Source organism: Solenopsis invicta, chromosome 2 (assembly GCF_016802725.1).
Source record: "Solenopsis invicta isolate M01_SB chromosome 2, UNIL_Sinv_3.0, whole genome shotgun sequence".
NCBI lineage: Eukaryota > Metazoa > Arthropoda > Insecta > Hymenoptera > Formicidae > Solenopsis > Solenopsis invicta.
The window spans coordinates 8,023,600-8,145,495 of record NC_052665.1 but is presented as its reverse complement, the minus strand read 5'-3'; the positions used below and the strand labels follow the sequence as shown (position 1 = coordinate 8,145,495).

Below are 121,896 nucleotides of genomic sequence, written 5' to 3'. Positions count from 1 at the left end.
TTAGCCGCGTGCCGCGCGATTAAGGGAAGCTGACAGGTAAGCCGGTGCTTAATGAACACGTCTCCGCTGCTCAGGATTACCACTGGCGAGCTGAGTGTTTATAAGGGAGGCGGCCACCTTTTCGGCCACCACAAGACGCACACGCATCATCGAGTAACAATCGCCGGCACGCGTGCACCACAGTGAGTACCACACCGACCTTTCGCCACCTTTCGCATCGAACACCGAGAAGGGACGAATTTAGCATTGCCGCGAGGGTCACGCGCACGCACGGACGCACGCACGCACGCACGCACGCACGCACGCACATACGCACGCACGTATGCACGCACGCGACGTACGCGTCGACCTTTAATCGATTGTGAATCAAATGGCAAGCATACATTCGCCATTACAGGAATAATCGGTCTAAATTTCGCACATTTCTTTTCGAAACAAATCCCTGCATTTTTAAATATATTCTCAAAACTATTCTTGAATTTAATTTAACAAGATTCAAAATGCATCTTCTAAATCTTAAGATCTAGCCATGTCGTAAATCACGATATACGAATCTAAAGCTCCTATTCGTGTATGAATTATAGTATTTGCACAGTAGCCTGTCATCCTCGTCATTGTCGAACTTAGCGATTACAGACCACAACGATTTAATTTAGCCACTCAAACGCAACATGTTGATTAAAGCTTCGGCGCCGTCCTCGTCAGAATAATCAGAGACTTCAACGCGGATAATGTGATCCTTGGAAATGATCTGCATTTTTCCATCCGATTCTCGGAACTTATTACACGCCGTTTAATGTTCGCGTTTACGGCTCATTTTTATTTCGAAACACGGTTTAACGATTTATGCCTCGATGTGTCTTAATCCCTTAATTCTACAGTCGCGTAAACATAGTTGCAGGGTTATGGAAATAGTAGTAGTAGTAATGAATGTTGTACAACAAGGTTAATCTGCAATAAAGTAAAGGTAGATCTTATGAACGATAACAGCGTGGACACGTGACAGTCCTTTGAACACTGATTAGTTTGCTCTTACAACCAACGCTGCTGTAAGCGTGAAAGATGAAGTTCGATGATCATCTCCTACGCTACACATACGTACTTTACAACCGCAAGGGTGCTATTATATTTGTCGTATGTAACAGCGGGTTACAATTGCGTTTTACGACCACTTTACAATCACTTACAGCCACGTTTTCTCTCTAAATCTGAATCAGTGGATAATCACTGATTGTCAATTAAAATAATTCTGATCGGCAGTTCCAAGTATGCCACTGGTAATCAGCGATTATCTGAACTGAAAGATCGATGAATATTTATTGTGTATATTAGTATTTATGAGTGTATTTATTAATACACTGATCAATAAAAACTTTTTAATGATGATTAATTTTTCATTGCTTCTTAGATTAAAATAATCACTGATTCATCAGTTCCAAATACATTACTGGTAATCAGTGATTATCCATTGATTCAGATTTAAAGAATACGCAATTGTAGAACGGACTTTAGTCTCTTTTACACGGACAAATTCTCGTCGTCTGTAATAAATGTTACAGTACTTCGCTAACTTTTTCCAATATTTATGACACAAGCCGTTCGCTCAGGCGGTAAATATTGTGCATCGCGTCACACGAGTTCTTGCAAACGAATATCAGAGGCAGAGAAAAGTGTGAGGCTAATGTCACAGGTAGAAGCCACGTTAGCCTTTTATAGATTACGATCGTTGACCGCGTCGTATAAGGTGTCCCGGGTCTTTTTTCCCCATTCCTTGTCGTAATCGCGATTAATCAAGCGCGCGAAATAAGGTATTATTCGTAAAGCTCCCCCTAATGTCATATATTTCGAGAAAATTTCCCAGCAGCTCGGGCTATGATGCCCGAGTTTATATATAACGCGGCTCTGACGTAGACGCAATCGTAAGAATAACAACGAATTAAAGACAGCGGGCAAAAATGGTAAACAAAGGCTGCCTATTCATCTCGGAACGATCAAACGGATTTACTTTCCACGAGTTTCCAGACTCGATACTAAAAGATTATCATTCTACGTTCTGCGCATATTTTAAAAAATTCTATTGAAATCAATAGCGAATTCTAAGAGATACCTGAATAAGAGAGTGGTAGCGAAATGGGGATTAAAATAGATTCGGTACTGGATTAAAATAGACACGTTTTTAACAATCATTCGTCGCGCCAGGTCATTAGAGGTACGATTTTGATCTGTTACTTCGTAAAGATATTAGTTATATGGTGAATGAAACAGCTTGAAGTCGCGTTAGATAAGTGAGGGTGAAAAAGTGAAAGAGGTATGTGGACCCCACTGTGCCGTGGAAAAAAGTTGACTGTCGTGGATAAACCGGGGTAGCGAATGAGTAACGTCACGCGAGCCGCGTACTATACCTGAAGATTCTTCGTATTACCGCAATGCTTTACGATTAACTTATCGCTAGATCACGTCCCTACACATCCGAGTTCATTTCTTGGAAAAAGGTTCGCAAAATGCTTTTTAACTTCTCGATCTAGTAAACGCGATTTTCTTCAATTCTCTCGCCGGCATGTTGCACCATATATATTAACCGGCACAGTTGGTTTAAAATGTTTTTTTGGATCCCCCTTTCCACGCGATATTTCTTTGCAACGTCATTAATTAAGTTCTCTTCAACTGTACTGTAATATACAATTAAATAATGATGATAATAAAATTTAGTTGAAATATTTGATCTCTCGTATTTTTACTATACTATTCTCTGATAATTTCACGTATTTATATTTTGGGAAAACTAGATGTAAACGAAACGCAAAATTTAGATCATAGTCACGTTTATTTCGATCTAGTGTCAGATTACCGGGACGCAAATTCGTCGAGCGTGAGGGAGATCGCATTATTGTTTGTCGCGAGATTCGCAAGATTTTTACTCCCGCGTCAGAAAATCGCTGGTTTCTGATCACGTGCCTAGTAATGGGTCCCATTAGGGCTGACCGATGAAAGTAGGACAGCAAATACTTTCCGCTCACGAGGACAATTGCCCGCGTATAGCGCACAGCTCCGCCGACTCAATTGCAGGACTTGTGATCGTTTAAGGGGAGGGCAGCATCTGCCCGGCACTTCATAGATCGAGATCGTTGGAGCCAGTGATGGAGCCTTAAGAAGCACTAAAAGTATTGAAAGATTTTACACGCTTCAAAAGATCTCAACCGCTTCCAAAATCGCGCGTTTATTTGTGGCGGTCCTTATTTTGATCGTGTGAACTGTATTTACGGACCTTAAATTATTTTGCTAAGCAGATCAAAAATAATATCAAAATAATACCATATTCACTACTTATACAAAAAAAATCTTGTGAATTATCTCTCCTTAATGATTTATTTCGAAAAACAATTTTTTACTTGTGTGTAAAAGTAAGTAAATTCTATTCTGATATTTCTTCACTTTAATTTTAACATTTATTATAAAATTATGTCTGTTTTTGAATTTATCCGTCTTCACTGATATTAAATTAAGATTATTAAAGATAAAGAGTTCGGTCGAGTTACGCGGTATCTTGTTTTCTTTTAAAAGTATCGAAATTATTGCGACACATATTATAATAAATTTGCTTTGTACAAATCAATCAATTAATTATTGCTACTTTGATGCGTGATCGAAAAATACGTTTGCGACAAATAAAATTAAATACAAGCGAATCGTGTGTAGCAAATAAATTTCAGAGATGCGATAAATCTTACACTTTATTTTGTCGCAAGCAAGTTTCGTTTTAATGGAATCCGCAAAGATTTCAGTTCTAAAGATACTTTTATTATTTTTAGCTCGGTAAAAAAGTCGCGAAAAACGCTTATGTAAATCGATTATGCAAAAAGTGTGCGGAAGGTTTACACGCGCGTAGAACTTATGTGATACACGAGAACAAAGCGGAAAATGCAAGAATCCTCTGTCCGCCATGCGGCGGACAGCGACGATCGTTGTATCGTACCCGGGAAGAGAATCCATCGTGCGGTATGGCTGTGGCACACGTTCGCAGACACGTGTTTAGGCTGCAATTGCCTATCTACGGCGGCTGGAGAAATGTCGAGACAAAAAAGAAACCCCGCCGGCCGGGCCGGCCGACCGCCGTATCTCGCATGTCTCCTTACCTCGTGTACACGACCTCCCGATGGAGGTCATTCAATTTGGAGGCGATCGTTCGTAGATCGTTCCCATCGTCGTGACTTTTGTAAACCGTCCGCAAGAGACCGGTGCGCGGGCCAAGCGGTAGAAATTAACGTGGAAATTTCTCTAAAGTCGCAAACATATCTTTCGATCTCGTGACACATCCGGCTTCCACCGGATTTTACAAAAGCAGATCGTAAACGTCATTGTCCATTTGCGGCATCTGGATTTTTAATTTTTAATTAAACGATTGATTTATACAAAGTAGAAAAATAGACAAGAAAAGCTGTATCTTTTAAAGTGTGTGCAATATAAAAAATTATTTATTCAAAAATTAACTAGTAAAAAATGAATATGAGATTAATACAATAGCCAAGTACATGTATCTTTTATAAAAAAAAGATTTCGAAAGGTATGAAAACTTAATCACACGTTATTTAATATTTGAGTAAAAATGGATAAATAATTAGAGCAATTACCTAAAAATTAGAGATCATAAAAGTTTAATGCTTTTAAAAACCACATGTAACAAAAGTTAAACGTATCCATATATATTTTCACCAAACAGATTCATTGTATTTCATATAAATTTTAAATCGCATAAAATAGGACCAACGGAATCATAGTGAAGCAAAAGCTTGACGTGCCCAGGTCGCATTAAAAGAAAACAAGATATCGCATAACGCGATGAATTGTCCATTTTCTTTATAAATTTCATTAAAGCGCAAAAATATACAATTTTGTAACAAAGGTATAATTTTATAACAAATGTTAAATTAAAATGAAATGGAAGTATCAGAATATAATTTTTTAATTTTTACATAAATAAAAAATTATTTCTAGAAACAAATCACGAGGAAAAATAATTTGCAACTATCTCTTTTGTATGAGTAGCGAATTTGATATTATCTTTACCGAGTAAAGAAAATTATTAAGAAAAAGATATTGAATTTTTTGAAACTGTCGTGTTATACACACACACACGCGCGCGCGCGCGAGAACATTTCTCTCGTTTATTTTTACATACAATAAAATGAAGTTTACTTTTATATGAATAAAAGAGAAGGATCGGTTATAAATGAAGCAATAATTAAGATTAATGAATTAATCTTAATCTGTAGGTTGCGTGAACAGGTTACACATTGAATTTCTAAGCACCCACGTCAAGCAATTGCTGGCTGAACGTTGGTGCGAGATGATTTACACACGATCTTCGGCACAGACAAGACACGTCGTTTTTCTTGGGACCGATTGCTCCCCTCACTCGTCGCCCTCCCTCCTCGATCTGTTTACTTTCTTCGTCGCTATTCCCCGACCACACTCAAATAAGAAACGGCAAGCACCGGGAGAGAAAGAAAGAGAGAGAGTGAGAGCCACCTTACGCTAGTTCGTCAGGGACCTTCTGTCGAGACGGAGTACCGAACCTCTCCGGGGACAAGTCTTCGTGACAATTGCGATCAATCAGGCTGGCATTGTCTGAAACGTGACCGCACATTACCAGTCGGAAGAGCCTGAGACGCTCGTCGGCGACCGAGCGGTCGAGACGTGCTTCGTCGATCTTCTCGTAGAGAGAAGCATCGGATTTGCGCTCGCGATCGTCATCGATTACCACCCGCCGACTTTCTCCATAAGCTATAAAAGCTAACGACTCGACGAAACCGTACGACACAACGAGACACAACGAGATCGTTAACTCGGAGGATCGAGTCAGGATCGAGCGACAACTCAAGGATCTCAAGCGGGCGACTGTACTGGAGGAGACAGCTTCGTTGGAAAGAAAAAGTCCCAAGGGGACACAAGTACACGACTGTGATTCGCGAAACCTATAAGCAACGAATTAAAAATATTTCATCGCTGTACCTCGTGCTGTCGAATCTGCAACGTCCTGGTGCCCTGGAGAACCGAACTACTCCAGACTGCGAATCGACCGCGCGATCACCGCTTCAGCCGGGATCGATCGCAAACAGATATCTTGCGATCGATAAAACGATCGCGACCACTTTTGGGACAGGTGAGGAAGAAGAAGAGGAAGAAGAAGAGGAAGACGAAGAAGAAGAAGAAGAAGAAGAAGAAGACAAGAAAAGAAACTCGCGTGCCCGTGATCGCCCGGTATCAATGCATCCCAGACAGTGGGAAGGGTTGATCGTACCGGGAAGTCAACGTTGCCTCGAGACGGTGGCCCGATATCGTCTACGAAGTATGTCATGATCGTTTCCCCATGAGAGATACCAATCTCGGCATCGTCATAACGATCATCGTCGTGATCACGTCCTACCTGCTGTGTCTGCGGCAACGTTCGACGTCGTCGTCCGAGAAAAAGTGCCAGACTGTGATACTACCCCGTGTGATAGAGCAATCATCTTGTGATCCCGCGTTTTACCTCAACGTACTCAGTAAGTCGAATCTTATCCGCCCTCCTACCATTAACGTCGTTTTTATCGGGCTTGTGCTCTCCGCCGCACACAAAACTAATTTTAATACACGAGAAAAACGTATACTCTTCCGTGAGAGCTCGAGATAAATCCGTTCGATGTGTTCGCAGTCTCGCCGCTCGATTCGATCCGTATTTAATTTTCCGGTTGTTAACGCTGGATAAAACGCGGGAAACGGCTTCAGTCCCATTTTGGGCGTTCCCCGTGACGATTTATTCGTTGTTCCGGTCGATTTGCAACGGTGACGAGTCATATCGCAATGTTTTTGTATATACATTTTGTTTGAAAGGAGCGAAAACGTTTTATTCACACATATATAGCATACAAGTTTTATTTTGCATTTAATTTCAATAAATAATTCGTTATCCAGTTATTATTTCTTTTTGCTTTCTAAAATTTATCGCATTAAATATGCAATGTCAGCATATTTTTTTAATTTTAATTTGATATCGGCTTAACATTTCCTTAAAAAGTCAATTTTATGCTTTTACAATATGATAACCGCGCGCAAGATACTTTTGCTCAATATAATTTGACCTATCGTTATCTCCAAAGATTCGTTGTAGCTACTTTAAACAGAATCGTCGTAAGAGAAAAAAAAAGAGAAAGAGAGATAAAGAGACTTAATTATCTCGAATTTCGAATTATTCGAGGACAACGGCTGACACTAATTCTAGTCACGCATGGCCGCCTCAAGTGCTATGCGAGTCCTCCTTAAATTGACGCATATGAACGTAGCACGCTTGGTGCTCGTGCACCGTGCAATTGTATTATTAGAGAGTGCATCTGCCTCTTAAGGTCTCGTTTGTCCGAGCCATTTCTTCAAATTATACATTAGCTCGATGACGCAGCCAATTAACGATCACGTGAAAATTAATCATCACCGTAGAATCGTTAAACTTAAATTTGCTACTACTACTTTGATACGTTTAATTATTATCCTCTTTTCTCAATGCTACCGATTCTCGATAGCAATTGATGCGTTGGGGAAATATGCGAGCGCATCTTTTTACATTTTATTTCATGTTACTCGTATATTTCTTGCCCCGCGTGCGTAATTTATTATAACGCATAAGTGCATGCACTCGTTATTCGACACGTTCTGCTCAATTGCATGAGATTCCATGTACGAAGAATGAAGTATAATTGATTAAACTACTTATATACAATATGGGAGTGATACTTTTATTTCGTAATTCGAGACAATCTTCCATTTTCACTATTGATAAGACCTAACAATTAAGGCCACACAAAAAGACTTGAGCAGTAAAATTTAGGTAAACGAATAAATCAATCACGGTCGAGTACTTAAAGCATAACATAGGTGGTCAACAAATCTAAACTTGCATTTCACCTTACATCTTACCGCTTCAATTTTTTTGTGTACCATGTGCCATTGATCGGTGCATAACAAATCGTGCTGGATTAAGTGTCTATGATGCGCCAACTAAGGGTACGATGTAATTCTCTCATTCAGAGAATCGCTTGCATGTTAGACAAAGATGAGACTAAATTAAAACACGTATTTATCAATAATGATTCACGCGGCGGAACGACTGCTGGATTGTTCGTTCTCTTCTCACAACATCGTGTATAATTTTTCTTCTCAAATTTTTATTTTAAGAAATCCGATTGAGATAAGCACATGTTAGAGAATAATGAAACAAAATGAATAAGAGATCACCAACGAATAATATTCTATCTATTTGCAGGATTGTACCTATAATAGAAAGTTCCAAATAAAAAACAAAAATAGATAATAAAACAATAATAATTTGAACTAGATCGCTTAAACGTATTCACACAAATAAGTAAAAAAGCGTCAATTAACGATCGAGGCTGAATCTTGGCGCCTAATATTATTTTATATGTAAATCTTACATGCATTTTTAGGTTTTATAAATTATGCGTCAAACAGCAGACTAGAAACGCAATCATACGTTGAAATTAGAAATAGTTAAATTGATCGTCACAAATGAAATTAATCATCGATGTAATAATGATGATTATTATATCGATGATTAATTTAAATAATTAAAAAAGAACTGTAAAAGAGACTAAAAATAATTTATTGTAAAAAATATTATCCTAGCCATGTTTCGATAATAAAAATAATAAATAATACGACAATGAAAGTATATGTAAAGAATTAGATTTATTTTCAGCATCGAATATACAGGATGTCCCTGTATAAATCGATCCCTTTTTATCTCTCAAACAGAGAGATAGTCCTAACAGAGAGATAATCTTAACAGAGAGATAGTCCTAACAAAAATAATATAAAATTAAATGTTTTCAACTGAATTCTACTGCGATTACTCACAGTAATCACTCAGAAAAATATGTTAAAAATTATATGTTATAAAAATTAAATTTTTTGTATATAGTGTTTTTATTGGCATTAGTACTGCATTAAATGTTTGTTAGTATTATTTATTTTATTAAAATTAATTTTTAATTTAATAACATAATATTATTCTCTCTCTCTCTCTCTCTCTCTCTCTCTCTCTCTCTCTCTCTTGTGCAAATTAGAACTGTGTGTTTTAAGACCAAAAATTTGTTCGGTGCGCAGTAAGTTTTACAAGTTTTGAGAACTTGTAAAAATGTATATAAAATTACATAATAAACATTAACATACACTTTATCTGTGTGACCGTTATCTCAATTGTTTACATCGGTGTCTTCACATATCACTAAATTTTCTATTGCAAAAGTTATGTGTTAGAGAACGGAGAGGCATAACTTTTTTACAGTAACATAAATATTTCCATATAATAAAAGTTGTAACGTTCTTTTTAAGGAGTACAACGATACGTGTATGATGTAATAAAATTATTTAAATAAGTATTCCATTTTATCAGTTTAAAATTTTGCAGGCAACTATTACTTTTTCATTTTCAGCTCTGCAAACTAACTTCTGACTCCCGCATTGACTCCCATATTGTGACCAGATGACAACGTATTACATGTCAATCGCTATGCGAGAGTCAGAAGTTGACCACACCATAGGGCCGAATATGAAAAGGTAGTAGGGAAACTATAAACTAACGAAATTCTTGTTATAATTTTTAAAATAATTTTGTTACGTTATACACATCATTGTACTTCTCAGAGAAAAAAGCGCTACAACTTTTATTCTACTGAAATGTTGCGTTAATGTAAAAAAGTTATACATGCCTCTCCGTTGTCTAACATTGATCATTTTTTGAGTAATAGAGTTTAATTCAAATCATTTAATTTGATATTATTGTTGTTAAAACCATCTCTGTTAGTTTGCAAAATAAAAGGGGGTGGCCCTTATATGGGAACTTATATGGGAACACTCTGTATAAGATATTTTTGTGTGGGCTTTTGTAAAGTCAATCGAAATCCGCGCGGCGCATTTCGATAGAACTGCGCAAATCGAGGCGAATTAGAGCCCACAGAATTTTTCAGTTCAGAATCTGTTATTTTCCTTCACACCTGTCCGTCGATTCGCGAGAAAATGGAAAAGTTTTCCTGGCTCTGTCGCGTATGTAATCGCACTCTAATCGGGAAAGTCGATCACCCCTGGCCGGTTCGCATTCGAACGGACGTATGTAAGTGCCCTCCCTCAAGCGTGCATAAGTGCGGCCCGCTTACTATCTTTCCGAGTGTTATATACACGTGTTTATTACTCGTGTCTGCCAGCGGTACTTCACTGATAATACCAAGAGAAAAGACGAGGACAAAAATAGAAACGCGCCGGTCGCGCAAGAGAGAGTAGGCGCGAGAGAAGGAACGAGATCGAAAGAGAATAGCTCGCGGAGGAGGGTGTTGGATAGGGAAAGGGTGGCGATCAAGCGACGCTCCGGAACGAGTCCTCTTTTCAATTTACGGGACTTTTCGCTATCATGAAATGCGTCTCATCTCGAGAGCGCCGAGAGGATCTATGTAGTTCGGTACTGTTTACAACCATTGCAGGCGCCGGACGAGAGAAGCCAATGAACGGCATACGCGTACGTTATCGACACGGTAATTGTTGTTCGGTCTCATTTTATATGCGAATTTGAAAGCAGTATGATACGGTAGTATCTCATGCGCAAAATATGAAGTAACGCGCATTTGAAGACATCAACAGACCTCCTTTTGTGAAGAAGATTGTAATATTTTTAAACGCCAACGTATTTCGAGCTTCCGTTTCGAAAATTTTTTCTCTCCTACAATCATTCCTGCGGAAGGAAATCGATTTTGAATTAGGCTGAATTAAAGTGCGTTTCTCCCGCAAAGTTTCCGTACATCGCGTTTCAATTTTCGCCGGTAAGTTTCGTGCGCCGATGCCTCTTTTTTTTTTTTTATTTATCTTGTGCTCGCCATGTCTGCGGCGTGCGAGATCGTGCTTATCATTTTCGCGGTGAGATACCACGAGTCTCGGCCGCCTGCGTTCTCGTTCACAAACACAATCACACTTATTTACCTCGCCCACAGGTTCTATTTTTTGTCGATCGGCAGACACGCGATTTCTTTTCGTGACTAACGAGGGGGAGAACGACCCGTGTTGGAGCCGGATATTAAAAAAAAAAAAAGATTCGTTAACTCTCGTGCAAATTCTCGTTACCTTGTAATCTCGTAAATAGTATGAATAGTATGATGAAAAAAATATATAATGTAATGAATTTCTAGTAGAGGTTGAACGATCGATTTAAAAAGAACGGAGCTGCTTCATTCCACGATGAATGATCTGATCGATCTGCTGAATGTATGAAGCAATGCTCCTTAAGAATCACAAGTGTTGCATGCGTGTTTTCATCATCGCGTTACTACTAATCGCGCGAAAAAGATAAGTAGAGTTAGATAACTTGGAACCTCGCGCGCCGTTTCCTTCGATTATTGCTTAGTGTTGAACGCTAATTCCCATCACCACGATGCGCCGGAAATAGAAGTGGTCTGCCCTATATTCGCGTAACTTGTTTTGAAGGGGGCAAGTCAATGTGTGTCTGTTGCGACAATGACTCTGGTACGCGTTTACCTAATGTTACTGCGTACACTAATCGATCATGGATAAATTCTATCAACCTTGAAAATCAAACTAATAACGCATTTTACATATTCAACGAAGATTTGGATTGGAACCTATATACCGTGTCGTAATTAAAAAAAAATATTGACGCAGAAATCACAATATTCTATCAGAATTAGCGGAAACGCATTTGAAATTAATTTCTCTCGTAGCAAGAACGTCGAGAGAATAGCTATCGAGTTGTAAGCCATTAAAATGGAAAACGAAGAAAGATTTCATGAAGACAGTTTCAAAGATGCAAAAAGTATAATGAAATATATTATTCATCTTTTTTATGCAAATTTTAGAATGAGTTCTCAATGATGAATTATTAAAATATCAAATGTTGTAGAAAGTAACAATTTCCATAAAAACGTTTTACTTCAATTTCACACCAAGTGACGTTACGTGTTTACCTCCATCAATTATTTTTTATACACTGATAAAAAAGTTATTAACTTGACTAAATTTTTCAACTCAATTACATTTTTTAAATTCAGTTATTTATGTATTTGACTTCAATTCATGAAATATTCATGAAATTCTTGAACTTTAGTTTAAGCATTTCTATATTTAATTTAACTACATATACATTTTACTTTAAATAGGTAAATGTTTGAATTAAAGAAATTCAAAGCAAGTTGAAAAATTTAGTCGAGTTAACAACTTTTTCTTCTCAGTGTACACATATCTTAATTTTTTAAATCTATATTGTCAATATCCTAAAAATTTTGAGATTTTGTGGAATTACTGCTTTATGAAATTATACGGTATTGTAGCCCCTCATGTACATTCACGTATCAAGGCCGCTGGCCTTATTTCCATTTTCGTTGATAACGCGACTAATCGAATGCGACGTAGCCTGCAAAACAAGTCAACATTGTTCTAATCCAACCACAGACACAACAGCGGTCGCCGGTGAAACTTGGAGGAGACACAGTAGAACACCTCGGTGACCTATCCCAAGCAAACTAGGATAACACCCTAGAAACTATATCTATTGCATATGTATTGCCTTTACGTACGTGCCGGTGTATATACGTATATCTAGGGTGTTGTTCCATTAAAATATCACCACGCGCAATTATCTTTTTTCTCGGAATAACGTTGTCTCATGAACGCAACTGAAAGTTACATTTCGACGAGATGGATATTCGGACGTCTCCGAAATTACCTGAAGGAACACGATCGTCGCCGTTTCGCACCGCGTGCGATACCTCTAAAATAACGAGAAAGAGGGAAGGACCTCTGTACCAGTCCGTTTGATCGCAATTGATCGATGCTGGCGCGAACGTATGAACAAAGGTCGCTCCTATGAACAAAGCGCGAGAAGAAGCGGCTTCTCTTTCTCTTCTGTTCTGTCGGAGACTCCCGTTGCGACGCGCCGCGTCGATTACACGGCATCCGCGGGCAAGAGTACGCGTCCTCTCCGACCCCCTCGCTCTTTCTTTCTCTCGCCGTCGCAAGATTTATATTTAAGTGAAAGATATCTAAAAATAGAGGCACCCTGCGCGACCGCTTGAATGCCGCGCCGTCGCGGTTATAATATACGAGCGCATTCAATTAATCCCGATAAACGGAGGCAACATCGAGTTTTCCAAGGCGAACCATGGATGGTGTGTTTCTACTTCAATGATACCGTTGCCTAAACGAACGGCTAACAAAATATGTCCGAACGAATATCGAATAAGCTTTGTCCGAACGTTGGATACGCCGGTATAATGAGACATTATTTTAGCAAACAGTTTGTGTCCGGTCCGTCGTCCCAGATAACTTCATTTTTATTCGTTTACTCGAAGGCTACGTGATGACACCGATAGATGAGATCGCTGCTTCGTAATTTTTACCCACTTCTAATAAACGCGCATTTATTTTCTTAATCCTACTCCTTCCTTTTTTTTAAAATCTCTTTGATATGAATTTTGAACGAGAGAATGAACTATGTGTTAAACTATTCAAATACGAATCATACATATAAACAATTTTATAAAATTATTTTTAAATTGATTTTATATTATATAATCAATATTACTTTTTTTACATAGAAATCTTTTTAATTATTTACATAATTTTTATTATTTATACGTAAATTTTATCCAATAATAATTATGTTCTTAATTAAGAAGTACGTTTCAACGATTCGATTTGATTTAATCAATTTTCTAAACGTTGGTTTATATACAATAATTTTGTATATTCGTGTCTGTTTGCAAAGAGAATCATACATAGGCTCCGACTTGGAAAAAATCTTGCGGTGATGAGGTGAAAGCTTCAAATTGAATTAAATCAAAATGAATCGTTGAAACATACCTCTTAATTAAATAATAACATAATTATTATTCGGTAACATTTTAATATAAATAACAAAAAAATAATACAAATCATTTTAAAAATTTCAAAAAAAAGAAAAATAATATTAACTATATAATATAAAATCACTTTAAATATAATTTCACAAAATTATCAATACATGTGATTCGTATTCGAATAACTTAGATTCTAAATTTTAATAATTTTTTTAATAGTTTTTACATTACTGGAAAGGAGGAGATAGAGGTATAGAAATATGTAAATTATATAACAGAATGTTTTACATGTAAAACAAATGTACGAACAGAATATTCAGTGCACAAAATCGAGAAAGAAAGCTTAGTAATTTATCCAACTGTCATAAAAGATTTGCACATCGGATTTTATTTTATTGCTGACGAATTCATTGGTAATGAATTCGTCAGCAATAGCAGTTAAATCTAATTTCATCGTTTCTTGCATGTATACGTGCAAAATGCTTAAAGAATTTAATCGATATTGCATCATAGTTAAAGAAGAAAATGCTTAATCGACATTTTCTCGCGGTTTTGATCACAGAAATTATTTGCAGTGGTTAAAAAAACTTTTGGTAAAAAATAGAAAGGTAAAAATTATTAAGAGGCATCGACCTCCTCCAGCCAAATAACTTTATTGATGGGGGAAACCACAAATATTGTGCCACTTCCTCCTTGAGTCGGCACCTATGGTGGGGATTGTTACTTATATACACCGGTTTTTTGTGAACCTTTTTTCGAGTTGTTACTTTCTGTAAACTCTCATTACTTTGTTTCTCCGTTTCGCCGTAAGCCTTCATCTATTTATTTTACTATCAGTGTTATTGTACTATTAGTGGTATCAAACTACAAGTATCTACACTTATGGAAAAATACTATTCGCATCTAATTATTTCCAATAGTTTTTTCGCAAATCCAATAATATTTTGACATAAAGGTAGTTGTAAATACTTTTTACGTGTCTATTATTTATGTAACTAGTAATATTTTTTTAGCAACCATAATTGTAACTAATTACATTTTATATGCATTTTTTATCTTATTTATCATAGTTAAAAAATGTAAACGCATCTGCTCGGAGATGAAAAAAAGAGAATAATTTCAATGTAACTTCAAATATATTAATTTGATTATTTATTTGCACTAAAGAGGATCCAAATGTAGGATCTAAACATCTGTACACTTCATTGTTACAATTTATTTATAATTTATAATATAAAAGTTTGTTCTTTTATATTATGTTTCAATAATAGCATTTAGCTCACATCGACAGTTATATTTATTTAGTCTATATATACACGTTGATAAGCATAGTAAGTACTATATCTGTATTTATCAAATCGTTTGATATGCTTTATATAAACGAAGATATTTAGTACAGATATATCAAGTACTCATACAGCACAAAGTCTAAAATAGGATTTAAGATATCTTTAAGGCTACTTTTGGAAAGGTGTTGAAGTCTTACGTCCCAATTTTAGACTTTGTACTGTATGGGTATACTTAGTAGAGGAAAAGAGCATAATATGGTACTCATTTTCATTTTATTGAATAACTTTGTTTACAATCAATATTTTTTTTTATTGAAACTTAATGTTTGTCAAAGTGTTGTTTAACAGTTTCTAGACTCAAAGTAATGAAAATTTATTACTTAGGACGTGATTTATAAAAACGCATAATATCAATGGAAGAGAATAAGTGGTGGCTTGCTCAAAAATAAATTAAAAAAATTGGTTCAGTTTAAAAAACACACATTTTGCTACAAAATTATATGTTTTTAATTTTCCATCTTTTAGAATTTTTCTAATTTAAAATTTTCTTACGTTCAGATATATATTAAAGATATCACTAGAGACATTCTCGTTTAACATTAAACAACAAGAATAAAATCTTTTATTAACAATTGTCAGCTATATCGTATATTAGCGGATTAGCGTCATTAAAAATCAGCAGGTTGCTAAACGAATAAATCCATAAACAATCGTTAGAATTCGTTGCCTAATAACAAAGATAATAGTAGTAGCCATAATATCTACAGTAGTCATAATATCCCCTTCTCCTCTATATGTACTCAGTACACTTATCAAAATGCTTGGTGTAAACTTAGGTAATTGTTGATTTCAAACCAGTTCTAGTCGGATTCGAATAAAGAAATACCGCTTGGTGTCAAAAATATTGATTCGCAATATATGTCTCTTGAATAAAGCTAAGCTAATAGTGACAATACTATTTGATTCCCTTATCACGTTTTATTTCATTTGTGGAACTTTGTTGAGCTTTACTTTCGAAAGGACTTTGTGATCTAATTGCAGAGTTAATGGATGGAAAGTAAGATGGTGAATGCAACTTTTTGAACGTAATTCAACGTGAACGTATCATTTTCAGATGTCCGCGAATCGATTGAACGTGCTGGTGACCCTGATGCTCGCCGTCGCGCTTCTTGTGACGGAATCAGGAAATGCACAGGTGGATGGCTATCTCCAATTCAACCCAAAGCGATCCGCCGTGAGCTCGCCGCAGAAGTATTGCGGCAAAAAGCTTTCTAATGCTCTACAGATAATCTGTGATGGCGTGTACAATTCCATGTTTAAGAAGAGTGGTCAAGGTGAGTTTATGCTAATCGATAGGTGACACGTTCTCATCGCTCGTTTTCAACATCAAGCAATAGATAGACGTGCTAATAATGTATCATTAATGAAGGCAAAATTTCACACTTGTGTCTCTTTTCGTGTGATAACGCAAGTAATTAAATATAATTATGTTTCTAAATGTGTGGACACAAGAGATATACCATCGTATTTCACTCTCGATATAATCATAACTCAAAGCAACTGCTTAGTTAATGGTTATCCTTGATTATTTCAGCCTTAACAAGCGCCTTTCAGCATTAATTTTCAAGTGCATATCTATAAAAATAATGAGATACAAAAATTTCAATCTTAATTATATAATGGCTTAAACAATTTACTTAATTAATTTAATTTAATATTTAAAAATTATATTTGAAATAAATCTTTTCGTGCAATAAATTATTTTTAATTGACGTATTTTATTGGCGTATCTAAAATTATTTTATTCTTATTCATTTCCCTAAAATCTTCATTCATTAAATTCATCAAGAATAAAATAACTATTTTTTTTTAGAGAACATAAAAATGACCCGTTATTGAGACCTTAACTTCTTAATTTCGTGTAACTAGCGATTTTACGAGAGGAAATCACGCGTTCGGAACATTAACGACGCTCTTGCACGTGTATAAGTATAACGATATAACATTCAGGAAGTTAATAATAGGAAATTAAGGGATAATATTCAGGAAGATTTCTCGATGGTAGTCACCTCGAAATTTGCCTTTGTAATACGGCGACACGGCCATTAATATTAATGCCGTTCGCATTCCTTCTTTCTCGATTAATGTCACCCGCGACGGCACGACGAGTATTTCACAGCGAGAACATTGATATTTATTCAGCATAAATGTCACATTACTGAATATCCGTAGATTTGGATATCGCAGGACATTTAGAAAAGAATATCCATTGTAGATAAGTTCTATTTCGAAATTGTTCATAATTTGTAATAATAAACCCGTGGATCTAAAGGAACACGTTTGAAAGTATGAATGAGGCTTAATTTGCGCTAGACTTATAATTAAATGGCTCAATGTAAGAATGAGGTCAGCCCGTAATTCGTACTGCTCACTTTAGATACAGCCTCATGTTTAAAGTGAACATTACAGACTGTGCGCTGCCCGCCGATTATGGGGGAATTTTTATCGTTCGGATCCTTCAATTTTAACGGCGTCCCGAGCGTGGTATTTTACAAAAGGCGATTAAGCACGCGATCAATCTGTGCCCGCAATTAACCAAGTAATCGCCAATTTGTCGTCGATGAATAATGCATGTAGACTTGTATTACGTATTCTCAAGTGGGATCATAAGCCGACGCACTCTCTATAAACGTAGAATGACTTAAATACGCCGACAATCTGGGGCATTGCATTTTATTTCAGCGGCGTCTTTAAAAGTGACTTTTTGTCCGCAGAAACCAGCGCGAAAATTTACAACCAAATTTACGTAAACCTTTCTTTCGGTCACATGAAACTCGGTTTACTTATCGCCGACCCTAATCGGCCAAATAGATCCGTAATAATCTGACAACGGAATCTAGATGTGCCTATACGATTTACTGACAATCGTGGAAAAAGCAAATTTACCTCAAATAATGTGGCATATGTGACACATATAAATAGACTCCTCGCTTTCTTTTCTGAAACACGTGAAATTTATACAAAAACGCGAGTGTCGAGCATGGTACCAATGAAATTAGGTTATTTCAATATTTGAGCCTAAACATGTATTATAAGGATTAATTATTCTTTCGTTGATTACGTTTACAATATGTTTAAAATCTTTTACAAAATTTTGTTTTTATAACTGGTATAAATTTGACCGCCTTTTCCAATTCAATCATTAAGAAAGTTTTCACTAACAATAAGAGATTTTCAAACATTGTTCTATTTTGATTTTCATAGCGATGATGATGGTACATTTATATCTTATTATAATTAACTTTTTTTGTATACGTCTATGTAGTTCCAATATTTAAATTCTATATATTGTAGCATCAGATATTTATTATGTAAAATTTATATTATATAAAAAAAGTAATAGATACAAATAATAATGATATAAATGTCACGAAATATTTTTTATATAAAGTACTATTTCCAAATTATATAGCGGTTACAAATTATGTCGATTGAGAAGCAAATGTCGATTGCAGAGACTACGTTTGCACCCAAGGTATGAATTTGGAGTCTGCGGTCAAAAGCTTTTTCGAAAATCTCTAAACTTCTAGATTTTCCCCCGCAAAATAAGAGACACATAGCACACAGAATAAATGGGAATGAGGAAGAGAGCTTTACTACGTTAAAGTCGAATTTTTTAAACTGGTGTGTTGAAGTTTATCATCGTCACTACAGATTCGTTTTTGTTTCAGAGATGGAAATGGCCGATTACCCGCTCGCCTATGATATTTCCCCGTATCTTCCGCCGTTCCTGTCGCGAGCGAGGGCACGGGGAATGTTAGACGGTCGCTTCGCCGGCAGACGCTACCGAAGGGAGTCGCGGGGCATTCACGAGGAGTGTTGCATCAACGGATGTACGATAAACGAATTGACCAGCTACTGCGGCCCCTAAGCGTGCGTTCGGTAACCGGTAACCCTTCGACTTCCGCTTTTATTGTTCGATCACCATGCAAACCGAAATAATCCCAAAACACACACGCTCCCCCTCCTCAACACGCGCATATACCCACACACATGTACACACTCACACACATGTACACACACAAACACACACACACACACACACACAGAGGGATGTACACATACATTTCACATTACGTACGATACACTTTGAAAAATTCACCGGTAAACCGCATCATCGCTCACGCTGGAGACTGACTCGTGATAATTGTGTACACATTTATGTATCTGCGATGAAACTGACTGTTTAAACGCATGATCGTGCGCGGGATTGTAATCTCGTTTTTTCTTAATTTCCTGTGGACGAGAGGGCAGCGGAAAGAACGCATCGGGAGATCGTTTAAAATAATATTGGAAGGTGACATCATAAGAAATTCTGCTTCTTTTAAATTAACGACATTTGCACGACCAATGACATAATTTTTCGCGATTGACAATGCTTATTAAGCGCTTTACTTGGCAACAGATTATATAAAGAAAGAAGCAAATTTTGTTTGATAGAACTTAATTTTCTCTACGATTTCTGTTCCAAATATTCCAAATTTGAATCGTTCTTCCTTCTCTTGCTCTTGTCTGCAGCTATAAAATATTTAAGACGAGAATCTTTTTGTATTGCAAATCTAATTTGAAAACGGAAATTAATTTTACTGTATCGAACACCATCGAAAACGCTCGAAAATTGTTAATGATTTCTTCAAAAGACGCTATTCAAATTATTTATACCGCTTAAAATAGTGTGTGACACGTATGTCAATTTTTTTTACGATCAAAAGAAGCAGCACTAGCGTTCATATTTGCGAATCAACCTGCGAAAGTTGAAACGAAGAAAAGATCAAATGTTAAAAAGAAAAATCAAACGCGATCTGTATGCGCGTGTCTAACGCGTGTGAGCACGCGTAATTACGGCGGCGATCATCGTGCGTCACGTAAAAAATAGAGGACGTGCATGTCGGCGATGTCACGCGACTTCATGCTTGCCTTGTCTGACGAAATCATACAATCTTGGATCTGAATATTGATTCTACCTTCTTTATTTTTTTCATTTACCGAACAGGCAGCATCAGATGACATTCCCCGCCGCGCGCGTAACTCGCGCTTTTCTTATTTCGACCTGCGAGAGTTCTTGCGTACCGCTCTCGACCACTCTCTGCGTACGCGTACACCGTTAGCGAATGTCCGGCTCGCGATTTAGAAATGTCGGAGAATCTTTTCGCGATTATCGGCTGGATACAGTCTCACTCGCATGGTGATTTTTTTGCCGACGAAGCACAGAAAGAAACAGCTCGATAGTTTAGTTTCTTGTAACTGTAACTTCCCCCCCTTTTTTTTAAATGCCAAATTTGAGATTCGTTTAACGATCAGAAGCGCGACGAGTCGCACGGCGATGCGCAATGCCATCGCGATCGGTGAACGAATGTCGAATTTAATAGGACACTATTGTAGCTTGCGTTATTTTTAATCTGCCAGAGGCTGTGACGATTTCAAGGGGCATCTACGACTGTACTGCATATGGTGATATTATTCTTATTCGTAGAACCTGTATTCTCAATGATTATCCTTCGAGGAATAGACCGGGATAGGAAAGTTCGCGTCATATTGTATTGCTCGTCTCGGAATGTATCTGGCGAACTTGATATTACAAACTGAATACGATTGTACAGAAGAATCAAAGTCTTAAGCCGATATTCGTAAACTAATGTTACTTCAAGAGCATCTTAAATAGTGCCATAAGATGCTAATACGGCTCTGTGATTGGTTGACGACAGACATCTTAAGACAACACTTGAGACGGTCTTAAATATAAGAATCGATTGTGTATATCGGTAGGTGATTGGTTAATGACGTCTTAAGATTATATTTAAGATCTTAAATATAAGAACCGTTTATGAATACTGGCCGAAGACATTGGTTCACTGCAAGAACTGGTACAAGTCCAAAATTTGCAACGTTTATTTTAAGTATTTCGAAAAAAATTGTATCCAAAGGAAGTCAATCGTGCATAAATTTATTTCATTGTTACATCGAATTCTTTTATTAAATTTGATTGCTAGATAATGATTGGAGTCGCGTCCACGCATACGACGATACGATGCGATGCGATAAGGGTGAGTTTACCTGGAAGCATGAAACATGGTTCTAGGAAAACAAACCTTCTCGTTTGCATGACGAGTTGTGTAAACGAAAACTTGGCAGCACCGGGAAGACCACGAGTCCCGCCGTCCCACCTCGAGAGGCATTTACGTTTTCGATAATACAAGCGTATGTAGTAAAGAATAATTTTAATTGAGAGAGGGTGTGTGAATACGTATACGGTGAATAATAACGAATACAAGCCGAAATCTGATTTATTTGGCTGTCGATCTTGGGTCTTTGAACGCACGAAGGGAAAAGAAAACAAAAGAAACGAACACAGGCGAATACTGTCCAAGGAAAACTGAGGTGAATAAACTCGACGCGCCATGAATCAAATAACATGATTCGTGGTGCATTCGTGGTGCATTCGTGGTGCATTATGCGATCATTCGCTCGAGACGTTTTTATTCGTTGATATCGATTTATTTCTATCGACAGTGCTGACTTTCCGCTACGTATTGAGTGATCTCTAAATCGCATGCCATTTACCTCGTCACGCATATCTAGCGTAAAAGCACGTTTCATTCCGAAGTATATATGTATACCGTTATGCTTTATCACCGAACTTGTTTTAGCGCTTCTCCCGATTAACCGAATCTCCTTCCTCTGTCCGTATCGTAGGTAGGTCTACAAGCTTGCGAAGGAATAGCGGACAGCTAATCCGGAGTAAGTTTTGACGCAGTCCATCTCGTCGCGATTCGCGAGGAAAGTTCGGTAACGTGGCAAATTCGAAAAAGCGCCTCACGTGCACTCTCGCCACTATCGCGAAAAGACGATGCACAGTTGTGCGTTAATTTCTTTTTATTTGTATAATTCATAATTTCTATGCGTTCTCGTCTCGAGAAGTTTTGGAAAAGGCCATTCGAAAAATTGTTTTATCCTTAGTCGTTAGAACGAAAACTGTGAGTATGCATGCGTTATGTATATCAATCTTTTTCGAATTTACGGTTCGCCGAATGTTCTCCTTACCAATCATAATGTCCATCTCCACGCGCGCTTCTCGCCTATTCGTCGTCAGACCTCTCATTGAATAACTCGACAAGGTGATTATAACCGCCAAGGTCGTAAGTTATTGATTAGATGCCAATTATCGTAATCGTTTATTATTGATCATCATCGAGATTATTATGTTCCATTTGCCGCGTTAGCGCAGTCATGATCATTTTTATCATTCCTCATCCCCGTCACCCCGTGTCATCGTCATAACGAGATGTGATTTATATGCATCGCTAACGTTGCTGCCGAGCTTGCTTGAGCGCATTTCGACCGCGCTTCCCGCGTTCTATTTTCGCACTATTTTTTCCCACACCCCCCGTCCCGCCTTTTCGTTTAATTTCGGCAATCTCCCTCGCGCGATGACTGTAACATAGCGGTGACGAGCGAGGGTCGAGAAACGATGAAGACAGTCAAGTCGGATGATGTATAAACGATGACGGGCAAAATTTTTTTAACGGCACAGAGAGTAAGATAATCAACTGTCTCGACCGACCAATATCAGAAGACCAGATATATATATATATATATATATATATATATATATGATATATATATATATGTTACACGTGCAAAGAATCAAACAGCCACTAGATAGCTTCGAGTCTAATACCGACGCGACGGCTATGAAGAGGCAGCGATTGATTGATGCGAAACGAGATCTATGCGAAGTATAAACGAATATCCGTTTCCGATATTTCCCGCATTGTCTGCCGATAGACTGTGTTTATAGAGGCTCGGCTTCATCGTTCGCCTCGGCCCCGGTCGCACGTCGCCCGGTCTTTCGGTGCGGAGATACGCGGTAGCCCTTTTAACGCTGCGGCTGCGAACGAGAGACAACTCAGACGCGCTCCGGCGAGAGAGGAGCGACGATATATAAACTACTACTACTTTGTAGGGCACAGGCGATGTGTGATTTGTATATTGAGATGTACTTCAACTTAAACGGTAAATAATGAAAATCGTTCCCAAGAAGAGTCTCGTTCTCTCTGTTCTCCACCCACATCTCGTTCCAATTTCCGTAGCATTCGGGAGAGTGCGAGGACGATTAATCTCAATGATCTCAATTCTACTTGGCGTTACACTTTTATACGCACGGAATGTGCACGTCCTATTAATAATATCACTATTAATTTCCTCCTGACAGATGATTCACACGATTACTTGCTTAATGTTACTAATGGTGCGTATATTGATCGCGCGCACACGTCTAACGCAACCTTCGTGCCGACTGATATAACGGACACTTTCATGAGGGCTTTAGATCCGTGAGCATTAATCTCTCAGGTTATCTTTAAAATATTAAGTGCCGCCTTCTTATCATTATACATTGTTACAAGCATGAGAAACGTTTGAAAAGGAAAGAAAATTGATAATTATTACAAACTACGTAAGATTCCGTTTAACTGATCTAGGTGGCTCTCGATAAGCGTTTCTTCAATTACAGAATGATTAATAAAAAAAAGTTTGATCAATTTGAAATTCATCTATCTTTTATCGCGTTTGTCTGCTGCTTGGAGGTCGGATCAGATAATTTGCCCGCAGTTAGAAAGGTTAAAGAACAAGATAGCATTGCGGTAGATAGAAATTGTGTGAACTATTAGATATAACTTGCGTGACCAAATGGTACACGTGTCTATTTCTCTAGTCATATTTAACGTTGCCAATCAATCACTCGCAATCAGTATTGCAATCAGATACCAAAGAAATTTCTCCTTCTTTCTTTGTCATCCAATTGTCGACTTGATAGATATTCATCCCTTTTTCTCATGTAGATAATTTCAAAGGTGATGATCTATTAATCAATTTCATAGAATAGATAGTATCTTGTTAACTTTGTCTTTGAGAAAATATTTGCAATACTAGTTGAAACAAAGCTTTTTATCGTTTAAAGTACTGTTTATAATTACGCGAAATTTGATCTTTAAATTTGTTAAGAGACTTGAAAAAGTTTGGTTGCACAATTTTGTCATAACGATTTTATTCCCATGAAATATATCAATTTATCAAATTTCTCTGCTTGTCAACCGCGTTGTGTATATGCAAGACGTAAAATATATCATCCTATGTCACCATTAAAAACAAATAAACAAAAATCTAGAATATTGTGCGCGCACCTGATTATCAGCTGTCCCATCTAATTTTCACGGTCAACGAAGTCAAAGTGACGCACGTTTCGGTGAAAATGAGCGAGCAATTAACCGCTTTGATCCAATAAAATCTCTAAAAAGGTAACTGCGTGGGATACTGTCGGAGGGCTGCTGACGGCGCGGCGCCCGCGCGCATAGGAACCTGTCGCCGGTGTTTCCGTCAGCTATTTTCCCCCCTTTGGACACTTTCGACGGTCGCGTGACACGCTGACATAAAACGGCTCGTCATTACGTTGCTGTCGTCCGAGTCAGGATGACTGGAGTGTCAGTATCGATTCACCTGGTTGCTGGTTATGCCGTCTCGCACGAAGCATTTCCGGTTGGAGACGAGAGCCACGAGATGATTCGCTGATGAAAACGCGCGCGGATAAGAAGATGTAGTAGGAGATATTGTAGAAGAATGCGCAGCTTCCGACAACTTTTATTCGGCATGTTCATATTTGCAACATGTTGCATCACCTTCGGAAAAAGTAAGCTAATCAACTAATTATTTAATTTGTTAAATTTCACATTTACGTTTATTTGTTATAATTCTGTTGAAGCCAAGAAGCCACATGAAGAAAATAAAGATTAAATACGAACGCAGTGTTGTAGAAATTAAATCAATAACAAACAGAAGACGTTTCATGGAGTTTGTTCTTTTCAAATAATAAATTGTAATTATGTATTAAGAAGTTAATTAGGGGAGAGTAGCCAAATGCGTACCATGCATTTAAGTTATATTATATCTCGCATCTGGATGCAAATCAAAGTTTGAAATTGTAGCTTAATGCTTCAGACATCTATCGTTATATGTTAACTTTTAACCTATTATAGATGCCTGAATTTTAGTAATAACAAATTATTTTGTTATAAGCTCTCTGCAATATACTACGAAAGATGTGACTTAGAAAACCGGTCATCTAAAGCGTACCTATGATCATCTTAAGTCGTATCTTTGAAAATATCGAATTTATGAATTAAAGTAATTAAAAATTAAAAAATCACTATTATTTATTTTATTAATAATTTATTGAAAAAGCGATGAAATATTCAATAATTAATAAGTTACAATAATAAAAAGATTATAAAGACAAGAAATATAATTAATCTATATACCATACATGCTTACAAAAATGCATAATTATTCCTAAATTGTAATGTAGAAATATTAAAATACAAAATATTACACATTTGCATCGATAAATAAAAATTCTTATACTTGATTTTCATAAATGCTAATAATATGCGTAAAATAAAACTTGTTACATTTTTATCTATTATATTACTTACTTCTTATTTACTTTTTATTTTATTTTATATCATTAAATGTTGCTTAAGTTAAGTAAAAATAAAAAATATAAAAAAGATACGCTTTAGAAGACCGATATTAGCATTTAGCATTCAGCAAACGAATGCTCTTCCCTACTTCTCTTTTCTTGATATTGATAATATTGATAGTCTATTTATACTCACTTGAGTAACTACATTTTAATATGAGAATTTACCGTTAACGTTCGAAAAATAGCACTGGTGCCAAGCTATAAAAGCGTTTCTTGCAGTTTGACATATCATTAACGTTAATCATGAAAGACAATATTATGCTTTCAGATGATACGACGACCGAAGAAAGTTCCGTAGAGACAACGATACCCGCAAAAATGAAAATAACATCTTGGAACGTGAGTCTAATAATAATAAATATAGTGTACACGATTAAAATAAAAAATAATATTTTATAATGTTACATTTAATCTTTAGAAGAAAAGATGGAATTGGTTAAACTTTCCAAGCGTTTAGAGTTTACACGTTTTTTGACGTATATGCGAGTAATTCTTGTCAAATAATAACGCATAATCACAGCAACCAAGCTAATAGCAAGTACTTTCGCTATTTACCTTGTCCGGGGACAAAATGACGTTTTGTTAGGAAGAGCTGTTACATTAAGAGGACGTAGCGACAAAATATTTAACGTAACACCAATCAATTGACTGCTATTTGCATGTCAACGCAATATACTCGAGTTCTCCGAAAAAATTCGGGAAATAGTGTCACATTTAATGAATTGTTTACAAAATAATTTGTTGGATCAACGCGTATAATATTTATTCCATCGTAAATTCAAGTTTAATTTTATACGAAAGATATTCTAGAACAAAATGCATCAAAAAGGTTGATTGTATAACTGAATCTCTTCAATATTATAAAAGCAACGAGTCATATTGACGGATTAAAAATTGGTTGAAATTTTTTTAACGACATTGAGGGTGTTATCGTGTATAAGTGTACTTTAGAACACCTTATGGTATTAACGATATTTGTTTTGTTTTGCTGTGTTTTCCATGATGACATTAAGAGCGCATTTTTATGAGTCCACTTGATGATGAGTGATAAGGGACTTGTAGAATAAATGTCACGATATAACTTTAAGTATATCAGGAAAAAAATATTTGCAGCTACGCTTCTGCCGTGCAGTAAAAGAGATCTGCGTGCTTCTCTTACGATAATTATTCGTGCACTTGCGTGTCGGTTAAGCACGTTAAACAACAATAAATTTATCTTTTTCGACCCTTACAACTTTAAATTACCAACATATTGAATTAATAAAATATAAATTTGTTTATTAATTTTTTTACGTGTCTATCTATTTCGTCTAGAAAGGAAAAAATTATAACAAATTATGCATACAAATGGCCACCTACGAAAAAGAAAACTGTCTATCGTCGTGTCACATTTGAAATGACAATCCGCCGCATGATTTATTGATCACCAAAATGACCTACTTTTCCATATTGGCCATGTGAAAAACTCAGAAAGACGGTGTAAATGGTCAACATGCCTTAATTGTGTCCTTCGATAACGAAAACCAATTCTGAAGTATACAATTTCCTATGTAAGCAAATTTTCTGTGAAATTGCCGTTTGCACGACTGTAATTATAGATACTGTTATTCACTTGAACGTAATCATGTCTTTCTAAACACATAAAATTCGAAGTCATCGGAGAAAAAAATTACTCTTTCTTTCCTACGCGCGTCAAAACATAAAAACTTTTCGCAACAAAAAAAATATATGTAAAAAGTATTTATATTATATGTATAAAACAAATAGTTTTTACGTTTATTAATTACGTTTATCTATTACGTTTTCTATATTACAATCTACTATTTAAAAATTACATTGAAAAGTTTATCTAATATTGTAATATAAAAATTAATAATTTTAAAATAATAATTAATTTATCATATTTGTTGAAAGTACAAAATTTTCTAAAGATGAAAAGAAAAATATGTTGAGGGTCTTGAATTTGTGGTGCAGAAGGGATAAGCGGTTAATTATTGCGACGGCTGTATGTAAAGTCAGAACTTGAATATCACCCCCGGCAAAAACGGCATCGCGTGTTTTGCGTGACGCGGTAAACAAAGAACGCTAATCGAGTAAGCGAGCTGTTAGGGCTGTTGTATTACGCGACTATCGTGGCTAATAATAAATATTATGTCGGGTTTGCCACTATATATCTCCCGATATACGTCGCGCATCTTGCAATCTTCATAGCGCTCATTAGCGTGTTCGTGCAGCTCGATATCGAACATTAAAATATACAAACGTCGAGTCGAGTACGCAACTAGCTGCGCACGGAACGATCGTAACGGTGCGATAATGAAAGGATAATTAAAACATCATTGAGGATGTTTAGACATCGTCTAAGTATCACTGTGGAAGTTGATAGCGACATTATACACAATTGTCTAAGCTCTAAAAATACATGCGTATTGAATAATCAGCTCTTAAATGTAACTCGCCATCTTCTTAAGAGATGATTATGTCTATTTTAAGCAATAAAATTATTTAAGCCTATATCGGATTCTCTACGCGCATTGAAGATTGAGGATTGCAAATTGGAGAGATCAGAATTTCGCCAATCAAATAATTTTAATCGGTTTCGTTCTGATTGGCTACATTTTTATTTCCAATTCCTGGTTTTCAATTTCCAATGCGTGGTCCGATACGGATTTTATAACTCTTGTACATTAATAAACGTTATATTATAGAGAACATTTGCCGATTTTATCTCGTAAAAATTTAATAAAAATTTCTATCACTTGTGTCAAATATAATTTCTAAAAGAAATTTAGCTCAATTAATGCAATCGCAATTCGTATTATAAGAAATGGGTAAAAAATGAGTAATATTAATGATGTAAATTATTATAATTAATTAATATTTAGTACTATAAGATATATGTATATAAGATGGGTGATTTGGGCTCACTTGCTCTTCTTTAGCATCTTGACATTAAAAAAAAAAAAAAAAATAAATGATACAAAATATCTTTCTGAAAATTAACAGAAGTAAATATACAGAAAGCTCGTTAATAATGAAGAAAAATTAAATTTGACCATGGTCAAGTCGCTTACAACAAATGCATTTAAAACTCTATATTCCTTTAAATTAATTTTTTGATGTATTCGTTTCAATATTTGCAGTGTTCTGGTTATGGGAAGTAGTATTTTAAAATTTGCATTAATAATTGTCAAATTATTAAAAGATGATGATGAAGGCAGACAGTTCTCCCGTTAATTATTAAAGTTACAGCCTTATTTGAAATGTCTTTGATAAATAGACATACATTGTCATTAATTAGTAAAAAATCACGCATGAGCTTCAGTTATTATTAACATTTTCTAATAATTAAATATAATTTCGTTAATTTATAAAGGTCACAATTTTCAAAGTTTATCTCATGTTACGAAAGCCGTAATTGCGAAAATATAAAATTTTTACAGGACATGCCGTTTTCCGGATTAGTGAAGGAGAACGGAACGTGGGTGGGAAAAGGCTACGCGTTTTACTTGCTCGAGTTGCTCAGTTCCAAATTAAATTTCACTTACACGATCGTGCCACCTAAGCAGCACGTGCTGGGCAACAGTCAAAATGGAATATTGAATTTACTTTACGAGAAGGTAAGACGCCTTCCTCCAACTAACGAACCTTGACCCTGATGAGAGAATTATTCTAATGGCTTAATACAAACGAATTGTAGACTGAATTTTTGCTACACGGAAAGAACAATTTTACTGTAGTATCTAAAAATTTAGCGAAATGCAAATTGGAAAATAATTTTATGTTAAATTATCAAAATAATTATGTGAGACGTTCCAGCATGATGATGCAAAAATGAGTTTTGGCATTTCAGCTTAAACGTCCAATATAAATTTTTCAATAGTGCGACATAATTATTTTCAGATTTGCATTTTGGCAAAATTATTCTTTCCGTGTAGAAAGAAAAGCGAGCAATGTCAAAATTGAAAGGAAACGAAGATGTATAGTTATGTTCTCTTTCATTCAAATAGAAGGTGGATATGGCGGTGGCCTTTTTGCCCATTTTACCGGAGTTGCGGGAGTATTGCACATTCAGTACAACCCTGCAGCAAAGCGAGTTGACGGTATTGATGAAGCGACCGATAGAATCGGCAACCGGTTCGGGTCTACTCGCACCATTTAACACAATGGTTTGGTTGCTAGTACTGGCCTCAGTGCTCTCCATGGGACCCATAATCTACATCTTCGCCATGTTCAGGTTGGTCGAAAAAAGAAAATCTATTGACAAAATGCTTATGCGTTACATAATGTAATTCTCAATATTATCAATGTCTCATAGACGGAAGTTGTGGAATGAACCCGATATCGAAAATTACAGCATTTTCTCTTGCGTATGGTTTGTGTATATTTGTGCCTTGAAACAAGGAGCGACTATGAAAGCGATGACAGGTAGGAGACTGCCGTATTGTCCTTATGACATCTTGATTGCCACGTTTCAATCAGCGGATAATGTTTTTTAAATGTTTTTCAAATATTTATTCTTCATTATAATGTTTTTTAAATATTTCAAAAATAGTTACAAAATACAGTCTATTGATTGGAGTCTTGCGTGCACGATGATTCCCTGAAGAGCTATGACATTTACTATTACGTATTACATACGGTTTTTGCATTTAGCTTAAGAATATTAATTAAATGATAAAAGAGCAAGAACCGGTATTCATTTAATATGATTTATGTACAGATTACAATCAAGATGTTAATTTTTTTGTGTAATGATTTAAAAATACTGCTAATTACTGTCATTACGTATCATCCAATTAAAAAACGAATTTACGCCACTTGCAGACCCGACGCGGATTCTGTTCGCCACGTGGTGGATATTCATTTTGATACTGACGTCTTTTTACACAGCAAATCTTACCGCATTCCTCACAAAGCCGCAGTTTACCTTACCGATCAACAGCGTACAAGATATAATGCGTAAAGGTTACAAATGGGTCACTTACAAAGGACGCACACTCGACTTTTTGCTTTCTCACGTGAGTTTTTTCTCGCCTTTCATCTTTTACAAAATAGAGAATTCGACAAATTGTTATTACACAGAGAAAAAATTATTATTAAATCAACAATCATATTCTCATATGCATAAGCAAGAATATAAAATCTTAAATAAATTGGATAATCTTAAACCAACACAACTTGTTTCATTTTTTTCTGTGTAATTCTCTGTGTCTTGCTTAATTTTCCTATTTTTCTGTGTACGATTTTATTCAATTAATAAATATTACAGTTAATATTTATTAATTAAATAATTAATTGAATACAAATTACATTTATTCCTTTATTTTAATCTTTATTGATTATTTTATCGTTATGATTGTGATATAACAATGAACAATGTTAACACAGTTTTTATCAGTTTTAAATCGCAACGTGGACATAATTGTGACAATTATGTTCACGTTGCGATTTAAAACTGATAAGAACTGTATTAGCATTGTTCATTGTTATATCACACTCATAACGATAAAATAATCAATAAAGATTAAAATAAGGGAATAAATGTAGTTCGTATTTTGCAAAACAATTAAAGAAAAATTAAAGGCCAAAAAACGAGTGAGGTGTAATTTTTAATAATATTTTATACTTTTTGTAATTTTATTTCGACATTGACATGTAAAGTTTTGATGTAACCTTTGATATAACAGTGCCACTCTATTTACATTTATACTTATCTTTAATTGAATGTGCATATCTTAATTTATTTAATTTTAATTATTTAATTATTCATTAATATTATCAAGGAAGACTAAGTCAAAACTAGGTCGATAGTACATTATATGATTATAAGCGGAAATAAATTTTGTAATTAAAAATTATACCTTAGTTTGTTCATTTTTGGCATATAATTTTTTCTTGATTGTAATAAATGTTAATTTTAACTTTTAATATTCTCAGGTTCACTATGCGGAGGAGTTACGTATTTTAAACGCCACAAAATGGGTGGGGCCTCACATCACGGCGTACGATTATCCGATTAACGATATTTATAAAACTATGGAGAAAAGTAAGTACTACTAACCGCCTAATCAGAAGAGAACATATATATTAATTTTTATCCGAAAAAGTGCATTGCATCGATACTCAAATTCTGGAAATTTATTGTTGTCGCTTTTCTAATTCTGATTAGTTTTCATTCAGCGCTTACTTCGTAAATGAGCCGTTCGCGAAGATCACGTATTTTGATCGGAGATCACGTATTTGTATTGAGGGGTTAATAATGTAATATTCAATTTATAATTTGTATAAAATTATGTAATATAGGTCTCGTAGCGCGCGCCACGCGCGCGCCTGTTTTGTCTAGTAAGATAAAAAAATACATGTTAATTTCTAGACAGATTGTTCCTTGGGGAGACTCATTTCCTTCAAAGTTTGATATTCGAGGATTACATCAACAAAACTCGCCAACACCTAATGCATCAGAAGAGATGTACCTACGTTATTATGCCCAACGCAATTCTCGTGACCAATAAAGCATTCGCCTTCCCCTTGAACTCTACCTTGGAGAAACCGTTTAATAAAGAGTAAGCGATGGATTTTTGTGTTAAAAAAACTAATCGAAATATTCCGATTACAAAAAAATTAATGATTGAATGAAAACACAATTAATTATGTTTGCATATCCTTCAAGTTTTTTAAATAATATATTATTAGCTATTCCTTAAATTTTGTAGAATGAAACGTTACTTTAAAGGAGTGAAAATTGAGCTCATGGAATTTTCGAGTGATTTATTCTCATTTTACAAGATTTAGAGAGTATGTAATTTAATTGTTTTATATATATAACGAACGTGTTTCAGACTGATGACCTTAGTGGAATCTGGTATAATAAAACACGAGAAACTGAAGAATCTACCAATCGCGCAGATATGCCCGCTAGATCTTCAGTCCAAAGAAAGGCGTCTGTCGCTTGTCGATCTATCCTTGACGTTTGAAGTGGTTGTCGTTGGATATGCAATCGCGATCTTGATTTTCATTCTCGAGATAGCGATCAGATGGATGGCAAACTCTTACAAACGGCGGAGAAAGATCGACAGATGGTACGATCACACGTCGTTCTGCTGCAAATGGAAACGGAGATCGAACGACTCCGTGATACCGCGTTTGATGTACACCACCAAGAATCAGCTCTTCGACAAACGGATCAATTTGCAGAAGATAAACATGCGGCCATCATATTCGAATATTGCTCAGCAAAAGAAACACAGCATTAACGGGCGCGAGTATTACATTGTGATGGATCGTTCTGGCGATCAAAGATTAATACCTATTCGCACGCCGTCCGCGTTTCTGTTTCAATACACGGCGTAACGGAGGAAACGGTTTACACGTCCGAATCGGTGAACTACGATAAATCACTGGTAGAATTTATTCGAAATTCTAGCAATTTCATTATTTCGTCTAAATTGCATGCTAAGCGGCGCAATTAGCGTCCGTCGAAAATTGTACAGTCATCAATCATGTAGTCATCCGTCGACATAATCTAATATCATTCGCGAAATAGAATTTTCAATTATTATAGAACGATAACTTTAGGTACATTTTTTTAGTTCCAGTATCAATTATTTTTTACATGAAATGTACTTATTGAACATAGAGTGTTATAAAAATATTAAATAAATATGAAGTGTAGAGAATTAGATGGAAATACATATGTATATCCAATGATTTATTTTTGAGTTATCACTCATTTGAATGTCATTTTGGAGTTGGTGTATTTTTCATAAGGATAATTATTCAGCCTAGCCTGATCTAGTCTATCTATAATTTTAGAACAACAAATCTGTGAAAAGTCACATTTATCTCTAGGTACTACACTTTTATTGGTATAATATAGAATATATTGTAAAATAAATTTCATAGATTCGTTATTCTATTAGAAAATATTATTTATCACTCACCGATCCATGCGCAACGAGCGGAGTTACTCAGCCACGAAGCTACGATGATACTGTAACACACAAACATAAGATTTAAAAATTAAAACTGTGCTCAAAATAATCGACGTTTTAAAAGTTACTTTTTATACACCCAGAGAAAGATTTGTTTGAGTCAAAAAATATTTGTTTAACTCAAAAAAATTTGTGCATTGCTACATACATGATAAAAAAATTTCTTTGATTAAAAAAAATTTTATGATTGTTCTTTTTATTAGAATTAAAGAAATAGTTTGATCGTGCAAATCTTTTCTTAAATAAAAGGATTATATTTTTAAAACCAAAATAACTAAATTGTCTTACATTTCTGGCAGTACCTTCTTTGAATTAAATAATTATTTATTAAAATTAAACCAATCATTTGAACAAATAATTTATTTACTTTAAGAAAGATTAATAAAATTATTTCTTGAAATCAAACAAATTTTTATTTTCCTCAAAGGTATTTTCATTTCAACTTAAAACAACCAAGTTAAAGAAACGATTTCATCAATTTAAACATAACTTTTCTCTGAGTATGTATACAATTTTATATTAATTTCTTTTAAGTAGGTTTTTTTAATTTATTCGATAACATCAAAAGAAAGGAAAAAAAGTTATTCAATTCATATAAATAAGAAATTATATTTACCCCAAGGTTGCTCCGCTGGGGCCTCTCCCAGGCCTCCTCCTCCTCTCAGGGTCCTTTAGGTTGTCCTTTTCCTCTCGTTGCACACGCGGAACACTCGCGAATAATACACTAAATTTGCGCGCGTGGACTAACCGCTTATAAAGTTTTTCGCGCGATATTGCGGCACTTCAGGTTTATAAAACCCATGATATGAGTTTCCATTTAAAGAGATTCCCGTGGATCAACGCCCCAAGTCGGCGATGAGTAGAACGCACGCGTACTCGCTTCGGACAAGGGTAAGCCCTACGCGGAGAAAAATCAAATCATTGAATCCGACGTCTCTCGTCTCGCAAAAATCACGTCTAAAATTGACTCAGTCATACGCCAAGCCAGCGGCGGCCAGGTGACACCACTCGTGATATAGCTAATCTACCGAGACGTCTATACGACGAGCGATGTCGACGACATTTAGACGTGACGAAAAAGAAGATCTTCATTGCCGACGTCTAACATTCTACAGACGAATCAGAAAATGAGAACCAGTCTCTCAACACGTTGAACTGCCAAGACTAACACGTTCTGCCCTATAGTCAGATTAAACGTGATTCACTGGCTCGAACTCCAGATCCAAAGAATCCAAAAAGGGTATCAAGGATCTAGAGAAGAAAGCCTTAGAGCACTCGGCGTAAGACGTCGCGGCAACGCCTCAGTGAGGAGATGTCCACTGCCAAGCAGCGGGGGTGCGATTCCCAGCCCTCTAACTGGGAGTCTATCAAATGGGAGTTACGGAAAAAGTCTATTTAGTCCAATAAGCATTTAACGGCACTCCCGGAATAAACGCGCGACGCGACGAACCGGCTGCGATTCGTTTATTTTATTACAAGTCGGCGACGATGGGTGTTATCCCCTTCTCGTTGTTTTCCATCTCGAGGAATATCTGTAACATACGATATCTATTGTATTGTAGCAAGAACCATCACTGCAAGGAGCACCATCGTCTCGCGATGGTGTTTCTCCGATTGTTTCGCCGAAAATCGGTATACCATTTTCTGCTTAGTCGAAGTAGTGGAAAACGGTCTTATAAGTTAGCAAAACAAAGTGAGCAGAATCAATTAAAACTATTTTTTTATTTGTTGCCCATTTGTTGCTCTGTTAGTTTTTTTAAAATGTTTTGCTAATGAAAGATTAAATTAACGAGATAATATATGTATAATAATAAAATTGGATATAAAAATAACAACAGAATTTCTTGCTTATTAAATATGTTAATTTCGATTTTGTTAATCGTACAACACGTTTACACGACAGCGGAGAACTCCTCAGTAGATAGATAAAGAATAAACAATCAGAAAATAATCTGTTGCTCTCATGATTATGGCACTAAAATCTTGCATTCTCAAATATTATAACATCGAAATATACTACGACTCGAATTAGTTGCTAATGGCATAACGTTAAAAATAATTAATTTATTCGAGGAACGCGAACGCCGTTCTAAAATCCGTTGTGCGATCAATGAAGTTGTTGCTCGTATGATTATGTTATTAAAATCATCCTCGGACCATCAAAATATAACGAGATTCGATTTTGTTACTAACCATTCCGTTAGCGGCACATTATTTTTAAAAAAACTAACAAAGCAAGAAATTTTTTTCTTTGGCAACTTTTTAGCAACAAATAAGCAACAAATAAAAAAATAGTTTCAATTGATTTTGCTCACTTTGTTTTGCTAAATTTATAAGACGTATTTGCGATGGTGTTTCGCCGAAAATCGCTACACCATTATCTGCGTAGTCGGAGTAGTGGTTTAATAAATGTTTTCTTTAAATGTTTGAAAAATACTTAAAAAACATTTTTTAGCGTTAAAATAAATATATTTTTAATAAAAAAGAGCATTTAATCCATTAATTTTAACGTTTTTATAAATGTTTTTACAAATGTTTTCTAAATGTTTTTAAAAACATTTTTAAAATATTGTGTTTATTGGGATGTTAAATGTTTGTTATCATTAGTATTATTAAATTGATTCTCGATTTAATATAGTGATATTACTATTTTTGTTCAATTTAAAACTGTGTTTTAAGGATCCTCCGAACGATCCTGCCGAATAATTTATCGACGTGTAGTTTGGCACACTTGTGAAAAATGTATATAAAATCACACAAGAAATATCAAAGGAGAATCTTAAATATCGATCGTATTACAGAATAAATTAATTTTCGAATTGGTTTAACAAATCATAATTTTCTTGTAGAATAAAAGTATGCATAAAAAAAATTGGGATAAGATAGATTTTAGGAGCAAATCGAAAGGAAGAAGAAAAGAAAAAGCTTGAAAATAGCCATGCCCACGATTTTGCTGATACATTTATTAGAAAAATCAGAGACGCCATACGCCATCTCTACGACGTGAACATACACTACGATGCCAATGTAGGTACATACATACAGTCGGTCAATACCTCGGAAAGTACGTTAATTGCGTCTGTTGGCACACCTGGCAAAGGGATGAGTGCCAAACGCGCGAACACGAACTTTAAATTTTTTCTATCCTAACGGTTTACGCGCGATTCATTGAGTCGCAATTTATACGAGCGCAATTAGGACGAGACACAAATATGAACTGTGAAGGCGAATGAACAGTAGATACAAATGAATTGACTCACCGTTCGCCTCTTGTCGCTCCGTCCAGCTCCGTCTCGTAGTCTTAGCCGCCGCTTTCGAAGATCTAAGATCCTCCTCCTCTCGATTTGTACTTGGCACAAACGCACGACACTTGGTTCGTTTTCGGCACCCCCGGTACTCATGCCCGTTGAAAACTCGAGATACGGGATACGAGGCAACGGAGAAGACGCGATTAAACGCGCGACGCGACTTCGCGCCGTCCCGATTTATCGTCCATTGTCGTCTGAGTGACACGAAGAATCCAAGATTCTCCTCACGACGATTCGTCTTGATTCATACTTGCCACGAACGCTCGAGCCTTCGTTTTTGGAACTCTCGAAACCCTTCCGGTGCTCATGCGTGTCGAAGACTTGAAAAAAGAGGCAACGGAGAAGCTGCGAAACACGATTGAATGCGGCACGACTTCGCACCATGCATTCGACGCGATGGATGCCTGTACGAACGTCGACACTTCACTTTCGGCAGTCCACGACACTCTCGAAACACTCGCTCGCATCACACACTCGTACGGGATCAACGGGATGACGAGAATGTGAGTTGAAATGCGCTGCGACGCACCGCGACCTTCCGCCGTACTCCCTAACCGATCGACTGCTGGCACTGCGTACTGCGTAGCGGCATCAGTCACGTGACTGGCGCGTGCCGCGCCTGCGCGCTGCTGCTACGCAGTTCCAGCAGTTGCTCGGTATGGCGGTTAGGGATGACGGGGATGACGGGGGAAGGTCTCGGCGCGTCGCGGCGCATTTCAACTCGTATCCTCGTTGTTCCGTATGAGTTTTTGACGCGAGCGATTGTTTCGAAAGTGTCGGGCATTCGTGCCGGCATCCGTCGTGTCGGATGCATGGTGCGAAGTCATGTCGCGTTCGATCGTGTTTCGCATCTTCTCCGTTGCCTGATATCCCGAGTTTCCAACCCACGTGAACGTCAGAAAGATTTCGAGAGTTTCGAAATTGAAGGATCGCGCGTTCGTGTCAAGTGTGAATCAAGACGAATCGTCGTGAGGAGGATCACCGAGAGATGACGCCGTGATAGCTTTTTTTTCTATTGCCTTATCACATCTGAACCTGAACGAGCACTGTTGACCACTGTTGACGTTTACAACAGTTTATTAGCATGAGTCAGGTGTTAGGCTTTAAACGACCAAGTCAGTGGTCGTGACGATAGTAAATATCGTTAGTGTGTGATTCGATTTTGAATTTCGTCATGAGCAGCTGTCGGCTGGAGCCCTGTATCCAGCTTCCTCTCTCAGAGGAGCTGTTGAAAGACAGTGTGGATAAAGCGAAGGACTGGACACTTATGCATGGTGATTATGTCTTTTTACTGATAAGAAATACATTACTGATAAACGTATGCTTAGGAGGCTTGGCCATGATAATTCTATCTTGCTCCTAACTAGACTATTAAGTCATATCTTTAACAAGCAAACACATTGACTGTTGTGTCATTACTTTGTAGTTTTAAGCATAAAGAATTCAAGGAAATAGTGCAAATATAAAAATTATTACTATAACTTGCGTATTTTACTGGTTGAACTGTACATACTCAGTGCACACTAAATGCAGATATTTGGTACAAGCTCCAGTAGATAGTGTTGGTTTTAGTGCATAACGCACTGAGTGTGCCTTAGTGTAGTACAGTGAAAAACGCTGTTAGATGATGTACTTACACAGATTTATGTTATTCCTTAGGAATATCCATGCGGTCTAAAAAAAACTTCAACAAAGACCAGGTACAAGTGCTGCCTGTTACACTGTTACCATCGAGCTTCCCTAGAAAATCCTTTCTAGCTGTAAAAAATGTACAGACTTTATTGAACGAACTTATTCATAAGGTTGCTCATGATAAAGAATTTCTCGCCAGCAGCTTAAAAAGGTACTGTGTTACTAGAACAGAATTGTAATGGAATTTTTCTTATCATAATATAGTCTTTTGTTATTTAATTTAGCACAATACAAGCTGATCCATTTACCGCAAAGCTGTTCCACATATATGAGACAGTATACAAAAAAGGCTTTAGCCAGGTATGTAATATTAAATATTAATATACCTAAATGTCACACTAAAGAGATCTATCGCAGTCAAACTTCATATGAAAATGTAAGATAAATCTTACTCTTTTTCTTTCAATATTGTAGAGTATAAGTCTCGGACTGTTGAGATCGGATTATTTATTGCATAACGATGATTGTAAGATAAAGCAAGTTGAAATAAACACGATAGCATCCAGTTTTGCTGCTTTATCTACTATTACATCTGAATATCATAAGTAAGTTTAATGTAAAAATATAAAGAAATTTTATCTTTTGAAAAGTTTTCTATTTACGTATCTTTAATAAAAATACATTTTTATTACAGGTACATATTAGAAGAATTGGGATATAGAAAGGAAGCATGTGAACAAGTAAATTAATTGTCCATTATAATTAAAAAAAGAATTATATTTTCTATGAAATGTTAAACTTACGTTATTCTTGCTATATTTTTTAAGATACTTTACTGATAAGAAATAGATTATTGATATTAATTATATTTATAAGATTCCAGGAAACAATGCTCTTAATGGATTTTGCAAAGGATTAATACTTGCATGGGAATTGTACAATAATCCAGAGTAAGTTGTGTAATGATACTGCAGATTTTACTCTCGATTTTATATCTCACACAAACAAGACTAATGCCTAGATATGTTTCAGGGCTATTATATTATTTATTGTTGAAGATGTGACTTATAATATAAGCGATCAAAGGTTTCATGAGTTCCAAATTCGTCAATTATGTCCAAAAATTAAGATTATTAGAAAAAGTTTAACTAGTTTAGCATTGGAAGGAATAAAATTGGGACCAAATAAAGAATTAATTGTGTAAGTTGAACAATCTTAATTAGAATTTATAAATTATATGAATATGAATTTATATACATATTATAAATTATATGAATGTTTATAGTGTTTCGAAAGTATTTCAAAAGATCGGAATTTTTTTAATCTTGGAAAATAATTAGAAATAAATATTAAACAAAGAATACAGAATGTTAGAAACATCAAATAATTGAAATATCTGAATCACTTCAATTGTTTTAGTTCAAATATGGTAGTGGCTGTTGTTTACTATCGTTCTGGTTACGAACTTGAAGCTTATCCTACAGAAAAGGAATGGGACATTAGATTGCTGATAGAATGTTCGCTTGCAATAAAATGTCCATCAGTACAGTATCATTTAGCAGGTACTAAGAAAGTATGTAAATTATTTAAATTTTTATTTTTATAAACAAAAATAACATGTAATGAATCGAGTGTTATTTATACAAAAAATTACAAGATATTAGAGTAAATAATATAAATTATATAGAAAACAAAAGGATTTAATTTTTTCACATTTGTTACAATTGGAATAAATTTAATGATGTGTATTCTTTATAATTAAAATTTTTTTAATATTTTGATTTTAAAATTCAAATTTTTAGGTACAACAATCTTTAGCTCAGCCTAGTGTATTGAAAAAGTTTCTAAAAGATGATGTATCTGTTTCTAAAGTGCAAGAAATATTTACTGGTCTATATACGTTAGATTTTGTAAGTAATCTACTCGTCATTTCATCAGAACACTTAATTGATTGACAACTATATGAATTGAAACTTTTAGCATTTTATAATCTTAATCATGTATTCGTTTTAATAACAGAATAATGATGGAGAAAAAGCAGTAAAAATGGGTATAAATGAACCAAACAAGTTTGTTCTTAAACCACAAAGAGAAGGAGGAGGGAATAACGTGTATAATGAGGATATAAGAACGTGGTTGAATACGATGAAGGAATCGCAAGAGAGAACGGCGTGGATTCTCATGGATCGCATTTATCCTCCTTTACAAAAAAACTATTTGGTGCGTGCTATTGAAGAGTCGTCATTGGAAGATAGCATTAATCTATCAGATGTTATAACAGAACTTGGTATATACGGTGTGATAGTGGGGTAAGCGAACTGATTTGCATTGTAATAATCATATTATTTGCTAAGAAATATACTGATGACAGCATTAATACTATTCTTGTAATATTCTATTCTCTCTAGGGATAGCAATGCTATAATACTAAATGAACAAGTTGGACATATTCTAAGAACCAAATCAGCGAGTGAAGATGAAGGAGGAATAGTAGCAGGTATTGGTGCCCTTGATAGTCCGTACTTAATTGATTGAAATAAAATATCTGTAAGAGAATAATTACAATTAAACATAATAATCTGTGAATATACACTATCTATTATTTTCTCTTGCTACATAATTAATTTTTATTATATTTCTTGCACTTTTTATTGTATATATGATACATGTGAATATGAATTACTGGAAATTGGACGCTATGAAATATATGAACGGATATTGTTACCAACATTTGATATTGCACCTAAGTTTTTAAGTAATTTTTAGTTGTTTAGATTTTGTTATAATTGAACTAAAATTAAAGTATTTTACCAATAAAATCTTAAAGACACAATTTTTATTAATCGTAAAATAATAATAGGCATCACAATGCAAATACTATATACAATAAAGAAAAAAATATTAAAATTTACATTTATATAAAAATTTGTATAAAAAATGAAGTTTTTTATACGTATATAACTGTTAAAACTAACTTTATTAATAATATAAAAATTGTATTATATGTTATATTTGTATATTATATTTGACAAGTTTAAAAATGATATTTTATGTATTCCAATGGATAATTCGTGTGTAAGAATATATTATGTTAATAAAATGTTGACTATAAATGAATGAATAACAAAATTTTTTGTATGCAGCCCTGTATAAAAATTGTAATTGTGTATCATCATGCTTAAATAAATTATAAATGTAAAGCTCCAGACAATATATACGTTAACATTGGCTAATAGTGGACATTAGTCCTATCATTTGTGTTGATTTGTATATAAATTTCATATGGTCAATGAATTGCATTGCAATTATTAACATTAGGCAAAAATTTGCTGTAAAGGTGGTTTTTTAAACGAGATTAATGTTATCAATTACGTTAGCTTAATGCGTACATTAAACAATTCAATAACGTGTTTTCTGCAATATATATCATAAGACAAACAACACTTTTTATTTAAAAGAATGTATGAAACCCGGAATGTTCCCGATTGGAGCGTTGATTTAATTTTCGAATTTTAAACGATTACTTCTTTTTCTTTGTCCATCTTTTCCAATGTTAGGGGCACATTCACTAAATATTGCTTATATCATAAATGCGTATTAATTAATCTATCAGTCATTTCTTTTTGGTTCAAATATATGAAAATTTACGTTATGTATATGTATAAAATATATAGTTCTTTATATTATGTATAATTGTTAAAACTAACTTTACTAACAATATAAAAATTTTATTGTATTTTTTACAATGTATAATATTTTACAAAATTGTAAAACGATAACATATTTTTATGTATTACAATAGATAATGTACTAGGTAATACAATAGATAATTCATATATGAGAATATACACAATGTTAATATAAATGTTAATGTTAATTTAATGAATGTATGTACAAATTTTTTTGTAGCCTACGGCCCTATATAAAAATTTTAAATAAGTATAATGACATCATGCTTGAACATATTGAAAATTTAAAATAGAACACGCAACAAGTGCCTTTAAGAATAAATATATTTTATATAACATTTTATATAGTTTTTGTTTCAAATTTTAGTTTACTCAAAGATAAGTGATCGTGCATAGGAAATATTTGACATAGATCATAGTTCATTTTGTAACCCATTTGATTTCGTAGTGATCAAATATGTCTAAATTATTGAGTTACATATATCAATATTTATGTATATATTGCATTTATAGGCACACATTCACCAACAACGTCTTGAAATTTATGATACAAAATAGTAAGAAATTTTCTAACGTCACATAAAAGGTTTTGTTGACTAATTTTAAATTTAAATTTGACTAATTTTAAATTCAATTTGAATATTAATTTTTGTGATATTTCTTCGACTGTAATTGAATTATTTTGAATTATGTACAAAATAAATTAACGCATCCTGTTTTTCCTCTTCAATATTCTTTCCCTCCGAGCATTGATTTGATTTCTTTGCATTATTTTCTGCAGCCTACAAAAGAATGTTGAATATTAAAATGTACAATAATTAAACGTGTGTGTGCGCGTATAAGCGCGCGCACATGTTTATGTATGTGCATTTTGATAGGAACGTAAATTATTCTTAATCATAATTAGTTATTTTAGTGCAATTTGTGTACTCCGTTTGATTAAGACAGAAATTTGTAGAAACCACAACAGAAATACAAAAATTTACAAAAATTTTTAAAATTTTTTCAATTCTAGTATTTTCATGCAAATTTTTGTACATTTTTTAAATTTATATAGAATTTTGTAAAATTTTTTTTCCGCCAGGAAAGTTTACATAATTTATATTATAACTAATTTGTATTAGAGAAATGTAGCTATATGCAACACAGGCATAAAAAATAATATGCGTCCAAGTATAAAATTACTACTTACCTTCATACATTTATTGTTAATAGGATTAATATATTCGTGCTGTCCGGGAGATAATTCAGAAGAAGCCATGGAGTCAAGCATTACTTCAATTTCATCGCTTCGATCGTACGACGGATTTTGGAAGTGAATGCTGCTGCAACTGTAATACAATATTGCACAATATTTTTATATGCGAATAGTAATTACATATTACGCTTAATACCTATTTCTAGTTCCAAAACTAAAATAAATTTGGGACGTACCTAAGATTGCTCGCTGGCTTCGACTTTAATTTGTTTTTCTGATAGTAATAGTAAACGCATAATAACAGAACACTAACCAATAATACGATTATGGTTATGCTATAAATGCCGCTTATGTTCCGTGTATTTCTCGAGAAATTAATGCTTTCAACAAATTTGAGGTCATTTTTTATGTTGCACGTGCTATTGGATTCTATTGATTCACCATCTGAACAAATGCACGTTGCGTTCTCCTTCTTTAAAACACACATATAATCGCAATACTCTGCATCGCAAGGATTAGCTACAAAATAAATACGTACTCTTAATTTTACTTTATAATTTTGTTAAGATTAATGTACACAGATAGCATTTTAATTTTGAGATTGTTCGTTCTTATATTATACGTACCGAAAGGTACCTGTCTGGAAATATGAAGAATGGAGAAGAGCCTGAAAACATTACTTGCGCCTATGTTTACGTGTTCACACGATCTTTTACCGTACATCTTACAGCTGCTTAGTAGATTGTCCGAACTCAAAAAATAAAGAGACTGTTCAAAAATACTAATGCTTAACGCGTGATTCATCTAAAAAAAAAAAAAGAATCTTATTTTTTTGTCACAGAAAAAAATATAATTTACCCACTCTATTCAAGCACAGTGCTTATATTTTAAGATAAATGATTTTAAGATGTCTCTATTATAAAACATGGTATTGATATGATGAATCTGTTAACATACATTTAAAGTTAAGACCACTTTGCGTTGACTTCCATCAAAATTAGATGACTCGACGGTTTTATAGAAATCGTCCGACCAATATAATTTAGATTTTACATGATCGATTGTCATTCCTCTCACAAAACCCAGATCGGAAGCAATAATCTTCATGTCAGCACCCGTCATATCTGTTCGACATATTTTGCTGGTTGGATGATCTGCTTCCAAAGATATTTCAGCCCAGAATAACCATCTACGATATCGAGAGAGATTTTGAATTTTGCGGAATACTAACGACGATATCAGTAAATGTGAAAAAGAGGTACCTGTTAATCGAATCAACTATGACGGACGCCACTTTCATTTTATCCTGTATTTTAACAAGCGTCGCACATTTTCCTTTCTCCAAATTGCATACCTTCAAATAATTAATTAAATGAGCATTTGAATCACGGTATTCTTTTATTGATTTGATGTTCAAGATGAATATACCTTAATCGTATTCAGATGGCTATTATCATTGACGTAGACGTTACCAGTAATCCAATCAACCGCGAGTGCCTGTGGATGCTCGACAATTTTAACTGTCACTATTTCATTCGTTCTAATGTTGAGTTTTTTAATAGTGCCGAATTCATCTGCAATTATTTTTTTCTTCAATATTTAATCAAATAATTGGTTTGAAAGACTATCGATCTCTTTGTTAAATAATTTTTGTTTTATATTCTTCAAACATATGTGTATTAATAATTAACTTAATATATATAAGATTGAAGCAAAGAGACTAACCATTACTCCAATAAACAGAGTCACTGACTGCGTTCACGTCGAGACCACTTACTCTTACGCCCATTAACGGAAAGAGTAATTGAGTAGTTGAATGTAAATTGTGCGTCATCTTCCTAATATCATTATCAGTAACAGTGATAAATTCCATTGCCGGCCCTAAATAATCATCAATAAATTTTATTATTTTAAATAGTTTGTACAAATGTCAATTCGCGACTACTTACCGACAGCTTTGCAAGAGGTTTTATCGTTGCGAATAATAAATTCGTCTTTACAGAAACACTCGTAAGAGCCTATAGTGTTCCGACACATTTGCGAACAAATATCTAATTCGCATTCATTTATGTCCTCGCAGGAAATCATGTCGACAGCTAAGCGATATCCTGATTGACATCCGCAAACTGCGCCTGCTGGTGTCTTGTAACACATACCTTTACAGAAATTGTTCACCGTACAGGCCGTTTCTATACAGAAAAACGTAACTCATATTATAATATGTGTAAATTTTTTTAATTTTTTAAAATTCTGTAACTCTTCACTTTTAATTCGTTAAGATTTCTCATTTTAAATTATCAATGCATTATAGATTAATTTCCTGATTATATTTTATAAACATATGCGAAAAAAGATTGATTTTTATGAGTACTTTAAAGACAAAAGCTCCAGACACTTTGTTAAATCTGTCAAAGACATTTTTGACCGGAGCAATTTTAATAACGCAAGAAAGATTAACTACGTACGACATTTTCCGGTTTCATCGCTGCCATCTGGACAGTCTCGATTACCGTCGCATACTTTGCTGTACGGCAAACAAGTGCCGACAGAACATTTAAATTCATCACATTCGTTAGATTCGATGAAGTTCCTTTTACTGCCATCGCAATTCTTCTCATCCGAATTGTCGCCACAATCATTGGCCTTGTCGCATACCCAAAGCTCCGGAATGCACCTTTTATTATCGCAGGCAAATTCATTCTCGAAACAATACGTGCAATTTTGCTCGTCATCTGATTGCGGACAATCATTTTTGCCGTCGCATCTGAAAGAAAAAAAAAAGATAAACACAGAGCATTTTTAAGCCTAAGATAGATTATTTTTTTCTAAACGCTACGACTATTTGTGCAACATACACTGCAAGAACTTTTCAGGAAATCGAATTAAATTAAAATAAAGTTTTGGTGTTTGTGCGTAATTGTTTACTAATCGTTTTTATATTTTAAAACTATCAACTTACCTTACATTTTTTGGAAGACATATATCAGTGCCGAGACACCGATATTCATTTAAACTGCAATTAACCAAATGAGTTGTTACATTACTTAAGCAGTGCACCTCATCGCTACCATCGTTGCAATCGTTTATGCCATTGCATAATAACGAGTCACTTATACAATCACCATTTGGGCACTTAAACATCTTAGGCATTTTACATGCTATCTTTGAGTAACATTTCTCGGCTGCTTCATCCTCTCCATCCTCACAATCGTTCTTAAATACAAATACAATTATATAAAATAACTTTAACACGTCGTGAATAAAGAAATTACTCAAAAAGCTCATATATTCTGATCTAAAAAATGTAGAATCAATTTCTTGAAATGTATTTCTACCTCCCAGCAAGTAAAAATGAATCGAAATGGATAGAAATGGATTCATTTCAATATTTCCGAATTCGCACTTCAGATTTTTCAATTCAAAATTAATATGAATAGATCCAAATTCAACATGATGAATAGCTCATTTCGTATTTCAATTTATTTGAATCCAAAAATAATATAATGGGGACATAAATTTATCTGAATTCAAAATGATGAATAGCGCGCATTTTGTATTATCCATTTGAGCCTATTTGAATTCAAAAATACTCCGGAATTCTAAAGCGCAAATTTGGATAAATTAAAATAAATTGCAATTTTTAATTTATTTTAATTTATTTTTGTTTACCGCAGAGTATACGTTAAGTTATAAAGTATTAATACAATTGCTACTTACATCGTTGTCGCATACAAATGTGTTTGGAATGCATTTACCATTGTTGCACTTGAATTCGTTTGAAGTGCACTCTACTTTCCTGCAATCTTCCTCATCACTTAAATCGTCACAATCAGGATTGCTGTCGCACATTTTGGTCTTCGGTATGCAAGTCTCAGTAAATTTACATTGAAATTCATCTAGGAGAAATATATACATTAAATGAATGAATGGAATTATTGCATTAAGAGAGAAAGATTTCGAGCTCATTCAGGTATTCATTCAATGTTCGCATTCAGATATGAATAGGATAAAACAAAAATGCATGCAACTCTTGTCAACGTAATTACCACTTTTGCATTTCGGTTTCTCGCAGTTCTGCTCGTCCGATTGATCGGTACAATCGTAACGCGAGTTACAACGATCTTTTAACCTGATGCAGTCGCCATTTTTACACATGAACTGATTTTCCTTGCATCTTCCTTTTATTCTGCATTCACTCGTTTCGTCTTCACCGTTCGGGCAATTTTCGATGCCATCACACCTAAACAAATTGCAAAATTCCAAAAGTATTCATAATATTCGTGTTATACTTAAGATCTATAAAATAATCACGAAATAATAAATATTCTGAAATATTAAATATAAAAATACGGAAATTCAGGGCAATTAAATTGCATAAAGAATAACACATAAAAAAATGTACTAAAACAGAACATTATAATTGTAACAATATATTGATATAGTTAGTTTAATGATTCTATTATCTTTTATGGATTACGCATAAAAATACTGATTAAACGTACAATTGGTTTCTTTGTATGCAGATGTTGTGCTCGCTACATTTATATTCGTTCTTAGAACATTCATGATGCGAAATGCATGTACGATTATCATTTGATAGTTCCATTCCAGGAGGACAAGCACAGATCTAAAAGTAATTATCATGTGAAAATGTCACATTACATTTCTTCGATAAATAGTAGAATATAACAAAATAATATAGATGAAAGTACTTTAATCCTTAATTAAACTATAATGCCGGTCTTACAGATCGCTATTGAAACTTTACTCGTTAATAACTTCCTTGACATTCATAAGAGACACTTTAAACTCATATAATACCTTCGTATGCCATCTATCCCCACTAAACTGTAGTGATCCCGTTATAATTCGGTGGAAACGTGTAATGTGAAAGGTTGAAAAATTGTAGTGGTTCCAGACTGGAGTCAATTCATTATAAAGAACTTACAAAATTAACGAAAACATGATAACGATCTGTCAGACCGCTGTTTACCAATAGTGTGATTTTTTCAAGCGTTACAGTTTAAAGATTAATTATAAATGAGATGCTTACATTACGTTCATCAGATAATTTTCACATTACACGATTTCTTCGCCTATATAGAATTTGCATACTTACAAATGAAGTAATAAGAGAAGGCAAACACACGTGTGAACAATTTCCATTATTTTTCTGACAATCGTGCTTTGGTATATCATCTTTGCGCAGAGTTACCACATACTGTGCATCGCGTGAATAAGGTGTCAAATGACCAGGTAAAGATGTCATATTATCGTTTAATTTAGAGAGATCTAAAAAAGATAGAATTTTAAAAACTATTTATCTTGCATATTAATCTTACTTTATATTAAACAAGTATTAATGAACTCACCAAACTCAACAGTCTTCTGTTTTACAGAGGCTGTTCTAAAATTTGTCGAGTATAATTTATTCTGTGATTCGATCCAGAAAAGATTGTCGCCGGCGACAGTAAGACTGTGGGGGCTCTTTAGTCCAGAACGAAGTATACGCGTGTCTAAAAAAATTTGATACTTTCACGATAGTCGTACAAATATACTTTTCATAATAAAATAATTGCACATAAATATCATGATATAGTTTTATATTGTAAAATTTAATTTATCACTTTGGGAATATACTCATTTCAAAATCCATTTGTGAAATAAGATCCAAAACTTAAACACTTATAAAAGTTAAAATGCGAACCTTGGGCCGAATGCGAGTAAATGTAACCTGGGAGCAAATCACTCACAAAAAGTGTTTTACTGTCTCTGTCATAGTACATTGGTAATTGTGGACCAATTAATCCTTCCCTAATTAGCTTTCTTTTACCGAGTCCGTTCATTTGCATCTCATATAAAGTCAAACCACTGATCGAATGCATTGATTTTTGAAAGGCTACGAACATCTTGCTATGATACAAAATATGCAAATTTTTTATGTTCCACTTGCTTTATTAAGAATGATTGATAATCATCTCGTAAATGATAAGTATATTTAATTCAATGCCATACCTTTCTTCAGGAGCTAGTGCAATATATTTAGGAACCTCATCCTTAAAATAAAAGGCCGTCATTGCCTTGGTGTTTAAGTTGATTACCTCGATAGATTGGTTTACAGTATTTGTTGTGTACAAGTTATTGCCAATATAATCAAATGCTAATTCGAAAAATATCTTATTGATCGTCACTATTTTTTCCGAACTGTGGTGGACTGGATCATAGCGTAAGATGTCTGTCGTTGACGTTAAGAAAGGCGTTGATAATTGCAGATGGCAAATAATTATCTGACCTAAAGTAAGTTTTAATCGTAAGAAAGAATTAATGATGAAGATAAGTTGTTAGATGTGTCTGTAATATATGTTTTAAATAATAATTCTGATACCTGAGAGCGGATCAGATATTATATTCACTAGATTGTTATATGATTGTTGTGACATGTGTTGCAGTGACAATGTCATTACTTTTGGCTTTCCTAAGAATTCGTGATAGTAGTTAATGAATTTTCTTCCTTGAATAATTAATAAATGCTGATTCTTCTTCACATCTGAAATTATGTTACTATATTTAATTCAGTACATATATAAGAATATATTAATACATTACCATCCCAATTTTATTAATGCAACAAATGTTAATATGTTCTAAAGATTTGGTATATTTCATTATTTCTTTGACGAATTTACCTTGACAAGTATGTTTGTCGGCATTTAATTTCTTATCCAAAGTGCAGCCGCACGTGTAACCTTTATTCTGATTCAACATGCATAATTGAGAACACGGATTAGAGTAACATGGATTGTCAATCTGAAATTCAATTAAACGACAATGCAAATTTTTCATGACGTTCCTTTATAAGAAGAAATTAACATTCTTAGTAAAACTTTCTGATAAAAAAATTCCATCGTTTGAAATATAAAATCTGGTTCATGAATTCACTAATGTGAACAGTTTTCCATGAGAAATTTTTACCAGGGATTATAATATGATACGTACATTAGGTTTTATCGCTGAATGATCCATGTGCACGCTATAAGGTTTATTATGATTACGAATTAAGATCTTCCAATCCTTTCCAGTAAATTTATTGCAGGTCTGTATCCCATTGGATTCCCAATCGCTCCAGTATAATTTATTTTGAAAGACCGTCATAGAGAATGGCTCTTGTATTATATCATGTAACACTATCTGCAAATAATTAAATTGATTGAATAAATGTAATTCGTAGAATCACAATAGTATCTCGTCGTATTTTATTATAAGAAGCACACTAACTCTTCGATCAGTGCCGTCTAAGCGTACAGATTCGATCATCTTTGACTTGGCATCCACCCAATATAATCTCTCGTTCGGATAATCAATAGTGACACTTTTCGGCCATTCTAACTTTTCATTGACGAATATACGGACGTTTTTACCATCCATTCCGGCCACTGCTATATGTGGAAAAGTACCCCAATCGCTCCAATACATTTTTCTGTAAATGTAATACAGGCTTAATATATTTTTATATTAAATTTATTTTGTTATATTTTTAGCTTTTAAAATAAAATGTAGAAAATAGATTAAAATAAAATATTTTTGTTAAGAATTAATAATTCTTTCAAATTCAAATGAGATGATAAATCAATTGATACAATTTAAGAATTTCTGTATCTCCCTCCCTCTCTCCTTTTCTTTCTCTTTCCTGATTTTTTATATAATCGTTAAATTATTACGATAGAATTTAAGTATAATTTTTTACAATACACGATATTTACCCTTGGGTTGGTAATAAAGCGACTCCTGTTGGTTTGTCAGTATCTTTGATTAATACGGTGCAGTACGTGCCATCGTTTGTGCAAACTCCAATACAATGGTTATCCTCGTCCGCGAAATATATGTTCTTTGTAATCCAATCCACGTCTATCCCCGTTATCAATGCCAAGCCTTTATACAAAAAAAGTATAAAGATTTTAAAAGATATTGTACAAAATTACAATATTCAATTTTAAAATACAATATTTAAAAATACTTATTTCAGCAACATTCTATATTTTTCTTATAGAAAATATCTATAACATGCATCAATAGATAATTAATATATTAATTTATTAACAAATTATAATTTTTATAATTCCATTATCGCAATAATATAATATTGTATAATATGTATGTATTTGTAAAAATTATAATTGTCAATAATTATTGTATCCATAATAATAATTATTTTATACTAATAATGGTAATTTTAATGTTATTTTATTTTATATTGCAAAAAGGCACACATTTCTACGAACATTTTGCAAAAACTGTAATTATATTTATAAATACCGTTACGATTCTTACCTGTTGTAACAATGACTTCGTTCGGTGCTTGTGGATGATACGTGCGTTTTTTTACAATAGTATTATAGCCGTTTTCTTCAAGATTCGACCAATATACGTAATCGCCGTACATAGCAACACCGACAGCGTGATTCAAGTTTGTCGCGAGCGAAAAAAACTTTTCCGAATCGACATGCATCCCGAGAATACTGGTTCTTGTAGAGAACACCAATGTTGCCTCACCAGCTGAATTATAAACAAAAAAGATACTCATTTTTATAAAGTCTAATATAAATAAATATGCACTGTCACAAATACTCGCGAATTAATTTACCTCGAGCTTTGCAGGTTCTTTTGTCATTTTCCAAATAGTATTCCCTTTGGCATGTGCACGCATACGATCCTGGGACATTCATACAATCTTGATCACATATGCCATAAGCCTGACACTCATCAATATCTATGCAAAACGGAAAAATTATTAGGCAAAAGGTGATTGGTTATAAGAATGATTTTTCACTTTTATTTATCATAGATTTACCATTACAAGTGCGATTATCTTTTTGTAATTTATAACCTGGTTTACAGGTACATACACTTCCTTTAGGAGTTTGATGGCAATTGGATTGGCATCCTGCCGACGAGCAATTGAATTGTGTACCTAACAGAAAATTGAGTAATGTAATAATGTAACAAATCACAGCCAGATTATATCACGAATGTAAATTGCAAAAAATACGTTGGTGAGTACAATGTACAATAAAAATATGTTTACTAATAATTAAAAAAATTATATATAATAGCATACTCACAACCGGGACCTTCGTCTGATCCATCGCCACAGTCATCCTTTTTATCGCATACTACTTTAAGAGATATACATCGATGATTTGCACACATATATTGGTAGTTCTCAGTTTTACAAGAACTCGCGGACGATGTTTTATTTGCTTCTGGAAAGACATAAAAATCGTATAAAAGAAAGTTTCCTTTTTATTTCTATCGTCCTATCATTAAAACTATATTTCTAAAAATTACTGCAATTCCACTCGTCGTTGCCGTCGGGACAATCGTTCCTGTCGTCGCAAACCCATTCTTTATTTATGCAATGTCCGTCGGTACACAGAAATTTGTTGGTACAATTCAGCTGTAGCAGCAAAAACAAAATTGTCAGTTTATTTCTATTCATAATTAGAATTATGCAAATGGAAAAATAAATGCAAATACACGATTGGTCTAAAAAGTGTTCCCGAGACTGATCTTATTAAAAATTAAAAAATCAAAATATGTATTTTATAAATATTTTAAATATATATTTTTTATTTATGTTCGACTAATCCTCCCATAGTAAATGCTACGTTGCGAAAGTTCTTTTAATCGAAAATTCTCTTACGTGTTTCACACAGCCGTCGTGCTCATCACTTTCATCCAGGCAATCATTCACCATATCACAGTACTTCGCTGCCGGTATACATTCTTGGTTTTTACATTTGAATTGGTCTTTGGCGCATGTGATAAAGGACTAAAAAACAGAAACAAAATATATTGTTCTGTATTTCACGTGTACATTGTCTTAAATATTCTCTTAAGATGTTGTACGATCATTTTATTAGTTGGATATACTCTTAAGACTGTTCGTAATCAAACTGTATAAGTATAAGACTAGAAAATCGAATTATGAATATTGGCCATTATCCTTTTGATTAAATTTTGTTCAGACATTGATATGACATTCAAGCAAAAGTTATATAACAGAGCTGTTACATAATAGAAATCTAGTTATTTAAATAAATAACTCTACAGCTGAAAGCTCGAGAATCGTCTGTTAGAAAACTATGCTGGTCATTTTAATTAATAAAAGAATTAGTTAATACTAAATAAAGGACTCGATTGCTTTCAACGAAAAGAAAGTATGAAGATTAGACGCATGATTTGCAATTAGAAATTTTTGTAATATTAAGGTAAATGATTGCAACGTAACGTGATTTAATTGTAAAAAGTAGAAGCTATATTTAGCTTGAAAAATTATATCGCAAATTTGAAATAGATAAATATTTTGAACGTGACTGGCAAAAAATAATATGAGCTATATAATACTTACTTTTTCATCTAGGTGGTCGCACTCAAAATCTTCATCTGATCCATCTATACAGTGATCAATGTAATCACATTTTTTGTCGACTGGTATGCACTCGCCACTGTTGCATTGAAAATACCCGTCTTCGCATTTCGTCTTCTTTAGAGATACTTTAGAGATGCGTCGAAATCCTTATAATATTTTTATTATATTGTTGGTATTTTGAAATACAAGTAAAAAATGATATAATTCCAAACATATTTATATTTTGTTATGTCGTTGTTCACAAATTTAAACAAAAAATAAATATGCATAAAAAAAATTTAAGAATAAAATTTTTGTTTTATCGTTAAATATTATCTTACCTATAGAAGAGACATAACAAGGATAAATGAAGCTGCATATAAACAATAGCACTATAAAACGCATGATCTGCAAATACACATATTAAAGTTGCAGTAAAATAAGTGATTCACTAATTATTTGTTGTTCTTCTAATTACTTTTTTTTATCAAATTACTTAAATATATATCCCAGGCGACACAAATCATCAGTTACAATATATTTATGTTAAAATTTCGCACTCTTCAATGTAAATGTAATATAACGTATATTGTTATATTATATTTACATAATTGAATGCGAAATTTCAACATAGATATAATATAATTAATAATCTGTGTCGACTGGCTAGTGGCTATGCGACATTAAATAAATTTCATACATTTAACCATTTTACTGTTAAAAAAAAATCCATTATCATATACGATTTAATTGAACGAATAAATGTAGGAGTAAATTTAAAATATTCATGAGATAATAAATGTAATCACCAGTCTAGTGAAGAATTTAAATGAAACTTGTCTGAAGATCGACTCCGAATTTGAACACAATTCAAATTTTATTTCTCGAGATTTAGTAATCGAATATTGAGAAAAGATCATGTGTGCACGATATTAATAATCTTTGAATTTCATATCTAAGTATTAAGAAAAAAATATTGCCATTTATAAATTATTATTGGAGCGTAAAAGTATCTTGAAACCGCATTTATAAATTATTATTTATTGTTATAAATCAATATTAAATTAACAAAAAATTGATTATAAATTTTGTAGCAGAAATTATACTAGCTGTTAATTAAAATAAATTAGAAGAAAAGTTATAATATTTATAATCAATGTATAATAAAACGCAAATACTTATTAAAAATTATATTAAAACTTGTACTCGCGCACTTTAAATATCACTTGCGCATCCTAGATAGCAAATGCTAACGATAAACAACGTCAGCTTGTTACCTGAGTATTATCTCACAACCATTTTGAAGGTATGCTCTAAGATAAATTTTACTCTGCATATAAAAAAATAAAAATAAAATCATCTTTATAACAAGTTATATTATTTAAATATCAAAATAATAACTTTTATATATAATATTCCAATTCCTTTTATTAGAAATTCAAAAAATCAGGAAAAAGATTAATAGCATTATAATATTATAAAAGATTAATAGCATTTTATCTTTGATATTCTATCCTCTGATATTCTATGTTTTGTATTCTTATTGCGAATATGTATGTATATATATACAACGTAAAGTAAACCACGAAAAGCAAAAGTTATTGATCACATTCTTTCAGATATCTTTGAATATAATCTTTTCAAATATATTATTACATTTTTCAAAATTAAAATTAAAATTAATATCGCATATTTTAAATACTACTCAGTAAACATGATGTCGATTTGTCGTGAGTTTTTCGTCATTAGTTACGTTATTTATGATCAAAACATAACGTCAAAGAAACGTAAAAATAACATCAAAATGACGGTCAATCGATGACGATAAATTCGTTGAACGACGTTTCGACTAAATATGTTATAATATACATTAAAAGTAAAATAAATTTTAATAATTAGCATCATATTTTAGAATATATGACAAAATTGTGAACAAAAAAGTATTTGAAAAAAGAATTTGTAATGTTCTTAAGTAATCATCTCTCCCAAACAATACTCATATTTAATAATTATTTATTCAAGCCAGGACCGCCACTAATATTGTTTGATTTTTTAATCACAGAAAAACCGATACTTCGTAATGATTCATGAACACAGGATATGTTAATAGATTTACAAAGATTCGTGATGAATCAGTTCAATAAAGTTATCAAAAAGATGAAAATATTTTTTTTTTCATAAATGTGAGCAGAAAACTACAGTTTTTATTAATTTTTACATGTACGGAATAGCTTTCATATTACTCGTTTGAATATAATATATTAAGTATGTATAATCTCTCTTACACAGCACATGTGACATTTTTTCATCCGAGGGACATCGCGACATCCGTACGATGTCACAAAACATCACAAAGTCCATGCGATGTCCCTTGGATAAAGTATAATGTGTGGGTATTGATAAGTATTGCTGGAATCCTCTACCTTTTATATGTAATTACACATAACAAGTTATGTAATGATATAATTTATGTAATGATATAATTTGTGTTACGCAAATTATGTCATATATGACATATTTGAGGCGACACATAGTCGTAATAATAGAGCGTAATTAAGAAGACATTAAAATCACATCGAAGAAGACATAAAAATAAAAAAAGATATACATTGTGGGTCATTTTACATCAGTAAAAATCATACTTTTGACACTATTAATACATCATTGCTGAATACATTCTAAAATTCCTTTTTTAAATATTAAAGTATAATGCTTTATTATCAAGGGATTTTAAATATCATATAAAATATAAATGGTTTGATAAAAAATTGAAACATTTAATTATAAACATATAACTTTTTTAAAATAATATTCGTTTTGGGTGAGTAAAATGTGCAAATTTTAATTTTAATTATAAATTATAAATTAAATTATAATTATGAAAAATGTAGGTACTCACCATAGTAAATGGAAGTTTCTATGTACATGTAAAACTTAGATATATTTTTTGAAATCTAAATGAAGAAAATACGTTTTGACCTGATCACGTCGGCGTTTGAAGCGATTCTGAGACGTTGGATCCGAATACGTTCGTTCATATCGTTGTTTCCACCACACGGGAATTATTATCGAGGCACTTAAAGGTCGTAACTGACAACATAGGGAAGAACCTTCGGAAATCTTGTATAAACAGATTCAATACGCGAGCCGACGAATATTAATTCTGCTTGTTATTCTTCTCAAGAATTTTCAGCCAAACGTATAAAAATTTTGTAGGAATATAATAATAAAAATCGGAAATAAAAGTAATAGTAATAAAAAATGATAATAAAAATCGGAGAAAATTTTCTCAAAGGGGAAGTATATAAAATTCGAAAATACAGAACATTTGAATTAGGAACAATAGATTCCTGTTTGACAAATCGACAAGTATGGAAAAATTCAAGGTAATTTTATGTATGAGATAATTAATGTTGGTCTCATTTAAAACTCGCTTTTTTATATGAGAAGGGTATCCCCTGACAAAAAAATTTTACAAAATTCTACACAAATTTGAGAAATGCTGCACAAATCTACATGAAAATGTTACAATTGGAACACTTAAATTTTACTAGAATTTTTGTAATGCGTCGTTTCTGCGATTTTTATAAATGTTTCGATAAAACTAAAATTAACATTCTACAATATTCTATACATTTCTAAATAGCTTATCAAATAGCGATAAAAATTTTTTATGAATATAAGTGCAAAGGGCTACTAAAAATTGAAATTTGTAGAAATTATTTTTTTTGTATAAATATTTATTTTTTATAAAAAAATATGTATTTAATTATAAAAATTAATAAAAATGTTTTAATTAATTTACTTTTTCGTAGTTTTTGTAGCATTTCTTAAATATGTGTAGAATTTTTCCGCCATGGTCGCATAAACGCGAACATTAGCAAATTGATTAGCAAACTAGCAATATCAAATAGAAAGAGAAAATTGGAAGTTGGAAAATGATAAATTATCCTATCGTAATTGTTTGCCGGGTAATCGGTACGAGCTGTCGGTAATACGCTACTGCTTGAAGAAAACAATAGCCGATCGGGTGCACGGCAGTGCCATATTGCTGCTGTAGTGGAAGTTGAGCAGGGCTGAGGAAGCTCCTTGTAAGCTGTAGCGTAGTGCAGTGCAAAGAAAGTTAACAATAATCTCAAAAAGTATGCCTCGTTGCCTGATAAAGTCGATGGCGCGATATCACAAGACGGACAAATCGAACGAAGGTATTTTCTTTTTTTTTTTCAAATGTTTATCTTCTTCCCTGTGCATACCAGTGAGATTATTTTGGCCTAGTGATCAGGCGGAGCGATTTCTTTTATCAGCTACTGAGAGAGTCCTAGCATGTGCTCGCCATATGTTTCCGTGTAAGACCATTATCGGAATTGCGAATTGTTCCCGCGATCGTTGGTTCAACCTTGACTATTGTCACGATAATAGTCTGCGGATAATCACGCTGCGCGTCTCTTATCTTCACGTGATCCTCCCGAGAGTCCCGACAGATCTGAATGAAAATTGTTAAAAGACGAGTACACCGAAAATATAATTCTTCATGAACCAGTAGGGATGTGACTAAGTGAACATACCAAGGAACTTTTTTTTATCTTTTGATTTTCTTTATTTACATTTATGTCTTCTCGTTTATTCTGCCAAGGCCCTGTTTTTCATTACCTCTTTTCATTAACTTAACCTGATGTTTTATCCAATAAGCTTCACCCATGACGATGCCATAGGTGAAGCTCATTGGATAAAACATCAAGTTTAACCACAAGTTAACCAGATAATGAAAAACCAGGCCTAAGAATTATAGGCATGAGAAATATTAAATTTTCTTGTCAGACGCAAGAAGGGCATGCTTCGAAACTGCGAGAATTACTATCGGTGAGGTGAAATTCTAATTTTATTTGGAATGAGTTTCTGTCAAGGTCCTTTCGATTCGTTCGGTTATTATAGAATTGCTTTTCGCCGTTCGGGGTGACAATAAATCTTTTAGCCAGACGTTTTCAATCTCAATTATTCCGGCAGTAAATATCGTGCCTGCTTCAAATGACGGAAAAATCAATTTTTTGCAGAGTCCGATTTTCCGTGGCTGCCGCCGTCCGCGGATCTCAAACGGAAGAGCCATGCCAAAGACGCGACGTTCAAGACGAGCAACATCTGGACTTGCTCCGGGTTGCCTATCGTAACCCGTTACAGCTTCCACAAGAGCAACGGTGCGAGATTCGACGGCGAATTAAATTCAACCGGGCGAAATTTCGTGAATGTACACCACGACGCCGCGTCGATCGACGGGCACGTGATCGACAATACGGCAATATTTCTCGACGGCGTGTCGCGATTCCCCGCCAAGGCGGAGGGATCGGCGGGACCGGCGGCGACGCAGACGATAAACCCGGGAAAAATCGGCGGCGTGATAAATCCGAAGGTCGCGATCGATGGCTGCGAGACGCAGACGTTTTCGCAGGCGTTGTATTTGCTGCCGAAGCAGAAGCAGCACGAGCCGGTGGTCAACGCCGCCGAGGGTAAGACGACGTCTGCACGGGAGGGTGGCCAGCACTGGAAGAGAAATAAAACGATGCACTATTGCCCCTATTGTCGCAAGAGCTTCGACCGACCGTGGGTGCTGAAAGGCCACCTGCGCCTGCATACGGGCGAGCGACCCTTCGAGTGTCCGGTTTGCCACAAATCCTTCGCCGACCGGTACGTGCGATCGTACAACGGAACTCATCTTAATCCTCTGGAGCTGACGTTGAATCTACGAAGTCCATTTAAATTATATTGACTAAAAAACCCTAATTAATTTCAAGAAGCTACGATATAATATTCATATAAAAGAAAATGAATACCAAGTTTATTTTAATAACAATAATTCAAGATTTATAATTGATGATAGATTCAATAGATATATTTGTCGTCAGCTCCGGAGAATTAAACTCAAGGCTCTGACGCAGAGTTGCACTTCCTGGTTTTATTTCGAAAACGTAGACGAATTAAAAATCAATCTTATCTCGCGGAGAAAAGGCACAAGTTTTTAAAAGTTGAAATAAATAAAAGATCGGAGAAGTTATCGGAGCATCTTCGGGACAGCGATAATCTCGCGTACATTTTATTTTTGTTCTGTTCAATTCATGCTATTTGGAATGTTAATTATTGTCAAGAGATCTCCCTTACAAACAAATATTATTGGAGCTAATAGTGTACAATAATGGATTCGAATGATTTTCCAATAATTTGCAATAGTTATTTTCATAAGGAAACTTGTTACCTCTCGACGAATCAATTTTGAAAATGTTACAGCTCGAATCTTCGCGCGCATCAAAGGACACGTAATCATCATCAGTGGCAGTGGCGCTGCGGCGTGTGCTTTAAGGCTTTCTCGCAAAGGCGCTACTTGGAACGCCACTGTCCGGAAGCCTGTCGCAAATACCGTATATCTCAGAAGAAGGATCTCGTTTGTCCGTAAAATGTACTGGTTCGAAACGATGCGGCGAGGAGTGCTGGCGGCTGTTAAAGTCGTTTTCGACGGTGCATATTGCGCTTGTATCAATGTAAAACCAATATCATTATGCTATTATGTTTGAGCAATATGCGTTATACAATGCCGTTTTTCACATTCCTCAATAAAATTGTAATTTTATTGTATCTTCAACAGATGTATAGCAACTTTATTAATCTTATTCATTAGACTTAAGATAAGTGATTTTATACTTAAAATATTAAATTATTTGAATCTTATTTAAATTTTATATTTAAATACAAAATTTAAATATTAAACAAATTCAAAAGTTAATATTCTTAAGACTCTTTTTTTAGACGACTATAAAGAATGATTTGCGATACGTTGCAAACATCTCATTGCTAATCGCGAAATGATTACAACAGCTAAAAGTCAAGGTCAATGGTATTGATAATGATTCTAATTGGCTGTTGTAATCGATACGCAACTGGCAAATGTAATGTTTGCGACATTGTAAATCGCCCTTAAGATTCAATTATGAAATTCTTGTATAGCGTTTCAATTATTTAAACATCTCTCAAGATGCATTTCATTGGACAGAATCTTAAAACTATTTAAATAATTAAGATAAGACTTACAAGACGATTTTTTACATTTAAATTATCCAAGTAATTATTTAATTTTATATTTAAATAAGATCTATTATAATTTTAAATAAGATCGCGTTTATATTTAAATAAGATGTTCGTCTCAAAATCTTACATTTTATTGGTTATTTCATAGCTGGAATTTTAAATCTAGAGGCCGACATTCATAATCGATTCTTGTATTTATGGTCGTCTTAAAATGTCATTAGACACAAAGTCTCATTAGTATCTTAAAACATTAAATAAGATGGTACCGAAATAAAATTGGATTACGAATATTGGTCTTAAAACTGATCTCTAATATAAAATCGAATTATATAAACGTCGCTTTCAGTTTCGTTAACGTTTTGTTTCTTCCACACCTGGCACACGGAGATTGGTCAGATTTTCGCGTACATTTCGATCCTTGTGTCACGTGATTCGTTCCTGGGTCTGTTCTTTACGCCACGTTACGTTATGTATTAAATTATTTGAGATTAAAACGGAAAACGTATATTGCCGAGAATAAGATGAGAAAGGAAGGATAGAATGTACTTAAAATTCAGTCGCAAAAAACAAATCTGCTGACGTGTTTCGTCCTCCGTAAATAGGTCGCAAGTGCCTCATAAGAACTGCCTTGAAACGACGCCTGGCAGAACGGGAACCCACGATGACTTCGCCATCTAGTTACTGTCGTTCTTTCATGGTGCGAATCGTGTATACCGAACAAGCAATAATCGTCGCTCGCATTCGACGCAGTGCATCAGTCGGGATTTCGAGATACTGCAAACAGAACGCAATTCGCAAGTCGCAGAGATAGACCGAGAGACTGAAAGTCGGGACCGCGTGTTATACACAAGAACGCTTTTTTTCCGAAGCGTAACGAAGAGAAGCGGTAGAGGTAGAGCGAGAGGGAGAGCGAGAGAGAGAGTGTGAGAGAGAGTGAGAGAGTGTGAGAGAGGGCGAGAGAGAGTGTGAGGAGAGAGAAGCGGTACAGCGCGGCATCGCACCGACGGAAAAAAAAAAAAAAAGGTGCCCCGACGCGGTCACTGGCGCTGCGAGGAGCGGCGAAATCATTGACATTGGGGAACGGCCATTTTGGCGAATTGTTTCCCACCGATCGAGTGCCCGAGGCGCGCAGCACACACATACACGACATCAACGTCCATTCGTTTTCAAGGTAAGTACCACGCGGACGCCCGCACCCCATTTCCTCGCGTATCCCGGCGCCGCCGTTGCAGCCGCGAAAAATTCCGTACCGGGGCCTAACGGTATTGCTCTTGGGTATTTTTCCGCTGCTACCGACGTGCCTACGTGAAAGACGGGGTCGAATCTGCAAAAACAAGAGGGAGAGAGAGAGAGAGAGAAAGAAAAAGAAAAGAGCTCTCAGCGTCCGTTGGAAGAATCGCGCGGAAACGGAGCGAGCCGGCCGCGGTATATTTAACACGTAAATCGCACGAGTCCTGTCCTTATCGACGATTCGAACGTTTGCGTCGTTGAGATTCCTCGTAACGACCTCGATCGCACGAGGTTCCGAGCGACGGCGTATCGGCTATCGTTAATTACGGGCACTCGCGATTAAGGTAAACGCCCGGTGTTCCTCGCCGTTGCCACAATGTTCAAAACGACAATTTCGCCACTCGGAAGATACAATGAGATAAACTTCGATAGCGTTCGATATCGAGAATATTCCTTTGTTCCCCGTTGCATGAGTAATACTTTAGTGTATATTGCGCACAATAATATTTGAGCATATGAATCTTGAAGTCGAGAGCCTTTGTCTTTTCTTAACATTACACGGAAATTAAAACAGAAAACTTTCTTAATATAATTATTTATGAACTTCAAATTAGGTTATATAACTATATTTCCAAGAGTATAACTGAAATTAATTGACATTTAATTGTATAAATTTCGAGTTTATTGGTAGCTACAAATGATAGGGAAATCAATTTTTTTGTAGCACTGTTTCATCTACCAAGTATTCATACTTGGCTTCCAAACACACAAAAACACTTGGCACATTTGAATGTATTCATAACGGCAAACACAGGCAGGTACACAGTCACTGTAGGTCAATTTTGTTTGGTCTTGTTCCCCTTTTGTTCGGCTCTCTGTTTGGATGTTAATGTACATGAGAATTCCATACATACTTTTGAATATATTTGTTGGACTATTCAGTGCTGTTGTGATGTAATTAATTTACAATTTAATATTTTTAATTATTAAAATTTTGTTTTAACGATGTAAAAGTGCTAATAAAATTTATGTATGACTTTGAAATTTTATGCAAAGGAATAGTGATATTATTAGCTGGAATGTATGTAATTATGTATATAGGTAATTACAGATAATAATGTCTTTTCTCTCTGTTTTTTTTTTTATTAGGAAAAGATAGTAAATATACTACAATATTTCCAAAATGATGACCGAGACGCATATGAACTCTAATCATATGTTAAATTCTGGTTTGTCCAACAAATCAGAGATAGAAAAAATGGATGATGTAGGTTGGAAAGCCAAATTAAAGATTCCACCAAAGGATAAAAGAATCAAGACAAGTGTAAGTTTTATGTTGCAAAACGGACAAATTAAGAGATTATTACTAAAGAAAAATTGTTAAACCTTTAAGTTTGAATTACTCCATCAAAGGATAAAAGTAATAAAGATAGTTGAGTTTCATGTTGCAAAGAGACAAATTACTAAATAAGAAAAAATTTAATAAATTAGTATACCTTTAAATTAATAAATTGTTGTTATACCTTTCTACCAAAGGATAAAAGAATTAAAGTTATAAATTTTATGTTGTAAAGAGACAAATTGATAAATTATTAAGCAAAGAAATATTTTAATAAATTACTACAATTTATACCTTTAAATTCGAGTTGTTTTTATAATATAAAAAATTTTTATAAATTTTTATTTAAAATTAATTTTATTTTCTTCAAATAGATTCTTGAAAATACTTGAGTTTTTTAAAAAAATTAAAATTTACTTTGAAATATATTCTTACAGGATGTTACCGACACACGTGGTAACGAGTTTGAAGAATTTTGCCTAAAACGTGAATTATTGATGGGAATTTTTGAAAAGGGATGGGAGAAGCCATCACCGATCCAAGAAGCTAGTATTCCCATTGCACTTTCTGGTAAGGACATCTTGGCACGAGCGAAAAATGGAACTGGTAAAACAGGAGCGTACTCAATTCCAGTACTAGAACAGGTACAATAAAGATGTTAGTTTGGAAAATGAAAATATATGTTTTGAATGTTTCACATGCTTATTAATGTTATTTATTGCTTTTCTTTAGGTTGACCCAAGGAAAGATGTAATCCAAGCACTGGTAATTGTGCCTACAAGAGAGTTAGCGCTACAAACATCACAGATTTGTATTGAGCTTGCAAAACACATGGATATAAAAGTTATGGTTACTACTGGAGGAACTAACTTACGAGACGATATTATGAGGATTTATCAAAAAGGTAAGGTCTAGGACAAATGTACAATTTGTCAATATAATCTTATAACATATAAATCTCATGTAATGAATCTATAATGTAGGCAATCAATGTTATAATACTTGTGTAATTTATGTTTTTAGTACAAGTAATAATCGCAACGCCAGGAAGGATCCTTGATCTGATGGATAAAAATGTGGCAAATATGGAGCATTGTAAAATTCTAGTTTTGGATGAAGCAGACAAACTGCTGTCACAAGACTTTAAAGGAATGTTGGATCATGTAATATCGAGGTGCGTTTGAATGAAAAGTATTAGATTGTTTAATATTTTTTTTAGAAAATTAAGATTGATCATACCCAATGTGCTTGTTTTATGTGTTCATATGTATGATGCTGCTGCAGTTTATATAATTAAAATGCTCGGAATGTGAAACATGTCGAATTCAGTTGCAACATATCCACATTCTTGAGTATGACAAACAGACTAATCAGACTTTTAATTGGCTCTCGCTTAAAATTTACTGAAATTATTTTATTTACGATTTTAACTTTCATTTGCCATGTTACTTTTTATATTATTAAAACTGATCATTTTTACTCATATTATACAGATATTGGTACATGCATCAATATAATAATAAATTATTGAAAATAACTATTCATATTATTCATTGCTTTTTATTGCTCCATGGTATTTATTAGGTATATTATTTTCCTTCCAGATTACCACACGAACGTCAGATTTTGCTGTATTCAGCTACATTTCCTCTGACTGTGAAACAATTTATGGAGAAACACTTGAGAGATCCATATGAGATTAATTTAATGGAAGAGTTGACATTAAAAGGCGTAACACAATATTACGCTTTTGTACAGGAACGACAAAAAGTTCACTGCCTTAACACGCTATTCTCCAAGGTAAGATGTAATCTTGTTTAATTAATGAGATTGTAAATCTCTTGTTTTATCAATGACATTTTAAATTTCTTCGAAGCCATTATTAATTTATATATTACTTTGACACACAGCTACAAATAACACAAAGCATAATCTTCTGTAATTCAACGCAACGCGTTGAATTGTTGGCTAAGAAAATAACAGACCTTGGGTACTGCTGTTATTATATACACGCGAAAATGGCGCAGGCACACCGAAATCGCGTATTCCATGATTTCCGTGCAGGATTATGCCGAAATCTCGTAAGTTAATATGTATCAATATTTTTTTTAATTAGAAAAATTTAAATCTTCAAATTTTAATTATATGTAAGTTTTATATATTATCTTTAATCAAAATAATGTAGTCAATGAACAATCAGTAAATAATTGTTTTAAAAAATATTAAAGTGATAAGACTTTAAATAATAAATTAGTTAATTGATATTTTTTATACTTGGAAAAAAATGGAGCACAAATGTATCCGCTACATATAATTACACAAATATTTCTCTTGATTGAAATATGATGGAATCTAAGATTACTGTTATTTAGAAAAAAATATCTTACAAGAAAATGTTCATTTTTTTGTTGCTTAGAGTCTTATAGATTTTATGTTTTATTATGTTTGTTATGTTTGTAATGACTGGTTCAATTTCTTGGTTCATTCATTGACCACTATAATAACCCTAAATACCTAAGAAAATTGTATTAATGTAACTGTGTATGATGATTGAACTTTGTTAATGTTTTTATTAAATTTTTTTTGCAGGTGAGCAGTGATCTATTTACTCGCGGTATTGACGTTCAAGCTGTGAATGTCGTAATCAATTTTGACTTTCCGAAGATGGCAGAGACATATCTGCATCGAATCGGCCGATCTGGAAGATTCGGCCACTTAGGTATAGCAATTAACCTAATCACGTATGAAGATCGCTTCAATCTACATCGTATCGAACAAGAGCTTGGAACAGAAATTAAACCTATTCCAAAAGTGATAGACCCCAGTTTGTATGTTGCGAGACCAGAAGACAATAATAGTATGGAAGAAGGAAACGTGTCCAAGTAGTTTCGATGCACTGGTAAAACGAAGCTTCGCACACGCTCAAAAAGTTGAAAGTGTGTGTTTAAAGTGTGTCAAAGAGTGAGTTCACTTGTAAATAAAGCGTACTATAAGTATGAGTAATAATGAGCTGAGTGATTGAAGTGTCGCGCAAATGGTCAGTGCGAGTCATTTCTTTGTACATAAAATACATTTAAGTGTACATAAGCTAAAGCAAATCAGAGTCAAGCCATTATCAAGAATGCACAATATGTAAACAGATATGTGAATAACATAATAATCAATCATTGCATTTTATCATAACTGTAAATACTACATGCGAGGACATACAACATCGTTTTAATAGAAGATTTTTATACAATGGGCTTCATTCTTCCAGTATTTTTTTTCTTCTGTTATATATTGAAGAAAAAGGGCATATATGATTTTGAAAATCTATCGGCCAATTTCGCAGAGTACAACATAACTGATTCACGTGCTCATTACTTTTGTACTGTCATGCATATATATAAATTGTCCTTAACATCAATAAAGTCGTGTATATATATAATATATATAAATATACATAAATTGCCCTCAGCGATTTATAAAATTTGGATATAAAATATCAGTTGTAATATTTGATCATGGCTTGATTTTGCTATCTGTCAATATTGTCATACAACTCTGAAATTCAAATCACTTGTCAACGCTTAAACTATCTTCTATTCGCTAGTGAAATTTTTTGTTTCTTTTTTTTTAAACGCAATTGGATTTTCTTTTTACCATATCGTGATTGAGAATCAGAAGTTGTACAATTGACTAGTTTTATATAATTATTTTTTATAAAGAACTGGCTGGTGGACTCCCCAATAAAAACAGAGGTTCTTTGGCTGATGTAAATATTACATATATCACTTTCTCGCAAGAAGAGTAACATAAGTCAAAAATATAAAATTATTCAGAAGAGTATTCAGAACACTCGGCTGATATTTAAAATAAACCGCACATAATACGAAATTCGAAAAATATCGACTTGTGCTACTTGTCTTGCGAAGGTGTAATATATCGCAGCCTATGTTTAATTATACAACAGTCTATCGAGGCTGAAATTGAGATCTAACAAAAAATTGCGAGGATTTATTGTTAAAATTAATGGAAAGATAAACAAGAAACGCAGAATAAGTGAATCGTAAGTGTGCATAAGGTATTGATACAGTTCAGGGATTGATACAATTCACATTGGAATGTGAATTGAACGTAAGAGATGTGTGAATAAATACTCTTTTTCTCGTGAAAGATAAAATAACTGCCAAAGTTATTGTATTATTGACATAGAATCTCTACAGATCTCCATAAAATTATGGATAAATACGAGAAAATACGAGAAAGAGTAAAAAAGTGTGCAGGAATCTTAGTGTTTGCATGATTGTATAATTGAAACTTGAGAATTTCCAAAGCCACCAGCCAATATGACTTAGGTTTTTGGATGTGAGATATGGAACAATATACCAAAATATTTCATATTTGAGAGGAATCCTCTTCGAATGAAATATTAACGATGATACGAAGGCGGTTTAAAAATGTATTTAGGGCTATAATATCAGAAACTATGAGCTCACCACGGAACTGTAGATAATAGATAAACAGTAATGAGATAACTGTTGACACAAAAAAAGGAGGAAACTGAAATTGCAAATATTTGGTCAGATGTCGTATAGAATATATTGATCTGAACGAATGGTTGTTCATGCTCGCTGCCTTCAATCGACCAATATACGTAATTTTTTGTTTGTAGCGACATCAAGTGCATGGCTTGAGTTTTGACGCAAGTTTAAAGTATATTTTCAAGTTGGGATACAGTTCGCGGATCTCCAGATTTTCGTAAAAACTGAACAACCAGAGTAGATCGGAAGACAAGTAATTATATCTGCTACCATTTGATAATTTATTAGGTTCTTTTTTGTGTCACTGTTAATGCAAAAATACTGTAATGAATTAAACTAATGTGCAATCTTGTTGATCAAATGATCTGTCGCCCACTGCATATTTATTTGATTGATCGAGATCGCATACGATTGCGTCATAGTCTGATATTATGACCCCCTTCATTTTATTATCTACTTAATATACAAACTGTAAATGGGTCACTGTAATAACAATTGTTTCGCTCAAGCAATCTGCGAAATGTGCCCATTTACAAACTACGAAAATCTGCTCTTATTCTATTAGCTTCCGTTGATTTGCTTATGAGCGATGTTTTTTGAAAATTCTTTTGGTAATATTACGTAGACTAAGAGAAAAATACTTAGTCTTACTGTGCTGTAATTGGAAACATCAATAGATCCATTTTATGGAGTCTATTTTGCGAAATGTATTTTATTCAACTTTTGAAAGAGTCAATTGGACCGTGTTAATAAGCAAGCATTAAAATTTTTTCTTTTTATAAAAATTTTACAAATTCTAAACTATTCCAATCAAAATTATTTTCAACTAAAAATTCTGATAGCAGTTTTAAAATAATCGAGGTTTGTACATTTCAAAGACTTATAAACGAAAACTCGTCCATTTATCGATATTAAAAGTCTACAAAATGCGTGCTGTATTTGACTCTTTCTAAAGAATGATGTTTATGCAAAGTATATAAACTTAGAAAAAAAGTGGGCTTAAAAAAATCCAAAAAAAAAGAGAAGAAACATTGATTAGCAATGTTATGTGAGCAGACTGAAGAACGTGGTATAATTTTAGAATCTTTACCTCTCTTGCAGCTATACTTATACATATATATTCAGCCGTTCTTATATTCCAAATTACAGACGAGTATCCTTTTCCGAAAAAAAATGCTGGAAAATAAGTTGACGAGTATATCCGTGGCACGTTTCGCAGCTGCAAGTTGCCAAAGTAAACATTTTTTACTTTGGTATATCTTTTACCACGTTTTCACGTCTGTTCCATGAAGTATATCCAAGTGTAGTTCCCGCAACTAATCTTGGATATAACAAGGAGTGCCCTTGATATGAAAGTAAGAAAGCGAATGTAATTCGTACGACGTAGAAATACGATTTCGGAAGTAAATGTGTTAACATCCGGGGTACGTGCGAGAATTGCGGAGGACTCTCCCTGATCCCATCTAAAAGGGAGAGAGAGTAAATTCTACTTCTCAATGTCTACGATTTAAATCGTAAGTGTGAAGGGGAACATCTTGAAAACGAGCTCTTTAACAGCACATCTCGTAGATCTCGTACCTTCGCCTGAATTATTTTCATTGGTTAACCCATGCAGCGAGCTGCGTGCAAGCACATTCCCAACAAACGAACCGAGAATCGATCGCATCGGAAGTTTAACATCTAAACGAACATCTTTTCGCGTTCGAATAACATACGCAGCTCGAATAATGGTATTGGAATTAGATCTCCAATATACATGAAATATTTAAAAAAAAAAACCAAAAAAAAACTATAATTTGTTTAAAAAAGAAACAGTATCAGTTTGTCAACTCTCCATGCTTTACCGTTTTGTTAAAGAACTTATTATTATTAATATTATGTACACTTGTTTAAATTGCGAAACCAATCTACTCAAAATGGTATATCTGAACGGCTTACTGTAATGTGATACTATTTTGTTACAATTATTAATATAATTGCCACTATTAACGAAGAGATATGAACGAAGAATTTTCGACACTACGTAACGGACATCGATTTATTTTGTGACATTAAATTTTGAGCTTCGATTGTTCGTAAATTACAAGCCGCATAAGATTGCGAAATATCACATTTTGGAATTGCTTTCGCTACAATTGTATTTTATAATTGATGCAGTTAGGACTACACGATCAATGAAACGGAAGTGTCCCTAAATGGATGATATATACAGCGAAATTATTTCACGATATTATGCAGCTTGCGTATGCAAATACTTACAAATAACTCGCGGCTCACGCGTAATTGTGTGCAAATGAAATACTCTCTGTATTTCTGATTTTTATGTACATTTTTCAAGACAATTGATTATTCTCTCTTATGTGTTACCATTGATCGTTTGGAAGCAGTCTGTCAGTATAGAACAAAATTACAGTTTTCTTGTTCTATAAGTAACGTTATTTTTCTTTCCCCAAATTGTAAAGATGGGTTTGCGCGTGACCATGAAAAGAACTTTTTTTTATTTGTCTTTGCCGTTCTGTTAGCTCAAACCCACTCTAATAAGTATGTCAATTTTGTTTCCTTAAAGGGACAGAGAACAGCACAACTCGTCCCTGAATAAAAATTCTGTTTCAGTACACACGATATGCGATGTATCTTTTTCTATGTCATAAATCTCGAGGTACTCGAATCTCAATTCACCGTCCCAACCTTTTTTCCCTCTTACGACTTTATCTAACAGGGTCCCAACAAAGTTATTAAATAAAGTGAATTTTAGAGATTATGTTGTGAATTATATTTTAAATTTTGAAATTTTCCTAATTACTAAAACATCTTTTTATCGAGTATTGTTTTAATTAATCTGCTAAAAAGTTCACCGGTCTGTTTCAATATACAATCGTTTGCAAATTGATATAGTGAATGTATTATCCAGTGCATAAAAGAGAAGGAGGTTATTTTGTGTAGATGTATGTGTATCTTGCCACTAACGAAGTTACTGGTGAAGTCCATTCATTATTTACTCGTATTTCGAAACATCTGCAGAGGGACACTTATTGTTAGAGTTTGCAATATATTTTGTAGGTATATCCGAGGATTATTGCAGCTAATGCACGTTTAAGCGGATTATGTCAAATGCAACGTTACATGGAGATATCGAAGTATCTTCCTTATAATGCGGCTCACGTTAATTTATCGCTAGACGAAGTATGCATTTTCCTCTAATCACGTTTAATACTACTTAATATTTAATATTTAGTACGATTTATGAGATAAATTAATACCGTTTAAGTGTATTATTAAATATTATTTCATCTCAAGACTAGTATTGTTCTCGGTATCGATGTTACGATTAAAAAAAAATAGTTTGATAGTGAAATATTTCAACGAGAACACCAATATTTTTAAATAGCAGGTAGCGTTCCCAAAATATTATACAACAGCAAATCAAATGTAAACGACACGAACTATTCGTAAAAATATTACTGTTTTTTTTATTACAAGAAATCATTCAATCAATAGTTTATTATTGCCATAGAAGAGTATGACAGATTTGTATATATTTTTTCAATTTTTTGACAAAGCTTTGAAAATGACGAAAGAGATTTGCTTTTATAGCATCCAGGATGAGAAAATTTTAATTCAATTTTATAGCTCCCAAAATTGATTTTAAAAAAATTGCAAAGATAATATACATAAGATACGGGGGGGAGGGTTGCTTTTTCGATCTCGAGTCATCAGCAAAAGAGTGTAAAAAGCATTCGCTATCGAAAATGAAACACCGATCCTTCAATACCATCGGATAAACATCCGTATTTCGATACTATTGCCGTTATCGTGAGCCTTTCCAGCTCCACGCGATCCTCGGCGGTTTTCAAAGGAGGTGGATCTGCTGAGGGCAGAATCCGCGTAGAGAACAAGCCGACGTGGCTCGGAGAGTGTGGGCGGAGAAGAGGGCATAAGAATTATGCTGTCAGACCCTTGGCGCGATATAAACGTGGGCCGCTATTGATTTTAAGTAGTCGCTTAAATAGCGTCGTTCGGCCGTGCCACCGCGGCGTCTCGTCGGATGCATCGCGTCCAAAGACACGTTATCGACTCTTTCTCTTTCTCCCTTATCCTCCCTTAATGCTCGCGGATCCAGCCTTCAACAGTCGATGTCACACTTTTTGCATTTTCACATTCTCCGTATTTAATTTCTTCCCGGCTTATCTTTGTTATTTATCGGCTCAGTTTTATTGCAGGAAATTATTTACAATCAATCCTTTATTATTTTATAGAAAATACATGTGACCAGATTGTATTTGTTCTTCGAATTTCGCTGTAAAGCTTGAAAAATGAGGAAAGTAAGACTTATTTTCATACCATCTAGAAGGGATGATGAAATTTTTAATTTAACTTTATCAAAATCTAACATATTTAAATAGTTGTGTTCAGTTTATATAAATTTTGAAAACCTTGAACTAGAACGTATAAAGCTTTAAACTTTAATTTTAAGATAATTGACTTTAAAGATTTTTCCCGCCAATGTTGATTAATTAATTAATGTATTGTACATATCAAAAGGAATTTGATTACAATTTTGATTTTTTATCAATTTTATTTTTATTAATATTATAATTATATTTAATACGTATGCCGGCTTCATGAATGTGTTTCTTCAAGTCCAACAAATATACGGCACGCATAAGCCGAATAAGCCAGAGAAAAAATTAAAAATTTATTATTCAGCACTAATTGTCAGAACCGCTGTGACATAGCCCCGCTAACCCTATGTTTGAAATTTTTTTCGTCAATCGATCAACTTTCAGAACACCTATATTTTTGCATACCTATATCCGGCTATGTTGCGGTCGGCGATTCAAACCGTTTATATCAATTTTACCGCTATTTTGAAAACAAACAAAACAACACGGTCAATCCTATTTATTTTCATAAAGCACACTAAATGAAACGACGAAAGAAAGCGCAGTTCTACGACCCTTTTCCGGACCAATTCTGTAAGATTTATTTTCTCGTCACTTTGAATCGCGTCCCTCCCTCTTTTTTTTCCTCAAAAGAGAAAGAGAGAAGAACACGTACCGTCGCAATTTCGCCGACGACGGACGGGCAGATATCGATTCGGACGGCCAATTAGGTCTAAGAGGTCCTTCAGGGAGAATTTGTACACGACATACTACGAATCAGTCCTTCATCTCGTCCACCACCGCTAACGTGTCATTCTTCTCACCGCGTAGCCAAATCCAGCCGACCCTCCTTACCACCGTCTCTCTCTCTCTCTCTCTTTCCCTCTTCATCTCTCTCTAGCCTTCGGCCGGATCCTATCTTTCTACGGTCGTGGCTCTCTCATTTTCTGAATTATTTTTCCACGAGTCGTTTGCAGGGTCGAGACTCTGGAGACGGGGAGAAAAGAGCAAGGGGGAGAAAAAGAGAAAGAGAGATTCGTACGGTCGAGGGAGTCCGTATGCCACACACATCCCCCCGGCTCGGATATATAGGCGACGACAATGCGACGATAGCGACGGAGAGGGATACAAGAATGCTGTGGAAGAAGAGACGACGGCGGTGGCGACGGTATAAAGAAACGAGAAATACTCTGACCCGTATTCCTGCTTCTATCTTCGCCGCCACATTTAGCGCACTAAGCGTGGCCATCGGAGTGTGTGGGCTTTAGGACCGATCCCTGGGACGTCCGTTAACCCCAAGTTGAAGGTGTGTTACCTAAGTCTGGAGATACAAAAGAATGGGGATGTTTTCAATTACGCTGAATGATGATGAATAAAATATCTATCTCTCTATTGCTTCTTCTATATGAACTCATCACGCAAGATGTTATATCTTTCGCGACTTGTTCCAATAATTCGCTAGTCTCTTCTATTCGTTTCTTTCTAAACGTCGAATGGCGAGGAAGATGGGAGGAGACAATTGAACTATCGTTAAAATTAATCGATGTCCCAAGGAAACGTCGCTTATTTGTACGGTACGAGAATCGGGCAGGCACGCGTTTAGCGTCGAGTATGCGACCGGAATACGGGATCTTAGGAGACCACGAATCTCGCTCGCCACGCGGACGGAATTCTACGATGGAATTCTACGATTCCGTAGCCGATATCGCGGTCGGGCCGACGGTAGCACCGGGCGCCAGAACCGTCGCCCCCTCCTCCACCCCGTAATCTGGCAGTGCATTTAACCACTTTGCGAAATAGCCGTATATCTCCCCGCTGTGACGTAGCATTCGATATGTCGAGAGTGCGGGATTCGGCGGTGAGATCGGCAGAACGGGGTGGCGGAGACCGGGGGAGAAAGTTCTCGAGGATAAAGAGACGCGAAGCGCCGAGGCTCTCGTGACGGGGACGAGGGAATCCGGGGGAAAGAGAGAGCGAGTATAGCGACGACTACGATATGCGCGCGCCCCCCCGTCATACCCGTTTAGGGATAGAAGGTGTCCCCCGCCCCGCGACCAGGGTGGGGTTGCCCGACCGTTGGTAGGGGGTGGAAATGCTCCCGATTCGACTCGGCGTGTAGGGCGCACGAGCCGACCACCGCTGCCGGGGGTTGGAAGTGGGGATTTGTTACAGGGAGAGTATCCGTAGGTGGCATGGGGGAGAGAGAAATGAGACAGAAAGAGAAAGAGAGAGAATGGGAGAGAGAAAATGAGGGAGAGAGAGAAAGAGAGAGAGAAAGGGTGGACGTCGGGACGCTGGAGAACGTACGCGCGCGATTGCAGGGGTAGTGTAGACTCGAATCACGATGATGTGTACGTGTATGTGTCTGGTATACGGGGTGACGTAGAAAATTCAGATTGCAATGGTATTTTCTCTAACGACTTTCCACTTGGTTATCGATGAAAATTTCATTACTTTTCTTCATGGTTTATCAAACGTCATAGTATCACGACGTTGTAAAAAAAATTCTAATCTCTGAAACTCCCTAAGGCTTTTAACGTTAAACAATTTGGACTTTATCTCTTCGAACAAAGAATTTATTTTGATACTTTCATTACTGTTCTTCGAGTTCTTTCGACCACCCTGTAGCTAGAACGGAAGAAGGGTGCGCCCTACTTCGCGTTGGCGTTTTCCCTCCCGAGCGGCCCAGCGTGTGCAAGGGGGCGAGAGGGCGTCAAAGGGTGCGAGGGTAGGAACGCGGGGATGTTAGCGGGGTACGGACGGACGGACGGACGGAGCGAGACGGAGAGAGGACGACGCGAGATGAAGATACGAGGAGAGGAAAGCCGCGCGAGAGGGTGTCTCTCTGTTTCGCTGCCGGGAGTTTCGCAGTCTCGCATTTCAACAACGACGACGCCGAACGTCGCTGGCGTCGCCGTCGCCGTTTTTTCCCTCGAGCAAGGAAACGCGCGCGCGCGCGTGAACGATAGATAGAAGCGTAAAGAGAGAGAGAGAGAGAGAGGGAGGGAGAGAGACGTTGACAGATACACAGAGTGGATGAAAGAGAGAAAGAGAGAGAAAGAGAGAACAAGGGGTATACTATCGGGGAGACGCTCGAGAACCCTCGTACGTTGGCCCCCGCAACGAGAGCAGCGTTACGCTCGGCTAGCACGACGGGGCACCTCGTGAGAATTCGGGTATCAGGGGTGCTTCCGTAGTAGCGGCGGTGGTCGGTGATGTGAGTGGTGGCGGTGGTGGCCTGGTGGTAGCGGTGGTGGTGCCGTCGCTGGTGGTAGTGGTGCGGTTACAGTCGATACGGCGTGGCGGAGGCGACGAGGAGCTGCTCGTCGGGGACGACGCGAGTGATGCACGTTGATGGCCGCAGATTTACGTAAGAACGACGACGACGACGACGACAACGTCGAGGAACTGTCCGCCTGCTCGTCTGCCTAGTGATGACGTCGTATGTGCTGGTCGCGTGTGCGCACGTGTGACGCCACCAAATGGATACTCGACGAAGTGGCTGATCGAAAATCCGAGGGGACGTCCTCGGTGGTTTGGGCTCGTCGGACGGAGCGCGCGCTGCTCCAAGAGGAGCGTGGACGAAGGAACGTAGCGGATACGCGAACACCGTGTAGCGCGTCGAAGAGTGCTGAGAAAAGACTCGCGAATGGATGAGACGGGTCCGTTCATTTTCGATTCTCCTCGTAGTTCGCCACGGTGCGCAACGAGGACTCCGCGCGAAGAGCGGGCGGCTCCGTATAAATTTCGAGGTGTGTGAAAGAAGCAGCGGCCGATAAAAGGAGAATCGCAAGTAGGAGAAGGCGAGGGAGGACGGCGGAAGGTAGAAAGGAAGAAAGAGGTACGAGTGCGAAAAGACGAAAAGGAGAAGGATGGGCGTAAGATCGGTCCCGAGAGGCTTCCCCGCGCGGAAGACGCTTCTCGGTCGTCGTTGTTGAGACGACGTGCGCGAATCCCGAGTGTCGTCGGGAAAGCGAGGCACAGAGGGAAAAAGAGGAGGAAGAGTCGAGTCGAGCCGAGTCGAGCGGGACGCCGAAAGTTCGCTACGACGACGACGGCGACAATAACGATCCATCATGGGGGTCTCGGTGTTCCTGCTGTACGCGGTGACGGTGCTCGGCGTGGCAGCCAGCGACAATTGCGCCGACAAGTGTTCATGCAAGTGGAAAAGCGGGAAGCGCACGGTGGAGTGCGTGAATCGTGACCTGACCAGCATACCGGAGTGGATCGATCAGGAGACCCAGGTGCTGGATATGAGCGGCAACAACATCGGACACCTGCCGAACAACATATTTATACACGTGCGGCTGACGAATCTGCAGCGTCTCTATCTGCGTGAGTGCCGTATCGATCGGATCGATGGCAAGGCACTGGCCGGCCTGACGAATCTCGTCGAGCTCGATCTCAGCAACAATCTGCTGGCCGCGGTGCCGAGCTCGAGCTTCGGCGACACGCCATTCCTGCGCGATCTGGTGCTCGCGTACAACCCGATCAAGCGGATCCGCTCGCACACGTTCAAGAACACCCTGAATCTGGTGAAGCTCGATCTGTCGCACACGCAGCTCGGCGAGATCGAGGCCAAAGGCTTTCGGGGACTGGAAATGCTCGAGAGTCTCAAGCTGAGCAACAATGGACTGTCCACTCTGCATTCGGGCACCTTCGATCCACTCAGCAAACTCACCAGCATCGAGCTGCACGATAATCCGTGGATTTGCGATTGTCATCTACGCGAGATGAAGATGTGGCTGGTGAAGCATAATCTGCCGACCATCGTGGCGCCCGTGTGTCACGGGCCCCAGCAGTTGCTCAATCGTGCCTTCACCGACCTTGATATCGATGACTTTGCCTGCCGGCCGGTCTTGCTGATAGCCAGCCGTTACGCCGAGGCCACCATCGGCGAGAACGCCAGTATCGTGTGTCGCGTGAGCGCGATACCACCCGCAAAGGTCAAGTGGTATTGGAACGGTCGGCAGCTGACCAATCACTCGGCCTTTAGCAGCCACCAAAAGATCCTCATCTTCGAGGAGGGCCAATTCAGGAAGCGGAGCACGCTCATCCTCACTAACGCACAGGAGGCGGATTCCAGCGAGTTCTATTGCGTCGCCGAGAATCCCGCTGGCAGCGTCGAGGCAAACTTCACCCTGCACGTGTCCCTGAGGACGGCGGGCATGTCGACCTTAGGCTCGGGCCAGATCGCGGGCATATCCGCCGCGTTGGTCGTGCTCATACTCTTCATCCTGCTCATCATTCTCGTGCTGTTTGTTCGTCTGCGTAGAATGCCGCTGAAGGACGTAAAATCGTCGGCGCCGATGGAAGCGGCGTCCAGCGATGGTATCGGCAACGGTGGTGGCGGCGGTGGCGGCGGCGGTGGCGGAGGTAGTGGTGGCGGCAACGGTGGCGGAGGCGGCGGTGGCGACAACAACCCGCCGTCCGCGACCTCGACCACTCGCAGGAAACACGAGGAGATCGAGACGACGTCGTTCGCGCTGGAGTCGAAACCACCCGCGTCGTTGCATCTGAGCTACGTGCAGAGACCGCACGCGGCCGTGGTGCAGGAGAGCGAGTACAGCACGATCAGCCGTTTCGACGATCAGAATCAGCCCGTGGTGGCGGCGATACCGGGCGCCGGGTGTTTCTCGTCGACGACGTCCTTGATGCCGATCGATAATCCGGATCTCATTAGGGACACTCGGCGCGGCTCCACCGAGGACATCACGCCTTACGGCGTCGCCGATTACGGCCGCGTCCAAGCGTTGGACGACGCCGGCAAGATGCTCTACACCAGCTGCCTGTGGGAGGCGAGGGACAGCTGCGGCAGGACGTCCGCCGCCGTCTCGACGAACGCGTACCCGTCGAAGGAGCAGCTCGCGGTGGTCGCACCGGTCGTCGAGCAGTTTCCACCAGGCGCGAAGCAAATGAGAGTCTGGCAGAAGGGCGTCCCGGTGCTGCCGCCGGTTTCGGCGCTGAAACGCGTCCTGGGTTCCACGCGCAGCTCGCCCGACGAGGGTTATCAGGAGGGCACCGGCACCGACGTCTAGGTACCGCTACTTCATTACTGCGACGCCCGGCACCGTTATTTGGAGCTACGTAGACGGCACCAGGAGGACGACACCGACTGCTAAGAGAGGAATGAAGGAGAGACAAAACAAAAGAGTTGTCCTCGCGAGTGCCGGACGGGCGGTAGTGAACAGGAGTAAAAATGTGTCGGACGAATCTCGCGTATAAGTGTGATCGCGTCAGTGCGATGATGACGCGCCATTATTGTTGTGCTCTGACTACTACACTCTTCGCTACTGGATGAAAACGTTATGCTCGCGATCGCGTTTGCTACGGTACAGTGATCGAAGATACGGCATTGTACAGTTTCGCATCCAACTAGGTACCATTCAAGTGTCAGCGAGTGCGATAGCACCCTGCATTCGCAAAGGTATGGTACAATTGCACGGAACCATAGACAAGGCGCGAGCAGCCCACCCCCCAAGACTGCCATAACTTAAAGTACGCGAATCGAATCGCTAGGCGTATGCAGGTAGTTTTCAAGAGGTCGATGAACGCGCGGATCGTTACTGCGAGAGACTGACATCGTGGCCACCGAGGATCGTTGATATCGCGCTCGACGCGAATCAACTGATTCACACATGGTTGACTGGTGGTAAGGGTCATCGCGATTGACACGATCTGCTCGAGTTAGCAAGGCGACATGGCAAAAAACGACGATTAGGCTCTTTCAAGGAACCACCAGTGCCCGTATTCGTCGCGAACGAGCGTTTGTAGTGGTGCAACTCGTCGAGGCGGCAATTTAATGACACAGTTAGAGATGTCTTGTGCGTGATGCCTGTGGTGCAACCAGCCAGTTGGCAGACGTTCGGTTTCGTTTGTACGTGTCACGAGGATTGCCTCCAGTGTTCGATATCGGCAATGTTAACTTGTACAGGATATCCCGAAAAAAAAAAAGGTCAACGTTCGAAAGATGACTATGTCCGTCGTTGCTCGTATCTCTGACTAATTTGGAAGAGCTACTCTCTTCTTTGCGAAAGTTTTGTATTTAAGAGTACGTAAATGTCACAACTGATAATAAGACTTTACGAATTAGAGTTTTTAAACGTGTGCCGAAATTATCTTTAAGCATCCTCAAGTTCACAAAATCTCGTGAGAGAATCGCAATTGCAAACTCGATGAGAACCCAAATTTAAATACACGTTCATTAAGATTATCTTATACTCGCAACGATTGACACTATTATCTTTCAAAATATTGGCCTTTCCTCTGGAAACATTCTGTGTAACGCAGCAATGAAAGATCGGTCGATCGCATCAACCGCAAGGTGACGTCTCGCGCACACGGAGTGCATACAGAAAGTGCATACACACAACGTGCACCGATCGTCAGGGACGAGGAAGTGACGACGATACGCTACACCGGCCACGTCATTGTCTGGGCGGTCGTGCAGCACAATATCGACGGGTAATACATTTGTATAACGGCTAAGCCAAAGGCGGTTTGGGTCAGTCGGGAGGCTGAAATCTCCCGGGTTAAAAATGCGTTAGTCGCTCCCCTTAGGACGATAAACGGCGAGCACGAATACTGACAGTGCACGTTTTCGATGACGCGGGGATGACGCGTAGAGTTGCATAGGAAGAGAGAAACGACGCTTAAGCTACGGAGTATCTATCTCTCGCGGATTTTTTCTAGTCAATTCGATGAAAGAAAGGAAGAAAAAGAGAGAAGGGGGGGGGGAAGAAAAAAAACAAAAAGAAATGAGAATAGATTCACGACGGAATTATTTATTCGGTGGGATGGGGAAACTCGCGCTGGCGGCAAAATGGCGCGTTCTCAATTAGGAGAATACGCGAGGGTAGTCTCGTTGAGTCAACATCGGGATATTCCCTCGAAGCTTCAGTCGACAAACTCTCACGATTACGGACCGACGAGCCTATATTGTTGCTTCGAGTGGCCGGTCCGAGTGGCTCTCGTATCCGAGACGAAGCCTCGCGAGAACGATCGAGCAAGGGATATGGCGGCCGGATGCTACTCTGGATCCATATCCACGACCGCACGGTTCCCCGATTCGATCGCAATCGCGGCCTCTTGGCGCGGATATTATCAATTTTTCTCGAGTATCCTATATTAAATTCGCCACGCTTTTAACTGATACAAATTTATTTCTCAATTACGATTTCATTCCGAACGCGGCCTGATTGAATTCCTTATTTTATTTAATATTAAATTTAGCGGTAATTGCCAATATATCGTAGCAACAATTTTGCCGTTTATTTTAATATTTATATCGGTGCGCGTTGAAGATAATGTGTACCATATTAAATTCATACAACAACAATGGTTGCACAAATATATAACGGTTTCAATCAATAATATATTGATGACGTCTGATATTAAAGCTTAAGGCTTCTTCAACATTAATTGAGTGCCATTTGCGAGCACGTGAGCTGTGAGTCCAGAGTACATGCGAGTCTCGAACGCTTTCTTCTTCTTGCACAACGGGAGCCACTGGAATCGATTACATAAGACTGCGTGACAAGGCCCCCCTAAGTCAATCGCGAGCGAATGTATACTATTGCTCAATCATTAAAGCAGGATTTCGCGATTGATTAGTTGGCTTATGCCAGACGTTGGTGTCTTACGTAAGTGAGACTCTGTCGACCCATTGCATTCCACCGAGTACTGTCAAGTCGGATTACTATGCTTTTACAGGGGTAATTTTCCATCATAGGTCGAATGATCGTTTCACAGAAAAACTATTGAATGTGTATGTATGTATGTGCGCATGTGTTCGACAAAATTATCAGTAAGCAATGTGCCTCCGATTATAAGCTTACAATCGTAAAATACGTTGTAAAATCTTCGCAGCAATAGAAAAACTCTTGATCGCGTATTATCATATTTTTCAATTCATAAACAGATTTTTATTGGCTATTCTTTTTTTATGGGATTCTTACTTTAGGGTTTTTATAGGGTTTTTTTTTGTTTATTACGTGTTATTTTTTTTCATACCACGCGTCATATTTTCAAATTTAGTACGCTGTCTTTTTTTTCTGGGAAAGAATAAAAAAAATAATTACTTTCCTTAGAATTTATCTGCAACAAAAAAAGCTCACGTTTTTGCGGCAACCGACGATTTAATCAAACGTTACGAGCCATTTCCTCAGGCACCAATTTGTCCCGGAGATATTTTTTTTACCCCTGCAAGAAGGCAAACTAATCCGATCTGACCGATAAGTCAAAACGCCAGTCGCGAGTTTTCGTTCGATCGTCATCTAAAGTGTGTCGACGTGCGTTCATTTTGTATGCCGTATATAAGCGTGTACCCGTGTGCGTGCGTGTATGTGGATGAGTGTGGATGTGCATGTGTACCCGTGTTTTGCGCGTACGCGTTTGTCAAAAGAGCACGCGGCCGACATAACGCGAGCACGCGCGCGCGATTCGCCGCTTTGCGTTTATCACCGATTATTTTATAACGCATCGCGCGGAACGACTGGTTTTTCTCTGCTCAATGATCTCGAAGCCGTATCCGTCATATCGAAAAAAAAAGAATAAAAATAAAAATAAAATACACAACGTTCCGGAAATAGCGTTCGCGACCGCTCCGGACGATATGTCGCGTGCATACACAGGACTGATCTCACTCGGACTTTTGCATTAGTTCTATCTAGAGAAAAGGGAACGAATAGACGACATACGCGTGACGTGCAAGCAAATAACGTTGACCGCGCGAGCCCCAGTACGATTGTACTGAATATTTTAAGGGCAAGTTGCAGGGATTACGGAACTTCTTTATCCGCGGACAATTTCTATTTTCCGTTGCCTGTAATTAAAAGTCGTGGTAATTAACCGGCGACGTGGAAAAAGTTCATAGGGCATGTAAAGTGTGTGACAACAGTTACGTCGCTTTGAAACGACCTGGCCGCCGTTCGGTTACAATTCTTCTCACACGGATGTGAGCTGATGTGGTACGTACGTGTGAAAGGAAAAAACTCTCCGCGTCTACGCTGGCGATCCATTTTTAGAATTTCGACATAACTATCGGAGTACCGTCTCTATCTCTTCATTTATTTGTTTGTCCACGATTTTAATTGCTATCTTATCCGAGTAAACGAATTACGAATAATCGGTTTTTCCCTCCCTCCCTTTTTATTTTTCCCTCGGAAATTTTCGTTCCGTAACAATTTCGATTTGAGGAATGCGCCGGTTACCCAATCCTACCTATATGATTCGTAGCGATCCGCTCGTTAATCTACGCGAACCGAATTCGTCCTCGAAAAAAATTTCGTTTGAAACTTCTACGTGCAGTTTCGCTTATATGTATATACGTGATGCTCGAAAAAAATCGTACGATATACAAGTCCGCGAATTTTTCCGCTTCGCGAACGTCGCGTCGTTGCGCATTTATATCCTCGAACTCGGAGTCGTCCTCAATCGCGTGGCACTTGCAGTTCATAAAATTACGAAAGGCGGACTAACGAAAATGTCACCATTCTCCTTTCCATCGATTCTTATCTACGTGTTTAAAATGTTTAAAATGTGCTCTCGAGCGTTCTCGCGTATATACCGGCATGTCGATCGCTCAAAGTAGCCGAGAGTCAACTGTTGCGTGCAAAGTGAGCCTTTATATCTGATTTCTACGAGTTTTTTTTATATATACCTCTCGATCGACGTGGCACACAACGCCGAGCGCCGCAACCGCCACATGTCGGTTCAACATACGCAGCGATAGCACACTCGCTGTCTATAGCGGCGCACTGTAGGGCACGTGAGGTCTAGAACCTGTGCAAAACTCAGCACGCGCTAAACACATCGATCGGAGAAACGCGATTAATTGCGATTTACTGTCAAAATCAAAGTGCGAATTTTCGGGGTGTGGTCGATCGCGCGATGACGTCACAATGTTATTTGACCAAAGTTACACAAGGCTGTTTAACAAAAATTTTGCTAACAACACCTGGACAGAGCAATTTAACGAGTCAGCTCGCCAGGAAATTACACAAACGCAATACTGCCACGTGGAAGTACAAGTACATACTAATCGTTTATAAAACTGGAGCACGATACAGATTACGTTGTAAAGAATTAATATATATAATGAAATAGGCGCGCGTCATAAGTCCGTGTACGCTATCGTGCAGGAAATGACAAATGTTCCGAACTCTAGCATTCGATTCGAGATTTTATTCTGCGAGAATCACTTTCGTTAGTAGTCAGTCCCCGGTGATCGCGGAACCAAGAGTGATCCTCATTGGTTGCTCCCTTCGCAAAGTTTTGCGCTCTGAGAATGACTCAATAATAAAACTTAGCAAGTACACTCGGAATAATGCTGTTTCACCTCACCACTGACTTTGGTTTTCACTTTCTTGAATTATTGATCAGAGTCAGTGCAGAAAGAGAGAGAGAGAGAGAGAAAGAGAAAGAGACGCTCCTTATTCTCCCGCCTTTGCAAAATAAATAATTGCGCAATTAATTATTGATACGTGACGTGCGATATTGCGCGAAACGAAACTTTCGTCGTATACACGAAATGCCTGTTCTACACAGGCATCACGATTTTATTTGTTAATGAGAATAACTTACCGAATAATTTATTCAAATTGTGTTGAGCATTTTCACGTGCTATTTTGCACACGATATCGGACGTTAAAGTTTTATTATGACATTTTCTATAATTTACCATCGATTAACTTAATACTGTGACATACACAACAACGGCTTAGAATAAATTAAAATACATTTAACGCTAATGAAATATGAATAAACATTAGTTATATAAAGCTAGTTTAACTTTTAATATGTAATTATGCTTTTAATCCAAGCTTTGACAACGTAAAACTCAATCAAAATTAATTTGTGATCAAAAGTTTCGTATTCATCCATCGATATCATTCGATTTATAAAGGAAAGGCGTGTTTTAAATTTAAAACACGTGACACTTTTCCTTCTCTTTTACAACCACTTGGATGACGCAGACGTCCCAATTCTTGTAATTGTATTAATAACGTGGTTACGTGTTTGCATATTTTTACGGGAAACTATATTTAAAACACTGCCGAGAAAAGAAGGAGGAGGTCTCTACGCGAGACGAGCGTAAACAACCCTGTGCACATATTTTCGCATTTCTTAAGGTAATTTCGCTCGCTGGGAGAAGCCCGTCCTTCGCTCCCAGCGTGAAAATATGCTTTCGCGACCGCGACGTTCGACGCTGGGTCTTCATAAAATTTACACACACCTCGAATCTTCGTACTTTCGGAACAGTATAGACGTATTAACATAATGTTACGCAGCGGCGGATTTAGAATATTTTGGGCGCAAAACGAGGCATTCCGAGCCCTTGAGAAGAAAAAAAGAATATAAATCAGATGAATTTTATAGCTATATATGTGTACCTTATATCATAAATATTTTTAACTAGAGTTTATAAAATTGTTATAATGTTTTAATGTTTCTTATTGATGTGGCCGGGACTGGCCGTATAGCTTTATTGTCTAGGCCAAAGTTCGCATCAGTTGTTACGAGTCATTATTATTGGAATATATACAGCATTCAATGGTATTTCCCGTTGTTGTACCGTGACGTAACAAATGAGTACCATCTGTCTTAACAATTGGCAGCAATAAATCGTAGTAACTACCAATCGACCGAGAAGTATTTTAAATTAAAGCGCTAACAGGACAAGTGCATGTGTGAGAGTGAAAGAGAGAGAAAGAGAGAGAGAGAGAGAGAGCGAGAGAAAAGGAGTAGAGTCTTGAAAGACAAAATGTTAATTTTACTGGATTTCGTCAAGTTTTGTACATAGACAATAATGTACGACGACTTTCGTGGTGATGACGAGCAAAGTAATGCAAGAAAACCGATTGTGAATTGTCTACGGCACCCGATAATAATGACATGAGGCAGAGATGGACACGGCAAATAAAAGGGATGATATTTATCTCGCAGTGACTTGGCACATACAACCAGGTGTGAGTGATAAGTGTTTTCTACAACCTCGAAGTACGCGCGGTAAATTAATTATCGTTACACTATAATAGCGCGCCACGTTGTTAATTTTGTACCCGGTTGAAGTAGCGAGATTAACTTCTAATCCGACGTTCTCTCTTTTTACTTAATCAGAGAAAATCTAGACAGACGGAAATTAAAAGCAAAAAAAAGGGAGGGGGTGGTATTGAATTTTAAAAATAAGAACGCATATCTTAGTCTTTTTTAAGAACGTTATAAGGACAACTTGCGCTCTTAAAATCGCAATCGTCTTAACATACTTCAAATCAATTTTAAACACACACACACACACACACAGACACATATACATACACGTGACTGCCAGATGTGTAACCACGGGTCAAGAGTTTATTTCGTTCGTGATTGACGTTATTCTCTCCAATTTGTTAAAAAAGAGAATTATACAGATATCTGGAAATATATCTAATGTAATCTATTTATAAATAACCAGTTGTTACATAAATAACGTTCACGAAGGTACGATGTATTTTTGGATGGAAGTAACTGAATGAATTTCTGATACAAGTACTCAGGTATGAATAGGGTTGCCAGAGATTTTTATGTACGCGGTGCTGCGCTCTAGGTTTCAATAACGTTCTATCGCAAATTTTCGAAATCTAATTTGATTTCTGAAATCTTACGGTTACGTTTCAAAACGTTTGCGACAAGAATGCAAAAAAAAAAAATTGAACTAGAAACGTAATGAAAGTAGAACAGAGAGAAAGAGAGAGAGCAACGCCCTTATTTATAGAATACGAGATTTGTCTTCACGTAAACTATGTAGTTCCTGGTATTTCGAGGGGGAGAAATCTGGCAATCCTGAGCACGAGGAAGGGCTCAGAGATACGCATCGGCGTAACGCGTCGACCTCGGCCTTAAAAGCTGCACTTTGTACAATTAGACCGAGCGTAACAAACCGCGTTGCCGCGTTGACTCGTAACCGGCTATGTGCTCCGTGTTAACGCTAGTAATAACATTAATGAGTAACTCTTTAACGTCCGCCTCCAACGGACGGCTCGAACACGCGAATCCTGCGAAAAATCCTCGCTACAGGTTGTTGGCTCCGTTAATAACCCGTGCGGTAACACATCCGTTATACATATGCGTCATCCTTATTACTGGGAATAGACATTATTCGTACATATGCGATACCCAAGTTCTTTTTTCTATAGCCCCTCTCGATCAATTTTACATTTTTTATCGTAGTTTTAAAGCGCTGAGCGCATATCTACGCTTCTATTGCGGACAATAAAAATTTCAGTTTTAAAGATAATAGGACGTCGTCGGCGTCTACAAGCTATTGTTTGAAACAATAGTATCGCGTACATATGCGCTCCGTCCGAAGAGACATCACATATACTTGTACGTACACTACGTACCGTTCGCGACACATCAGATGTAACCTGAAAACCGGATGAAAGGAGGAAACGTAAATCTCTCGAAAATCGCGGGAAAATGATGGAGTTGCCAACGAGATTGTTTTACAGAGTCTTTAGATTTGACGAAATGTAAAAATCTCTCTCTTTCTTCGAGCTTGGAAATTTTCATACATTCCCCACATATCCCCCACATGTTCACACGTTCACATATCAATGCGTTCATATATCAACATGTTTACACACTCACACATATCGTTACATATCCTTACGCGTAAGTAGTTTTTCAAGACGTCACAGCTCGAAGGAAACTCAGTTACCGAATTAATATTAAATTCTTGTCGTCAGGGCGGAAGCGATCGGGCGTCGTTGGCAACCTCGAAAAGTGAGCAGAGAACGTTTATTATAATAATACACCCTGCGTGCGCGCGTGTTGTACATGTGTTCGTGTGCGTTGTATATGCGTATGTAAGGTATGCGTGTGCATTTGCCTGTAGACCGAGTGCTCGCGTGTAAGTTATAAAGGAATCGGACCTAGTTTACGACCCTTAAGACGTGCCCGCCAAAGGGGGCAACCACTTTTAAGGATGTTAACGATGTACAAATGTGTAATTTAGTGTCGCAGAAAGAATCCGTCTAATGGCGCGGTGTATGACGACGAATATATAAGAAAAATAAACGAGAAAAGGTATATAAAAATATTTCTTTTATTTTACGAGTATAACGAGAGGAGGAGGAGGAGGAGGAGGAGGAGGAGGAGAAGGAGGAGGAGGAGGAGGAGAGGAGAGGAGAAAGGGCGCGCGTACGATTGCGACCGTTTTAGAGGGCATAGGCGTATCTATATTTCCAAGATTACGCACTTTTTTGAAGGTATACATAATAGAAGCAGAATATACCGTTCAAGACGGGAATTGTTGGCGAACGAAAGGGAGTCGAGAGAAAGAGCGCGTGTGTGCGATACGCTGTCATAAACCCACATGTACGGTAAAATCATGTGCTATAACGACAGTTGTCGAAATAAAATTTTTTTCGATCGAATTAGTGGTTTTGTTTTTCCTATCCAGCGACAAGTTTGTATTTGTAACGCATAAATATTGTTTTCCAAAATAGAAAAAAAATGCAAAACTGATAGAAGCGGTATGCGGCAGCATTTGTAACGAACTGAGAATATGATTAGAAAAATAAATATATAGATGTAAATCCTGTAGTTTTTGTAAGTACCAAATTGATGAAAAAAAAATATGGAATAAATATTTCAGACTTCATCTGCGTACAACTATTTGAAACCAGGATGATTACATTTTTATTCATGCTCAAGAATTACTTACATTGCTGTGTTTACTTGACCCATTTGCATATCAAATTATGTAAATAAAAAAATAAGAGCTTGATTCGCCGCAATTTATAACAACTTGGTTTTAATTTCTTTTTTTAACAAAATATTAATTTTACCGCTTATTCATTTCTATTCGTGGAGTTTAAATGCGTTTACGAATTTAATTTTAATCGGATTATAAACCTAAAGTGGCGATTACAAATTATCTCGTACGTAGGAAAAGAAAATCTCGACAAATTTTCCGATTCACCATATCGTAAATATTTGCTGAGGATTTTGGCATTATAGCCATTTTCATACCCTTATTTTCTCTTATCGCGTTAATAACCACCATAAATGTCCACGGGTACGTGCGTTAACGCACGACATGTCGATATGTCGTTATTTTCGTCATTGCGTTTATCCGTTGACGTTAAAAAGAGGTATTGAACGAGATGCGGACGAACCATGAGATTTCGAACGACTGTCAAACAAACGCCGGGAACGAAGAGCGGAGAGATAGATCGAAGACAGGCAGGACGATGGTGCTCTTGACGTTTGACGAGGAGGAATCCCCTATCCGTCATTATTATAAGCGGCACTTTATCAATAGAAAGAGGGTCATCTCGTGTCAGATCGGTTCGCTTGCATTTGTCAAAGTGAGAAATTATGATGGGTCTCGCATACATACATCATGTAAAAGGATCACGTGAAAATTCAATTGGAAAGTATTCCGCGACGTATAATATGCGAGTAATGTATGAAGGGAGGAGGGATACGTCGAACGCGGTGTGATATGCGACGGATAACGAAAGAAAAAGCGGAAAAAGCGAGAGAGAAAGAAAATTAGCGGATAAAAGAAACGTCGCGTTGGATGTCAAATCTAGTGTGCGGTATTGCAAAATTTCACGTACACCCGCGATTACATGTATAATTGAAGTCTTGAATCATGGATTACGATTATTAAATCAGTCAGTTTACTACGCACATCTCTCGCGTTCGCATTACCACCGCGAACGGGCGGGACACGTTCGTATTTTATTAATCCTCTCTTCTGCCAAGTATCAAATTATATATATATCATTTGTCCCAGATCCGGCAAGTCGCGAGTGAATTGTCTAAAATGGATTTTAAGCAAATGCGGACTCGCAAATTCTACGGCGCAAGAGCGGCGATAGCGTTCGCCGGATTTCTGGCCGAAAACGACGTAGCCTGATTGAAACCTGAACGGCCGAATTGCATCCGGCGACACGGGCGTTGCATTCTGAAATTTCATATCCAACAATCGCGTTATAGCAACAATGCCTTGATTGGTATCATTCTATCTATGCCGTCTGTCCCGCGTTTCTATTTGTAACAAAAAATCAATATATCCGCATGATGTTCTCTGTCCCCTCCCGCCAATCCGTCCCCTCCATTCCCGCCCTCTCCTTCGCTCCCGATCTTCACACGGATAGCAGAGTTATCTTCATCCGCATATATATGTATCTCAAACGGGATGAACGCGCTGTTGGAATACACGACAAATGCGTGAGTACGTGTTTTAGCGTTAGATTTGACGGTATCGTGCGCATTCGTGTTTTTTCGAGTGAAAAAGCACGACGGTTGTAAAAGTTACCATTGCATTGTGCGTGAAGAGAGAAAGAGAAAGAGAGAGAGAGAGAAAAGAGAAAAAAACAACAATATCGTTTGAAAGAGCAATCGGTTATTATTTTCTGTACTACTGTGATGTATCGGGTATCGATTGTGTGTTAACAGAAATACCGTTATCTACGTCTACGAGACAAGGAAGCTATTGTTTCTGGTGTTAACCGTAATATATTGCCGTACTCGTGCGGTTGTATATAATATTTGTACTTGCATTTTGCGCGAAAAATCGCGCAGTGGAGCGATAACGATGCCTCGTTCGCAGTAAATAACGCGCAATATTTTTTCGTGATAGCAAAGCAATCATAATGAAGCTGAATCAAATTTCGTACAGCACAACGGGCTTGTCAGAATTATGAAAATTCAAAAAAATATCGAAAGAATATCAAAACATTTTTTCCCGATATATATCCACACGCGTACGATCAGATACAAAACAGTGTAGTTTATCTAAATTATTTAACTCTTTTCTATTCACATTTCTCCCGATACAACGCGTTTGATTAATTAATCTTTTCTCGCTCATGCTAAAATTAAGGATACCAATAATTATTAAATATCGCCTATTATACCCATCGTATTTCGGTCGTTTCTCGTCCTAATTCTGGACAAAGTGCTCGCTTCGCCATTCACGCCGGGATTTTGGCGACGACTCCAATTCCGCAGCAAGACATATACACACAAAAAGAGTGCATGCACACACAGCGAAATGTACGTACCGCATTTCGTTTCTATGCGCCGAGACTTCGAAGCGAGCGTGTTATCTCGAAACGTCATTAATGCGCCGTAGCATACGGTGCGCGAGGGTAAACACGCGTGTGCACACGTATTAACAGACAGGTACGCCGGAGAAACGACATATTATTTTCCCGAACGGTAATCGCTGATTCAGCCGCACGGTCTGAAAATGCGTATCGTACGGTCTTCATAATACGGCTGTTACCGTGAACCATTGCGGCGCCCGCAATTCTGACCTGTCTCGTATTTTAGGTCAGACTCTTCAGGGATAACGCGATGTATGCACGCCCATGTTATTTGAAAGAGATATGCACAATGCATTCCTATGCTAATACGAAACTTCAGTTAGTCCGCAACGATATGACACACATTTCACGTCGGATCTAATTTATTACAATCGATTATAATTAAAGGGAAATAAAATAAACACGGGGGAAAAAAAAGATTTGTTGCGGCAGCAAAAATCTGCGTGTGGGAGTCAAATTTCAGTTGCAACATATATAAAGTAGCTGAAACTTAAGCAACACAATTTAATTTAATTAGTCTTTAAGAATCGCAAAAATTTAGTTGCGGCCAGATACTTCAATCCCAGCGAACACAAAGTTACAGTTATACAAATGTCAATTGTAATTTCCCACTCACAACAATGTAATTGTTACACATATAACAAGTGTGTTATGCAACAGTTACATTGTCGAGTGAGAAATTACAACCAACATTTATATACTTGTAACTTTGGGTGTGCTGCGATGAATGGCTATGGTAGCACACACGTTGCAACCATTAACTCTAATATCACAAGTTTCGGTGTTTCTAATAATATTGTAGGCGCCATTGCGGATCCGATTATAAAGTTCGTGAATTAATTTTTAAGTAGACACAATCGAAATTGCGCTGTCCAAGTTCATTTTATTTCACTTTCGTCTTAGAGTCCAATTTTAGAGCTTTGACTTCGAGGAATCCTTTTACGGAATAGAGCCTGCTTCAGAACAAGAGCGAAAAATCTCATAACGCTGCGCCTTTTATTCTATTTTCGCTGTCTCACTTACGAGAGATACTTCATCTGTCGGCGTTGCTGCCATTTACTCTCAGATGACCGATTTGTTGCGACCGGCTACATCTGTTAGCCGGAATAGCAAATTTCAATTTATACTTGATACGATCACAGCAGCCAAGTATAGTTTGCTGAGAAACCGACGTAATAAGAGCAACGGCAAATTCTTTTGCAGCGTTAAACACAATTTTAGCAAACTATAATTAGCTGCGCTAATAAAAATGTATTTTTTTTTTCGTGAATAAGCAAAAATTGTGCTTTAATTGTGCATTCCTTGCATGAATTATATCTGCAATTGCTTATTAAAGCCAGAAGTTTAGCTTGGAAGAAACGAGGCTGTTAAGTTATACGGTACAAATAAAAAGACTCAGTTATAGTTATCGGATGGAATATTCCGCGACATGGAGTATTCCCGACCTCTCCTTCCCGTTTAATCGCCCGCCGTTATTCTCGTTGACCTAACCGGATCTCATGTTAATTAGACGCGAACGGAATTGCATAGACGACCGGCAATTATTATTTACGCGCTCGCGTCGCTCTTTTTCACGCTCTCGCGTGCTAACTCGCGGCCCGCCGGCACTGCCTCCGCTTCGAATTTACTTCGCGCAATTACCCATGGGTCTGTTCCTGAAATATCGCGTTCTCCACCGCGTTTTGCTTTTAATTTCGTGCCGGGCCTCCGCCTCGCGTTAGCGCGCGGTTATCCTTGGAGGGCGATATTCATTTTATTAAGCGCGCGTGCGCCGGGCATCGCGACGTGCAAGGGGGCGAAAAAAAAGTGCGGGAGAAAGAATGGGGAAGAACGCAAGAGAAAAGAGGAGGAAAAATTTTAACGCGTGTGGGATCTTTTTGCGAGGCTCCTAAAGCCCGTATTTTATCCGTCCGACGTTCAAATTCTCGCGTGTCCGTAATTCGCACGTTACTACGTAATCTTGGATGTGAACCCGCGGTCTTGTACAGACTGATTCGCGATCGAAGATATCGCATCGCTCGAGAGAAGAACCGCTTTCTGAACCGTCTAGATAAAGCGCCGCTGCAATTAAATCTCGAGTAACACCGGCCGAGTTTTTTGAGCGCAAAGTTTGAGTATCGTTAATTGGCAAACGCCGTAGTTTGCTGTGCTATCGTAGACGTGTATACCTTCTAAATACCTTTCCCTCTTCTGGGTCACTCGCGGATTCGCGCTACACGATAAAGTTTGTGCTGCGAAACCAATTTAAGAGGCGAAACTTATACGATAATATCGGCCGAAACTCATTCGGAGAGTGTCAAGGCCATTTTTTCACATCGAGTTTATTACGTTTTCTTAACACACGAAGAGCTTGTTCAAAAGTACAGCACATTTACGTAGTAACGTTACCTAAATGTTCCGCACGATTAACGATGAACTTTAATAGACGTATGTACGCGGAAAGAATAATTTTGCTGAAATACAGATGTTAAAATAATTATGTTAAACATTTAAAAAATGTGTATCGGATGTTTAACTTAATTACAAAAATGTCAAAACTATTTGCGGCAACATTGTTTAGATTTGGACGTCCTACATAATTATTTTGATGCTCCAAAATGAAATTATTTTCTGATCTGTATTTAGCTAAATTTTTGGATGCTAGTAGCTCAGTAAAATTGTTCTTTCCCGCACAATTCCTAGAATGGATTTCAATTAAAAAAAATAATGATAACTTGGTTGAACATGAAATTTAGTCTTTATTTTAAAGCACGATTTAGGTGATCACGCGATTTCGCAAATATATATTCAAATTTCATTCAAAATTATCATCGATTGTCGAAAGTGTATTTTCACGATTTTATAATAAATGTATAGAATTATTTGATTGAGTATTACACGTTATATGAAATTACGTTACTTTAAAGTTCATAGCTGCTTTGAAGTGATATGCAAATACATATATCTAAAAATATCCGTGGTTGCGTGTAATGCACTTTTGCGATATGCTTATGCACTGATAATATTTACAGACGTCATCGCGCTTGGCTTTTTCCGGAATAACGATAAGCAAGCGCGGCGGTAGAGTGGGAGTATGAAAAATCTCGTTTTAAAGTCCGCCAGGAGCCGTACCTGTAAATTAAACTTTAATCAAAAATTCCCGCGGAGCAAAGAATAGCCCGACCGAGTTGCGCTCCTGTAGTGAACCATAGGTCCGTTGGGTATACCATGAAAAAAAGATCCGCGCCATGGTCTCTGCTTAGAGCTCGCCGACACCTTTATCGAAGTCGAATTTCAGATCGGGTCGATAGGCACGCGCGCGATAGTCGCGGAATTATTTTCACTTGCGAGATTAGAAATGGGTTTCCAGCCGCGAGATATCAGTAATATACGGGTTAACGTCATTCCAAATTACCGCGCGGTTGGTCGATTAATTCCATTTTCTCTAATAACTACATCGAACCCATGGGCATGTCCCGTTCGCATCCGAAATCGAATCACCGCGCGTCGGCAGTCAATCCATCGCGTCAATTTCTAAGTGATTGCGTGTCGATACGCTCGATTAGTCAACCGAAATTCGGTGGCAGCTTCGCGGTGGAACGTGTCAAATCGACGAGGAAAAATTTCGAGTCAATTCCGCTGTCTGCGATTCATTCCCGATTACAGCCACGCCAGAGCTTCGATATCTATTTAGAATCAATACTTTGGAGATACAGCTTCGCATACATTATATATATATATAATGTATGTAATTAATACACATGTATAATTTTGCTTGAGAAATATTGATTTTGCCTCGATTTCGAAAAATGGGCTTCTAAAACAATCCGTCTGTTTTATAATTACATTTAACATATCTTTTGTAACTGAGAGACATTTAAATATAATTTCAATTTAATTGACTCACATTAGTAAAACGATAAACGATGTACCTAATCTTTTAATTAATCAGTTAGAGCTTACAGGCTTATCTCGTCGCGATCCACGATAAGAAATCGCCTCTCTCCATTTCACATTTTACATGACACATTTTCATCAAGGAAAGGGGGGGGGGAGAAGGCGCCGCCGTTTAACAGTTCGAAGAAGTTTGCGCAAACGAGTGAAATTACTTCAAATTTCCGTACGGAACAGCGGCCGGGAATAACGGAGGAACGTTACAGCGGCACGGCGGTGTACTACGTTAATACAGATGTATGAATTACTGTCACGTACCGCGAAGGTTTTCTGTACGCGATGCGTAATTTGTACCGCTGCCTGCGCTCCGTCGTGAGATGAATAAATCATTCGCCACTTATCACGCGGAAACTTTCGAACATGCACACATACACACACACACACAGACATCCACACACAGAGGCATATGGACAACGTCGGCGATTCCACACGTTGGCCGCTCCAGAGTCATATGTAATAGCAGTTTAGCTGCAGTTTACCTATTCCCTGAGAGCCCTTTTTCGCCCAACTTTCAAACATATAGGTATATACGCGTATGCGTGTATACGTATGTACACGTACATGTATATACGTATATATATGTATACTCACACACACTTACGTATATGTACATATATCCGGCGAGGGACGACGTACATCCAAACGACAATTTATCCTAGAACGCGTCTCGAACGACGTTAGATATTATTCATCTGAGAATCTCAGGGCTCTCCCCGACCTGACGAAGATGCAAGAGGGCCGACGGGCGCTGCTTTTCTTCGCGAGAGATGAGAGGAAAGGACGAAGACGGATTTCCGGTGAGTCGCTCGAGAGATTAAAATCTTTTTCTGAAAGACATCGCTATAACGGGAGTCTTTTAAACCGCGGCAAACATTACTTTATTTCGTATGTCCCGTAATAAGTCTGAAAATTTTATTTAGACGAATATAATTAATGGTTTATCTACTTGATCGCAGATGCGTTTGACTTTGCTTTAAAAGAAATTAAAGTGATCAAGCTTTTTTGAAAAATAATTGTTTTAAGAAAGAAACTTTTATAATTTATTTCAATAATAGTATTATGTGATAATGGACTTTTTTACGATTATATGAAGACAAAAAGAAGATAATAAAAAAAACCAAACGTCAAATTTCTTTTTATATTTAAATTACAAAGTTATAATATAAAATAAAATATAATATAATACAAAAAGTTTTCATGTACATATATAATTTTATACTATATATATATAATTATTCTGTCTTTTATGTATTTTATAATTTATACACAGTGAAAATAGAGAATATTTAAAAAATGTCTTTAGAAAAAAATGAATTTAATTAAACTTTTTTCGATTTTGAAACACCAATCGATTTGAGTGCACAAACAATAGTTTTTTTCAACTGTAACGATGTTTTCCGATGTAAAGAGTAGTCTTTCAAAGTCAGCGGAAGAAACATAGCCAGAAGAAAAGCTAAATAAATTCTCGCTGCCTTTGCAATCAGATTTCCGATCTATTCTCGCAGACAATTTCGAATTAATAAATTTGCAGATTAGAGTAGATTTGATTCTCATTTAGATTCGACTCATTAGTTTAGATAGCTGAACTTGAGTAATCGGATAATTCGCTGAATTAATTATCAGGATATCCGAATATTAGCAAATCCGGATTGTATTTACAACTGTACTCTGTATATATATATGTATATATATATCAAGGCGTAGTATATATCCGCTATACACTAGAGGAAATAATAAGGATACATTGCGGTTACCATTTACAACAATTTATACGGCAGTGGATAACGATAACAACGACATGTAAAACACAATTAAAGCCGAAGGCATTCTATTCCATCCCACCTCATAAAATTACAATAGTGCAGATGGCGGACTGATAGTACACCACCTGTATTAATTAAAGACTGGGCACAAAATGGTAGCATTTGGCGAGCTAATAAATTCTAAATGCGTTAAGCTATAGAGCTAAATTGCACTCGCGATTTGCATTAAAGTATTAATTCACTAGAAAGTTATCCTTTGTTTTCTAAAAAAGAAACACAATTAAAGAGAAGAAAAGATAAAGAAAGTAATTGCAGAATAATAAGGTTTAATATTAATTGACGTTCTTCCGACCTTGACGTTCCATTTTCTTTGACAGCCGAGTAAGTTGGCGTATTTATTAATACAATCCTGGTGTGCGGAGGAAACACGCGATTTTCGAATTCCCAGTCGCGATAAGGGAGTAAAGTGCCAAGTGTCCGCGGCACGTGGTACAGGGCGACGCCGTGACAAGTGTAAATCACGATTCCGGGGAGAGCTCCGCAAGAGTTCGACTTTGCCTCGCCAGTAGCGAGCTGCGAAATCGACGATGCGGGGCGCGACGGTGCCATAGGGTGGATAGAACGGGAAGGAGGGAAGGAGGGAAGAAGGAAGGAAGGAAGGAAGGAAGAAAAAAAGAGAATGCGCGGCACACGTGTGGCCCATTCGTTCCGAATCCTCCCGCCCCGCCACCCGGTGTGGGCATCGCGCGGGGTGCCGGACGAGGCCGAGGAAGAGGGGTAAAAAAAAAAGGCGGAGGGTAGTCACGCTCCAGGGGCATTTTTCAGAAGCTGCTTGTCGGCCACCATATCCTGCCCAACCGACCCATCCCCTCAACCCCTCCCCTCTTAACCCCTCCCCCCACTCTTTCCTTCTCTCACGTCCACGAAAAAGTCGATAGTTGCGTAGACAGCGTTCTCGGCAGCCGGTGAAGAACGAGTGCCAAAACGAAGGGCGGCAGAAGAGACGGAAAGGGGAACCGCAGCTCTCGCGGGCCGTTGTCAGAAGTTACCATCGATTTTTCAAATTCCCCGTGGATACATAGGCGACTGACACAATCGGATTTTCTTCGTTCGCCGAGCGTCACCCGGGATATTTGTCAAGAGCCCGTGAGTCTGACCATACTCCGGACGTTTACTACTTGCGCGGGTGGAAAAACCGCCTAACTCATTGAGAAATCGCTTTCTCCTATTCATAAAACTTTGCTCGGGATATACATGTGAGATTGTGTTTGCTTCAAAAATTAATCAACCGTAAAATAGTCACGAACCGAAATATTCATCTTTATAAAATATTGCTTTTTGATCGATATTGGTCTTCTTATAGATATATTTACAGACAGAATTATATTGTATTATAAATAAAACATATGTTTAAAAATGATGAACAATGATATATCTTGCTCATCTAATTTCAGATCTCTATTTATTTTGTATTAGAGTTAAACAGCAAAATCTGTTGATGTAGGTCAGTTTGATTGAACTATATAGAGCGGGGTGTTCCACCTTTGGATAAATTGCGTGGTAAATTATTTAATGGATAAATGTCAACGTCTACACATGGACACGTAATGAACGTGTAGACATATACACATATCCATTAGAATATTAGATAATTTACTATATGGTTTATCCGGAAATGGAACAACCGGCCCTTAGCGAGACAAAGTCTTTATGGGCCAAGTGCGAAAACCACGTCCATAAACGCGAAATCATTGTCGGCCGCGTGTCCAAAATTTTCGAAGTTCGAACGTTACAGAGATACGTGTCAGAGCTATTGGGTTATTTCGCGGTAAAGCATGGCGACGCGAGACACTTGCCAAACGAGGCTATCGGCGTGGTAACGTAACCGACACTTGCATAAACAACCTGCCTGCTGCGGTACGATCGATTTCTCAAAGGCTTATCGACACGTAGAATAAATGGGATTTTCGTGTAATTCCGTCTACAACCGAAGTTATTCCCAAATTGTATTACTGCTTCTGGAATTGCGAAGCATCGATGTAATACGTCTATCTTCGGAAGGCTGTAAGTCTCTTATAAAATATATAATCGCTAGCAATTTATACGCATCTCTTGACCGCATTTAGCCTGCGGTGAGCCACTTTCGTACACGGTTGGAAAATTTGTATTAAATTTAACATGTATCGCGTGTCCTAAATCGTCCACTCAAATTTTTATGTTACTTTAACACAAGACGAATATGTTGGAAAGTAACATAAATATTATGCGAAAAACATAACAAATTGCGCAAGCATATTTCTTCGATAGAATTGATAGTACATTATAATATATTGGCATGTACATTTTATTTATTTATCTTAGCGTTTACGTTTCAAAACTACATTTTTATATTTGTTTATATTTACTTATAAATTATGTTACCATAATATAACATTATATTATAGAAATATTATATTTAACAAAAAATATTTAAATAACACAATTACCTACATTACATTAAATTGATACTCGAGTACGTTAAAAATTCAACGCTAGTTTTTTATAAGAATCGACTTTGATATAAATATAAAAAGTCTTCTACTGTAGTATAAAATATTAAACACAAGTTCGAATAAATATTGAAGAGCGTTAAATTCTCCATTCATAAATCATTTATTTTCTATAAATTGCATGAGCCTTAATTATGTCATAGATAAAAAAAAGAGAGTAAAATATGTATATAATCGCGGCACCGACTATATTTTTTACCGTTTAGTAATCTAAACTCAAATACACCACATCAGATCACGCTCTGTACTCCCTTCTAATAAACCTATTTTCACCATCCAGAATTGTTGAGAGATTGTTTCTGCTTTAAGGCGCCTTCTACATCCCTCACTATAATCGGCTTTGCCGATCAACGAGCTCATTGGACAATACCCGTTACTGAATACGTGTCAATCGATCTATGCCAGTCGGCACAAAATGCCGATCAGCACGTATACGGCTTTGCTAGCTATAGCCGATGGGTGACAAAAGAAGCCAAGCCGAATCGTGTATTAGAAGCACAAACATCGATCAATCCTTCATAGCAATCGTTATCAATTTCAATCTTCGCGTAGCGAATAAATTTCCGAACTCACTCTCTAGAGTGAAAATGTAGATTTTCTGTATTCTTATAGATTTAATATTCTTCATTATTTAACGTTGGTTTTATTAAGTCTAATAAAATCCCGCTGCCAACTAACTTCGACCCTACGTCACAATGCTATATCTCCACTATAGCGACCTTAATTATACAGACACGCGGCTTTACAGCATGCAGGAAGTATGCGAATTATACTTTCAGACGTCCGGGCTATGCCAGCAATAGTCTGTACGCTGTAAGGTTTCTTCTACTTTAAAAATTCTCCGCACAGTTCAGTGACCACGTAGTGTACGGGAGATATAGAAGCTACTCTATACCCGATTCTCCAACGTCAACACTAGGGTTGCCATTTCACGAGGTTTAAAAATCCGGAGATCGTAGCAGCGGAGACGGCGCGCGATAGAGGAATCGCGCGCTGCCACTGAATTTTCAAGCCGGACATAAGAAAAATTGTCAATATTTCTTCACCACATATCTGAGACGGAAGCACGATGTCGCAGATATTTAAGATAAACAAACCGCAGTTTACCGTTGCACTCGTATCAAGAACGGGCAATTATTTCTTTGTGATGTGCTAACGCGCGGTCTGTGGATATTTCCTACGGAAGAATTAGCTTTAAAGACCGGCTCTAAACACCGCGAATATTATCCATTCATCAATGTTACATCGAGCAAACATGAAATATTCCCTCGCGTTAGTTTCCACAAGCATCAAACGTAGCTCCATGCATCATAAGTTTTAAGTATCGAACCGTTCTACTGTTCTCCAATGTATCAAGATTTTTGATACCATCAAATGAGTTTTATTCTTGTGAGAACATGACTTCGCGTGTTAAAAAACAATTATCCGATCAATATTCGATTCCAATAAAATTCCAAGGAAACGATAAGAAAGGAATGGAAGTGGTGGTATTATCGGTATCATCGATATTAGGATTAAAGTTCCTGTATAAGATGACTTATTTAGACTCCAATTGTTTCCAGCATTTCCCTTTTTATCTTTCGATTTTACGCTTACGGGAAGGAAAATAAAAGATAGGGAAATCCGAGTTTAACGATACGGAAACGATCTATCGTTTATAACGAGGTCCTTTCCAAGCCCATACTCGCGAATCGGTCGGAATGCAACACTTCCCGAACCGTAAGCGACCGCTGCGGTTCGATAGCTGCGGGATCGATGGCCGAATAAACAGGCCGTGCGGGCGCGCGGCGCGGCGCGGCGCGAATCGATCCGTCTCATCCCCATATCGATATCGGATGCGGCGTATAGCGCATTCGTTAGACTGCACCCCGGAGCTGAAAGTCCGGCCTGACGTAACGAGGCGTGCGAACGGCACACGGCGCGGCACGGCGCAGCGTGCCGTGCTGTGCTGTGCCGTGCGGTGCGGTGCCGTGCTGTGCCGTGCCGTGCAGTATCGTGCAGTGCCGTGCTGAGCGGAACGGAGCGGAGCGGAGCGAGCAGCCGAAAGCCAGAGAGCGCATGTCGATGCCTCGAGCGGCAGCAGCCAATGGATGGCTAAAATATTAAACGGGAGCAAAGACCCTGTTCTCGTACGGCCACGTAGCTGCGTTCAATTCCTGAGCCAGTCTCTCCAACCTCGCCGCGGCGCGGGGGATCGAAAGTGGAAACAGACGGTCGTGGCCAGACCTCGCCGCACCGCGCCGCGCCGCGCCAAGCCGCGACAGTCCGGACCTGCACTACTGGCGACATCCGTAAGCTCGGGCGAGAAAAGAAGAGGGAGACGGTACACCACCGCGGATCGGTCGGCACCGGGGTGAGTCAATTTCAAATCGAGAATCAAAATCGCCAAATTTATTAATGAAATATAGGTCGTATAGCGTAGGAGATTATTTTAGAACACTTTTATTCAATATTTCGAAGGATAAAAATAGTTGGCACTATTTTCTCCTATTTTTTTACTATCTCTCTACTTTTTTCTTCCCGAGATTTTTCGCGGTACATATTATATTTCCATTCATACTTTCTACATCTAAATGTCAGATTATTTCTATTTTAATTAAATAATTTCGTTTGTTTTAACTGAATAATTTGAAAATAAAAGTAAGCTCAGATAACACGAAAAGTCTTAAAGACGTCTTACAGTATTTACACGATATTTATATGACAATACGAATTATTCATATTTGTAATCGCGCATGTATTTTTGTCTTTCTTTCTGCTTTTCCGCAACGTGAATTTATTGCAGCTAAGGTTATTAGTAATTACATTAATGATACGTTTTGTACAGGTATAGTGTTATGCAACGAGCACGTGTAGCGCAAGCACACGTGATCGTCTTGAGATAATGATGTTAAAGTTCGGTAGATTGCAATCATGTTAAATTGTCTTTTCTTATTTCCGAGTTGGATAATTGTGTTAAACTTCAAGCGTTATTGTCTCGAGACAATGGTGTTGTGCTTACAATAGCGTATTGTTGCGTAGCATATATTGCTTATATACATATACATATAAATATTATTGTATATATATGTATATTAAGTGACTTCTCGATCTTAATGATTATTTGATTAATTTTACGAAAGATGAGTTTTAAAAATAACATTTTTCATTTTTATTAAGAAATGTGATCTGACTTCTTTATTATTAACTAAAATACGATTGGGAAAATTCGTTCGATTGATAGAATTTTCAGCAACTCTAAATGTGATATTTTTGAACAGAAAGTGGTTCAAGTTAATCGACATTTAATTGGTAACTTCTTAGCATACTGACACATATCGTATTGCCGATTTGACTTATTTGTCACGATATGTATCTTGAATAATCAAATGAAATTAAACGTATGTTGTATGTGTAACAAAACATGCTGCAACAAAAAAAGTGATACATTCTGAACGATCGTGCTCAATAACTTTCGTGAATACGCTTTAAAATAACAGTAGAAATGGTTGAATACAGAAGCATAGAAAGGTAACGTAAGCGACGTTATGGCGTTTACTTTTTACAAAACGCAGCAGCACTCGTCGCTCACATGTGGTCAACCGCAAAAAAGGTCGCCGCATATTTTTTTTTTTCCGGCGAGTTTCGGCACGTACTAGAGTTTCGGTATCCCGCTTCGCCGCGCCTATTCTGCAAAAATTTTGTCAGAAAACCTGTGCGTTTATACGCGGTACACAGTCCATTTAATAGGTCATGATTTATACTGCTTTTGCATGTGATCATACGAAATTTACGTGTGTTTGAACAAGGATGCGGAACAACGATACTTCGATGACAGAACCACTGTTTGCAACTATTTTTTCGCTACGTGGGAAAATGTTTTCAAAACGCTTTTGTCGAGCGCGGTTGTGGTTCACTAAGTTTTGCATTAATTCATATCTAACATGCATACCGTGACGATTATAACTTGTGCTCTATATTCATAAAAATAGTGAGCGCGGACTTAATAATTCTAACATAACTTTTAGACGTTTATCAAATGGCAAAGCGTCATAAATATTTACAATTAAATGCTTAAACGGGAGTATACGCAAATATATAATACACTACGGATTCGCTATATGTCACAGATTTATTTTATTTCTATAAAGCGCGAGATCAGACAACCATTACATTTATATATCAATTGTAAATCGCTAATGAAAGCATTAATTATAAAATTGAGAATAAAGTTTCATCAGATTTTACATGTATACGCGACCTCATTTCCCTGTGTATTATTACTTGCTATTTTGATATTTCCACGTTAATAGGGCGATGGTATGCTTTTGGCGATCTGCTACGACGCCACTCGGACTGTTCCTAGAAGAGAGATTACTATTGGCGCAGAATTATATATGATGTTTGCGTAATACATTATATTAGCATAATAACCGGATGTTACCACTAACAAATTTTCACGTTATGACGATATTCAATTAATACAAAATGCACTGTTATCAGCAATGCCAATAATTTTATTAATAATAACAATTTATAGTAATAATTTTATGAGAGAAGACATTAATTAATTCACACGGTACAATAACGCACGCATCGCGGGAAGGATCGTTGCACATTTAAAATCGATTAAAAAAAAAACGAAGTCAAAGCGGGAAGCTCCTAAATTATTATAACTGCGAAAATTTCGATGATCATTGCCATCGAATAAATATCTTTTGATGATAAAAAAAATCTTAATTTTTTAATAAGAACATGACATCTGTAGTTCGTAATTTTCGTGTAATATCGCTTCGTTAATAATATCTTAATATCTTCAATGGTTCACTAATTCTGAGATTTCCAATGTTGAACTTCATTATCATTATCGACAAGAAATAAAAAAATGATACGCTCAATTAAAGACAAGCACCGAAATATCCGCATTCAGAAAGGGTTAACAAGCCGAATAAAAATATCCCGTCGTGCAATATAAACTTGGATAGCCGCAGAAAGGTCTGAGATAGGGTCGAATCTAATTTTATGTCTGCCAATAGAGCGCGACTTGCCTGCCGGATATACCAAGACTGATCTAATGCAACGACGCAACGACCGAAAGTCGTAGAAGCCATGATACGTTTATACGACCTTTGGTAATTCACAGTTTATAGGTCGCCGTGTGTAGTGTGTAGTGAAAAAGAGATACTCCTTTCTATCTATATAATATCCCGCGCGTATACGCAGAAAATCGCATAAATGCGTTTTATTAAATCTCTCATTCTTCGACGGCGGCGAAATTTTAATTAAAATCGAGCTCGCGCGATTGGCACACGGTTTATCCGTAACCCTTTGTACGAGTTTCCGCGAGTTTCATCATATTCATCTCCGCGACCTGCGGGTTATTAAATTATTTAAGGTCGATGATCGCGCGCGTAAATTCTGAATAGGAATGCAAGTGGGCCGTGGGTCAATTATTTTTATCAATCGTGCTGAATTAAAGCGCGACAAAGGATACGCGCATGGATAGCGCTCGAGTCTGGAAAACGTGGGCGGGGGATTGTTTTTTTTTTTATTTATTCTAATAACGACCCCCGGTCGCACAGTGTGCCCCATTTATCGCAACAAATAATTTACCTCGGGCTTCAATAGCTTCTCGATGCACGACATTTTGCTGTTCATTATTTCCAGCTCCAGTTGCTCTTTGCATAACTGTTACAACAAAATCCGGGAATCCGGAAATTAAAATATTTAATTAGTGAGAGTGGCGGTGAGCAAGCGAACAGATTGCCTGTTACCTACCATTTTCTTCGTTTTCTCTTGGAACACGTTCATCCGTTGTAGCTAGAGATCGAAATTATTAGACAGCGTGACCGTGCGACGTTAACCGTGTTCTTAAAAAAAAAAAAAAAAAAAAAAATCTGATACTTGACAATAAACTTACATGTTTGTGAATACATTTGTACGACGGTATAACGTTAACGACGCTCTCCATTCGCGGTAACTTCTACAAATAATTAGCAGTCAACGTTAGCGCTTTCAAAGTGTAATTCAGTATCTCACTCCGGTCTCTCGATCAAACTTCAATTTAGTTGTGATTGCCGAAACTGCCCAACTTACCTTCTCCGCTTTCTCAAACAATTCACGAAAAAGGGTATCGTTCATCGTCACCATGTTCAAACTCTAACATCAGAATAAAGAATTGAATATTAGCAGCAATTAATATATTGAATTAAATTTTTATTTTGTTACGTAAATTGTTGTTTTCTTTATTCATTTCCGATTCATTATCACTATTTGCTGATCTTTCTAAGACTAGTTACGAATTATAACGAAATTATCGCGTGCTTTCTAATCTGCGTTTTATCAAGAAACGAAGCTCGTAGGCGCGATGTAAAAATAGCTGACTGAAAATCGATAAAAACTTCCATGTTTGCAAATTTATTTCAAGTTCAGAAGTAGTAGCTTCTGGACGTTGTTACCGCGATAAGGATTAACGCAAACGTCGGTGCTACGTGGGATACAGTTGAAATTCCCTTCGTCAAAATTGAAGGCGTACGGCGTATATACTTTTTCGTGTATGTATAAGAATTATATTTGTTACAACGTGGCACGTGCGCGAATACATCAGTATTCAAGCGATTGCCTCGCAAAGTTGTTTACATTTTCTTTAAGCCGGCAAGAGAGTTCGGCGCTGGCAAGGTTTTCGGAAGATACGTGACTCGTTTTCTTTCGTACGATGTATATATATAACGCGTTGAGCATTATCTATTCAAAACCCGACCGCGATACGACTGGGAATATATCGACAATTCCGCGACTTCGATCGTTTATTGTTCTTTGATTAATTACACGGTGAAATAATATTATTACGTTGGATTTAAAGCAAACAATTAATTATAGAATCGTGTACTCGTATTGTCATGCCGTTTTAATTATTGTATCGAGTCATACGGTATCGTATGCAAATTAATTGCTAGAATAATAAGCATACTTGAATTTTCTCCACCAAACGAACAATTGCGCATAGTAGCTTTGCTATTATGAACAAAGTTAATTAACAGAGTTTTTTTTTTAGTTGTGGTTAATATAATCTGAACTCTCTCATTAATTACCCGATAAATTCTCTACCTAATGAAATAAAATAATTGCTGTATGCTGTATTGAAGAAGTAAAATTATTATTCTATTATCCGTCCTACAATTAAAATTGTTCTGCACTAAACTCACTGTTAACGAACAGACGGTCATAATTACTGCGAAGATGAACGTCACGAAAGTCACCGGTCCGCAATAAGCACCTATGTTGAAGAACCGCCTGAGATTATAATCGGCGATGAGAAATCGATATATCTGAAACGAAGCACGGTTCGTGAAAAAGGTTAGTCTTCGACGGAATCGGGATAACCTGATCGATCCGCATTTCTGACCAGCGAATTTAAACCGTATCCGGACGTTCGATAGTACTTGTACAGTCTGGTGTCGTCCATGATGGGGTGATAACTGCCGAATAATTTGTCGAGATCGCACGATACCGCGTTGCTCGGGGGAGAGAAAATCGAGGGGGAACGGCGGCGAGTCTACCGTTCGAACGAATGTTTGACAGGAGACGGCGGAACGCATCGTGATCGATTGACAAACAAATGATGGTAAATAGGTGAATTGCTGTGATGTTGATCAAACAATCATCCAATTCGACGTTTCTTCGTAAGAACAACCGATGTTATCTTTATCAATATATAATCACGCCCAGATATCGTTATTCATAGTAGCCACAGACGAATCACAATTTTAAAAGAGATCCGAAATTAATTTTATACGGATATGTATACAGAGTGCCCATAACAGCTATTCTCACCCTCTATATTTCGGAACAATTCAAAATTGTGAAAAAACCGCGAAATATATGTGTTCAATCATTTTGAGAGGCGATTCTACCTTTCTAATTCCCTTAAAAGAGTGGCCTCTCGAAATAATTTTATATATGTGTACAGTATAAAATTAATTTTATATATGTATACAGAGAGCCCATAAGGTCTATTCTCACCCTCTATATTTCGGAACAATTCAAAATTGTGAAAAACCGCGAAATATGTGTTCAATCATTTCGAGAGGAGATTTTACCTCTCTAATCTCTTTAAAAGAGTGGCCCCTCGAAATAATTGAATACGTATCTCGTGGTTTTTTAATAATTTTAAACCATTTTTGAAATATAGGGAGTGGGCACAGACTTTATAGATGCCTTGTATATGTAGAAATAAAAATGTTAAATACGGTAAACTGAATTCAGTTCCTTAACATAAGGCAATGTTGAGCAACAAGCGACATTTTTTTAATAAGAATTTAAAGCTTTGTTCGATAAATCATCAACTAAATAATAGTATTTCCTCTTTAAAAGAATAACTAAAAAATTTCAGACTTATATATGATATTTTATGTGCTATTGTTCGGTGTAGTGCTCGAACCTATCGAGCATCGATTAACAGATTGACACACCTCAGTATAATTAATTTTCGTATTCATTCACCTTAGGCAATATCGCTCTACTTTCTTGCATTTCTCCCCACCTCTTCGGTATTTATGCAAAAGCTACTTCATCGCGTTTTGAAGTTCGAGCATAGTTCGTGTCAGTCGCGTTCGTTACGTGTCATTAGGACCCTCGTTGAAAGGTTTGTTTAGTTTTGCGCTACCGATATTCTTCCCGCGCCGAAGTTTCCTGACATAATTTATAACCTGCGGCATTTGCCTGCGTGAAAATATAACACACGCGAAATGCATTATTAAGTTATTATGTATGTAACTAAATTTAAAAAAGCACGGTGTATGGAGCAGTATTATTCAGCTATTTCAATCATTTTGATTATGTTGATACAGAATTTAATATAAAATATTTAATATAGAATATAGACGAATAACGCGCTTGTATCTAAAATATTAATGTAACGGTGAAACATTAATATCAATACTTCGAGTTTGTACAAAAGTTGTAATATCGCATTTTGTCTTTAAAAGTGACAATAATTCAAAATAATAAATATTCTTTAAAAAACGGAAGTTAAAAATCGAACGATAAAAATAATATATTTTTTTCTCTGTAACACTTATTATCAATTATACTAAATATGTCTATCAAGTCATTACTGTTATTACAATACTTCAATTATTTTAATTGCTCGGAACACGATAGTAGTTAATAAATAAAATTTGTCAAAGACAGCTTGTATTTTTTTCCAACTTTAGTGATACGGTAAGAAGGAAAAACTGCCGTTTTAAATTTAAACATTTTTATATTAAAGAAAAATATTTCAGATATTTAACAAAAATAAATATTCTAGAAATTGATACCGTAGTCTACTTTATTTTACATTATTTAATTACACATTTTATTTTTGTCTTGTTCAGAATAAATGAAAAATTTTTGCTGGCATAAGGTACCGCTATTTTCAGTCAAAATTTCGCGTTCTTTTGCTATAGAGTTTTCCTGACTGCGACGGATGTCAAGGAGGAAAGGAAAATATGAAGAGGAGAAGTAGGTGAAAAAATATGTAATTAAAATCCAACGTTGTGAGATGCATCTCGAGCATGGGCGAAGAAATCAGGGCGCAGAGACGAGAAAATTATCCAAGATAGACAGATAGAATGGAAAAAGACAAGGGTGTGCGAAAAAAAAATTACAATCACGTGAAGAAAAAAAGAGAGAGCAAATGAGAATTTGAGATTGGAAAAAAAAGGTGTGACAAGTGCGCTTGCCAAAAAAAGGCAAGCTCCGTCAGAGCTTGCGATGACAAACTGAAAGAGAATTGGAAGAAATGGCTTACACGAAGTTTATACAGGCAAAAGGTAGAATAAAATAAAATATGTTCAATTTGCACTTGATACTGTATTTGTAATATTAAATTAGTATGCAATATTAAACGGGATGTAATTCAATTTAAACTAAATTTTCAGAAAATTACAACAATTTTAATTGAACGTGGTGAATTTTTTGCATAAAACGTAACGATTAATACGCGATACTTCGATTACTCTGTGCTTGCAGGCGATTGCATTTATAAATCCTATATTTTATTAACAGTGTGTACGAAAGCACACGTTATAAAACAAATTGATGGTAAAGAATTAATACTCTTTAATTGATCGGAACAAGATAGTAGCTAATAAATATCTTCAAAGACTGCTTATATTTTCTTCCAACTTTAGCTATATGATAGCAAGTAGTTACAAGACAAATTTTTCAAGTAAAGAGAAAATCATATTTTTATAAAATATCAAATATCAAAAGTGTTGTTAAAAATATCAATCACGAAATTTTTGGCATCTCATAACACACTTAATTTTATTCTTAAATAAAGGTGTGATCCCTTGCTAAAAAAAAAAATATCCGATCAGGACTCTGCTTGACGAGCTAAAGATACGCGCAGTCACTTGAGGCTTAACCCTGATAAACGTGATTTTAATGCCCCAGTGAATCCTGATTCTATCACGAGCGTATACGCGCCTGATCCCGAGGCCTATGACGTCTTCACCGTCGATTGTTCGACTCCCCTGATCGAGGAGTATTACGGTGCTTTTAGGTTTAGGATCGACGATGTATATTCCGACCCGGATTGAGACAAGCCAGAAAAACTGAGTAATCTTTATCCCAGAGGAAAGCACGTAGTCTTGATGCGGATTCGTTGCGTTAGATCTATCAAGGATTATTCGTTCAATTCTGCCATGAGCGAGATTCATTATCACGAGCTAGAATGGAAGACAGCGGCAGATTTATGAGAGATTTAAACGAATTTTTAAAGCTTTGACCGTTCCTCAAATTGATGTGCGAGTTTATAATTATTTATCTTTTACAATTTTGTAATTTTTTTAACGAAGGAAACCATTCGACAGAAACACGAGAAATCTTATTATTCCATGAAAACTTAGAAATAAAATTCCTGCTAGACTCTGCTTTATCTATCGAACTGATATAAAAAAGCTCAACAAAGTCAGGGGTTGCGTTAGGGCTTCCGAAGCACTAAATCTACCATTGGTAGAAAGTGCGCGCGCGATTTATTCCAAAAGGAAATAATTTCTGCAATTAATTTTATCGCTTAGTGGCGAAGGAGAATTAAAGCTGCCGTAAGAGTGAAGCTACAAGATAGCTTTTATAACACGATTATCCTGTATCTTCAAGTACAGGAAGCTTTAACCTCGTTAAAAGACCAACTCAAAGAGACCTATTACACGCTCGAAGCATTAGACAAACAGATCCGGCAACAATTACTGATCATTTCCTGTTCAAGGAAGGCGACAAATTTCTAAAAGCAGCGAACGCTATCAAGTTTTGGCCCTAATGTAATAATATATTAATAACATTATTACATTTTCTTATTCGCCTACACGTTTAAAATGAGCGCACACACTGAAGGAAAAATTCCTAAATTTTAATAAACATTTATTCGAATAGTATCAATAAAATATTTATTCATGGCCTATTACTCTAAATATTTACTCTATAACAAAAAATAATACGTCAATCAAATTAATGGTTTTTGTATTAAATAAATATATATTTACTTTTAGTAAATATTTCATTAGTATTATTCGAATAGTCATTAAAATTTAGTAATTCTTCCTTAATTGCACGACTCATCTTTAGATCGTATTACACAGATAAACTAACGCCTCGCGTCTTATTTACATTATGGCAGAAATCGATCGGTATCTCGAATGTATTCCATTTACGTTAACTGCGCGCATCAATTTCGACGACTAATATTATACGGGGTCAAACTTCGATCCGGCCACGTAAGATGCTTTCGTTAAAACATTCAATTACAATGTCTTAAGTTCCTTCAGCCTACTCGAAAACATTAATCCCCCGGTAAGCTATACACCCCAAATCGAGGATTTATGTTGAAACGAAGATTAAACCAAAACTTTACCAAGATTAAAGCAAGTTCTATACGGGAATGAGCAAAACGATTACGCGCGCGCGTGTCGGCAAACGCTCCGACCCGCAAACCGCAGCATGCATTTTTAAGCAGCTTTGTAATAAAGATTTTTATACCCCACGCATCTTATTATACCTTACTTTAAATAATCATTTAAGTTACAAATCCCTCACGATGTCCGTGTAAACAAGGTGTTCCACGACGTAATGTCTTATATATATGTCACGTAGTGCGAGAGCGGCGAGAAGCTGATTAAATAAATTTGCATTAATGATTTTCGTCACGATGAGGTCTCGAAGATCCCTTCGCCTCTAGGATTAGGGAGTTAAAAGGGTTAGAAGGTATTACGGAGCTTAGTGTTACGAAGCTTAGAGGGGTGTGGCGTGCAGTGCTTGAGAGTTTTCGGAGAGAACCGAATGTTTTGTTGAATTCCTTTTTCCTTTCTTCTTTTTTTTTATGAGCCACTCCAAATTACACACGCTTGCCAAATGCACACGGTGTGTTCTGAATCATTGATTCGTTATTATGAAAAACGAGACGCGCAAAAGAGTTTTCGATTTTTTTACCCAGTCTTTTCTTTTTTTTTCAGTCACATTTAGCGGACAAATTTTTAAAACACACGCAATGAAATAATTCAAGTTACATTTTAAAAGGTTTTAAAAGGAAGATAAAACAATCACGTCAATTAAAAAAAACCGCTTTATTTATTTTTTTTTTTTGTACTGCCTGCCAAACAAAAGGTCTCGGTGCGCCTTTTCCCACGTTTACACGAGGCGCATCTGTAGTTATGTTTAATTAACAGCATAATAACTCTATTGGGCTTTTCCCCCCGTTTCCCTCCCCGTTTGACATTGCTCTTAATATTAATTAAATGTGCAATGCACGGAAATATGATTCGCCATAGGACAAATTTAATTGCGTGCTTTGTTTCGTCTATGTATTGCATATCTCGCTGCATTTCTTTTTTCTATTTATTGCACGCTCTCTCGACGAAGATTACCACACTACCTACTTGTTACTCACAGTAATCAGAATCGTAGACGAATCCATTTTTTTCCCCTTTAATAAACAGATTCGCTCGACCGGTCGAATCAATACGGACTATCCTTCGAATGCACTAACAGATTAAAGTGCATCGCGTTCTCGGCTTATAATCATTCGAATATTAGACTTCTGATATCACGCACTTTATGAAGTATTACCTTATCACTAATTTAATTTAAAACGTTTATACCGAGCTAAATTTTAGGCTTCACTTAAATTCGGTGTTCGTCGATTTTGCATTCATAATTAAATTTAATAGTGCACTGAAAGAGCATTGCTTATCATGTTTGAGTATCCTACATAATTATTCTGATTAAACCAAATTAATTATAGATCTGTATCTACACGAACGAACGATTTTGCTGAACATTTAGCTGGATATAGAGTTGAAAATAATTTTATTGCACTATTAAAATAATTATGACGGATGATGAGCATGATGGACATGATGAGCAGTACTGTAAAAAATTTTGACTTTCCAGCAATCAACTTAGAATCGAGCAATAATTATATTGATGGCCTAACAAAATTATTTTCATATTTATGCATCTAACTAAATTTTTAAATACTTTGACAAAACCGTTTCTTTCCATATAGCAAAAATTTTAGATATTTCAAAATCTCTTCTTTCAGTGTATTCGTAATTTTTTTAAATAGAAACTACTATTACAAATTGCAAGAGGTCTTCGTGCGAGATTTAACTTTAAGATACATTCGTTTCAAGATAAAGTTTACGTTTCGAGTACTTTACGATTATAAATGCATGCAAAAAAAATCATTCGAATTAAAATGTAAATGGACGAGGGAGCTTTCTAACTTTCAGAACACGCGCGTTTGCAACGTAATGTTCCCTTGACTCAAAATACGACGATCGTGGTTAAAGATTAAACGAAATTGTCTCCTTGCGACCTATCCATTATCCCTTTTGTACCATAAAAAAAACTTAGTATAATATTTACAAGTACGCGCACACACACACACACACACACACACACACACACACACACACACACACACACACACACACACACAATCTTAACGGAAACTATCTGCAAAAATACTTGAAGAACAGGATGTAATGGAAGACTCTTCGCATTTAAAGAAGAATGGTTTCCTTGTTGAAAGTTCAAGGCATATAAAACTACCGCACCTGTATCACGCGGTTCTCTCCTTCAGGTACGAAGATATTTTTTAACAAGGGGAAAACTTTCCTTGTCTGGTGCAAAACGAAGGAGGATCACATGCGTCTGATATCGATGAAACGAGACGGTAACCTCGCGGCGGTGTACGAGAGACTCGTTAAAGTGGTCCAAGAAATCGAGAAGAAATTGGAATTCTCGTAGCACCGGAGACTCGGCTTCCTTACATTCTACCCTATACGAATCTTGGCACAGCCATCTGAGCCTCCGTGCACGTTCGCCTGCCAAAATTGAGCGTGGATTATCAACGATTCGAGGAGATCGGCCGTGCACGGTCTTCAGGTGAGAACGGCGATATTATATGAATAGAGTTCAATCACTTGATCAGATGAACGAATATTATAGTTATTCGGTGAATATAGAAAAGCAATCGCGGGTTACTACGTTTTACGAAATCTAATCTTTTTGAATTTTGTATTTTTAGTACAATTGTTTCTTTGTCGATAGAGATGTATATAACTTTTAGTCAAAGCATATATTTTAAATTTCTCGAATTTAAAAATTTCAGAATTTTAAGTTTTGCTTGTATTAATTAAGAACATCACTATCATTTAAGTTTCAATCTTTCATAGTATAACAAAATAAATATTGTTTTATTTATAAATCCTTGTACATGACTCGATCATAAGGAATAAAATTTTGATATCATTAGAATTGTAGAATTTATGTTTGATATTATTATATAAATACACAATTTAAATATACCATTATATGTTTATTGTAAAATTTTCATATAATATTTTTCCTTTGATTATTGTAAGAGATCTCCAAAATAAAGAAAATAATTATTTTTTAAGAACGATAAAAAAGCTTTTCTAATATTTAATCATTTGATAAAAGCAGGCTAATAACAGTATAGGAGTTAGTGGTGTATAATTAATACATCTCGGTCATATCACCTCGATATCGCTTTCGTCTACAAGCCCATTAAAAATTTCCTCTTGGGTAGCTTGTACATGGGAAATAATTATACAAAATATTAAATTAGAGATTGCTATTTTTAAGTGTTCGGAAAGTGAACTAGAAATGCCATTCGATAAAATTTAAAATATCGAGTTTTTAAAAAGAATGCGATTAATTACGCAATTACTGCTAATTATTTGAACAGTTATTACTCTTAAATTATTTAATTTTAAATAAATGACTAATTTTTTAATAATACATTTAACTAAGCAAAATTTTGAAAATAATAATATATAAATTGCAACAAAGTGATTAGAAAATGTAGCTAAAATAACAGATTGATATAACATTATTATGTAATAAAATATATAATTAAAATTCAGTACTCATCATTTTGCGATGTCTCTCAGTGTCCATTCATGCATCTTCTTTTGCAAGTACCCGGGAGTTCGCGAGCTATCTTATGTCGTTTTTCGTAGATTGTACTTGATTGCACTTTACATAATCACTTGCGACATAAAATTTGCAAAATTACAAATTTCTACGAATTTTATAATTCACTTATTTGCAAACAAAATAATTAACGAGCGCTACCATAAAATTAAATGTGCAAATAATTAAAGAGTTCTATAAGTCTCCACTGAATTTTACTTTATATACACACATTAGATCACTTTACATACACACATAATATATTCGTGACACAAAATCTACGATTGAATTTACAAACTCATTTACGGAATATTTATGGTGCGATATCATGATTATGAAATTTTAATAATAATTTATCACCAAAATGTTTATAAATTAATAAAAGACTGACAATAGGTCAGTAGTAGGTCAGTCTCTCAAATCTCATCTCGGAAACAAGTCGACAATGGTGTTCCATGAAGACCAAAAGTATTAACTGCAATAATAAATTTTAACTCCGATATAAAAAAATCATAACTTGTTCTATATGATTCTATATTTATAATTTTAATCACTCAATTGTGATTTTATTGACAAAAAAATGTAATTGGCCACTTCACAAAATTATTGGATGAACAACATCATTCGCATAACAGCTGTTCATAATTGCGTATCCGCAGCGTAACAATTTATATCACTTCACACTTTGATGTTTTTATACGTTGACTGATATCTCTAGATCCCATTAACTACTTGCAAATTTTATTCACGCATTATGTAATTTAACTTCTAATCACACAGTATGCAATTTAATAATTAATTTCACATGTTAATAAGAGGAAAGTGAGCCCGAAACGTCCATGGTTAAAGTGTAAACATTGAGTTACAATTATACCGTTAATTATTAACATTTATATCAATTGCTCTTTATTGACTTGTTTGACAACGTAACATTGCATATGCAAATATAGAGCTAGAACTATATCTTGTTTATCGTTTAAATTATATTCAAAACACTTAATATGATGCACACAATTAATATGAAACCAATTTAATTTATATTCATTGTTTTGCAATATTCTTGCATAGATCAAATCTCGCTTCGCACATATATTTCTGTGAAAATTGTTTTTATAATATATTCTTGCAAAGATTACATTGTCTCTCTATTTTCAGGCGCTTAGTCTTGTAAATCTTTTGCGTATATTGAGAATTTGACAACAATTGCAATATCAAAATATGCGTAAAAAGTCGGAAATGTGGAAATTGAGATGTTTCTTATGAATTCGTTTTTGTGAAATCTCTAACGTTTGTTATAAAAAATTCGGATGATAAATGATAAAGAATAAATAGAACTAAATTTTATTTATATATACTTATTATTAGAACAATTGAAATCTTCCGCAAAATTCTCCAGTATTGGCAAATCTGATAACTTTTTGGCAAAGTAAACAAAAAAAGCTTAAAAATTAGATTATCAAAAGGGAAATAGGAAATTATAAGGTATATTAGGACGCGCAAAATAACTCACAATTTATAATTTACCAGATTATTTTGAAGCTTATGAGAGTCAGATGTCAATAACATCAACGGTAAAAAAAAAATTTATACTAAAAATTGAAAAATTGAAAATTATCAAGAGCAGACAAGGGATATAAGTCAACGATAGTCAATAATAAGAAACATTAATAAAGCATCGCGTGATACATTTTAGAGAAACTGTTTTTCAGCAATAAATTAAATTTAAAATCATTCTTTTCCTGCACTTCGAGCTTTTGCAAAGCTTTATTAAGATTATCCACCCAGCAGTTAACGTGACTGCGTTACGTTACTTCTATTTTCCTACTTAAAATGTAGCAAACTGTATTGATTAACGGAATCCATTCCGAGATATCAACTGAATGTTATAACGTAATACGTCGAGATGAGATAAAAGAACAACATCGGTACCTGCATTGTAATTAAATCGTAATGTTATATGTAATGTGTAACATGCAACGCGTCATTGTAACGAGATACGGTCAAGAGATAGAATTCAGATGAAGGGAATCACATTTCAGCGCGATATATGTATCGCGCGTATAAAGTATTGTGGACGTATTACTATTATGTATTTGTTGTGTCTGACGTACGTTGCGTTCGACCTTTGCGATTTTGACCGAACGTACGTGCTTGCGACGACGCACGCTGCCCGCCCTGAATCGGAATGAATGAATGAATGAATGAATGAATGAATGAATAAATGAATGAATAGATGTTACGCATACGGCTGACACGAGCCTACTTCTTAACGGGCTGCGCGCAACTCCCACCACTTCCCACGTAAAGTGGTGCGTGAAGGATGAATATCGTAGGCACAACTAATTTATAGTTAGTTTATCAAATATAAGTATATCATTACATAACAATTGAAAAATATTTTATTGCGAAAACGACGGCTTTATTTTAGGGATTCGTCGTTATGCATAAGTAAAAATAAGCATATTTTAATCCGTAACTATTTAATTCTTTAAAATAAAAAGAGAAAAATTTTTTGTTATATGTTGTAAAATGTATTAGTTATTTATGCAAAATAATGTACAAAATTATTAATAAAATATCGATTTATAATATGTAAAATGTGATAAACTGATGTAACAAATCACAATATTTTATTAATTATTTTGTACATTATTTTACATAAATAACTAATGCTTTTTTATATGATATATCAAATCGTTAACATATTATTTAAAAATTTATAAAATAATCCGTTGAATATATCGTAATATTAATTTATTAGGGAACATTTAAACGTTAATATTAATTAATTTATTTGATTTAATTCTGCATTGAAAAACGAGATAATAGCTACTAAATGTTGGGTGAAATAATGCCAATTAAATATTTGATTAAAATAATAAAAAATAATTTTACTTTTCTGAATATTTAGCAAGTATTACCAAATTTAGTAATATTTATGAAATATTTAAAAAAGTAAAATTATTTTTGGTTATATTAACCAAATATTTAATCGGCATTATTTCACTCAACATTTAGTAGCTATTAGCAAATTCTTTTCAGTGTATAATTATTTAGCATTTATAACACGTTGCAAATTCATCAAAATTATACGACATAATATTATATCATATTAAAAATTTCGTACGAATTATTCGTGAAGAACTTTCAAGTAATATTAATGTTGCAATGTATGAAAAAGAATTATTAATGTTCGACTGTTGAGCAAACGTTGAAATAATGCCAATATGACTATCTATCTATAATAAACAATCGTTCGATAACGATGGAACATTCGTTGCCACCGAAAGAGACAATCGATTGATTTCTTTTTGTGATTTGTCTTTCGTAAAATAAAATAGTTAACTCAGATTTCTTTTTTTTTATAAGACACCCTTCTTCTACGTTTTATTGCTCGTTCGCACGTTTACTTCAGAATTAAAATTCGCTACACTTTTTTTAATTCCCACTTATACATGCATTTAACACATACGAAGCTTTTTCACACTTACCTGTAGAAGACTTCGCGATACCATTCGCCGTTTCGCTGACATCGAATCCAATCGCTCTTCTTGATGGACTTAGGATCCGAATATTTCAAAAAGCGAAGTTGGCACACCTCTCCCTCTTGCGTATTCTCTTCTTTTCTCTTCGTTCTTTCATCTTTTTGCTCGTCTGCGTCACATTCACTTGTACTACTCCGATCATCGCTATCAGTAGTAATAGTCTTCTTCCTTTCACTCCGGCTGACGTTGAAATTCCTTTCCGCTGTTCGAACTCCTTTATCTCTCGTCGCGCTGGCTCCTTGATATTTTTCCTCTTTACTCGGGAGGTATTTTCGGGAGAAATCAGAAGTAATGCTTCACGTTGTAGCCTGTTTTTATCGGGCACCTTTTCCATCTTCGCGGAGACTCGAAGGTAACTCGCAGAATGATGCGGAAGGCATAGTCCTCGGCTTCTGCAGGAAGCCTCAGTAAAAATTCATCAACTCGAACAACGTTTGCGTCAAAGGGATAAATTCCACAGAACAGGGGGCCCTCTCCTCTCCTCTCTCTCTCTCTCTCTCTCCCTCTCTCTCTCAACGTTAATCGAAACTGCTGCTCCGTGGAGTAAATATGGTTTTGAATATCTTGCCGAGGTTGAATCTCGCGATCGAAGCCATCACGAAGCCTCCCTGTAATAAAATTTTCGAAAGCGCAATGTAAGAAACATCGCAACGACTGCTTTTATTTTAAATAAATACTAAGTGTAATTTAAGATTATTGTTCAGAAAATATTCTTTGTAAATGTAATCATTACTTAAAAGAAGAAAACTAAAAATTGAGCAATCTTTCTTCTTAGCATTAGAATGACATTTTTCTATGTGTAGATTCATTAATTGACACAAGCGATCGTCTAGTACACTGAGAAAAAGAGTCAAAATATTAGCAAACAAATGTTACTTGTTAGTTTCTATATTTTCTACAAAACAGAAAAATTTAATAGAGACTTTAAACAACATGTGTAAATTTTAACAGAATTTTCTGAGCACTTTAGAATCGGGTCTCACAGTCGGGTCGGATGCAAACGATCTATGTGCCACTTCCAGATACTGAAAATATCTGCAATAATAAAGTTAATAACTTATAAAATTAATTCAGTTACGTTAAAACACGAACAAAAACTAACTAGTTAAAAATTAAATAGCTAAAATTAAATTAATATAAGTTAAATTAAATATTAATTTTGCAAAGCATTATTTATACCAAAACAATTATATTAAATACGAATTATCAAATAAATTAAATATTTTATTTATTTATGTAAATTAACTTCACATAAAATAACAAAAAGATATTGGTTTTTATGTGGGAATCTATTTTTTTCTTTTATAATTTTTTTTTGTTTTACACAGAAATTTTTACATTTTTAACTTACGAAAAAAATTAACAAGTTACAGTTTATACTTTTCCAAAATAGCTAATCAAAATTAAGAATCAAACCATTAAAAATTAACTAATAAGTTAAAAGTTATTGACTTTTTAGCCTCAGTGTTTTATTTTTTAACTGTTCGACTCTGATTTTCAAGTATCTTTTTCTCAATGTATGTACAAGTTGAGATCTAACCATCGAATTGATCCGTGATCGGAGCAACGAAAGTTTCGGAGTACACCGAAAGGAATGCAAACACGAAGTCTACACGGCGCGCGGCGAGCCGAGAATGCTTTTGTTATCGAGGCGAAGCCGGCGTGGCGAGCGCGTAGCCGTGCGTCTTTGTTTTCCGCGAATTGTTTACACCGCGCTACAAGGTTGCGGTGCGTCGCGTCGCGAGAACCCCGTAGTCAACTATGCCCGTAGTTGTTATTCGCGCGGCGAACCGGGTGGGTCGTCCCCCGTCATCGGCCCTACGACGATCCACGCGATTTCGTTTTCTCCCTTTTCGATCATTCTCGATTCGACGGCTTCGACCCTCACACGGATACACGTCATGCCGGAGCACTTGGTGTATCTCGCGCGACTCGTTCACTCGTTTCAACACCAAATCGACGTGAATGGAACTTACGAATTGTCGCCTCCCGCGATCTTTAACACGGGCAGGTAATCGTCCCTTCGACGAGACTCGTACATTCTATTAATATCTATATATTCACGTCGCCTTTTTCCGTCTCTCTCGCACTCTCGGTACTTCCGACTAACAGATAACCTAATTGATCTCTTCATTTTCGGCTGGAGAGGAATACGCGAATGACCCGATCCAGCACATCCACTAACGCGAATGAGATACGCATATCGACCGTTCGTTTATAATCTTTACTTCGTGGAATTAATATATTCATGTGTAATACCAAATTACGTCTTCGAACAGTCCATCGATCAAGCCGGTCAAGCGTCGCGTCGGTTACCTGTTTGAACTGCGTCGTACCAACCTGCGTTGCCAACCCTTCCAAACTTGACCTGCATTCCGCAGAAGAGGCAGCTTGACAACTCTGGTGAAATTTTTTCAATACCTATTTCCTGCCCTGCGGGATCTAAATACGTATATCAATCTATCGCAGTAACAAGTCTTACAACAGTTGTGCGAAGCTGTTTTTTTCTGCTGGACGCAGCAGATTGTTGAAGGAGCGGCGAACCGAGCGTCGCAACGTCGTTTGGTTAATAAGTAGAATCGTAATTAACCTCTACGCTTTGATACTCGCGTGGCGTGATTCGACGTTCGTGACAATGAGACGTATTTCACGACAGAGATTTGTCGCGTGCGCGATCGACAAAACGAACATTCGAGAATCTATCTTTTTAACCTGTATTTTTGCTTGTGTTATAATACGCGTGAGAAAGACAGACCGAGGGAGGAAAGAGACAAGAGACAGAGTGTGACACGCAAGTGAGAGAGAGAGAGAGATAATCTCTAAAATTCGAACAGTTTCTTGAGGCCGGCCTGATCGATCTCCGCCTAATTTGATCGGCCACTTAAATTTAACATTAGCCAATGGCTATTGTCAAATTTAATCGGTCTAGCAAGCTGATCGGAGATAGTGAGACCGTTCCTTAAATAGCGAAAAGTACAGGAACGTACAGTTGCGCGAGAGCAACAAGTGTGGCGCCGCCGCCGCGCCGCGTGAAGCTAGCCGCGATTTGTCCTCTCCGCCGTTCTAATCTACGAGACGTAACTGTTAACCGTACGAAGTGTCCGTGTTGTCGCTATTTTCTCATCATCTTGCCGTCTGTCCCCGCAATGCGATATAAAGATCTGACACGGTCAATAATACTGTCAGTCATCAATAAATACGTGCGGTTAATATTGATGAATTGACGACGATGAATCAAATTTCTGATTTTCGAGTGTCAGACTCGTCGTGTGATAGGTTAGCAATAGTACCATTTGTGTGAAGAGGACAGCGTTAGTGTTTTCGTCTGTTCCACAATCTATTATGGCTTAATTGATGTGTATATTGTCAGTATTATTGATTCCAACAGTATTGATTGCATTAAGGCTCCTAATGGAATGCCCGTCGCAATGCGATCGCTAAAAGAAAAATTAGTTGCAACAGCAATAATCTGTGGTAGTTTAGCTATGTGGTAGTTAAGTTTTAGCTATATACAACTGAAATTTAGTTATCACAATACAGATTCTTATTGCTGCGACTGAGGTAATCTTTTTTCCGTGAAAGAGCGCGATCGTCGTATTATACGGTTAGTGCGTGATCGCGGTTAATCCTATTTTCGCGAGTGTGTGAGTACCATGAAAAGACCATTTTCGCGAGTTGTGTGAATGCCATGAAAAGAAGCCGCAACGACGAAAGGAGGAGAAAGAGGAGGAGAGGAGGCGGAGGCTCGGGTTGGCGTCGGACAACGGCGGAGCGATCGTGGGTAAGCTATTCAATGGTTACTTACAATTTTATTGTCCGACGAATTAATCGTTATCTCCGCGACTGCCACCGGTGCATTTTGCGCGTCATTTTGTCGTTAATCATGTAACGTAAAATAGTTTTGATTATTCTTTGTAGAAGATACTTGTATTTGTTATGTACACTGAGAGAAAAAATTCCTAAATTTAAA

The 121,896-nt window shown here is 36.4% G+C and overlaps 8 protein-coding genes and 1 long non-coding RNA gene across 10 annotated transcripts; 6 read left to right on the top strand and 3 right to left on the bottom strand.

Moving 5' to 3' along the window:
* The first annotated feature begins 5,501 nt into the window (after positions 1-5,501).
* Positions 5,502-23,293, top strand: LOC105200753 (LIRP). The gene is given in 4 exon segments (XM_011168454.3): positions 5,502-6,523; positions 6,525-6,542; positions 16,308-16,527; positions 18,925-23,293. Coding segments are annotated over 4 exon segments (594 nt in total). The 5' UTR covers positions 5,502-6,367; the 3' UTR covers positions 19,125-23,293.
* Positions 23,294-24,572: 1,279 nt separating this feature from the next.
* Positions 24,573-33,703, top strand: LOC105200754 (glutamate receptor ionotropic, delta-2). Of its 2 annotated transcripts, none has more exons than XM_011168458.3 (9): positions 24,573-24,938; positions 26,059-26,129; positions 29,234-29,410; positions 29,801-30,027; positions 30,109-30,218; positions 30,684-30,811; positions 31,731-31,839; positions 32,167-32,356; positions 32,633-33,703. In XM_011168458.3, exons 1-9 carry the CDS (start codon positions 24,869-24,871, stop codon positions 33,141-33,143), a joined length of 1,593 nt encoding a protein of 530 aa, XP_011166760.1. In that variant the 5' UTR covers positions 24,573-24,868; the 3' UTR covers positions 33,144-33,703. The 2 variants fall into 2 exon arrangements, with proteins under 2 accessions (XP_011166760.1, XP_011166759.1); XM_011168457.3 differs by having other exon boundaries at positions 24,578-24,938; positions 30,618-30,811.
* On the bottom strand, positions 33,394-37,669 carry LOC120356917. Its single transcript, XR_005574133.1, has 3 exons — positions 37,045-37,669; positions 34,401-35,316; positions 33,394-33,783 (listed from the first exon to the last, which is right to left on the bottom strand). It is a non-coding gene; the product is annotated as an uncharacterized LOC120356917 (long non-coding RNA).
* Positions 37,670-37,774: 105 nt separating this feature from the next.
* Positions 37,775-41,615, top strand: LOC105200755 (glutathione synthetase). Its single transcript, XM_011168459.3, has 11 exons — positions 37,775-38,366; positions 38,752-38,935; positions 39,009-39,084; positions 39,199-39,329; positions 39,419-39,464; positions 39,601-39,674; positions 39,757-39,924; positions 40,144-40,297; positions 40,527-40,634; positions 40,744-41,033; positions 41,133-41,615. The coding sequence occupies exons 1-11, from the start codon at positions 38,267-38,269 to the stop codon at positions 41,257-41,259; spliced, it is 1,458 nt and encodes a 485-aa protein (XP_011166761.1). The 5' UTR covers positions 37,775-38,266; the 3' UTR covers positions 41,260-41,615.
* Positions 41,616-42,787: 1,172 nt separating this feature from the next.
* Positions 42,788-57,027, bottom strand: LOC105200757 (vitellogenin receptor). The gene is given in 32 exon segments (NM_001304596.1): positions 42,788-43,195; positions 43,606-43,744; positions 43,848-44,130; positions 44,238-44,415; positions 44,569-44,800; positions 44,874-44,965; positions 45,040-45,185; positions 45,337-45,492; positions 45,561-45,800; positions 46,077-46,375; positions 46,571-46,824; positions 47,329-47,507; positions 47,658-47,851; positions 48,114-48,238; positions 48,731-48,903; positions 48,984-49,127; positions 49,319-49,524; positions 49,627-49,903; positions 49,997-50,158; positions 50,298-50,418; positions 50,608-50,799; positions 50,887-51,088; positions 51,372-51,540; positions 51,940-52,164; positions 52,253-52,378; positions 52,460-52,579; positions 52,731-52,871; positions 52,957-53,065; positions 53,312-53,440; positions 54,020-54,186; positions 54,361-54,427; positions 56,919-57,027. Coding segments are annotated over 31 exon segments (5,349 nt in total). The 5' UTR covers positions 54,425-54,427; positions 56,919-57,027; the 3' UTR covers positions 42,788-43,090.
* A 985-nt stretch (positions 57,028-58,012) lies between these two features.
* LOC105200758 (protein snail) lies at positions 58,013-60,647 on the top strand. Its single transcript, XM_011168461.3, has 3 exons — positions 58,013-58,224; positions 59,071-59,698; positions 60,296-60,647. The coding sequence occupies exons 1-3, from the start codon at positions 58,164-58,166 to the stop codon at positions 60,459-60,461; spliced, it is 855 nt and encodes a 284-aa protein (XP_011166763.1). The 5' UTR covers positions 58,013-58,163; the 3' UTR covers positions 60,462-60,647.
* A 1,125-nt stretch (positions 60,648-61,772) lies between these two features.
* Positions 61,773-70,807, top strand: LOC105200759 (ATP-dependent RNA helicase me31b). The gene is made up of 8 exons (XM_011168462.3): positions 61,773-62,261; positions 63,470-63,644; positions 64,097-64,303; positions 64,392-64,563; positions 64,683-64,833; positions 65,264-65,459; positions 65,570-65,740; positions 66,249-70,807. Exons 2-8 carry the CDS (start codon positions 63,504-63,506, stop codon positions 66,543-66,545), a joined length of 1,335 nt encoding a protein of 444 aa, XP_011166764.1. The 5' UTR covers positions 61,773-62,261; positions 63,470-63,503; the 3' UTR covers positions 66,546-70,807.
* Positions 70,808-71,884: 1,077 nt separating this feature from the next.
* Positions 71,885-87,986, top strand: LOC105200760 (leucine-rich repeat, immunoglobulin-like domain and transmembrane domain-containing protein 2). The gene has a single exon (XM_039459711.1). It carries the CDS (start codon positions 76,644-76,646, stop codon positions 78,603-78,605), a length of 1,962 nt encoding a protein of 653 aa, XP_039315645.1. The 5' UTR covers positions 71,885-76,643; the 3' UTR covers positions 78,606-87,986.
* A 15,029-nt stretch (positions 87,987-103,015) lies between these two features.
* LOC105200761 lies at positions 103,016-106,832 on the bottom strand. Its single transcript, XM_011168465.2, has 7 exons — positions 106,304-106,832; positions 106,104-106,226; positions 104,995-105,057; positions 104,819-104,881; positions 104,677-104,718; positions 104,512-104,586; positions 103,016-103,260 (listed from the first exon to the last, which is right to left on the bottom strand). Exons 1-7 carry the CDS (start codon positions 106,361-106,363, stop codon positions 103,186-103,188), a joined length of 501 nt encoding a protein of 166 aa, XP_011166767.1. The 5' UTR covers positions 106,364-106,832; the 3' UTR covers positions 103,016-103,185.
* Between the last annotated feature and the right edge of the window lie 15,064 nt (positions 106,833-121,896).

Coding starts and splice junctions, on each gene's coding strand:
- LOC105200759 (XM_011168462.3), top strand. CDS start 63,504: ATGATGACCGAGACGCATATGAACTCTAATCATATGTTAAATTCTGGT. Junction 64,834..65,263: donor TTGGATCATGTAATATCGAG/GTGCGTTTGAAT, acceptor TTTTCCTTCCAG/ATTACCACACGAACGTCAGA. Junction 65,741..66,248: donor CAGGATTATGCCGAAATCTC/GTAAGTTAATAT, acceptor TTTTTTTTGCAG/GTGAGCAGTGATCTATTTAC.
- LOC105200760 (XM_039459711.1), top strand. CDS start 76,644: ATGGGGGTCTCGGTGTTCCTGCTGTACGCGGTGACGGTGCTCGGCGTG.
- LOC105200755 (XM_011168459.3), top strand. CDS start 38,267: ATGAGCAGCTGTCGGCTGGAGCCCTGTATCCAGCTTCCTCTCTCAGAG. Junction 38,367..38,751: donor GGACTGGACACTTATGCATG/GTGATTATGTCT, acceptor GTTATTCCTTAG/GAATATCCATGCGGTCTAAA. Junction 39,085..39,198: donor ACAAAAAAGGCTTTAGCCAG/GTATGTAATATT, acceptor TCAATATTGTAG/AGTATAAGTCTCGGACTGTT.
- LOC105200754 (XM_011168457.3), top strand. CDS start 24,869: ATGCGCAGCTTCCGACAACTTTTATTCGGCATGTTCATATTTGCAACA. Junction 24,939..26,058: donor TTGCATCACCTTCGGAAAAA/GTAAGCTAATCA, acceptor TTATGCTTTCAG/ATGATACGACGACCGAAGAA. Junction 32,357..32,632: donor GAGAAACCGTTTAATAAAGA/GTAAGCGATGGA, acceptor AACGTGTTTCAG/ACTGATGACCTTAGTGGAAT.
- LOC105200758 (XM_011168461.3), top strand. CDS start 58,164: ATGCCTCGTTGCCTGATAAAGTCGATGGCGCGATATCACAAGACGGAC. Junction 58,225..59,070: donor GACGGACAAATCGAACGAAG/GTATTTTCTTTT, acceptor AATTTTTTGCAG/AGTCCGATTTTCCGTGGCTG. Junction 59,699..60,295: donor CACAAATCCTTCGCCGACCG/GTACGTGCGATC, acceptor AAAATGTTACAG/CTCGAATCTTCGCGCGCATC.
- LOC105200761 (XM_011168465.2), bottom strand. CDS start 106,363: ATGGACGACACCAGACTGTACAAGTACTATCGAACGTCCGGATACGGT. Junction 106,227..106,303: donor GATACGGTTTAAATTCGCTG/GTCAGAAATGCG, acceptor GCTTCGTTTCAG/ATATATCGATTTCTCATCGC. Junction 104,587..104,676: donor AAGAGAAAACGAAGAAAATG/GTAGGTAACAGG, acceptor TTGTTGTAACAG/TTATGCAAAGAGCAACTGGA.